This window comes from Arachis hypogaea, chromosome 2, assembly GCF_003086295.3.
Source record: "Arachis hypogaea cultivar Tifrunner chromosome 2, arahy.Tifrunner.gnm2.J5K5, whole genome shotgun sequence".
Classification (NCBI taxonomy): domain Eukaryota; kingdom Viridiplantae; phylum Streptophyta; class Magnoliopsida; order Fabales; family Fabaceae; genus Arachis; species Arachis hypogaea.
The window spans coordinates 9,703,887-9,848,065 of record NC_092037.1 but is presented as its reverse complement, the minus strand read 5'-3'; the positions used below and the strand labels follow the sequence as shown (position 1 = coordinate 9,848,065).

The window sequence follows — 144,179 nt, the reverse complement described above, 5'->3', positions numbered from 1 at the left end:
TTAACATGATCAAGAACTTTAATTCTCTCTATGACCCTTCCTTATCTTTTAATCATGATCATTCCCTACGTTTCTCTTCTCTCTCCACCATAACCACTACCATAACTTCTTCCTTTGATTCCGAACCCGAAATAGAACTTGAACCGGCGGATTTCGCCGCCGCCTTCTCCTCCCAACGTTTTTTCTTTTCGTCCCCCGGACAATCCAACTCTCTTGTTAAATACAATAATAAAAACCCTAATTCTAATTCCTCCTCGTCTTCGTTACCGTTCCTTGTTAACACCCGTCAATTTGACGATGCTAACAACGATAAAAATAACAACAATAATAGTAACAAAAAGAAAAAGAAGGACGTGATTTTCAATGGAAGCGTGGCCGTACCAACGTACTCGCCGGATCCCTACTTAGATTTCCGGCGATCCATGCAAGAAATGGTGGAGGCACGGCCAGAACTTATGGATGTAAAATCAAATTGGAATGTTTTACATGAGCTTCTTCTTTGTTACCTTGCTCTCAACCCTAAAAGCACACACAAGTTCATTATTGGGGCTTTTGCTGACCTTCTTGTTAGCCTCATGCCATTCTAGCTTTTCGTCCACCACCGTCGCTGGCCGCCACCAAATCTCCGGTACCATTTGATAAATTTTGATTTTGTTTTTGTTAGAACAAAAGTTATTATTGCTATTGTATGTTGTTATTAAATCATGTTTAATTGTAAAAATATAAAATTTTATGGAACATATCTACACAAGAGTCAATTTTATTGAAAATGCTCATGTTATTATTATTTGGAAAAGTTCCAAGTAAGTTACCACTTAAATTATAGTTTATTGATTAAAATTTGGGATCTTGAATTCTTGATAGGTGTGTGTATAAATTGAAATATAAAACAATGTAACGTGGGTGACAGATAATGATTGTCTCATTAAATTAATACAAGGCCTTAATAATTATTTCAATTCACATTGGTTGTTTCTTGATTTTCTTAGTAGTAACCAGTGAGCATAGTGCATAGTGGCATTATGCCATTATCTCTTTAAATTGGTATTCTTTCTTTTGGAGGGTGGGGAACCTCTATTATACTTAGAATTTGGTCCCCTATCATAGTCATTGTCTTCTATTCCATCTTGTCGATCATTTCCAATTTTCTCCTTTTAAAATAAATAAATAATTGTTTTGTTTTTATTTGGGACAAATAAGAACCTTTTTGGTAGTATAAATTAAACTTTCTTGATAATTTAATTAAACAGATATAGAAAACTAATTTTTAATTAGTCAACATTAATTAATTTTAAAATTTATAATTTAAGATATATGTTACAAATTTATAATTTAGAATATAAATTCAAAATAAATAAAATAATTTTAGAAATGTTAGTTGATATTACTCGAAAAAATTTATTCCCTCACATTACTCTTTAATTAATTAATTTCTTGTTGTTGTGTACTTTAGATGCACGTTTTTGTTTAGGCATTGCTAATAAGAAGCAATAAAACAATTTTTTTCATAGAAAATAATAAACTTCTAAAGCTTTTAATGTATTGAACGAAAATTAAAGTTGAAATATATATTACTATCTTAATTAACAATTGCTATGAAAATGTTCGTTAGTTAAACCATTTTTTTTATTTTTACTAGCATATATAAATTTTATTATTGGACAACACATTTCATTCTCTTAATACATTTTTTGTTTGTGAGGTTACTTAAGATATCTAGAGGATAATACACAAAACCTTCCTTAATTCAAGGTGCATGGTTGTTATATCATATATGACTAGTTAGGAGTATGTGTCAAGAAATTTTAATGAACATTAAATTTCTTGACTTTTGTGGTCATTTATTAATATGCCGTATTGTTAGGACTTCATTAAATTTCTTGGCTTTTGTTTAATTATTATCATGAATTTAATTAACACGTACTTTAAAAGATATATTAGTTTATGTATGTGTACACTTTTTTTTTTATAAATATATTTAATTTATTTAATATATTTTTATTTATATAATTATATATATTTAATAAATTATTTTACAAAATTTTTATAAAATGTAAATTTTAATTTAAGTTCATCCCTATAACATATTAAGATAAAGATTTAGTTAACATGTGTCTTTAGGATATATAATAAATTTATTATTAGTGAAAAATTTTAAATATTTTTATTTAATGAATATAAAATAAATGCATTGAAAATTTAAATTTTTTATATTCTTAATAAAAACAATTTTAATTTATAAATTTAACATACATCTTGAAGACACAAGATAGATAAAATCTTAAGATAAATTTAAAAACAACTTCTTACCTCAAGTTTAAAAATATTTTTACAACTATTTTAATTCGCTACAATTCTTCTAGCTAGTTTTGACATAATAAAATACTCTATTGCTAAATTTATAATAAATTTTTATTTTTCTAGTTAAAAATTCTATTATATTTATAAATTAAACTCATCAAATTTTATTTTTAAAAAATCATTAAAATATATTTAAACCAACTAATTTAAATATGAATGGTATAACCTTTATTTATCAAACATAAGTCTTCTCTTTTTTCTCAAAATATTTTTTCGTTTGGTTTAAAGTAAAAAAGAATTTAAACCTTAAGTAAATTCTATGTTCATGGCTAATTGATTTGAACCTGATCTTAATTTAACCTACATCAAAATTAATCATATTATAAATTCTTCTTTTAAGATGTCTTTTTTTTTCAAAAAAATATATATTTAAAATTTTAAATTATGTACTATATAAGGCATCCTTATAAAATAATATCAAAAGAAAGAATAAACTAAGAATGGTACAAAATATATAATTAATTTATTATTAATATACAAATTACAATTACTTATTCATTAATTAGATCTATTTTAATTGAAATCTTCTGTGTCCGCGTTTCAAATTGTTTTACACTTCACAATTGATGTACCTTGACATTCATAGAGAGCTTATACCTAAAAAAATAATTAAAAAAATGTATGTAAAATTTTAGATAATACTCCATTAATAAAAATGATTAATTTTTATTAAAAAAAATACAATACCATTATATAAAATAATTATGAAAGAAAAAATTAAAAAATTAAAACAAAATAATTTGACTCTAAAAATTACGCTCATAAATGATAAAAAATATTCTATATATAATATTCATAAAAATATAAAAAAATAATTGTAATTATTAAAAAGATATAATATAAAATATTTTAAATATTGACAATCTTATCATAATTAATTATTAAATATCAATAAATATAATGACTTAAAATTGATACTTTCTAAAAAAACAAAAAACAAAAGAGAGAAGCAAGCATACTCGTGTACCCACACCAGAACATGTCATGTTGGCATACTTGGCACCATAATGTAAGTATCATAAAATATATATACGACCGTGATAATTATACAAGGATAAATGATTTAAAATATTAATACACACATTCTAATTTTAATACTATATAAATATTATCTCTTTCATAATCATGTATTAATATTCACGTTTCTTCCATAATATTTGTTATTAATATTATATAATATATTAATATATATAAAATATTATATAAAAAACATATTTAATGCATTATTTTTTTATACACTCTTAGTATTATTGATAAAGAAATATTATTAATATTTTCAAAAATACCTTTTTAATGTATTGATAGCTTAAAAATATAATAAAATTATATGATATATGATCATATTAGCAGTATTTTTAATTTAATTATTTGAATATATTTAAATTTAATAAAAAAATTATAATTGATAAAAAAAATTCAAAAATTCAAAAATTAAATATTATATTCCAAAATAAATAGATATAATTTATCAAATTCAAATATATTAGCATGTAGATCGACGAAAACAATTTGAAATGAAACATAATGGATATAATGCATTGTAAATAATTATATAAAAGATGATCCTGTTGCAAGGACAACAAAAAATTAAATAAAAAATTCATTATATAATTAAGAAAATAAAAATAAGACCGAATTTATAAAAGAATGACAAAATTATGATTTATACCTTAAAAAGGATTAATTTTCATAAAAAATAATACATGAAATAGTTAAGAAAGAAAAAAAAAATAAAAAGTAAAAAATACTTTGGCTCAATAAAAAATCGAGCTCTTCTCAAGAAAATTAACTTTATCCATATTCCATTAGATTGGTCATAATATATGAATAGATTCAATCATTCTTCAGTAAAATAGAGTTCGTTATCCTTTTCTTAAACTCTTACATCCATATAATTAGAATTTGGATCGGTAAATGAACTGGATGTGATATTTGATAGATATGGTGCATTGCAAATAATTGCACTGTAAATTAGATGAAAAAAAGTTTTAATAAGAATAATTATCAAATTATTAAAAGAATTAGAGAATAGCTACATCAATAAAAAATCATAAAAAAATATAATTTACACCTTAAAAGGATCAACTTCGATAGAAAATAAATGATACGTTCTTATTTTATAAAATAATAGAGGAAGAATAACAAATTAAATAATTAAACAAAATATTTTGATTCTAAAACCTAGGCTCATAAACAATAAAAAATCTAAACCTAAACCCTAAACCTTTAGTAATTATAGGAATGTTCAATCACTATACATGTTATTAACACATACATGCATAACAAAGTTACAAACGCAAATATCACATAAATATTATTTATGTATGATTGATAATTATATATATAATTAGTATAATTAGAATTAGAATGATTTATAATTAAAATAATTGATAATTAATATAATTACTCATTAAATGTTAATTTTTCATATAATTATCAAGAATATATTTTTTTAAAATAAATTGAGAAGAAAAAAATACGTATACTAATATTAAAATGTTCTACGTCAGTATTCTTGGTATTATAATATAATTCGTTATAAAATAATATAATAATGATATAAAAATTATTAAAAATATACAAAATTAAAATTTTGTAATATATTTTATTATATATTTATTAAAATAAATAATTAACAAATTTTATTAATAATAATCCTAACTCTTGTCCTTAACAAACCCTTTATTTATTTATTTATTTCTGCATGTGGCAAACCACAAGTGAAGTCCTAGCAAGGAAAACGTACCATAAAGAATTATAGCAATCTAGCATAGAAACGATGTCAACATGCATTAACTGCGTAACTGCATCCATATAGATTCTCTCCGATAAAAATACATGTGAAGAATCACAAAAAGTCATCACATGTCATTATCATACAAAACAAAAATAGTTTTATACTTTTATTTCATTAAATTATCTTTTCACCTTGTTAGCCACTTTTATTTTATCTAGCAGAAATACACAAGGATAAAACTAAACAAACCATTTTTAATTTATATAGTTCATTAAATTTTATAAAAAGAAAAATTCTATTTATTTGTATCCAATAGAGACCTATATTTGGACACTAACACTTAACCCACTTCGGTGGTGTTCATATTTAAGAAAATTTCCAACTAGAAAATAAGCTTATCTTTTAATTAATATTTGCATGCAAATAATAGTAAGCTAAAAGAAAGAGGAAAAAGTAGGCTTTTTTTGTAGGGTGCAGAGTAGCAAAAGACTAGTTTTTGTTGTATGGGATGAAACCAAATATTGGTTCTGTATCACTGAAACCCCCCTTTCAATTAATGCTTCCTTAATGATGTAGCCTTTAATTTCAACTCATGTATTCCAAATTCCGAATCCTAGTTATCTTGTTTTCACATGGTTTATTATAATATATTATATACTACTCCATTTAATATCTAAAGCGATAGAAAGAGATATATAAATAATTATATTTTTAATAATAATTAAATTAAATAGTATATGTTAAAATAATATTATTAAAATGGCTTTTGTAACATGTAGTTAACTTGCTAAATTTGTCTTTATGTATAGGTGATTATTATGCTATTTAAAAATATTGTCTAATTTAATAAAAAATTAAAAATTAATATTTAATTTTAAAAATATAAAAAATAAATAATTTTAAATATTTAAAACTTTTTTAAAAAAATAAGTTAAATAAAAATTAAACATCAAATTATAATCACTGTAAAATTCACTGTGTGTATATGAACAGTTACTAACGGTATTATTGAATTCTTTTAATTGTTTTGGTAGCTAGTCAATTAAGAAGTTGATTGGCTTTGATTAAATAATTGAAGTTGTTACGTTGGACAGTGAAAAATAGTGACAAGTCGAGATCAATACAATGCAATAAAGAAGTACAATTCATCTCTTAATAATTGTAGAGTGGGTTTGATATAGCACTGAATCGCTGCATTCAAGACAATAATGAATGGCTTAGAAAAAGGGCAAATCACAACAAAGTAAAATAAGAAATTTGGCTGAGAGACAGAATCACAGAATCACGGAATCTCAACACTTTTTTGCCCCATTTCCCCATCTCTTTAACGATATAAATTATATGATTTCTTTGTTTTATTCAGTGAGATGTCTCGGCTGTAGGAATAAGACACGTACAAGATTCACTAATTGAATTTTTTATCAGGGTCTTTTTCTTTTTTATTTTTTTTAGTTATGTGCAAGGAAGTCAATTAAAATCTAATTGTTAATTGGCAATTCATAAGTGGGATTTTTTTATTAATTAAATTTCGAATAAACTACGAAAATTAATCTAAAAAAAATTAAATATTGATAAATCTGATTATAAAAAAAAAACTAACTTATAATTTTGATTGATTTATTTCGTTTGTCAAAACTAATAAAAAATCAAATAGAGATGGATGGCATTAACTAGTAATTTAATCTACCTGTTTACTGAATATGTAACAACTTAGACATGAATATTCGAATTTAAAATTAAAATAAAATTAATGAAAATGGTGATTTAAACAAAGATCCTCAGTGTGACATTTTATTTCGTGTTTTTTATCTCATGAAACTTTTGTCTTAGTAGAGTCACACAGGCTTAAATACCATTTTTAATAATTTTGTTTTAATTTTAAATTCAACACGTATTCAGTAACGTGACACGTAAGCTAAATTACTAATGTTATCTATTCTCGTTTAACGTTTGGTTAGTTTTGATTTTTGAATAATGAAATAGATCATTCAGGATTATAAGTTAATTTTTTTTCTTTCATGGTCAGGTTTATCGTTTAAATCTTTTAGGCTCAATTTTAATAATTTATTCTTTTAAATTTCTCATGTTTGAACATTTAAAAGATAATTATATTTTATTTTTTATTACAAAAAATTTGCCGAACAATTAGAGTGATTGATTATATATTTTAATTTGAAATTTTGAAAATGTACAAATTCAACTTTAAACTTTTTTTTATTATTATTCAAAGTATGTGAATTTCTACTAATCTTTTTATACATGTGATACCAAAATCTTTTTAAACCTTCACTAAATTTATTTTTGAAAAATTCCTTTACCAATGGTGGTTAATTAAAGAAAAATTATTAATAAAAATAATGCCGCAAAAAAAACGTAATTGTACTACAAATATTTTTTAAAGGAAAAAATAACATCGAATAAAAAATGAAAGAACAGAATTTTAATATTGATAATATTGGTATTAGTGATGATGACGGTAGAAAAGATAATGATGATGATAAAGCAATAAAAATAATAGAGGTAGGAGTGATAATAATGAAGATGAAAATGGTAATGGTAGTAGTGGTAGTAATTGGTTGTATTGTTGAAAAGAATTTTGTAGAGGTTTAAAACTCTTCACAAAATACAAATAAAACCCTCACAAAATTAATTTTTATTATTATTTAATAATTTTTTTAACAAAGGGATCATATTATCTCAAAATAAAAAGGTTGAGGAATGAAGTATCCATTTTTTTTTAACAGAAATCACGATATCTTTTATAAAAATGGACAAGAATCGAATTGAGTCTTTACTCTTATTTTTAGCATCAAAAATAGAATATATAAAGTATAAAAAAGTACACATATAATATTTTTTAAAAAAAAACTACGTTTTTGGGCTCAAAATATTCAGCTGTGACCTTATTAAAAAAATAACGCACTTATTAAGGCTCGTTTTGAGGCCCAAATATATCACTTGTCCTTTATCCACTCATCTTAGACTTGGTTTGGTGGAAAAAAGAAATAGAAAAAAAAATTGAGTAAAAAGAAATAGAAATAAAAAAAATTGAGGTGAACTTTAATTTTTATTGATATATTTAAATGAAAAGAAAATAAGATAAAAAAATATTAAAAGATGATTAATTTATGTTGTTTGTTTGAAAGAAAAAATAAAAAAAAAATGAGTAAAGTTATATAATAATAATTTTACTCTTTATATTATATAGGCATGTTTATGTACATGATTATATAATATATTTAACAATTTTATTAAATAATAATAACAAAATTTAATTATATTTTTAATATAACAAATTAGGAATATAAATTTTATAAATAAAGTATATAATAACAATAATAATAAAAATCATAAAATTAGGGTGATCTATTTAGATAGATTTTATTTTTGTACACTACTCATCTCAACATATAAATTGGAGACAATTTCAAAGAGCAGACGTACATAAATCAATAGCTACATGTTAATAACTCTAAATATACTAACAGATTATGTTATATCATCTGATTAATATATTATGTCTCTTATATTGAATTAATAAACACACATCAAAGATTTTTTACATAATAACAAACTAGGTCAGCTAAAAGTAAAATTTACACATCAAATTAACAAAGTTAACATTGGAACCTTTTTTATCAAGTCATTATTAATAGCATAAACATTTTTGATTAAGTCATTACTAATAGTATAATTTTTTTCTCAAAAATAGATATTATTTTATTATTATAAAATAATAATGTTTCTATAAGGAAGTACAAAAGAAGTTGGATATTTCTAATTATCATCAAATGTGATTGGAAGACAAATAGCTTAAGAAAGAGTAAAGTAAGAATAAAGAGAAATTGTTAGCATTCATCAGGTATGGCTATTGAGTTCATGCACTACACTGCTGGCTTCTTGCACTAGACTGCTGGCTTCTTGCACTATCTCCAACGCTGGGCTTTTTAGCTTCTCAAAGACACACCTATTCCTCGCTTTCCAAGTGCTCCAACACAGCGCTGCGATGAAGAGGATCTTTTATCTACCTTCGATTTGAGCCGCTGCCTAAGATAAGGATTGTTGCCACCAATTGATGACTTTACTCATTTTTTTCCTTCCATAAGGTAAGGGGTTATTAAGTTTAGACTCCAGATTATTGAAGACAGAGGGCATTGGAATAAGGCATGAGAAATTGATTCATCTTTCAGCATGCATCTTGGGCAAGTGGCAAGGGTGGATGCAAACCGGCTATGAATTTGTTGCAAAACCGGAAGCTTTTCATCAAGACTCTTCCATAAAAAAATCTTAATTTTATGAGGTAATTTCAATTTCCAAATGCTATTTCATACTCTGTTGTTCCGTATGTTCTGAGGAATCAATGAAGTAGGAGAATGAAAGAACCCATAAGCAACTTTGTTTCCTGACCCAACTTCGTATATACCAGATTTTGTCCAACACCAATTAACTTTATCCTCCTCCTCTGTTGGTTTGATAGAAAAAATTTTATTGCATATATCAACTGAAAAAATTGACTCAATCAGGTTTCTGTTCCACCTTCTATCAGGATTTAGTAGCGCACTAACATAATACACTTGCAAATTCGGTGGGATTGTCACTGCAGCTTGAGGGACATTAAAGGGCAATGATGGTGGGAGCCAGGGATCATGGAAGATGCTCACATTAGCACCAGTGCCTATTTTTCATAACAAGCCTTTCTCAATCACCTTGCGGCCTTCAAGAACACTTCTCCAGCCCCACGACGGTATGCTTCCTATCTCTGCATGTAAGAAATCTGTATATCTGAAATATTTAGCTTTGAACATTCTTGAGAGTGAAGAGTTAGGGTATTTTATTAGACGCCAACATTGCTTGCCCAATAAGGCCAAATTTTGTGCCCTTAGATCTTTGATCCCCAACTCTCCATCTTTCTTCGGTCTCGTCATTGTGTTCCATTTAATCCAAACCATTCTTCGTTCTGCACCTTTTTGACCCCACCAAAATTGCGAGAGCATGCTATGAATCTCAGTTAACAGCGTGTCCGGGAGCTTGAAACAAGAGAGTGTGTAAATAGGAATCGCTTCCCCCACCGCTCTCAATACCGTGTGCTTGCTACCTGAGGACAATAAACTTCTTTTCCAACCCATAATCCTCTTCTGAACTTTATCCTTGATAGCTTCAAAGGTTGCTTTCTTTGATTTTTGAACTATGGAGGGCAGCCCCAAGTATTTGTCTTGGGCTCCGATATGTTCAATATTTAGTGTCTGCGCAATTGCTAGTCTTGTGTTCTGAGGTGTGTTGTGACTGAAAAAGATGGCCGACTTGTTCAAATTGACTTTTTGCCCACTGAAGCCCTTGTAGATCTCTAGAAATTCCAAAATATTTTGGCTTGTATTAGGTGAGCCCTTGCAAAAAAGGATTGAATCATCAGCAAACAAAAGGTGATTAACTGTTTGGCATCTCCGATTAACTTGAACTTCTTGAATTAATATGTTTTGCTCTGCCTTGTGTAGCAAGAAGGAAAGTCCTTCCGCACAAAAAAATAGATATGGAGATAGGGGGTCACCCTGTCGGATGCCCCTATTTGGCCTAAAGTAGCCAAAAGGTTTCCCTTCCACAACAACAGAGTAAGAAACAGTCGTTACCAATTCCTTAGTCCAGTTAATCCATTTAGCATCAATGCCCAGCTTTTTCATGATGTACCATAAGAAGTGCCATTCAACCCTATCATAAGCCTTGCTCATATCTAGTTTAATAGCCATCTCATGATCTGCTCCAATTCTCTTATTTTTCAAATAGTGCATACATTCGTGAGAAATTAGAATATTATCTGAAATGAGTCTACCTTTGAGAAAAGCACTCTGATTTGGTCTTATGATTTTATTCATAATACCTTGTAGTCGGTGCACCATAACTTTAGAAATAATTTTATACATAACTAAGGACAAACTAATCGGTCGTACCTGAGTCATGTCACTAGCATCTGGCACCTTTGGAATCAAACAAATTTGAGTATGGTTGAAGCATTTTAGAATTCTGCCACTGTGAAAGAAACTTCGCACAGCCTTAAAAACGTCACCTCCAACTATATCCCATAAAAAGTAAAAAAAACTTAGCTGTAAACCCGTCATCACCAGGAGCACTCTGAGCATGAACACTGAACGTAGCTCTTTTGACCTCGTCCATAGTTACCAGCCTTTGGAGCCTACGGTTCATGGAAGCTGTAACCTTAGGCTCCAAATCCTCCAAATATGGATTCGGATTAACCGAACAAGAAGAAGTAAAAATATCGCAGAAGTAGTTTTCAGCTACCTTTGCAATATCCTCCGGTTTCGATGCAATCTCATTGTTGTTCCTAACTAATCTCCAAATTCTGTTCTTTTGCACCCTTGATTGAAATTTCTGGTGAAAGAATCTGGTGTTCTGATCTCCTTCTCTTAGCCATTTGACTCTAGATTTTTCTCTCTAATAGCTCTCTTCTTTCATATATGCTAGCTCCAACTTCTCTTCTAATCTGGTAATCTCCTCTCCCCCATTGATTCCATCCATCTGCAGCTCCTCTAGGCTAGCTTGAAGGTCCTCAATTTCTTTCTGATAGTTTTCTTTGTGAGTTATCTACCATTGAATTAATCTATGTCTACATTCTTTCAACTTTTGGGCCAAAGAGAACATACCCGAGCCTAGTACTTCCATTTTCCACACTTCGTTGACAATTTTTTTGACATCATCTTCTTCACACCAACGTTTCTGATATTTAAAACGCCTTTTACTATGCCAGTATTGAGGTTCAGTTTCCATCAAGATAGGAGCATTATCCAAGCCTGATTCTGTGAGCTTGTGCACCACTGCATTTGGAAACTTCAGCTTCCATCCCATCCCTACTAAATAGCAGTCAAGCCTCTCCTTCACCAAATTCTCTCGTTGTCTTTGGTTTGTCCACGTGAAAGGCCGCCCACCATTCCAATATCCACTAATTCATTACTATCAATAAAATTAATGAATGTTGCAATGGTAGTTGCTGATTTTTGGCCTCCACCCTCCTTTTTTGCTTGACTTATTATAGCATTAAAATCTCCCGCTATTACCACTTTTCTTTCCAATTGTTGACTCATTGTTGTAAGCTCCTCAAACTGTAAGGCTCGAATTTGTTCCGAACAGCTCAAATGCACACCAATGAACGTCCATACCTATTGTTTCCGAACTCCTTAACTTTAGCTGATACAAAGAATTTCCCGTTGTTTATAATTTGAACATTGATGCTATCCTTCCAAGTTAGCGCAAGTCCTCCTGCCATTCCTGACGGGTTAACAATATGCCAGTTTTCATAGCTGCATGCCCGAAGTTTTGCTTTCACCTGTCGAGATTGATTCTTTGTTTCACGTATGAACACAATCTCGGGGGAGTGGGATTTACATATCCCTTTTAGGGTATGAATTGTCAGGGGTCTCCCCAAACCCTGACAATTCCAAACTATAGTTCTCATGGCGCCTTGGGTGCCATTTGTAGGCTGGCACCATCCACCCCCTGTTCAATTATATTTTCATCCTCTATTCTTGCTTTCTTTTTAGATCCTTCAACTATACTACTCATCAACCTTTTTTTGGATCCAGCTTTAGTATCCAACCCTCCAGCACCTTGTCTTGCTAATTTTTTCCACTTCCTGCCTTCCTCTGTTGTGAGACATTGCCTAACCGTGAATTTCATATGTTGTCCTTCATCCTCCTTAGCATTGAACTGACCAGCTATAGTAATCTCCATGCATTCTGTTCTAGAGTTGGATGATTGAGGTGACTTAGGTGCTGTCTTGTTGCCAGCGTTTTGTGGTTTCAAACTTTGTTCCTCCTCTTGCATTGACATCCCTGTAAATTCTTCCAATAAGCAGTTTAAGACAGATTTTTTCTTACGTTGAGTAGCCTTATTCTGATTCTGGGTTGAGTTGTTGAATGTTCTTTCTCTTTCAGAGTTAATTCGTATTCCCACTTGGCTGGCTTTAACCCATTCGCCAATGTCATCCTCTTTTACCCTATCACTCTCTGTGTCCTTCAGCAGATCATGGCAGTTTTTCAACTCATGCCCCAATTTTACGCAGTAGGTACAGAACTTTCCAAGTCTCTCATAGCGCAATGCCACCTCTACCTCCTTTTTATTAGATCCTGCAATAATTAACTGATCCCTCACTTTCTTGGTAGCTTCAATATTGATCTTGGCCTTTACAATTCTAGTTTCTCTGCCTCTCATATGAAATTTACCTACCTCCAACATTATGCCCAGCCTCTCTCCTAATTTACGTCAAACTTCAAGGGTTTTAAACGATTCTGGCAAACCCCAAAATTGAACCCAAACTAGAAAATTGGAAACAATCTCTTCATCACCGTTCTGATATACCTTCCATCTCTTGACATGGTGCACGTAATCCTTGAATAGTCATGGAGAACCACGTTCAACACGCAAGACATCCACCTCTTTATTAAAAAATAATTGGAAGTAATTGTCCCCTTTGTCACTCACGCTAAATCCCTCCGGATTTTACCATATAGTCTTTAAAGCATTTCCATGGTTCCAACTGAGAAGGTTTTGGAAGCAAAGAGTCTGCCATAGAGACTATTGGAGCAAGCGTTAATACCTTTTGATATGTCTACCTCTTCGAGCAGAATCACATTCCTACCTCCTTTTTGGTTGTCTTCCTCGGTCCGATCTTCATCCCTCCTTACCTCAGCCATGTAGATTACGTAGATTATCTTTGTCAAACTAGTAGTCAGAGATTTATGTTGAAATTTAATTGGCGTTGACAGTGTAGCCTTAACGGCAGCAAAAACTCTGTTACAAATCCTAACAGAGCACTAGAAAACCCTAACAGAGCACTTAGAGTACATTTTAGTTAACAATAGTTATAGTTATAAAAGTCATAAAATACAAAGGATAAGATGTTATCATTATAAGTCTTAATTAAGTCATAAATATGTTACCCACAAAATATAAAGATACTAGTACCTTCCTCGATACTAAAGTTATATTTATGCCAATCTCAAAATATTAGCCACATTATTAGGACTATTGTTCTTAGAGTGTACTTGCTTCTTTCATTAATCCATATAATGTGGCAAGACGTACGTTAGCTGGAACGCCAAAAAATTCTCTCTTAACTGTATCTTTTCTGCATAAAAAGTTGGTAACACTTCATGCGTAATTCTGGCATCACACCTAAATTTTCTAACTCAGTCCACACATCATTTTCAGAGTAAATTCGAGACCTGCTTTGCTCAAGAATCACAAGACCCTTTTTTGCTATATCAAACAAACTTATTTATTCCTGTAATTGTACATGTCCATACCTTAAAATAAGGATAAAATCTACGATTGTAAAAGATCGCCGGAGAAATAACGGTTGCAGATGATTGTCAAAAAATTCTTCTCCTAATAAAATAATTGACAGTAAAACAGCATGGAAGTGGCGGCTAATAGTTTCTCCATACTGGTGGTAGAAAAAAATGGTTCTAATTTTCAAATTATGAGTGAGCTATTATATGCAAGAACTTAGCAACTTGCTCTTCTATTGTAATATGTTTTGTATCTCTCACTTGATATGTTACCCTTAATTTCTCATACAATTGAAGAAATGCATTAGGACCCATGCGTAGGATACCACGACAACTATTAGTTTCATTTAACTGTTGCATTAAAGTAGTTCGAATTTGTTTTTACCCAACTATTTTATAGGAGATGGATTAGTCAACTCACGTTGTAACACCCTAAGTAAAATTCCATCCTTAAAGGCCTTTAAATAGGGTGTCACACTTGATTAGAAAACTAATGAACTCAAGTGCTACGCAAGGAAAGAGGAAAATACGCGTGAAGTTTAAATAGCACTGAAATGATTGAATTGAAAACACTTAAAGAGGTTCGAGCAAATAGAATAACAACCAAGTTTCCATGAGTATGGTTCTAAAATAAGAAAGTGCCTGAAGGTAAAAAGAAAACCAATTCATCCTAAAATGTTTTATCGAAGAAAACTCCCAACTATACATCATGTCCTATCCTTAGTGTGGACTCTCCAGTGGTGCACGAAATGAGGTACTAGTAGTCTTCCTCCAACACTTTTCCGTGCAATGAAGATTCGATCCCGTTGTGTGGAGTGAACTAAGGTCCGACGAGGTGCCGAAGCGGGGGAATGGGGCACGTACTCCACCTTTGGACTTCCGCAAGAGGTTAACTCTTCCTCTGGATCTTCCTCAATTGAGTCCTTCTCCTGGTTGGGGCTGTCGGATTCTTCTTCCTCTGCCTCGGAGTCTGAGTCGAGACATATCACCTCGGGTGACCGTTTCTTGAGTGCTGAAGCGTTCGTATCTAGGAGGGTCACAACGAGCAGATGGAGGTCTCCTTTTATGAAATCCTGACCTAAGTAGATAGTTTGAAGCACGTTAGCAGTGGTCGTAACTACCCACGCGTGCTTTGAGGGGTCATATTTAGAAGTTACCCTCGGAGAGCACTGCGTCGTCTCCATCCACTGTGCCATGTTCCTCTGGAGACGGTATGGGAAAAAGAAATGATGAGAACTTAAAGTCTTAGTAGGAGTGCTATGTGACACCTCCATATCTATCCCCAGCCCACGCGCGGGATTTTAAAAAAACATCATACGGCATGGCATGTAATATGAACATTTCTTGTAAAGCACATAGGCAAGAGGAAAAGCATATAGGAAAAATAGAAAGATAATATCTTATGTAACATCAACATATTCATACATAAACCTTAGAAAAATATAATTAAAAATCAAACTTTTCCTTATACTTTCTCCTTTCTTAACTTATAACTTTTATGGAAGGTATTGAGTTCAAACCGGTATAAAAAGTGGGAATCCCTTTCCCTTACCGAAGGTTCTTATCCCAAACGTTTTGGCGATCACCTTCCCTTACCGAAGGATCATCTCGATCGATCACCTTCCCTTACCGAAGAATCATATCGATATCTTGTCTTTGGGGGTCACCTTCCTTACCGAAGGATCATTCTCTCAGTTCAATCTATAATCAAGGTTATTTAGACATACACAAGAAGGGAGTCATATCAACAAACATATATTATTATATAAAATTGATGGGATAGTCCCCTTCCCTTACCGAAGGTTCTTATTCAAAAGGTTTGCCGATCACCTTCCCTTACCAAAGGATCATTTCGATTATCTTATCTTTGGGGGTCACCTTCCCTTACCGAAGGATCATCCCCTCAGTTTAATTTACAAATAGGTTTGTTTAAACATACACGAGAAGAAAATTATATAAGAAGAGATCATGCAAGAAAAGGGACAATTATGATGATAAAGGAATATATGAAAATCATGAGATTCTAGCATACGTATGAATTTTTTTAATTAAAAGATCTTTGTAATATAATAGCACGGATTGAAAGAAGTCATATCAAAGTACAGAAAATATGACATTTTAAATAATTGTACAAAATATTAAAGAAGTTATGTATTCTTGATCCTAAAGGAATAATATAATGGTGCAAATGATCATATAAGTGTACATAATAAGAATAGGGTATATTAAATATTTGAATAAAATATTATAAGAAAGCATGTACTATTGACCTTAAAGGAATAATGATATAAGAAATCACATAGATGCACATAATAGAATAGGATATATTAAATATTTGAATAAAATATTGAGAAAATATGTACTCTTGACTTTAAAGGAGTAATAATAACATAATGATATAAGAGGTCACATAGATGCACATAATAGAATAGGGTATATTAAATATTTGAATAAAATATTATAAGAAAGCATGTACTATTGCCCTTAAAGGAGTAATAATAATATAATGATATAAGAGATCACATATATGCATATAATAGAATATGGTATGTTGAAGAAGACATTATAAGAAGGCATGTACTCTCGGCCTTAAGGAAATATTAATAATATAATAATATAATAATATAGGAGAGTACATAATAAAATGGCATATATTAAATAGTTGAATAAGCATTATAAGAAGGCATGTACTCTCGACTCTAAGGGAATATAAACAATATAATCATATGAAAAGCACAAAAATGGGTATAGTAAATATTTGAATGAACATCATAAGGAGACATGTACTAATGATTCAAGAAGACATGAATGACATGATGGACAAACATGATCAACATGGATAAAAGATGAGTGAAAGATAATTAATGCCATGATAACATTCGTGAATGGAAGAAAATAAAAATAGAACATAATACATGCCAAGCATTAAAAAAACATAATTCCCTATTCTTTTTCTAACGCTTCTTTATTGCCTATGAGCTTGCCTCTTGTGTTTGCACACAGGATATATTTTTTTGTAGAGAGAGAAGGGAGAGGATTAGTATTTTTGAGAAGTGATTTTTTACCTATAGGTGCACCCCTATTTATATACATTTGGTGATAGGGTGGTTGGGATAATTTTAAATTCAAAAGAAGGGTGGTTATTAGATTCCTATCCATAATTCAAAATTCTAAACTCATCTCTTAACTGATTTTCAAAATTCGAATTTAATTTTGTTTCTAGAAGGGATGAAGGGAGGTTGTTACATTACCCCCATAAAAAAAAAAAGAATTTGTCCCCAAATTCTACATCCTAAATTGGTCAATAAAGGTCATTAGTAAGATGCATAGCGATGGGTAAGCTAATCTTCCTAGTAGAGGAGAGGGGTATGAACGAATGAGAAGCACCAGTATCATCTAGAATAGTTAAAGGAACTCCATTAATTGTGCACTTACCCTCGATTCGATCTTCTGACCCGTGGGCTTCCTTGGTACTGAGGGCAAAGACTCGCCCCAGGCGCTGTGGTGGATTGGCAGGGGGTGGGGGAACTGCTGGGCATTTCCTGGTGATATGCTCTGGCTGAAAACACCGGAAGCAGACATTTTGTCCGGCAAGGCACCTACCTTTATGTTGCTTCCCACATGAAGCACACTCTTTGAGTTTGGTGGTGTTTGGTGAGGCATCAGTGGGAGGTTCCTGGCAATCCATGCCCTGTTGAGGTTGCCTTCCTGTAGGTTTTCCAAGAAAGGCCTTCTTCTGCGGCGGCTGCTGAGATGATTCTTGATTTAGTTGCCTTTTCTTGAAAGGCTCACTTTTTTCCGACGCTAGTTTTTTTTTTTGGTAAATTCTTCGATCACCTGGCATTTGCTAATGAGGGAAGAGAACTCCCAGATTTTCAGTGGGGCTATTATGATTAGGACTTCTGCCCTGAGCCATCCTTGATACTTCATACACTTTCACTTTTCATCTAGATTAGCCTTATACATGGCAAAAAATTTGTAGAATCTCTTGAACTTCTCTGTGTACTCTGCAATACTCATCCTATCTTACCTCAGCTAAAGAATCTCCATCTCCTTGGACTCTCGAATAGAAAGGGAGAAGTACTTCTTGTAGAAAGCTTCTTTGAAGGTGGCCCAATTGATATCTGTTCCAGCATCCTCCAACAGCTGTCTTGCTCCATCCCACCATAACTCGGCATCAGCTTTGAGCATGTAAGTAGCGTAGCTCACTTGCTGCTCCTTAGTGCATGAAAAAATTGTTAATACCTTTTCCATTTCTGTCAGTCATTCTTATGCTATATCAGGGTCGAGGGCTCCATGGAACTCAGGCGGACCGATCTTCTTGAAGTCAGCAAAAGTTGTACGGGTCTATCCCACCTCCAGCCTGGGAATGTTGGGATCCCTGTCCCCAGTGGACAGTTGTTGGGCCATCAGAGTGGTGGCTTAAGCCTGCTTCTTCATTGCCTTAGCCATCTCCTTCATGTGATTTGCTAGGTTTGAGGAGCTCGAGCTCGAGCCACGTGGGCGTCCACGGCTTACCATAGGTTTCTTGTTCAAGGATAACCATAGGGAAAAGTTTTATTAGTCGTAACTCCTAAGATAGGATCCCTAGGATCGACTTCGCTCTGATACCATTAATGTAACACCCTAAATAAAATTCCATCCTTAAAGGCCTTTAAATAGGGTGTCACACTTGATTAGAAAACTAATGAACTCAAGTGCTATGCAAGGAAGGAGGAAAATAAGCGTGAAGTTTAAATAGCACTGAAATGACTGAATTGAAAACACTTAAAGAGGTTCAAGCAAATATAATAACAACCAAGTTTCCATGAGTACGGTTCTAAAATAAGAAAGTGCCTAAAGGTAAAAAGAAAACCAATTCATCCTAAAATGTTTCATCGAAGAAAACTCCCAACTATACATCATGTCCTATCCTTAGTCCGGACTCTCCAGTGGTTCACGAAACGAGGTACTAGAAGTCTTCCTCCAACACTTTTCCGCACAATGAAGATCCGATCCCGTTTTGTGGAGTGAACTAAGGTCCGACGAGGTGCCAAAGCGGGGGAATAGGGCACGTACTCCACCTTTGGACTTTCGTAAGAGGTTAACTCTTCCTCTGGATCTTCCTCCATTGAGTCCTCCTCCTAGTTGGGGCTGTCGGATTCTTCTTCCTCTGCCTCGGAGTTTGAGTCGAGATATATCACCTCGGGTGACCATTTCTTGAGTGCTGAAGCGTTCATATCTAGGAGGGTCACGACGGGCAGCTGGGGGTCTCCTTTTACGAAATCCCGACCTAAGTAGATAGTTTGAAGCACGGTAGTAGTGGTCATAACTACTCACGCGTGCTTTGAGGGGTCATATTCAGAAGTTACCCTCAGGGAATGCTGCGTCGTCTCCATCCGCTGTGCCATATTCCTCTGGAGACAGTATGGGAAAAAGAAGGAATGAGAACTTAAAGTCTCAGTAGGAGTGCTATGTGACACCTCCATATCTATCCCCAGCCCACGAGCGGGATTTTAAAAAAACGTCATACGGCATGGCATGTAATATGAACATTTCTTGTAAAGCATATAGGCAAGAGGGAAAGCATATAGGAAAAATAGAAAGATAATATCTTATATAACATCAACATATCCATACATAAACCTTAGAAAAACATAATTAAAAATCAAACTTTTCCTTATACTTTCTCCTTTCTTAACTTATAACTTTTATGGAAGGTATTGAGCTCAAACCGGTATAAAAAGTGGGAGTCTCCTTCCCTTATCGAAGGTTCTTATCCCAAACGTTTTGGCGATCACCTTCCCTTACTGAAGGATTATCTCAATCGATCACCTTCCCTTACCGAAGGATCATATCGATATCTTGTCCTTGGGGGTCATCTTCCCTTACCGAAGGATCATTCCCTCAGTTCAATTTATAATCAAGGTTATTTAGACATACACAGGAAGGGAGTCATATTAACAAACATATATTATTATATAAAATTGATGGGATAGTCCCTTTCCCTTACCGAAGGTTCTTATCCCAAAGGTTTGCCGATCACATTCCCTTACCGAAGGATCATTTCGATTATCTTGTCTTTGGGGGTCACCTTCCCTTACCGAAGGATCATCCCCTAAGTTTAATTTACAAATAGGTTTGTTTAAACATACACGAGAGGAAAATCATATAAGCAGAGATCATGCAAGAAAAGGGACAATTATGATGATAAAGGGATATATGAAAATCATGAGACTCTAGCATACGTATGAATTTTTTAATTAAAAGATCTTGGTAATATAATAGCATGGATTGAAAGAGGTCATATCAAAGTACAGAAAATAGGGCATTTTAAATAATTGCACAAAATATTAAAGAAGTTATGTATTCTCGATCTTAAAGAAATAATATAATGGTGCAAACAATCATATAAGTGTACATAATAAGAATAGGATATATTAAATATTTGAATAAAATATTATAAGAAAGCATGTACTCTTAATGATATAAGAGATCACATAGATGCACATAATAGAATAGGATATATTAAATATTTGAAGAAAATATTGAGAAAGCATGTACACTTGACTTTAAAAGAGTAATAATAACATAATAATACAAGAGGTCACATAGATGCACATACTAGAATCGGGTATATTAAATATTTGAATAAAATTTTATAAGAAAGCATGTACTATTGACCTTAGAGGAGTAATAATAATATAATAATATAAGAGATCACATATATGCCTATAATAGAATATGGTATGTTGAACAAGACATTATAAGAAGGCATGTACTCTCGGCCCTAAGGGAATATTAATAATAGAGTAAAGGACATTTTCATCCCTGACCTTTTTTTGCGGACATTTTCGTCCTCAAGCAATGGAAAATACATTAAAGCCCCTGACCCCTGAAAAACGTGGACATTTATGTCCTTCCGTTGAATTTAGCCGTTTGCATTGGACGAAAAAGGCTGAGCTGGCAGAGGTGACACTGAGGTGGCACGTAACGGAGGCCAGGTGGCATGGAGCATTTCGTAACAGGACATATAAGTCCTTGGAGATGAAAACGACGCCGTTTTGTCTCCTCCCCCAATCTTTCAAATTTCTCCTCCCTTTTCTTCTTCCTTCGTCCTTTTTCCCTTCCATTCTTCTTCCTCGGCCCTTGCCTCCATCACCGCCGTACAGTCGCGCTTCTGTCAGCCACCATCAACGCAGGTGACCTCTTCTTCCGTCAGCCACCATCACTCTCTGAGCTTGTTGATTCTTCTGATGAGGTCGCTTCTTCTTTCATTGTTAGGCATGAGCATGGGAGTGATGATGTTGTTTTTGCATCATTCTCGTGGTTATGTTTTGTGATGATTATTTCGTCTTTGTTTACGCTGTTGTTGGTTGGTTTTGGATCCCTTTTCTTTCTCTTTTGGTAGACCAAGAGAATCATCAATGCAAGAATGACCATGCCAGCTAAGTCTCCAACAATAATGGCGGCTATGGTTGCAGGTTTTAGGCCACTCGGTGACATGTTATTGCTTCCTCTTGTTGCGTTTGTTGGTGGTGTTGTGTCGATTGTTTTCGGTATGGCTGCAATTGCAGGTGAAGATGTAGTTGCATTGGTTGGAGGATCAGAGAATGTAAAAGGAATGGAACACAGAATCTTGAGAGGCTTCCCGCATAGATCAGCATTCTCAGATAGAGATTCAGTTTGTTGGTTGAGTAAAGCAGAAGAATCTGGTATTGGACCTGTGAGGTTGTTGATTGAGAGATCAATAGTGGCGTTTCCAGGAATATGCCTTGCAAATGTTTGTGGAATTGTCCCTGAAACCTTGTTGTAAGAGAGGTTCAAATACCTCAAGTTTTCCCCACCAAACTCATTTGGTAGAGAACCGTTGAGCAGATTTGATGAAAGATCCAAAACCTCGGTGAAGTTGAAACCACTAGGGACCCTTCCTGAGAAGTAGTTACTCTTAAGTGAAACCGTTGTTTGGTTTTGCAAAGAAGTGAGGGTTTCTGGGATTGAACCACCAAAAGCATTGTCAGAGATATTGAGAACTTGAAGGCTTGTTAATTTGCCAATGAGCTCTGTAACTATCCTGAACCCTCTTTCACCGCTTGAATTGCCACACACTTCACTCCCTCCGTAGCCTCGATGAAATAATTTCTCGCCGGTGGCGACATTACCGATTTCCCGGCGAAAGAAAAGCTCAGCTTTGGCAGCTTCACCTTCCCTGTGCCAGTGACATTCACACACAAATCAAACCCTAGGTTCGCTCCTTCCACCGGTGGCAACCTCACGCGTCCTAAACCCAGAACACCTTGCGCAGCGTTGAAACTCGCACCTGTAACGCTGGGACCAAAAACACGAAACCCGCAACCGAAGGAGAAGTCTTTTACCCACACTAGGTCGCTGCCGATGTCCGCCATCAAGAGGAGGCTCTGAGGCGGTGATCCGATTCAAAGATCCATGAAGTATTTACCCGACCCGGTTGAGGCACCGGAGACAAGTGGGGACTTCAAAGACCCGCGGCGGCCATGGAGGTCCGCGAAGAGGGTTAAAAGGCGGTGAGTGTTTGAGGTGAGAAGCTGAGCTGGCAAGGAGAGTGGATTATTCTAGCAAGGTAGTGAAACGACGTCATTTTTTTGCATGAGGACTAATATGTCTAATTTCCAAAAGCTCAGAGCCACGTGTCATCCTGTAATGGACAGGTCAGCTCTACCTTTGCCACGTCAGAGTTTTACGTCATGTCAAACGGAGTGAATTCAACGGAAGGGTTCATTTCTCCATGTTTTTCAGAGGTCAGGGACTTTAATGTATATCCATTGCTTGAGGACGAAAATGTCCACGAAAAAAAAGGTTAAGGATGAAAATGTCCTTTACTCTTAATAATATAATAACATAGGAGAGCACATAATTAAATGGCGTATATTAAATAGTTGAATAAGCATTATAAGAAGGCATGTACTCTCGACCCTAAGAAAATATTAACAATATAATCATATGAAAGAGCACAAAAATGGGTATAGTAAATATTTGAATGAACATCATAAGGAGACATGTACTAATGATTCAAGAAGACATAAATGACATGATGGACAAACATGATCAACATGGATAAAGGATGAACAAAAGATAATTAATGCCATGATAACATTCGTGAATGGAAGAAATAAAAATTGAACATAACACATGCCAAGCATTAAAAAAACATAATTCCCTACTCTTTTTCTAACACTTCTTTATTGCCTATGAACTTGCCTCTTGTGTTTGCACATAGGATATATTTTTTTGTAGAGAGAGAAGGGAGAGGATTAGTATTTTTGAGAAGTGATTTTCTACCTATAGGTGCATCTCTATTTATATACATTTGGTGATATGGTGGTTGGGATAATTTTAAATTCAAAAGAAGGGCGGTTATTAGATTTGTATCCATAATTCAAAATTCTAAACTCATCTCCTAACTAATTTTCAAAATTCAAATTTAATTTTGTTTCTAGAAGGGGTGAAGGGAGGTTGTTACATGCGTAGACATAAATCTCAATAAATATAACATATGCACGATGTAACATATCAGTGTTATTATGCATAATTTCTGTCTTCTTTTCTAATCCTAATTCAAAATTGTTAATATATATTCTTGATCTTCAATAGTTAATATATTTTCCTGATTATCAACTCCAAACTTAAAGGAATGGTTTAGTGGAAAATCACAGTTAACGATGTCTTCCATATCGGCGATAAAAAAACTTTCTTCATGATCATCCTTATCTATTTAACAAACACTTTGTAGGTTCAAATGTATATATCATAGATTTACAGCATCAAAAAAAGAAAAATATATAGCATCATATGTTAAGTATACGTGATGCAATTAAAAATTAGTATTCATACATATGAACCCCTAATCAAAGAATATATTTAATTGTAAAAGAATCTCAACCAATTGAAAGATAGCTATTTTTTATAACTTTTAAAATTTTTTTTAACATAAACCACATATTAAAAAAAGGCAAAAATACGCAGAAAAAGAAAGTAACCAACCATGATAGAAGTTGTGTCCATTGGCAATTGAGGTAAACAAAACCACACTTTTATGTAGTTGAAATCAGAAATTTAACTATTTATGCACTTGAAAATGTAATTGTGAAAAGTTCATTTTAAAGTGTATAAACTACAATTTGTGTCATTCTTATTATAGTAAGATTAAATTTAATTTGTATATGTGTCAAAAATACAATACACTCTCATGTTTGTAAAGAACACAAATAAAACTATTTGTTTGTGTGTTATTTGACAACCATAATATATATGCTTTCTAACTAGATAATGTGTGCATACATGAAGAAATTGTGTGCCATTTAGCAAAATAGTATATTTGATGAAAATCAAAATTGTGCTTTTGTAAAAAACTTGGGTGCTTACATGAAAAAAAATAGTAATCTTTTTTAAATGTTTATTATATACAAAAAATAGTTGCACTATTCTACGTCCATACACATGTCAATTCTCCAAAATCTGATGAACATATGAAGTAGTATGTTTGCATATTTTTATTGGAGTATTTTATCAAACAATTTGAAGAATAATTTTTTGAATAAGAGACAAAAATGGCGTCAGAGACTCTACCAATGTCATCCACAATCGACATTCAACAATTGGCAAGTTTGATCAACCAGCTCAACCTCATCCAAGCAAATCAAATCAGTCCAATCCAAATTGGGATCTAGGAAACAATCCATACTTTTTGCATCCAGGAGAAAATCCAAAAGTGACGTTAACTTCAATTGTGTTAGGACCAAACAACTATCAAAGCTAGAAAAGAGCTATATGGAGAGCATTAAAGTCTAAGAACAAGATTGGATTCATTGATGGTTCAATTCCAAGGCTGCCAAGGGAAAACTTGATGTTGGAAGCTTGGGGAAGGTACAACGCATATATCATGTCTTAGATCAATCACTCCTTAATTTTGAAATTGCACAAAGTGTCATGTGGATTAACTCAGCTAAAAAACTATGGAAAGAGTTAAAAGACAGATACTGCCAAGGAGATGTATACAGAATACCTAAATTGGAAGAAGATGCATTTGCAAGCAGACAAGGTGACTTAATAGTGACAACCTACTACACCAAATTGAAGACCATTTGGGAAGAATTGGGTAACTATTATCCAATACCAACAAGTTAAGATGTGTTGATGAGTGTTGGTGTGAAGTGAGCATCATGAGAGGCTATAGTGAAGAATCAAGAGTGGTTAGATTCTTGAGAGAATTGAGTGATCAATACTGCACATTGCGATCACAAATCATGCTGATGAAGCCTTTGCCAAGAATAGAGTATGTTTTCTCTTCCTTGCTTCAACAAGAGAGGTAGCTAAATGTGAATGAGCTAGTTGATAATAGTGCTCTCATGATGATGAGTTTAAGAACTAACAATGGAGGTCTAAGAATTGAGGCTGGCAATGCAACAGACAGAGGTAGAGGAAGAGGGAGGAAGAGGCAATCATAGTAACACTAGAAGGGGTAACAGAAGCCAGAAGCAGTGTACATACTATGACAAGAGTGGCCACTTGGTAGATATCTGCTACAGAAAATATGAATTCCCTCCTCATCTCAAGACCAACCAACTTCAACTTTCAATCTGGTTGGTGAAGAGAATAAAGATAAAACAACAACAACATCCAAAAGGAAGTGGATGGTAAGTCTGACTTTAATCTCACTGTAGACCAAAAGGAAGCATTGTTTACACTCCTTAGCCAACAAGACACACAAGCAAGGCATAGCATCAACCAATTCAGCACCACCACTCTCCCATCAAACTCAGGTATATCTTACATAATGACATTGTCAACCTTTAGTCCAAAGTCTTGGGTTATTGACTCAGGTGCAACTAATCTTGTTGCATTTTCTCACAAATCATTTTACAAACTTTACCACATAAAACCAGTATTAATCAACATTCCTGATGGCACAAACACCATAGCATCAGTAGCAGAAATAATTAGATTTTCTAACAATCTTTTTGAGTTTAAAAAACTAATAAGAAATTGATTGATGATGACTAAATATTACTGTTGTTGTATGATTAGTTTGTTCAAATTGGGCAGGAAATTAATATAAAGTAAACTGGTCCAACAACAAGCTTCAGGTCCACATATGCTCATAGCTCAAGGGAATATTTGTTACTTACATCAACAATTTTCCATCAGAAACAAAAGCAAGCATAAGGCCAAAATAAAAAAAGGAAAGAATCAAATTTGGCCCAAAGATAAGTAGATAGCCCAACTGGTGCTCCAAATCCATACATTCTAGTTGGTTGCTAACTAAAGAAAGGAACCCCACTTTTATTTGAATCAAATCACCATACCACCGAACCAAACTCTCTCTTCTCTTTTTTCTCTCACCTACGTGAAGTTCATAAAGAAAACAAGAAAGAAGAAATCTGATTAGGAGTAAAAAAGTGGGTTACCATTTTCAGACAAAGAAGAAGAAAGTTAAAAAAGCTAGGGTTTCAAGCAAAGATCACATCTTAAGGCTACAATAGTGAAAGTTTTCCTCATTTGTGCTTCATCGAAGAGACTTAAAGAAATCCTCTTTTTTGCATACACCGAATCAAAAATTTGATTCAAATGGACATTATAGAGCTTTGCAAGAAATCAATGGTCAAAAAAGAAATTTAGAGCCAAAGCATAAATGAAGGGCTCAGATTCAAGAAGCAATATAAAAAAGGATGAAAGAGAAGATGGAAGGTATGGATGCATATATTGTTAAATCATCACTATTACTCCATCTCTCTTCTGCGCTGCTGCTGCTGCTGTTGATATTGGTGAAGAAGAAGTGAAACAAGTTGTTGAAGACAAGTTTCAAGCTTTGGAAGCTTTACTGCTCTATTAAAGAGGTAAACGGCCAAGTATTGGACAAGGAGTGAGAGCACAAAGTTTGGGTTCTCATAACTTACAGAGCTATTCCTTCTTCTCCTTCATGGTTCTCAATTGAATATTCTACTTTCTCAGTTTAATCTTTCTTTGTTTCAATGAAAAAAGGCATTACAGTGAGAAATGTAAGAAAAAGACATTGAGTGAAAAAAGGCAGAGAGAGTTAGACTTGGAGAAAAGCCAAATGTTTATTTCAGAAATCCTTTGTATGTACTTCTATTTTGTTATCATGATCTTGAGGGGATTTTCTTACTAAGTTGGGTGAGAACTTAGTGGTTGTAAATCTAGGATGAGTTCCTAGTCAAATCTGGCTTAGGTAGAAGTTGGGTCTGTCCCAGATAGGATTGGGTTGAATGTTAGAAAAGTTGGTGAATGTAATCTTGGTTAAAGATAGTGAAATTCCATCATACTTATGATGGAGACTGGACGTAAGGTACATTGCACAAGGTAACTGAATCAGGATATATCGCTGTTACTTCTCTTACTCTATTCTAATTCTGATTTTCTTCTCTAAGAAACGAAATTGTCTCCTGCTGTTATAATCAGAAATACTTCACAGCATCTATTCCTTCACACAATTCTGTTTTGTCTCCTCCATCGACAAGAGACAAATTAAAAGTATCTCCTACTTTTCAACTCGAGGTGATTCAACAGATACTACAAGATTCATCCAGTTTGAAGAAAAAAGCAAACTAAGTTAAAAGAGGCATAGATTCAACCTCCTTTCTCTAAGTCACTAATATCCATCAATTGGTATCAGAGTTTGGTCTTAAAGAGATCAAGTTTCACAACTTGGAGGAAGGATCCATATAGCCAACAACACGGGACCTAATACAGTGGCTTACACTCTGACAGAAAAGTAATCCAACAACAGACCTCTATTTTTCTATGGAAAAAAATTACAACTATTGGAAAGAAAGAATGAAGATCTTTGTGCAGTCTATAAATTACAACATCTGGAAGATAATCATGAATGATCCTCAAATTCCAACCAAAACAAGCGTTGAAGGAGTTGTAACTCCTAAAAAAGAAGCGGAATGGAATGACGACGACACGCAAAAGGTGAAACTTAATGCCAAAGATGTCAACATGTTAAACTGCGCCATCAGCTTTGAGACATACTGGAAGGTATCTAGATGCAAAATAGCAAAAAAAAATCTGGGATAAGCTCCAAGTTACTCATGAAGGCACTGAACAAGTAAAAGAAATAATGATTGACATGCTGAGCAAGGAGTATGAAATGTTTGCTATGAAGGAAGGAAAATATATAGATGAAATATTTGAGAGATTATCTATCATCATGGGGATTGCTCACTTCGAACAAGTGCTGATGAGAAAAGTTCTGAGAAACCTAACAAAAAAGTGAAAAACCAAGGCTACTTTTACCCTCGAAAGCAGTAATCTGAATAAAATAACCTATGATGAGCTTAGAGAAAAGTTACTTGCTTACGAAATCACTTATATGAAAAATTATACAAAAATGAAAGGAGTAGCTCTTAAGTATTGTGATGAATCATTTGAAGATGATTCCAACAACTATTTATCAGATGACGAGATTGTATTTTTTACTAGAAAACTTAGAAGACTGATGAGACAAAGAGGAAGGAGCAGAATAGGCAGTTCAAAGGAACCAAAGAAAGATATCAGCAAAGTTATCTACTATAAATGCAAGAAAGCTGGACATTTCAAATATGATTATTGTCCCAAGATCAAGAGGGAAGATAAGACTAGGAAGAACAAGAAAAAGGTGCTCATCGCCTCATGGGATTATCTGAAAAATGACTCTGAAAAAGATGAAGAATCTGATCACAGCTCTCAAGCTTGTCTAATGGATGATCATAATCAAGATGATGAGGTAACCTATTTTGAATCCACTAATAATGAACTCCACCAAATAATTGATGATCTCACTGAGAAAATTTAAAAATTTTTGAATTAATATTATGAACTTGAATTTGAAAATGACATTTTAAAGGTTGAAAATCTTATCTTAAAGAAAAATTAAGAGAAGTCAAAAATACTGTTAATTATATAAAATTTTATTATTTTTATATTTTAATAATTTATTAATTAATTTGTATCTATTGTATTATTATATACTATAACTATTTATTAAAAAAATATATTATGATGAGTGAAGATTTTTTATTTTATTAATTTGCAAATATTTATTAAAAATTATATTTATATTAGTATTATACATAATTAAAAGTATAATTAATTTAAAAATGGATGATAAAATTAAACTAAATCGAAAACATTTATTGAATAAAAGTCTTATATATTATCACTATATAATAATAATAATAATAATAATAATAATAATAATAATAATAATAATAAATATATTATTATTATTAATATTATTAGGATAAGTTACCTAAATAAAATAATTAGAATTCATATTTACCAAATTACAAAACAACATACTCATAACAATGAGTAGCGCCATCCGTGACAGCCTATAGCGGATTTCGTATACATAAAGATTATCTTCGTTTTTGTAACAATTATATATTAAATGAAATGAATAATAAAAAGAGATTAAACCATAAAATGAATAATGGAATAAAAATGAATAAAAATTTAATATTTTTACTATCATTCAATTAAATTTATCCTTTTTTTAAGACGACTATATACGAAAGATCATAGTTATAAATTTCTTTTATATTTACAAAACATAAAAGTTGAGTTCTTTTTTTAAATACTCTCTAATGAAAATAATTTATAATATTTTAAAAAATAATTTTAAATATATTTTTTATATATATTTATTGTTGCTTCTAGTATAAAAATAAAAAATTTTAAATTTTACTACAATAATTTTTTGTAAGAATAAATTATTTGGATAAATTAAATTCTAAAAATTTTAATTCAATTTTTAATATTAATAATATTATTAAAAATTGAATTAAAATTTTTAGAATTTAATTTATCCAAATAATTTATTCTTACAAAAAATTGTTGTAGTAAAATTTAAAAATTATTTTTTAAAAATATTATAAATTATTTTCATTACCTTTTGAGAGTATTTAAAAAAAACAATTCAACTTGTATGTTCTGTGAATATAAAAAGAGTTTATAACTATGATCTTTTGTACACGGTCGTCCAAAAAATGAATAAGTTTAATTAAATGATAGTAAAAATCTTAAATTTTTATACATTTTTATTTTATTATTCATTTCATTATTCAATCTCATCCTATTATTCATTTCATTCCATGCATAATTGTTACAGAAATAGAAATAATCTCCATGTATATATAATCTGCTACAGGCTACCACGCCTCAGGCTACTCATCCTTTATGTAATTTTTTGCAAGCATTACTAAAATAATAAGTTATTTTATCCTTGAATTTTGGTAATTTTATGTCAAGTGAATTTTTTCTTAAAAAAATATTTTATTGTGAATGATCACATTATTTGAAAAAAATAAAAAAATCTAAAGATCAAAATTTGTTCCGAATTTTTTTGTGCACCTTCTAAGTATTTATTCAAATGTTACAAAAATTCGGATCAAATAGATAAATTATTTGCTAAATATAATTTTTTTTATCACTTATAACAAATATAATATTTATTGGTTATATTTGTCGCATTTTCAAAGTATTTAAGGATTAGTGTGTCGATAACATCTTTTAGAATCTTTTTGTCAGCGCCTAAATCTTTTAGGAACTAAATTGGTAATTTTTTATTCTTGACTTATTGCTCTTATAAAAAGCAGATTATTTTTCTTTTTTTTCTTTTTTAATAAAAAAATTTGTTTAGGTCTTAATATTAAGAGTTCTTCACAATAATACTATTATATGAGAGTGAAGCTAAATTAAAATACTTAAATAATGAGATTTTTTAAGTCAAACTTTTTTTGTGTTTTTAAGATCATTTAACGAGTTAAAATCATGATAAACTCTTGGAAAAAAAAAATAATTGAATATGATTTTTGTTTAGAGACATATAATTTATGAATTTAATAGAGATATATAAATTATCACTTTTTTTTTCAATTTTTTTGTATAAGCAGGAGTTAATTTAGATTTTTTTCTTTCCTTCACAAAATAGAAAATATAAATAACCTTTGCTCCGAGAGAATAGGTGAATTAAGGAGAGTATGAGTCAATAGAAGTAGATAATATACATCTAAAAAATAATCATATCTCTTAACTATATTGATGAATTCTAATATTTAAGCAAATGATTACTCTATTTTATACCAAAAATAGTCATCAACAGTTACTAGGTTATAGCCAACGTTATAAACTTAGTTTCTTTATTTTTTAATTTATTGTCCCTCTTTCTCTCTCTCTCTCTTTTTTTTTTTTTTTTTTGTTCTCTTTCTCGTCCCTTTAGTGGGTGAAAATTTTCTGGAAAAAATCATGTTTTAACAACATAGTAGGTATAAAAGAATTTGATTGAGAACAGAATTTGACTATATTGTTTAGTTGATCTGTTTGACTGTTTCTGCTTTCTTCCAATGTATGGTGGCTGGCTGCTGGAGCTTTGGATCATTGGAGGCAGTTTCCATCCAGGTTCATAGTTGATGTGCTTCCCACAGTATCACCGTTTTACCTACTCTTTCAAAATATTAGCTGTGAAATACTATCTTCTGTGTTTATCTATTTCCATGGTTGTGATTCTTTGTGATTGTAAGAAATTAATTTGATACACTAACAAACTATTATTTTGTGCTGATTCAAAGGAACGACCTACTACTGTCATATTATGTTGTCCCTGTTCAATTTTACTGCTGTTTTTGTTAGAACTCTGCATTGCTATCCTTTGAAAACTCTCTTGATAATTTAAATTTTTTTCTATCAATGGCTCTAGAATAAGTAGGTGACGACTGAGGAAGAAAGTTTTGTTTCAGTTCTCTATTTCTCTTTCTTCTTTTTAGCTTCTGCTTTTTTGTACTATTGATTTTTATAATTTTTACTCTTTTGAGTTGTGAAGCATATTAATCTTCGAACTATAATGTGATTGTATTTAGTGGCAATTGATGTTGTTGTTGGATGATTTACTTTTAAAATTAAATCTTTCTAAGAAACATTTATGTCATATGATGTGATATTGCACGACATTTTTGATAGATGGACTGTCCTGACCAACAAATTTTCTCCCTCTGGTACTAACAATGTAAAAGAATTTTACACAAACAACCAATCGTATATTACTATACCAACAAAAATTTCAAACATAAACATCCTTCAACAAATCAATATTTGCAGAACTCACTTAAGGAGCAACAAAATTTATAGGGCTGAGTGATTATGACTCATGGAATTTTCCATGTTTGATGAAGGGATTGTTTGTACACATGATGTATAGAATCCTATCTTGACTCACACACACTCCATCGTTCAATCCAAATGAGATCCGTATGACCATATCTCATTAAATGGTGAATAAAACGAGACAACATAATGTTAGCTACATATGCTTATTATGCTCAAATCTAATGTGAGCTGTTAATGCTAAAATTCATGTGTCCATGGATAATATTAATGTGAGTAAATTCTATATATCCAAGTCTTGTTCCACAAGTCAATTACACACTCTATTAGATTTCATATATAGTGTTTCATAGAAAGATGGCCAAGGAAAAACTGATTTTCTCGAACATGTATACATGTGAACATCAGCAGTAGGAAAACCACTTTTATTGGCCTCCATGAGGAGTGATATGAAGGAAAATTTTCAAGCATAAATCAAGTTCCAGATTAAGCTAAAATGATTAACACAAATTAACACAACCACTACCAAAAATTTTTGTGGTATCCGAGGATGACAATATGAACTTTTCAAACTTTCAGATAATTTGACAAAAAGATTGTGAACAATGGAAGAAGTTTCTTTCCAAAGGAACAACAAAGATAATGTTACCTTCATTCCATGACAACTTTTGCGCCAAGAGCTTTCATTTTCTCTATAATCTGTTCTCCTTCTTCCTTTGAAACACCTTTCTTTATAATAGAAGGCGTTTTCTCCACTAACTCCTTTGCCTCCTTCAGGCCTAAATCAGTAAAGCCCCGGACCTCCTTGATAACTTTAATCTTGGAAGTTGCTTCATACGACTCTAATTTCAGTTCAAATACAGTTTTTTCTGGCTTCTTCTCCTCCTCTGCAGCAGCCGGTTCCGCTTTCATTGACGCAATTCCAGCAAGATTTGCAGTTCCTGGTTTCAAAAATCCCACCGTAGGTAGCTCCTTCATGCCCATCTTCTTCATCAAAATGTGACCCAATTCTGCTGCTTCAGCTACGGTTAGAGATGCCATCTCATCAACAAGCCTGAAAACTCTCTCTGATGGAGGGTTGTGTCGAGCTGTAAGATCAAATGTTGCAGGATCAAAATCAGCCGGGAGACTTCGTTGCTCGATTTCCACCTCCTCAACATTCTCCTCCACCTCTTTTCGTGCAATTTGACCAAAATTTCTTGACAGTACATTTGACTTACTAGTATTAAGCCCTACTATAACCAACCCAAGAGATTGTCTACATAAACCTTGTGGTAAACAACGCCTTAATCTTAAAAGTGTTTTCATTCTTAGCTTTCACAGTGCAAACTTCTAATCCAGTTAACAAATATCCTGAAAATAGAACACAACAAAAACAGAACATTTTATTCAAAGAATTTCCTTCTCTATCCATTTATCACAATCGATTGACAACTCTAAAACCTTCTATTACTATCATAAACAATTGACATGCCACCGATACACTTGAATTATTTCATTTCTAACAGTAACATAATCACTCACGATAGTGATACATTGTGATATAATCTTTATTAATTGAAAATTGAATGGTTAACCATGAAAAGAAGTAGTAAAATCGAGATGCTGGAATTATGGAAAATCAAAAGAGAAAGTAATGCAAGAGTACAGATCGTTCATACCTGCCCGTCGCGGCGCGGCACGGCGGAGGAGGAAACGAAGGTCATTCGGAGCACGGAGGAGGGGCGAATCTGATGGCGACGGTGAAGACGCCGATGCGGTGGGTGTTGGAGAAAGAAGAGAAGGAAGATGACCGAGAGGGCGTTACAGAAAGGGGAGCTTAGGACCTGAGAGCAACGGGATTGGGTTTCTGTTAGGGTTAGGATAAGTGAGTTGTAAAGGGTAAATTACCATAATACCATTGCCACCCTATAAATTTATTTCATCTTAGATTGATAATAAATAATAATATGGCTATTGTTAAATATTGGTGTATTAAATATTAATAAGATTAATCAAAATGTTAAGCGCCTTACATGCTAAATTCTCAAAATAATTCATACAAAATTTATGAATCAATTTAGTTTTTAAAATATTCATAAACTTACAAGATTATTGATTTTCATTAATTTGTCTCTGAAATTTAAAATTAATTTAAACTATTTTTTAAAATTTTAGTTCATCCAAATTAAATCTTTAAATTTATAATTGTAACTCGCTTTAGTCCTGAACTAATTTTCATTAACGACATACATTAACTTATCACACAAAAAAAATAATATAATTATTGGGACATAATCTTCAACGAAATGACATTATTTCATACGAATGAGTTTAAAATATATTTCTTTTTCACTAGTGATGATCATAAAACAAGAATGTTTTTTTTCACTAATGTTAGTTTGTTTTATCCAATACCAAATCAACTTATTGTTATAGGAGATAAGCTCAAAAGCTAATGTAAAATATGATTGTAAATTTGAAAGTCCAATTTGAATCAATTGAAATTTTAAAAATTAATTTAACTCCGACTTCAAATTTTAAGAATTAAATTGAGAATTAACTTTACTATGGGTATAATTTGGAATGAATCTTCTCTATTTTTTTTAACATTTGAGAGAATGAAATATAATCTCTTACTTTTAATTCTATAAATGAGACAAAAATTAAATAGAAAAGAGAAAATAATAAAAAATAAGATCAAACACTAGACATCATTCAATTTTTTTTTTTACTAGAGAAGATCCACTCCCTATATAATTTAGATATCAACTTGTGTTGTGAAATCGTACATATACCAAATAGATTCATACGTAATTAATAAATTTGGGCATTAACAAACTAGTTTTTCCCTTATATTATTAATTTGCTGACAAATTCATCTTATTTGTCAAGTTAAAAATTGATTTTAATTTTGGAATGAGAAATGTTGCCAATTGAGCTACATGCTCGTTAACCATCACTAATGCTCATGGGGCTCCTCCAATAACTATTCACTAGCACCTAAAAGCAAGTCAAATAGAAGATTAAGTCTCAGTTTTACTAGTAAACAAGCGGTAAATCATATATTAAAGTCCAAACTTAGTACAAATTCAAACTACACTTTTTTTTTATCTATCTTGTGCCTTTACATGTTAAGTTTAATTATCAAAAGCTATGTCATATTTTTTAAGCACCCAGATAGTTACTTACTATGGAGACAGTAGAGGAAACCACACCTATTAGTTACAATAATATTAGTCAAGGCTTGAAATCATACTATAAATTCAAGAAAGTGCATCAAAGGACAAAGGATAATAATACATCAGAATCTGTGCCATATAAATCAGCACGAGAAACGATTCAATGCCTATCACAGAAGGGAACAAAGTTCATAGAAGATGTCTTTGATATGAATGTTAAGAAACGGAAAGAAACTAATATTGATGCGAATTGAAGAACAATTTCAGTTCAAATGCATGAGCATTTTGTTCTTGAGTTAACTTTGCAGATTAAGAACCAGTCAAAACTTTAGGATGAACTCAAATGCAGATATAAATCCGATGTGCTAGTATGTTTTTCCATAGAAGCTCACTCAAATTAAATTTCAACCGATGACTGCACTGGAACATCATGTGAGGCTGCTACATGTAAACAAACCATAGAAAATAATTCATGAAATTGATTAACGATTCACCAACAGGGAGGTACCTTGCTGTGTTTTCAGTGATTCAAAACAGAGGAAACCACATGATTCTCAATAAACTAGTCAATACACAGCTTAATTCCACTACTAGGAAGATAATGATTGCAGAAAAAGAAAACATGCACATTGGTAAACCATACTTTTGCTGAAACAACTTGATTTACAACTAAGCCCTTAATTATCAGTTTCTTGATACTGTTCCATCCCCGTGCACTTCATTGGAGTGATGTCCACGATTTCTTATCCCTTCTTCGTTACAAAACATTTAGAATCTGCTTCATCGGAACTTAGAAATTCCACATTTTTATAGGCCCTTGTTTTAGTTATGGAAATAAATAGATAGTATAATGAACATACACAGTTGGCAATCAATATAGTTCACTATCTTCAACAGCACTAGTAAGTAATAAGCTCCTTTAATAACTGTGGATCAACTCAATACAATGTGGAATTTTCATAAATAGACAAATTTCATCATGAAACTACCATAACATTTTCAGAAATATATCAAACAATGAGGCAAGAGATTGGCAGAGTGTCAAAAAGTAATTTTTTACCAAACAAAAGAAAGCTTAGAAGTAAATACATTGATCCCATTATCCAAAACCTAATTTCAGCAACACAAAAGAAACAAAAGATTCATATATTACCCAAGATTGGCTTACATTATCCCATTATCCAAAACCTAATTTCAGTAACACAACAGCTGGACTTCTGAACCCCAGGCACATTGATCTTCTTGTTTCGGATTCAAAGCCAAAATCACCATCCATGAACTGCCATCCTGTCAAAATTGTCAAACCAATATTCCACTGGTTCATTGAATCTACAGGTTCTACTTATGTTCCCCAATTTCATGATGTTGATTACCATGAGAGGAGGGTTTATGGAGGCTACCAACAAGAGCAGCATAAGCTCTATCATCTGGTGTTAGGCCCATTCCCATCATTTCATCATACAACTTAAAAGCTTCATCTGCTCTTCCTTCCTTGGATAATCCTGAAATAACTGATGTATATGTTGCAATATTGCCGATTATACCCTTTGATGACATTTCATTGAAAAGATTCAATGCCTCAGTTACCCTTCCAGCAATACACTCCCCATGTATTAGTGATGTGTAAGTATATACATCTGGCAGTAATCCCTTTTCTACCATTTCAGTTTTTAGCATGTGAGCTTGCTTCATCTTTTCGTTCTTGCTGTATGCATCTATAAGGGTATTGTACGTAACAACATTAGGTACCTCTCCCCTTTTCTCCATATCCCTAAATAACCACTCAGCTTCTGCAAGATTTCCTTCCTTACAATGTATCTCAATAAAAGTAGTGAAACTCACAACATTCGGAACCACTCCTTTCTCTAGCATTGCATTCAAAGTCCTCTTGGCTTCCTCATATCGATGCACTTTACATAGCCCACAAGCAATAATGTTGTATGTAAACACATCTGCTTCGATTTCCTTCCTTGCCATGATATCTTGCACTCTCAAAGCCTCATCTATCAAACCTCTTCTACAATAACCATCAATCATTGTATTAAATATTACTATATTTGGGTCAATGCCTTTACTTTGCATCTCTTCAAGCAATATTTCTGCAGCCTCCATTTGGCCTACCTTGCATACACCACAAAGTAAGGCCCCATAAGTATGTGCATTAGGAAGGATGCCTTTCTGAGTCATCTCATCAAACAAAGCGGATGCCCTTTTAATGTTTCCTAACCTAGAATACCAATTTATCATCGTTGTATACACATGACTGTCCATTTCCAAATTTCGTTCATGCATTTCCTCGAATATCTTTTCAACTTCCCCTATATTTCCTAAATTCGCATACCACTGAATCAGAATACTATATGTAGCTAAACTATGAACAACTTGTTCCTTCTCCATTAATCTCAATATCTCATCTACACCCCTTTGATCCTTTCTTCTAACATAAGCATTCAACAATGTATTATAAGTGAACACAGTGGGTTTCACAATATCTTTACTAGCCATCTCAGCCATCAACTCCTTAGCTTTCTCAACCTCTCCTCCCCTACACAGAACATCAACTACAAGTGTCAGAGACTGAACCCTAATTTGAATCCTACCCGACTCGAGCATTCGATGAAAGAACCTACGACACAAATCCAGCTCACCACATTTCTTCAAAGCAAGCAAGAGTACAAAACAAGACCTCTCCTCTATCCCCAACCCCATCGTCTTGGCATAATCAAAGACTCTAAATGCCTCTTCAAACAACCTGTTATCAGAACACACTCTGAACAGCATATCAAACAGCTTCTCTGCAAAATGTGGATCAAGTTCACCAACCAAAGAAACAACCCCTGGAATGGGGCAACAAAGCTTACCATCAATAACAACAGAGCTCAGAATGCTCTTCATGGTGGCAAATTTTCGAGCCTCAAAAAGTCTGGAAAGGAGAATCACATGGGCCTTAATATCAAGTATATGAGTAATATTAAAGTTTCTACTTCTAAGGAAGTTGAAAAATGACAACAAAGAATGAGGAGGGAGATTGGGGTTCGAAAGAACTTGGTATGTAACATGGGGAGTGATGCATGAGATCATGGACTGCAGTTCTCTATCGGGTGTAAAATAATTGGTGGTATTCGAAATTAGGAGGTTTTGGGTTATCTTATTGACAAGTTCAATTTGAAGCTTTTGTTGGTCTGAAGGAAAAGACAAACCTTTGTTGAAAAGTCTCAAAAGAGTCTTCTGAGAAGACATTGAATTAAACCACAAAAAATTTTTTTATTGAAATTGTTGCAATGAATGGATTAAAATGGTTTTATAGAGAGATGAAGTTTTGTTTTACTGGAATCAACGAAGCTTTTGAGATTGTGCGTTGTAAATTTGCTTCATTCTTACTCCGATAGGATCCCAAATAGGAAGAACACATATTACTTGATAGGGGTGTACATGAGCCGAGTATAACCAGGTTTGTTCTAATCCAAATCCGGCAATTCGGCCCTAAAGATTCATCAGATCTATTTTTAAGACCCTAACCCAAACACTAGGCCCGATGAAACCCCATCACTTTTGGGCCATAACTACACCGGGTGAAAACCAGGTCTAGATGAAATCTCATCACTTCGTGGCAGGAGCAGTAGCAGGGTCATATATGGTCTAGGTCCATAGCTTTGTTTTCCTCATTGATTTGTGCAATACAACTAGGTTCTCCTTCTCCCATTAGTCTTCATCTAAGCCTGCCAAGCAAGGCAAGAACAAAAAAAATTTGACCAATTTATAGATGCCAAGACCAATAGCAATTAAAGGAAAAATCTGGTGGAAGAGTAGAAATAGAGTGAAACTTTTAAAAAATGAACTCCATAATTTTACCTTACGACAAAACATACTTTAAAAATGTTCATTGCCCTCTAATCTCTATCACATCCTCTTTTCTTATTGGGCTCAAATTAAGAATATAATTAGAAGCCATCCAAGCAAAGCAAAGCAACACAAATTTACTAGTACATTATAAGCAAATCAATAAACTAGTTATCAGAACCGAACCGGTAATCGAACCATTCAGAATATTGGGTCACTGGTTCAACCAGTGGGTCACGGTTGAACCAGTTGACCCGGTATCACTTAAATAAAAATATAAAATCATAAAAAAAGTTCAAATTAAAATTTGAAATACATATTGCTACTGACACTTTAACAATAATCAAGTCTCAATTCCTAAAAATAACTAATACAAAAATAGACATTAAATCCAAAGGACATACCATTGTTGCTTATGCATTCCTTCACTTAATTTGAAACACAATTGGTAAACTCAATTACCACTCAAAAATTATGATGTAAACAAGTACAGACTTTGATATAACAATACAATACAGAAAAAAATCAACAATGATATTAAATAAATAATCAAAAGGCATGGTGATATAAACAAGTAAAAGGACTTTGATACAACAAAACAAACACTCCATAATAGGATTCTCTTCCACAGAATTATGATCTGCAAGTTTATATTGGTCACTTCCAAACTTAGAAATTCAATGTTTCTTCTCTTATTATATCCACATAGATTTTTACACACAACTTATTTACTTGATAGATAAATAAACATCACAAACTTTTCCTCTTTTCATTATCTAATAAATCTAGATATTGCCAATCTTGACATGATCATCACCACTGATGAATTCACAGGCAACCTTGACCATGATAAAAATTCCCTTAACCCAATCATCTTCCTACTTATCACTATTGATAAGCTCAAAACAATGCACACAGCAGCATCCAAAGTAAGCAACACACCTGAATAATTCCCCCCTGAACAGCTTTGGAGAACAATATGAGAACCATCCTTTCCATCAAAATCACCATGCGAGTTATTCATCTTCATAACCTACTATCTAATCAGTATAACTAATCATCAATTTATCAAATAAGCATCAATTCATTTAAACCAATTAGCATCAATTTATCTAAAACTACATTAAAACTGAAAAATACTAAGCATAAAAAAATTAATAGAGATTAAAGACTAACTGAAAAAAATAAAACAAAAATCACCTACAGAAGCAGAAGTAAAAGTTGAGTCAGGAAAGGAGCAGCTTTGGAGTTCTGAGCTTCAGCACAGCCACACCTAAATCAACTTCATCATTACAATTACAGGCTAAGATTCTCTAAACAGGAACACTTTATTCTTAAGACATAAACCTAAAAAATTTAGTTAAAATTATGGTATCAACCCTTCAACAGTACTATTAATTTGATCAGAAAATTGATGAAACTTCAGTTACCGCAAAATGACAAATTAATTAATTAGGTAAAAAGAATGCAAGGATCTGTGAAGTGTGCAGTGTGAATCACGGAAGACAGGGCCAAAGTAAAAACAGGGGAATGCAGCCAGGGACTCACCGCAGCTGCTTGGAGACGAAACCGGCGAGAAGGAAACGACGAAGCAAGAAGACGACGACGTTCGAACCAGGGGCGGCAATTGCTGGTTGCTTCTGTTTCTTCTTGACTGAGCCGGCGACGACGAGACCAAGGAGGGCGGCGACACACGAACTACGGCGGAACGCCAGCGACTGTGAATGAAGACAATGAGAGAGTTTCAGAGTCAGGGTGTCGCTGGTCGGTGGTGTGAGTGAGAGCTTGAGAGGCTGATGTGATGTGTGATGACTGATGAGCGGGACGAGAGAGCTTACTGAGATTAGGGATTTGGGGCACAGGGACAGTTTAGAGAGTGGCTCGACCAAACAGGTGACCGGGTTACTGAGATTTTGATCGAACCGGCCGAGGCGAACCGGGTTTGTTTACTATGCAATAAATAATTATAGACTAACTGGTTTACTTGTTATCATCATCATACAATAACACACATTGCATTAAGCAAAGACCAAATTAGACACTTGGCAGGTAAAGTGAGAATTTTAAGATGGATGAAGGTAAACTTTTTAGAAAGGATTAAATATTACAAATTAGATTTAAGTATTATTAAATTTTATTTCTAAAATAAATCAATTATAATATGGAAATTAATATTTATATTTAATGCCTATTAAATGCCTTTCATGGCTCGTATTGATGTGACAATATGGAATAAACAGAAAGTGAAGTTGCCAATCTAGATATTTAATTTTGAATTGATATAGTTGCCAATTGAGCTACAATCTCAAACCATCACTGTTGCTCGTGAGGAGAATCACTATTCACTAGCACCTAAAAACATGTCAAATAGAGGAGTAATTCTCAGTTTTACTAGCAGATATTGTATCAAATGCAACTAGTGAAACAGAAATTTTAAGACTAGAATTAAAAGCACTACCATTTACATCACATTGGCTATTAGCCTATTACCATGGGCAGCCAAACATACATAACCCTCTTGGCCACCCAAAAAAATTGACATCTTAGACTAAAGATTGCCCTTACAACATTCTTTTCTCAGGACACTTGCTCAGAATACTTTGTTATACTGACAAAAAAAATCTAGTCATATTACCTTTCCAGAATGCACTGCTAGAAATAACCTAAGTCAGTGAATAACCCCAAACAGATAACCTACTTAAGACTACAAATGGAACATAGAAGTCAACTGGCTTGGTTTGACAGAACTATCACCTCGGTACTACTGCAAGAGGTACTGCCAGCGCCCACAGAAGCACAGTTAAGAGCTACACTAGAAGCAGTGTTTGGAGTACACAGGGTCGGAGCATTGCTCTGCGGATTTTGATCGACCTGCAAGTCGTGCTCCGGTAGCCCTGGTGATCCCTTTGTCAGATGTTCATCGTTTGGATTTCTGTCTGTATCAGCGGGAAGGAAATCGGCCTTACCATCTGTGGATGGCTTACTATTATCATCAGCACAATCCACAAACTTCTCACACAAATCAGAAGATACAGGAAAGGACTGGCAATCTTCTGTATCTGTCTGGTGCTTAGGTGGTTCAGTTGGGTGTGCTTCGGCTTCATCAAAGCCTGGTGTGGTAACCACTTTGGAGTTTGTTTCGCAATTATCGGGACAATCTTCAGTGATGTCCTTTGACTTAAGGTGCACCGAGTCATTGGCTGTAGGAACTGCTTCACCAGAGTGACAACCATCTCTAAGACATTCTGTTTCCTCATAAGTATTGCAGCAGTTGTTTGATTGACCATCTAAATCTACTTGCTTCTCATCATCGTTCAGCTCGACACAATCAAGACTGGTATTCTTACGTGTACCGGCATCTTCAGTTCCATCATCAGGGGGATTTGCAGTGTTTATTTCTTCCACTGGCAAATTTTCATGGAAAACAACTTGGCATGTGATATCTTCTGGACATTTATCATGAAGTTTAGTGTTGCCATTATTGTTGGGTACGTTATTCAATGAACCCTCAGGAAGAAGACTGCCAGATTCAGTAGACATGGTTTTATCCATCATCTGGTCATCATTAGAAGAAGGAATGTCGGCAGAATTGTTCATTGACTGAGATCCAAATGATTCTGCCCCTACACAATTATTTGCCACCTCGCCTTCTGTATGATCTTTCAGAAGATTGGAAGCTGCAAGAAATTGCATGGAGCAATTAACAATGTTGAAATTTTCAGAGTATGAAAGAAGAGCAATGGCCGTCTCAAATCATACATGAGGACCCGCAACATACCTTCTGCAGTAATCACAGTTTCCTCGGCGAACTTAAGCTTCAACATCTTCTTCTGCAGCATATCTACATGAGGGAATACCAACAGACTCATACTCTTTATTAGTTTCTTGTTTGCCAATTCAAGCGGCTCAAACCCAAAAACAGAAGTCCAAGTTTCTCTCATTTCTGAGATAGCTGGTATGACCAATAATTCAACATTTAAAGAGCTAAGTGCCTGAAAATAATCATAGAAACGGAGGATTTTAAGTCATCAAAGTGAGAAGAAGGTCCAAAGAAAACTTGATGAAATGAAAGAACAAAAGGATTTCACTCTACAAATGCACACATAATAATTTACTAACATATAACGTATCATCTATCAAAGTGCAACATTATTCTGCCCAGAGATTGGCCATTTAATGTTGGCCCTTAAGGGCTGAAAGCTCCTTTTTAGTTTGCCAAATTGTCAATGTGAAGATGGAAGTGAACTTTTTAGACTAGTAACACTTGCTAGTGTTAAATGGTACACATTGCTTTCTTTTCAAGATACAGTGTGAGCAACGGACTCCATTTATTTGCAACACCGCCAATGTTCAGAGACTGAAAGTAGAGCATCTACTAAGATTTACTTCATGTTCTCCACTTTCTATAAATAAAGCAAAAGGAAATAATAGCATCCCCAACATAAATTCTGTTACCTAGCTACCCTTACCTCAGCAGAATTCATGCCTTTCGCATTCTTTCTCTCAGTCATACTTCAGCATTTACATGTAGGGTCTCTAGTGCTTGGCTCAACCCCCCCCCCCCCCTTTTACTCTTCTTTTTTTTTTTTTTTATGTCTCTCTCCCCCAAAACACTTCCTTTTAGAAACAAAGTTAAAGATATTTATGTATGATCTAAATAATGAGCAAGGCTCTTGATCAAATTCTCTGCAACCAAACCTAGGGATAAAAATATAACAGTTTCGAACTTACACATTCAATGCCATTTAGAAGCCGGCGGCACATCCCTTGTCGCCTATACATAAAACGGGTCCCAATAAATGGCATCTCTGCTAGTTGATTTCCATGAATCCTATTTGATAAATAAAAAAGTAAGTCATCAAAATATAAAGTGAGCTTTCTTCCACTGGCCAAACAAAAGGGAACTTCATAATGTATGGTGGAATAGACAAAGGAGATTAAATAATTAGTTGTTTTCACCACCGAAAATATATAATTCCATACCAAGGCCTCCCTGCATACATACTGGCCATTGTCCAGTTATAAACGGTGAAAGCATTCATAAAATTCAAGCATATATTTACCTGATAGTTGCAGTAGCAACGATTTCATCCCCTCGCTCTAGAATTGCAGTAATGAATCCACTATAGTTCAGACGTTTGAAGTTTGACCTGACAAAGGTAAAAGAATAAAACTAAAATATATGATATTATGAATGATACGATAGCAATCCATCCCAGGAAAAGCAGGCACACACAACTTCAGGAGAATTCGGTCGCAAAACACAACCACCTAGGCCCACCCCAAGAAAGGTCCTTAAAATGACAGAGAAGTGGTCATGTAACCTTACCCACAATTATATAGAATGCCATGGATCAGATTAATCCCGCTTCTCTCATCAATGTATGGCATGAAGCACTCATCCATTACCGATAATGCAACAGCCAGCTTGGAATTACATTCAATTATCTCAGGTTTTGTCTGAGAAACATCAAGGGCAACATCTGATCTCCGAATTAAAGTCAAAGAAAATCCATCTTCAATTTCACGCTTAACCCCAAGAAGCATTTCAAGCCCCTCTGATAACTGGAGGAGAAGACAGCAAAACAGATTAACTTGATTAAAATAATAATAAATGTCAACAGATGACAAATTCCTTCAATAAGGATACCTAGAAACGAGGGCTAATAACTGAAATGAAAATTATAGGTCTTTGTAAATCAAAGGAAAGGATAGCCTATAGAGTACTCTAATTCAAACACAACCAATTGCAAATGCAGAGTGAGACATATTGCCTGCTCACAGACTTGTGGGATGTAAACCACACTCACAAGAACATGCATCATCTCTGTTTATCAATGAACCTATCATATAAAACCTAGCTTTGTCCCCCATAAATGTTCCATTTCTCAAATTTTACTGAAATAAAATCTAAGCAAATATGTAGTCTCTTGCAAGGTACTTTTCTAAATGAATCAGGCAAATTCAATGTAAATAGAATAATCAAAGTAAAATATGTTGGAAGACATAGATTTTACAACTAAAAAAAGTTGAATACTGTGTATCTCTCAGTTTAACGAAAACAGTAAAACCCCAAAGAAGCAAGTTACAGATAATGCTACTTACTCATGCCAAAATAATAGGATTTACATCAAAAGCTGAGTTGTAATACAAAATAATCCGATCCGCATTAAAGAGGCTAGCTAGCAACAAACTATTTACATAGCAGCAACTACTTTAAGTCAAAAGCTAAGCAAAACTCCAGTTACTACTACATAATAATAACCTAGCATCAACCAAGCAGACTAACTAAAACTTACACATAGCGACCAAGATTCTAATGCATTAAAAACTAGATCATACCTCTTGGCATCTATTTCCACAAAAGGAGGCATCTCTGGAATCATCAGGCTTGGCACCATTTTCTTCTGCACAGTCTCTGTGGTCTACAAAAGATAAAAAAAAAAAAAATATTCATTTCTTACAGGGAAATAAAACATTTCATCTTGGGAAATGATTATCACAATTAAACAAAGGGATATATGTATGCATAGTAAATACATTTTGTTTCACATAAACGACATGTGAGTAAGGTTGACATAGCAGAACCATCGTTTTCATCTGTCTGATTTGAACTACCACCAACCGACCCGCAAAATTTGCAACAACAATATACACAGTGCCAGTCACCAGATGGGAACTTCTGCAAGCAAAACAAAAACAAACACTTTATTTTCCTATCTAAACATTAAAGTGAACTATCTGCCATATGCAAATATTTCATGGACACATCCGAAAAGTAGAGAGTATAGACATAATAACCAGAGTTCCTCATCCCTTATCATGATGGGCACCACAAATTCTGAAGGCATATCCAACACAAGTTTGCCAGCAATGAAATTCTTACTACCAACAGGTGAGAATTTGATAAATTTGATCTTTCTTAGGTACTAAGCAATCCAAGGTATAAACAAAAAAATGTTCTTCAACGCTAAACCATAACCGACTGGCAAGCATAGTTCATGCAAATACACCAATACATCAACCAGAATAAGTTGATTGAGAGAGAAAGGGACAGAGAGACAGAGAAATAACATAAAGAAGGAAATAAGAAGACACCGATGTTGAGAAAACCAACAAAATTTGCACCAAGTTGGCTGGAATCCAACTTCTTTTTCTGAAATCAGAAAATGGCCAGACAGAAAGGGGAAAAGTGGATTGATACATGAATATGAATTATTTATCCTGATAAAAAATTCAATAGAAATAGTACTGTTAAGAGCAATTATATCAAATAAATTAAACAAAAATGTTCATAAAAAATGCATCAAGATACATACGTTTATATCCAAGCAACTCTGGTGGAAGGTTGATGGGCAACCATCACAGCAGATCAAGTCTCCCCCATCTCCACAGACACCACATGTGTCATCATTTGGATCCTCACCAGCAACATCAACAAAATGAAAACCTTTACGTTCACTCTCATCCTGTTTATTCCATGAATCTAGTAGGCATTGCAAGAGGGAAGTTCCTCCCTCTATGTGTATATTTTTAAGTGGATCAGAGTGTTTGATTCCTGCATGAGCTTCAAAATCTGAAATCGTTATGACTTCATTACAGCAGCCACAATGAATGCCATCTCCTGTGATCTTACCGTCCAATAACACATTGTTCTCTCCAAGTTGCATATAATGAACCTTCCCATCTTGCAGAATTGTTCCCAAATCTATCATCCATGCAAGTACAGTTCGTTTTCCGCAGTATGGTACATATCCATTAACTTCTGAATCTATATCAACCTCAGCATTGCGAACCAATGGAGCACCTCGCTTCTTGCTTTGTGTTTTATGTCTCTTGTGATCCCTGACCAGACCTGACACTTTATTAGGCAACATAACATCTGTGTCACTGTCCTCTGTCCATTTCCTTTTCATTTTCCGCTTCGCAGATTTACCCATGCCTGCATGCGAACCTTCTTTTCCTTTCTTCCCCTTTTTACCCTTCATCCCATTTTTCATCTTTTTATTTTTACTTCCTCTTTGCTTTTTCATTACCTTGGTCAGCATTTGGAAATCCGCTTCAGGTATTGGTGTAAATTTGAAACCTGGCCCATATACCGTTCCTTCACCATCACCAGCTTCATAATGTTGTTTAAGCCTACTGTAGGCCAAGGTGATAGACCAGTGTGTCTTACCATCTAGACTAACATACACGGCATCCTTGTATTCCCTTCCATTCCTAGGTCTGTAATCAACTGTCCAGCCAGCAGCTAAAATCTGCTCCATAATCTTTTCCCTGACTACCTGCTTTTCTTCTTTCCGCTTTTTTTTCTTTCTTCCATCCTTTCCTTGTTCTTGCTTTCTTCCTTCCATTACTTCTCCACTTATTCCCTCACAAACCCCATTGCTCTCAGTTTCCAAAACCTTCCCTAATTTATTATCCTTCACAGGAGAAATTCCCTTCGTTTCTAGCTCTTTCTGAGAAGATCTCCTTGAGCTCCAATAAGCAATCCCATTTGCTTTGGCACCAACCGTTGCAGTTAAACCTTTTTTACCTTTTCGACGGCGCACATTGACTTTTCTATCATGCACCATTATTGGGAGATGGTTTTGTCCATGAACCTTGGGGGGTCTACCCCTCTTCCTTGGAGACTGCTCAACTAGCATATCCGGATCTTCCACCTTCACTTTAGGAGGCCTCCCGCGCTTCCGCTTCTTCTTTCTGCCATTCACATCCTTCTTCAGCTCAACCTTCTCATTCCCACAACTCACCATACCTAACTCGTCTGATTCTTCCAACTTTACTTTCCGAGGCCTCCCACGCTTCCGTTTCTTCTCCAGCCCAACCCCCTTATTCGCACAACCATTAGGAACAAAGTCATCATCATCTTCACTATCCTTCTTGACCGTTACCCTCCTAAGACCACCATGTCCCCCGCCTCTCCCTGAAACAACTACACCGCCACTACTCCCTCCACTGCAAGGTTTTCCATTTTCTGGCCTCTTCGTCCTGGAACGCAACACTCGACCACCTATAGTTACAGACTCTGTCAACTCTTCTCTCTCACTCTCTACCATCCTTTCAACACCACCATCTTCACAGCCTTCATTGCCCCCGCCCTCAACTGATTCAGCATCCCCTTTCCCACTAGTACTAGCACCCAAATCAGCATCACATTCTTCCTTCGCATCTCTTTCAACAACATTATCCTCCTTCTCCGCAACCACTGACCCTAACACCTCCCCACCAACCTGTGTACCTTCACCACCTAAATCGAAAGAAACACTCTTTACACCATCACCACCGCCAGCACAAACATTCCCCAATCGAGTCTGAGATCTTAAACCCTCTCTCATTTCTCAACACAAAAATCCCTAATTCCACAAACACCTAACAGTTACACTTGCAGTACACTGAAAGCAAACCCAGTTAACACACCAAAAACCCATTCAAATCAAAACCCACACAAAAACAAAGGTCTCATAGTGCAGAAGGTAACCAATTCCCCTGCAAGAACCACAGTGTATTTCACAATAAGGGTTTCCTTCTCAACAAAAACGAAAAAAAAAAGAACTTTACAGAAAAAAGAAAAGAAAATTCAAAAGGAGAAGTATCAGTCAGATCAGCATCGAAACGCAGTGAGAGGTTCGAAGCTTACCAATGCAGAGAGGAATCGGAAGAGAAGGAAGCCTAAGAGTACACGCGACGAATCGGAGGTATAAGAAGAAGAAGAAGAAGAGGCATGGCGTTTTGGAATTTGAGGTTTTAGAGTGAGAAAGCATAGAAAGAGACAAAGAAAAAACAGAGAAAATATAACGAGAAAAATTGAAAAAAAGGTTATGTTATTGAGAGTGAAAAAAATGTGTAATTTGGTAAGAAAAGAGAGAGAGAGAGAGAGAGGAGAAGACACTGTACGAATACGGTTTTTAGGGCGGTCTTAAGTCTTAACTCTTAAAATGTTAATTCTTAATTGTCTTTTTTTTAATTAATTTTTTTATTAATATTTTTTATTTATTTTTTTATTTGCTTTTTTAAACTTTATTTTAGTTTTTTTTTTTAATAATGATGAGTACTGAATACGTTATTATAGACAATAGAATACAATTTGAATATTTTGGTTATATCCAGTGTATTTAAAAATTGGATTTTTTGTCTTTTTAATATAAAACTTTCTACTTAAGCTCTTTAAAATATAGTTTAGACCGTTGAGGCGTTTATTATCAAATATCAAATTGTTAAATTTTCAAATCGAAAATTCTTAAATTCTGTGACATGTGTAGAAAACATTTTACAAATGGTTAATTATGTATGCATTTAACAAACATTTATTATATATTATATAGAATTTAATTTTGATATATTTTTAATATAAAATAATTATATATATGTATGTAATTATATAATATTATATTAATAAAAAATCTATTTTTTATATTAATTATATAAATTAACATAAAAAATAATAGATGTAATTAAATAATTATATAAAATATTTTATTATCAGTGTATTAAATACAAAATTAGTCATTATATATTGTGTATATATGCATATATTATTTTATATATTTTTAATATATATTTATATAAATAATTAATTTAAAAATATTTTTTATATGCACATAATAATCGTTATCTATAATAGTAAAATCTTTGATAATTACAGTTTAGTCTAGATGGCCAACAAAATTAAGTTGGGTATTCTTAGTTATTGGATTCTCTTTAAATTTATTAGTAATTTGTGAGTTTTAAGTTTAAGAAAATAAGAGCCTTGTAAGAATAAGAAATGTGTAACTATATATGGAGTATCGGGCAAGTATTACTGTCTTTTTGAGTTAATATTGGGACAATTTTAAATTATGATTTTTAAGGCATAAACTAGATTTTGTAGAGACATATCTAATTGTCCTCATTCACTTTAATAACCTTAATGTATGAAAATATTTGTAACTCTTTTAAGAAAAAGTAATAATTTTGTTTTATATGTTATGTACTTATATGTTAAACTTTTTTTAAGTAAATACTCAAATTTATTTTTAAAAGATTATTTGTTTTTTAAATTAGTTCTTAAAAATTTTTTTAATCAAATCTGTTTTTCAAAAATTATAAGTTAATCACATCAATCTTTTTGTTATTTTATTTGTTGATAAAGTCAAAATTTACTAATGTGATATTAAATCAAATAGAACCTAATTAAAAAAAATCTTAAGATATTAGAATTTCTTTATTTGAGGTTGATTTAATTTAATTTCATAAATTTATTATATTAATCGTTAATTAAGACTACTAAATATATTTTAATATTATTTAACGTGATATATTTACACAATTCGATATCGTTAATAATAAAAGTAACGAAAAAATTAACATAACTAATTTAAAATTTTCGAAAGAAGAATTTAATTAAAAATATTTAATAGAGCCAATTTAAAAAATCGATGATATTTTTAAGGATTAATTTAATTATTTATTCAATTTTTTCCTGTTAAATATTCTTCAAGTTGATTTCTACTAAATTTTTAATAACTCCAAAATTAATATAAAAAAAAGATATCTAATTGATGTGACAGGGAGTAAGAATAGCGATACAAAATGATAAGGAATAATCTTTTACATCATTTTCTTCTTAATAATTAGCAATAAGAAACGTGCTTTTTGGACTTTCAACTCAACTTTGAATTTTCAGATATTTGAGTCTAGGAGTCATGGTTTTCTTATTTTGCTATTTCCATGTAAAACTTTCAGATATGTCCAAATTCTCCACCCAAAACCCTTTCCTTATTTTCGGGCTGTGGCCCTTCATTCAAGACTCTGCCCTCTATTCAAAGTGTTCCTCTTCTTTACCTTGTTTGTTTCATACTTTCTTTTTTTTTTTATGATGATTGAACTTGTCCTTTGCCTTACTTATTTTACTTTGGATACTTTTGTCCAACCAAAACATCTATTATATATCTATTATTTTACAACTAAAATGTGTTACATGTCAATTTCTCATTATGATTTGAATCAAATCTTTTCCTCCAAAACAAAGAAATTTTTCTCTCATCCTTACTAATTTTACAACCAAAATGTACCACATGTCACTCTCCCATTATAATTGAAATTAAATCGTTCCCTCCAAAATTAAAAAATTCTTTTCTTCGCCTTACTAATTTTACAACCAAAATATGTCACATGTCACTCCCTCATTACAATTGAAATCAAATATTTCCCTCCAAAATTAAAAAGTTCTCCCCTTCTCCCTCTTTCTTTCTCTATTTCTCTCATTTCTTCAATCACTCTATCTATATTTATATATGATTATCAATATCAATGACTAATTACTAATTTGACAATTAAAATGTGTAACATATCATTCTTAATTGCATTAAAATTAAATTTGAAATATTAAAATTGAAATTGAAATATATATATATTATATATCATATAACTACCTAATTTAATAATCAAATGTGTCACATGACACTCTCTTATTAAAATTGAGAAAAAATATTTTTTTCAAAATTAATAAACTCCGTTCCTAAATTCTCTCATCTACCTCTCTCTGTTTTTTATTTCTCTCTACTATTTTTACTCTATATATAATTTATATTTTAAATTAGTAATTTGATAAATCAAAATATGTCATTCGATATTTTTTTACAATTAAAATAATTTTTTTTCAAAATTAACAAACTCTCACTCTCACTCTCATTCTTTATCTTTATCTTTCTCTCTCTTTTCTCTCATTCTCTATTTTTTCTATCTTTCTTCTACAGAAAACAAAATTAAAAAAATAATATAATTTAAATAAAAATATTATTATTGTTATTATATACATAGTTTTTTAGTTTTTTATTTAGTTTTAAATTTTCACCGCTTATTTTTCTAATTTACATTTTCATTTCTCTTCTTTCAAATATTTATTATATATAATTTGGAGAGAATACTAATATTATAATTAAAAGTTAGAAGTAAGATTCAATTATTTTAAAAAAATTAATTTTGAGTTGATTTTATAACATAACTATCAATATAATTTTTTATGCTAATATCTAATTATATTTTTATATACATATAGAGAGAAAAAATAGTATTTTTAAATAGCAAGTATAAAATTAATTATTTCTATTTGTGCAACAAACTTAACAATTAACACCTAATTAAATATAAAAGTATACAAGTTAAATTATTTTGAATTTTAGATAAAGAATGTTAAAATTAATTATTAATAAAAAATTAGACTTTTTTATATAAAAATAATAACTAAAAATTTTATTATTTGGTTTTTTATCTACAGATATCTTGATCTTTTTAGTCATAGACTTTTGTCAACCTATGATTTTTTTTAAAAAATAATTTGATTTTATAAATCTTTTGTGCAATGCATAATTTATACTGTCAGAATAAAGTAGGCCATAATTTTAAAAAATTTATATTCACGTAATGTTATTACGGATAAAAATACTAGTTAGTATATTATTTTACACGTGATATGATTACTTTTCCTTCTTTTATATAGTATTAAATAATTTTTTTATTTTATTTTCGAATTTTAATGTTATGAATAGTCCACAAATTCTTTATAATCTCATTCAATAGGACTTATAGAATGACGTAGGTAACAAAAAGGCCACTATGAATAAATAATTAATTGATTAACTAATATATATACAGGGGCAAGTCTAACTGACATAACTAAAATCTAAGTAATATACATAACTAAGTCAATAATTAACACTATTTTAATATTTGTCACTCCCTTCTTCAAACATAGCTAGGCGACATAGATTGTTGTCCAAATAAAAGAATTTGGAGGTAGAGATTGGTTAGTTGATTAAGATATCAATAAAGTAATTTATGTACTATGTTATTTAATAAAATTGTTATCATGACATAACTTCTTACCCCTTTTTATTTAATTAATTCAATTATTTTACCACTCCCTCCCCATTCCTTATAATTGAGAAAAACAATGAATATAAACTAACTTATTTTCATAATTATTTTAGTAAAATAAACAATATCTTTAAAATGGAATGTTATTAAGTAGAAGTAACCAACAATCAACATGAAAAATCAGATAATTTTAGCAATAAAATTATGGTGAATTCTATGGTGTAGACAAAAAAATTTTTCTACACATGTATTAATGTGTTGTCCAAGTATATTAATGACAAGTGTCTAGAGTGAGGAAATTTAAAGACAATTTCTGAACCATTTCAGCAAGCTACAGTGTATTGTTCCCTTATGCATGTGCGCAGCTTAGTTTGTAAAGTTGATTGAATTAGATTTGATTAGTGCTAATGTGACATGAGAATGGGCCTTGGTTAAAAATGATTGTTTTTGTTTTTCATAGAATTTTGTAAATTATGGGTTGGGCCAGTTAAGTTTATTTGAGCATTTAGTATTTTTTTACAAGAATAAGGCTTTGTTTATAAATATTATTGATTGGGCATTAATTTTTCGTTTTGGACTATGAGACATATAGGTAATGGATCTTGACTTTAGTCCAAGAAAGAATACAAAAAAAAGACTGACATAAAAAAGAAAAGTTAAAACCAAAAAAAAAAATATAAAGAAACATATTTGACGATAATTTATGAGTAGTTCTTAGTATATGGAGGAAATTATAGGGTACAGATCAAAATTTAAAGATGTGCTTATGTGGCAAAACTCAAATCACACATTCTAAAATCACACTTTTTACTTAAAACCGTAACTCTTTACAAAGAAAAGTGTCACCTTATGGAAAAAAGTAAATTAGAAGATTTAAGAGAAGAAATAATTAAGTTATCAAAATTAATAGATCAAAAATTAATGATTTTAACTAATGTTAATGACACTGAATTCCTAAAATCAATACAAAATGATTTTTCTCAAAATCTTTATTTTACTATAAGTTTTATTGAAAGACTTCAAAAACCTGAAAAAACTTATTTTTCACATGGAATTTTTAAAAAATGTTACCATGGAAATGATTCTCCACATCTTTATCATACTTTTAACCCGCAATTAAATTCTATAGTAGATATGCTTGAAGAAATATAGTATCCATAAAATTTCAAAGAAATAAGGAAAAAGAGAATCCCAAAGAAGAAAAATGTCAAAATATAATTAACATAACAGATTTAAAAGTAAAACCACCATTGAAATTATGAATATTGAAGAAAAATTAGAAGAAGTTACAATACTTTTTAAACAATTAAAAATGGCTCAAGAAAATAATATTATGGAACATAGATTTCAAATAGAAGAAGAATTAGTAAATTCTGAAAATATAGAAAACGAAGAACACATCCTAGATTATTCAGGTGACGAAGAACCAGCAATTCCAATACAAGTAAAAAATGAAGCTGAAACATCTAAGGATAATCAATCTCAATTTAAATGGGAAACAGGTTTCGATAATTATGCTTTTAAAAAAGGATTTATAAATAAAGATTCAAAATATACAAAAATACCGTCAAAATACGTTCCTAAAATCCAGGAAATGGAAGGAGAAAGAATGCTTGACTTAGACTGTAAAAAGAATGAAAAAGAAATTTTCGAAAATTGGTTGAATTCCTTTTTATTAGAAGCCTTTACTAATCCAAAACTTAGTGAATTGTCTGGAAGAGATATTTGGAATTATATAGGGTTTCATACTAAAGGAACTATAAGAGATTATATAACATCAATAGAAAACCAAATAATAGAAGAATTAGCAACAAAACAACAGCTTATGATAAGATATTATATATAATGATGATTTTATACAAAGAATTTTTTGGAAAAAATATTATAGATCATAGACAATAAGTCTATAATAAAGAATATCAAGAAGAAAAAAACCATTTAGCTAATATTCAGATATATGATCTATGTAATGTGGAGTCTTATATATGTGAATATAGAATACATTATTACAAATTAAAAGAAGAAGATAAAAATCATTATCTTAGTATGTATATAACAAAACTTCCATATCCTGCTAATGAATTTATAATGGGAAGATTTATAAGAGAAATAAATAGAGGGACAATTGAAAATAATTTTGGTGGAGCAACCTCTGCAATAAGAGAGGAAATAAAAGAACGTTGTATGCAAGAAGCAACTCAAAAAAGATTTACAAATATAATTAGAATTTGCTGTTAGGATAATGAAGAGATACCCCAAAAATATGGGCTTAATAAAAATTTTCAAAGAAAAAGAAAATACCAATTTAGAAAAAGAAAATACTATCCAAACTGGAGAAAAAAGAGGTATTTTAGGAAAAGAGATAACAATAAAAAGAAAAGATAAAAAAGTGACTATTGCCCGAATAAAAAAAAAACTGTAAGTGTTGGTATTGTCAAGAAGAAGGACACTATGCAAATGAATATCCGAAAAAGAAGGATAAAAAGGATCTTACTAAACAAATAGAAATTGCTAAGTCTTGTTTCATGGAATCTTTAGAAGAATCTGATGATAACTTAGACTATATTTTTGAGTATGTCTCAGAAACAGACTCAGAGACTGAGTAATAATGCCACATTTATTACTATAAAAATAACAGAAAAGTTTATAAATGCTTTTATAGATTCTGGAGCAACACAATGCTTTGCTAGTTCAAATATAAAACTTGATTGGAAAAAATTAAAGAAACCTTTAAGAGTTAGAATAGCTGACAAATCAATACATAAAATTGACCAAAAAGCAGAGATGGCTAAAATTTTTATTCAAAATTATAGGTTCATTGTTCCATCTATATATATGTTAGATTCTGGAATGGATTTTATCATAGGAAATAACTTTTTAAAGCTATATCATCCATTCATTCAAGAATTAACATATATAGTTTTAAAAGCTCCACACGATTCTTCAATAAATCAAAAATCAAAACGTATAAAATACCAACTACTACTATAGATAAGATCTTAAAATTTAAAATATTTTCTATATTAGAAACATGTTAAGAAAGCAAGAATAGCAAAACAAGAAATAGAGTTTCTTGGATTAATTCTATCCACTCAAGGAAAGCTAAAACTTCAACCAAATGTTCTAGAAAAGGTAAATTTATTTTCTAATAAAATAGAAGATAGAAAACAATTACAAAGATTTTTAGGGTGTATAAATTATATTTCTGATCAAGGATTTTTAAAGAATATAACAGAATACACTAAAAACTTATTTCCAAAAATAAGTACTAAAAAAGTATGGAAATGGGATGAAAAAGATAGTATGCAAATTCAAAGAATTAAAGAACTATGTGAAAAACTTCCAGAACTTTATATTCCAGAAGAAAATGACTACTTAATAGTAAAAACAGATGCTTCAGACATAACCTGGTCAGGATATCTAAAAGCTAAGAAAGCTATAAAAAGTTTGGAACAAGAAAAAGAATCACTAGATTCTAAATATCTCCCAAAGGAATTACTTTGCAGGTATATTTCAGGGACTTTTACTCCAACAGAACAGAGATATACTACTCATGAAAGGAAAACTCTAGCAGCAATTAAATCTCTTAAGAAATGAAAAATTGATTTACTACCCAAAGAATTTACATTAAGGACAGATTCAAGTTACTTAACAGGTTTTATACGATATAACTTAAAAGTTGATTATAATCATGGACGATTGGTAAGATGGCAATTATTTTTGTTACAATATCCAATAAAAATTGAATATATTAAGGGTGACAAAAATGTTATTGCAGATACATTAACAAGAGAATGGAGTTCGTCTACAACGCATTAGATCAAGAAATTCAAAAATACGAACAAGAACTTGAAAAATGCAAGCATTGTCAGCAAATAAGGACACAGATCCAATCCCTCAAGAAGGCCATCGAAGCAATGAAATCAACACAACAACCAAAACCATCAGAGTTCAGCCAGCTAAGCGTGGTGGACAAATCAGGTGAAGAAAAAATTCCAGAAAATAAAACAATTGCTGAAATTATAAAAAAATCCACCCAAGATAAAAAAATATTATGTAATTTATAATGGCCCCGTGAAAGGAGTATATGATGCCTGGGAAAAAGCAGCACTATTTACACATCAATCAAGGATAATTCATAAAGGAGGATTTTTAACACTGGAAGAAGCAAAGGAATCCTTTAGGGAATATGAAGCTCTTCATCCAGAGCAAACTCTAAAAAGAGCAGATAAAGCTCCAATTCAAACCCAGAGAACAGGGATAATAAAAAATATTCCTACAGTTTTCTAAAATAAATCAAAGAGCATTTGAAATCCTAAAAATAATCTATGACAAGTTGAAAAGAGAAGTTGAAGAGCTAGAGAAATTAATAGAATCTCTAGAGAATAGTGATAAATCAATGACAGAGTTTGCAAAAATTTTAAAATGAATAATGAAGCATAAAAAGATTGAAATCAATCTCACATCAATTGCTACACTTTAAATTTGAAATCACTACACCATCTAATGATTTCTATAGATATGTAAATATTAAAAATACGTCTACAATGTTAAAAACTTATATTCTGATAATTTTAAATTCCAAACAATTCAATTAAATAACTTATCTAAAAATAAAGTATTAATATTTTTATTTAATTATTTTTTGTTGTATTTTATATACAACATAACCTACAATAATTTTATATATGTTATTTTAATAATTTATATGATGCATATAATGTTTAAATATGCATCTTTGTTATTATAATATACTAGTGTATGTCCCTGTATACTCTACAGAATAATTAATAAAAATATATAAATTTTTTATTATAGAAGATTAAAATAAAAATGTTTAATTACTCTGTTGGTTCCTATAATTTCGCGAAATTTTTAATTAGGTCTCTATACTTTTTTTCCTTTTAATTGAGTCGTTGCACCAATTTTTTTTAATTGGGTCCCTAAACTTTTTTTCTTTTATTTAGGTCTCTATACCAATTCTTTTTTTAGTTGGGTCCCTATAAAATTAAATCAATTACTACTAAGAAGGACTTAATTGAAAAAAAAAATATTACAGGGACTCAATTAAAAAGAAAAAAAGTATAGGGACCTAATTGAAAATCTCACAAAACTATAAGGATCAATAGAGTAATTAAACAAAATAAAAAATATATATAATTATTATTATAAAGGGTTAAATACAATTTTGGTTCTTAACGTAAAGGTCGAAAATGTATTTCGTCTTCGACTTTTTTCTCATTACAAAATGATCTCGAAGGTTTAACTTAGTTTTAAAATCGTTTTTTTTACGAAATTTTTTATTTTTATTACCAAATTACTCCTAACTAAAAGAATATAAAAAAAAAGGGAAAAAAAAAAAGAAAAACAGGGGTTGGGGATGGGATTCGGGAAAAGTCGCTCGTTGGATGGCGGGGAGTGTTGTTTCTAGGGGAGAGGGGGAAGGGGGAAGGGAACATCCATGCCGTCCCCGCTTGACATGTAAAAAAGTTATTCATAATTAAGATAGTCTCTGAAAGTTTAGACGTAAGTCATTTTCATCCTTAAAATTTAAAAAATTAGTCAAATTAATCGTTATATATATTTTTTAAATTTTTTTGATAATATTAAATTTAAAATATTTTTTCATAGTACTAATTTGAATATTATTTTTAGACCTTAATAAACAATATAAAATAATTAATAGAATTAAATTATTATAAAGTTATTTTGTCATTTATATTTTAAAACTTTACCTTTTTAAATTGTAATTCTTTTATAGTGGAATTTTTTTATTTAAATGAATTTATGAAACTATTGTTGATTATATATTCAAAAATTTAATTTTTTAAATCTGACTAAATAATATAGTATTTTTTTAAAATTTAAATCTTTTAATTTTTAAAAAGATTTTTCAACAAATTAAAAGATTTAAATTTTAAGATAACTACTATATTAGTTAGTGAGATTTAAAAAATTAAATTTGTGAGTATATAATTAACAATAATTTGATAAATTTGTTTGAATAAAAAAATTATTATAAAAAAATTACAATTTAAAAAGGTAAAATTTTAAAATACATGTGACAAAATAACTGTATAATAATTAAATTATTTTTATTATTTTATGTAAAAAAATTTGTTTATTAAGGTCTAAAAATAATATTTAAATTAGTACTAACAAAAAATTTTAAATTTAATATTATGAAGACAATATAAAAAAATCATATAAGGACTAATTTAGCTAATTTTTAAAATTTTAAGGATAAAAATGACTTACGTCTGAATTTTCGGAGACTATTTTGATTATGAATAACCTTTTTGTACGTCAAGTGACACGTGGCATCCTACTTTTTAAATAATGTGCTATTTTAAAATTGTCTAGCTTCTCTATTATTTAAAACTGCACTTGTTTTTTATTATAGGAAATGTTCTATTTTTAAGAATTTTGTCTAATTTAAATTATTAATATTTTTTATTATTTTTATAACTTATATTTTTATATTTATAAATACACATATCTCGTTTACACTAAATTTATATGTATTTCGTTTACATTATAAATAAGGTTTATAAAATTTGATAAAAAATATAAGGTTTATGAAATTTGAAAAAAGATATATATCTCATTTACTCTGATTAAATAAATTATTTTTGTAATAATTTTAAAAAATATTTATTTCAATAAATTAAAGATTTATTTAATTTATTTAAATAGAAAATCTTAGGATTCACATGTTGGTTAGGTGAGATGGTTACTGTGAAATGCCAGATGTTATATTATAGGGTTGATGTGGGTGGGACAGTAGAGTTTAGTTCACAAGGGTCACAAAGAGTAGGTATGACATGATTTGATGGTAGATATTTTTTTTTGGGTTTACAGTAAGCATGCTGCAGCGTTAAAATTGACCGATTGATCAACAAGTATGAATATTCAAAATTTCATTATATTTAAAAGTTATATATATATATATATATATATATATATATATATATGGATTATTTATTTTATTAATCTACGATTATATTTAAGTTCATAATTTGTTGAAAAAATTATATACGTGTTGTTAAGATATACATATAGATATTTTATTCATATACGTATATTTTTTATGTATGTATATGTCTTTGTCTATATATATAGATAAGTAAAAAATAAGATCAAATGAAATTATTAATTTAAATAATGATGACCTAGATTTAAAATTTACAGTTTTATAATTTTATAATTTTGGAATATTAAAGTATTTAAATAAAATTAGATAAAAGCAAAAAAAGGAAAAATGAATTTAACAACCGAAGAATATTATTTTGCCAGATATATATATATATATATATATATATATATATATATATATATATATATATATATAATTGTTAACTTTGTAATTAAAAAAATATTTAAATTGCTAATTTAAAAGCGTAAATCTCAAACATATTACAGATTTTAGTTAACATAATATTTAATAAATTTAAATTAAAAATTCCTATTAATATGTATATTGAGATGCATGCACAATCTAAATTTTTATTTGTATAAAAAATGGAATATAATACCTTATTTAATTAGGCTTTTATATATAAAATTGTATCGTAAAAAGTATAATCGTATATATAATAAAATATATATAGTTACATGAAGTTGTATTATCCGAGAATAATAAAATTGTATTATAGAAAATAAAAAAATGGGATAGTCATCAGTCCATATGTGTCATAGGTCTTTAGTGGGGTTTTGATTTTTTAAATATAAATAACCCACATCGATTGAGATTCACTAAGTGAGAGAGTGCTTCTCATGTGGGTTGGATATTCGAAGAGTCTTCGTTGCCTGGAACCTGCAGTGGCTTCCATGGAGAATGGAAGGTATAGGTTTTATGCCGTTAAAAAGGGACGAATTCCAGGAATTTACCTGATATGGGAAGAATGCAGCGCACAAGTGAACGGGTTTAAAAAGAACGAATACAAGGGGTTTTATATTCGTGCAGAGGCTGAAGAATATATGCGCCGCGGAGGTTGCTTCTATGGAGGTGGAGGGAATGCGTTTGGAGGTGGTGGGTGTTCCCAACATCTACCTCTGGCTTCTGTATATGCAAGCCCTTCTTCTCAAAAAGTGCAATACTTGGGCCATTCTCCTAGCAGTGTTTTCGTTGGTGATGATAGTCGTGGCACATCCGCATCGTCAGGCACTTTTTTTCTTCTTTACATAACAGTTATAATGTTTTTCTTAGCCGTTGTACAATTTCAAGTCGAACTTTTTCTTCGTAGGTGGAGAAGTGGTCTCCGAGACCCAAGATCCTGGATTTTTGTATGTGGAGGACTTTGAACTAATGCTCATGTGAGCTTGTTCGACTCTTGCAATTGGAACTCCAATCTTCGTGCCTCAAGACAACAAGTCGTCAGGGGGTGTGTGATGTTTCGATTCATTGTTTTCCTTCCAAGCAATGCAAGAGGATTAGAATTTGTGGCATATGGCCCAGAGTCTGAAGAGGAAAAGGAGGCTAGGCAAGAAGTTTCTTTCGCCATGCTAAATAAATTGGTCGATGCTAGTGGAAAGAGCATTTGTGACTATGGTAATCGAGTCCTCGATCGTATGCAACACCAGATGAAGGATGAGATGCCACAGTCGATGTTTGAGCAAATTCGGATGCTTGAGGAGGAGAACGTTGAACTGAGGCACCAGGTCAAAATGATTGAGGAAATGTTGGGTGATTAAGGGTGAAGGTGATTAATGCGTGGTTTGCTTAGGAAGGTACGTGGTGTATCGGTGCTTCGTTGTATATGAATTTTGTGTTTTGTTTTGTGTGTGGGATGTAGGATGGTGTTTGTAGTTTATGGCAGTCACAAGTTAGAAGAAGTCATTGGAAAGAAATCTCAGTTTATATGCCCACTATGGATTATGGTTCACAAACCGTGTAGTTATGATTATCATGTACAAGATTAAATTTAAATGGCTTATTAATATAAGGGTTTAAAAAATTGAACGATTTATTGCAATTAAGATGTCATCGAAGCTTTAATATTGGCCACGGCAACGCGAATGCACGTCTTTCTTAATGATAAAATGGTTACCGGTATCAATAGTACGTGTCCTGATTTTGTCATTGATTTATGTGATGAAGTGGATGAATGATTATCACTAATATGCATTGAGTAATCTAAAATGGTGTATCTTTTTTAGGTAGACATTGACCACTTTTAATATTTAAATGATGGAGGATACAGTCTTTCTAACAGATTTTATTTTAGTAATGTTTATGTTCCGAATCAATTTTTATTAATGTACAGTTTAATAATTAATTTTGGGCATTAACTTATGATAAATGTAGTAGTTGTGATAGAAATTGTTGGTCTTTTTCAACGGCTACCTAATTGGTGCTGCGTTTTTTGTAGGGTCAAGTCTGCCATGTCGCTGTCCTTTCATTGGTGCAGATATCGAAGCGTGCCCTCTGAAGCTTCATCACATCAGGGATGGCTTCCCCGGTAAGATTTGTGGAATATAGCAAAAAATAAAATTTGAATTTACGAATCACTAGCATAAGAGGTCACTTTATGACGTGGGTTGGTATTTCCTTGGGTCTTCCCATTCCTTTTGCTGAATGCATGTGGGCCCACCCAATACATAAACATGTTTCGATGTCTTTTAATTCATGTGGTGGTATTTTATATCCAAGTGTTTGATCCACAATCCTTCACTTGTAGTTTTCTTTGGCGCCATTACCCATCGCCTAAAGGTTGGTAAACATGGATCCAAACAAAGAAGGTGATCAAGGAGGAAATGGGAAGCTCCCATCGGTGGATGAGTCAGTTGTGGAGAACGCCAACGTGACCAGGTCCATTCTGGAGTCCCAAGCACAAGAAATCAACAAACTGATGGCAATTGTTGGTGGCCACACAACAATATTAGAGATGTTGTGCGCCTCCCATGCTGAGAGGAAGAAAACTCGGTCATTCGATGACGAGGAGAAGACATTGGATCCACAGGTGCACCATGTTGGAAAGAAACAACAGAAAAAACAGGGCTCCTCCACTAAGGCTAATTGGAACGTCCATGCATTATTGCATGTTGACAAGGTTACAAAAGGCAAGACCAGTGGCATAAAAAATGTTGGTAGAAGAAGGAGTTCTAGGCTGGAACAACCTTTGAAGGTGAACCTCCTTTGATGATTTTATTAGTGTTTCACCAATTTTTTTATGTATAATGCTGGTGACGATAGGCTTCCTAACATCTATGCATGTCATTTTGCTTTACCTACTTCACGACAGAGGAAGTTAGATTATGATTCAGGTGAGGGGTCGCATAAGCCCTTTGTTAAAGGCCCTGGTGCTGCTGAGGATGGATCCCCGTTCTCAACTAGACTCGCTCATTGGAAGTATATGGATTCTGGGGAGCTACCTAAGGTATTAACACTTCCTGTAAAGTATGTTAACATGCATGTTGTCACATCCTCGTAGTGGGTTATGTGGTTATTGTGTAATTGATATTTTTTTACTGCAACAGTTCTTCCAAGTCGTGTTTCGGCCACCACAAGGGAATCGATTTGGGGCTACCGAAATGGCGGTTGCTGCATATATATTTGCTGTTGACTTGGATCAGAGGTGAGTTCCAAATATCCCGCAAATGGAATTATCATTTCTCTTACGTGTTGCATATGTCCTTGTTGTTCAATAAAATTGCCATCTTTTGGGCTTGTTGTCTTGGCTCGAAATTATTTAGGCCTTTTGGGAGCTTCATGGTCTAGAGGTTTTTTTTTCTTCATGGGTCTACATGATCCATTATGGAGTTCTTTCAAATGTGTCCACGTACATGTCCAAGACTTAAAAATAAACAAGGTTTAACGGTACTGTTTACATTGCCTGCTGATTTTTTTTAAATTAATATCTTGGGCCTCCACAAAACATTATCTCGGGCCGAGGGTTTTATGTCTTTCTTGTGCATGATGTTGGCATTGTGTTGTTTCGTATTATCTTTCTTATCTTTTTAGACATGCACTTGCATAAACTACATGCTTTGTTATATCTTCTCATTGCGCAACTTATGTGCAAATTTGAATTAATATGTTCCTTTTTTTGGTGTGTGTAACGTTTGTTGCACCGTATCCTCGCCAAAGAGAGATTTTGTTCCCAGATGAGCATTGCCAAGGAGACCGATGTGCCCTTTGGACTCTTAGACCACAACACGAGTTAGTGGACGACGTCAGTTCCTTTGATTCGCATTTCCATTGTCCTCTCTTCTTCATTATTTTTCTTGTATTTTGTTATCTTCAAACTAGGGCTTACCCTTTCATCCCCTTTAATCGTAGATCCTTAACCTATTGGTGAAAATGCTGACTGTAGAGCGCGGTGATGAGTCAGCATGGTGGCTACCCACAACATTTGCGGTAAGGCATGCTATTCCTGACAAACCTTTTCCATGCACTGTAATTACTTTCTTTATGGAGTTAATTGTATCAGGTGTATAACATTTTGGTCTAATTATTGCTTTAGCAACTGGCCCTTAACCCAACAACATACTGCAAGGACACATTGGAGTTCATTCGGACTCGTTACACGATTAAGAAAGCTGATAAAATAAAAAAGGCTAGTTGAACTGAGAACTCCATATTGTTATGTACTCTTGTATATGTATTATTCACTAACAAAGGGTCTACAATGTTCCTCCTACCATGTAGATTTACATCCCCCTCAATAAGGATAGGCATTGGTTTCTCATGATCGTTGACCTCGATTCGGGAGACCTTATCTACCTGGACTCTGCAAAGGACCCAGATGATCGGGCGCACAGAGTTCAGATGATGACATACGTTGTACGGTGCAAAATTTTTATCCCTTATGGACTATTCTATTCTTGGCGTGACGTCCAATGTCATTTATTCTCACATTGGGAAGTGGATGTAGGCTTTCTTCTTGGAGACAATGTTGACGGACAAGAGGTTTTATGAAAACCAAGCAAGTATCCCACCGCTGGTGTCGCGGTTCAATCTGAGAGAACCTCTCGTCACACAACAAAAGGACAAGTCGTAAGTTCTATTTGAAACGTAATTTAATTTCATCAACTTCGAAGAATACTTCATGGACACAAACTAATTTGTATTTCAAATTACTTGGGGTCTTCTTTTAACCAAAATGCAGAAAAGATTGCGGAGTCTTTGTAGCCCAATGGATGCAACTTTCCCATCTGTGGGGCACGTATGATATTCAGGTGAGCACTACACATTCATGGGAAAAAATATCAACTATGACACCTTTGAAAGTCAATTTTCATACTTTGTTGTGTGATATGGTCACCAATGGTTTGCTCACTAATCTAGGGTGTCACTGACCTTACCCGGATGAGCCTAGCACTAGACATTTTCTTCTCAAAAGCCAACAAAAAGAAGGACGAAGTGGTGAAACTTGCTATTGATTATTGGGACAAGCATGATCAAAAATCCAGCACAACGAGAACGAAGTCGGCGAAAAAATCTGTCGCCGAAGTTGTTTCACTGGCCACCAGCAGCAGCCAAAGCATGACCATCTAATGTGTAGGGATTGCACGGTCATGTTCCACGCCTAATGATGCTTACGTAGGAGTACTTCTTTTTGGGACAAGTCACATGATGCATTTTGGTTAGATTGGGGGTGTATAATCATTCTAGAAATTGCTACACTTTGTGTTAGTATATATTACTATTGGAATCGGTCTTGATCAGCACAAGATCATGGATTCTGCTGTGTATCTTTTGGGAATTTGTGCGCTTCTCCTGATCATGGGCGTATGGGTCTGAGATTCTTTTGGGTATTTAATTACTAGCTATTTTTGGCACCAAACAACAAGGTTTAACCTTGTAACTTTGCTGTTTCAAATTGTTAAGATTTCACAACGTCCTGCGGATTAAGTAACTTCAACGAAGTGATTATGTTATCTGAAAGTAGCATTAGATTTTTAATTTTTTTAGATATTCAAACTTCACATATAACATGTCCAAAATTAAAAAATTGTTTTTATCATGTTGTTGACAAAACCCAAAATATAATGTGTATAACAGTTTTAATATAACTAGCATACCTTTATTGGAATAAGTAACATTATTTGATTCATTAGTTACTATGAATCTTAATTTTAAAAGGAAAAAGATTCGTGCAATGCACATTTAGAGATTTAGAATTATTTGCAGTAGTCATTAGCATGAAAAGGCAAAAAAAATTTTCTACTGATTAATTGAAATTATTGGATTATATTGTAATTCAGAGAACTTAATCCAGTACTGTAAAGACTAAATTGTATTAACAAAGGTTATTTAATTACATTTGTAGTTGTCACGTTTAGATGTTAACATAACTAAAACACCTTCATAATCAGTCGGTGGATTTGGGTTTTTGTCTTTGTTATTAAAAATAGCATTAGATCATAACTTGACCCTTGGGAAAAAAAATAAAAAACCAATATCTATTGGCTGGTGAATGAAAGTAAAGGCTATAATGATCTCTGCTTGCAGCAAGCAAAATTTTGCCATTGAAAGTCTGACGTAATTACAAAAAAAGCCAAATAATAAAACTCATGTACTTAGCATATTCAACTGCGCTGCACCTAAACAACATTGATGCACAAAAGCCAAAAAGAGTCTTTTAAACACCCACTGACTCCTGAGAAAAACAAACAAAATCACTAACTGAAGCATCACTGGGACTTCTCAATGCCATCTGAGCCTATTGTTGCATTCAGCGATTTCAGGAGATCTAGTACCTGCGAATCCCTTCAACCAATGAATAAATGGAACACGTCCTATCTAATTGATAAATATTATATGCAATCGAGAGGAGTACCTGTTGGTGATAGTCGCAACTGCCTACATCTGCAACAGATGCTAGAATCTCACTTTGTGCAGTTCCGACGATCCTCTCCTGAGTTCCCACGAGTTTTAATTCTGCCAAAACATTTTTTCCATCTCGTGAATACACCGATGCTGACCTCGGAGGCAGACTTGTTTCATGTACCCCCATAAAGTTCTGGAACATCAACCCAAATGATCATTCACCACAGTTTGTTCAGATATGCTGGCTATAAAACAACTTCACACCCCAAAACATTATCTCATAATTTCATTCACTTAGCAGGCAAAAGTGATGCTAATTCTCCCAGCATAAGTAGTTGAGGGAGATATTCCCCACAATCCCATACAAAAAAGTATAATATATGTTTCATCCATACATTAAATCATGTCCCTCGAAGGTTCCTTTAACAAGAAATCAATCAAATGAAATGCTAAGGTGCACTATTGAGATTCCATATTAATAAATATACCCTAAACCTACAATTTTAAATTAGCATTCATGGGATTCTATAGAAAAAAAATACATGCCAGATTGTATATCAAATTATGTCCACAATCCCCACAACCCTATACAAAAACTGAGACATGTTCATCCAAACATTAAATTATGTCACTAGAAGGCCTAATTAAAAAATTATGCTGTAATAAGGAATTAAGAAAATGAAGGGCCAAGATGCAGTATTGAAATTCCATATTGAAAAATATATTCAAACCTGCATTTTTTCTAAAATTACATGAAATTCTGCAAAAAAAAAAAAAAAAACCAAATTGTACTTAATAAAGCACGAACCTCGTTGGCCCCTGGTATTTCGACAGATTCTTCATCCTCTTGCAAACCCCATTTGGATCGGTTTGGTACCCTATCAAGACATGTCCGCTTTGTGTGGCCGGTCCTTTTGCAAAACGTACATCTCCTCTTCTTTCCCTTTTTGCCTTTGGACCGTGGAGCACCTTTAGTTCTAACAACAACGGGATCCCGAATGTGCTCGTCCGCATTTGCTTTTCTTCCCTCATTCGGTTGACCAAGTATTGCATGGATGTCAGTACAAATTCCGCGAATTCCCTCCATTGCAGTCTTAAATACAGTTCGATTCTTTGAACCAAGGTATAACATCCACTGTGATGCCGCATGGAGTGCCCCATGCCGCAATAGAAAACCTCTCTCGCTCAACATGTCGTCGGTCTTATCGCCGTACTCTTCAATTGCCTTGGCGTCCCTCCTCCACCGCTTCAAAATTAAACGATTTGGAATATCCTTTAAATGCTCGTGCTTCATGACAAAGAATATGTGTCTGCATGGAAAGCCCTCCTTCTCCCAGAATCGGCACCGACATTCCATTCTAGTCATGGTCCTATCAAATAAGGTAACAATGTTGTGGCCGGGATGACCATACTCTTCCATTGTGTATACCATTGTTGTGGAGACCCTCCTTTTACTCACAAAATTAACCGCTCCAACACCGTCAATCTCTTTCTTAACTAGTACAAAAATAGCTCTCGTGTAAACATCTGCAGCGCACCTCTCAATAGGATCCAGACACGTTGTTAGAACAGGGGTGCTATATATTGAATTGAATTGCGCAACTAGCTCGTTGTTGCGGTATTCTCGGACTACTAACTCCAAATTTTGCACCAATTCCAAAATACTATGTCTTGAGTTCAAAAATCCCTTTATGTGAGAATTTATTCCCTCACACCTAGACGTTGTGCGATATCCAGCACAAAACTTGCCACGAAGGTACGCATTACACCACATGTGCCTTTTTTCGTACATCTGGTTTGCCCAACATTTTTTGTGTAGACCAAATTTCTCAGAAGCTTCTTCCCATTCAAGCTCGAAGTCATCTACCTCCATGTCAGCATAAAGCCATTTACAGAATATCTCACGAAACATCTGCTCGCCTCCATTTGAGGTTACATTCTTCTGTAAGTGCCATGCACACAACCGATGAGTAGCTTCTGGAAACACTTTTTTGACTGCCGCAATCATCGCATCATCGCCACCAGTTACCACAACAGAAGGCTGCTTATTACACATCACCTCCAACAAATTCTCCAACATCCACGTATAACTTTCTATTGTTTCATCTAGCACCAATCCAAATCCGAATATCGTGGTTTGCTTATGATTGTTTGACCCAGAGAATATCACTAACGGGCGCTGGTACTTATTCTTCTTGTATGTCGAGTCAAAGGCGACCACATCCCCAAAATACTGATAGTCTACTCTGCAAGGTCCATCAGCCCAGAACATGTTCGCCAACATTCCATCCTTTGTAACATTATACCTAGCCATTGACATTGGATCCGCCGCTGCCTTTCCCTCTAGATATACAATAGCGGCATTCGAGTCACCATTAACGACCTTGGCCCGCCTCATGTGATCAATGTAGTTGTACGCATCCTTTTTTGTAAAGCCCAACAAAGAGTACCCTCCGGCAACCCCAGCCATGTAACCCAAAATCTTTGATGTCGAAACACCATACCCACGCATGCCATCTATGTTTGCCTTTGCAGCATCCGATATACGACGGAATTTCGGAATCATGTGCACCATCCTTCGAGGTGTCAGTTCATGATTGTGATCCAAGATTACTTTGCGAACCTTCCATGTTGAGTTTTCCCTATCCAGATAAATCGACAGCTTCGCCAAGCAATTAGTCCTTGTTTCAGGACGGTGTCCCCTTTTTCTATCCAACCTGTTCAAGTGTTTCTCATCTCTCAGTCCGGCCCTATTACAAAAAAACCTTCTCCTTATCAAATTTCCTTCTTCATCCTTTCCATAATCACCCTTGCGCACGCCAAATCCATGACATCTGCCAAATTTACTGTAAAAATCATATGCTCTTTCCTCACTTCGAAAGACTTTTCTTATTATATCTTGTTCTGACAACCCGAATACATAAGCATAATCAGATGGATACTCATCCGATACTCCATTCATGCTGTCACCGCCGCATGCATCATCCAATTCCTCATCAGGCCTACACCCCTCCTCCCTTTGGCTTCCTTCCATCGTGTCGCAACCCTTATTTCCTTTTGTGAATTCCATCTGATCAAAATCAATTGCAAGAACATAAAAACCAATTTCAAAGTCTTGGAAATCTGCTATACACTCATGCTGAAATTATTCTTAAGTGAAAACCACACAAACATGCTACTTCACAAATAGAAAAATTCAACTAACCATGCCACAACATTTATTAGCAAACCACTCATTACTCAACAGAACATTATCCATCCCCTTCAACTACACATAATTTTAATTTAATCATTCATATTTTAAAAGCTCCAGATAAAAAAGAAATCATGTTTTGATAGTCTAATTATTTTGTCTAGATTAAAAATATAAATGGTTTAATTATTTAAATATTATATATATTATGACACAACCAATTATGCAAGATACACATACAAACCTCACATACATTAACAATAAAGGAGTTTCCTAATAAATATTTAATTTAATCATTCATACTTTACACGTTCCAAATAAAAAATCAATTAACCTTCCAAAGTCTAATCATTATGTCCAGGTTAGAAACATAAGTGCTTTAATTATTTAAATATATGACACAACCAAATAATATGTGGATACATTCAAATATAGTGTTATTATGTGTAAATCTTCAGACATGGCAACCCATTATTTTGGAATATATAAATAAAACAAATTTTGCAATATACACCTACAAATAACACATGCTTTAACACTAGAGGAAGAGGGGAATGACAAACCCTCTCTTTCGTCATTTTCAAAATAAATTAAAAAACAAAGACACAACTCAAATTAATAGTATGCATCCTTTAAGTTAAACCTTTTAACTTTTTCAAAACTTTATAACTTCAAAATATTTCTTCTTCCACCGATACATAATGGAAATCAATGCACACAAAGAATAAACAGAGTTCACAAGAAACACATACCTCCATTCCTTCGCCGCATACGAGATGGACAGCAGCTGAAAAAACCGGTCTCCCTCTCCCAACCCTCTGCAACGACAATGCCGAAATCCCCCAATTCCACTCCGATCTAGGCGGATGGTGAAGCCACTTGCACCAACATTCAAAACCTGCAACAAAACCCTAAACCAAACCCACATAACATTTCCTTATCCCATAATGTCAAGCTGTTATTTTTTTTAACCAATGTTATCGTGTTTTACTTTTTTTTGGGTTAGGATCCAGGACAACAAACAAGCTCAGACCACAGAAAACCAAATCCCACTATGGCAAAAATGAATCACACTGACAATTAAAAAGCCCAAACACCCCTAGCCCAATATCTTCTAAATTAATTACTCACGCTAAACTAAACTAATTAACATAATTTAGCATAGGTGATCACGTGCCAGTAGCAGAGAGAATGTTCTTTATGTCAGCTGCTTCTGCAATATTTGTCTTCAACCAACTTTTATTTAGACATTTGTCAAAATCTTAAAGTGACAGCAACAACATACATGTGTAGAAAAAATTTTCCTTCTACACCCTAGACTTCACCTAAAATTATTGTAGCTAAATTGTACAATAATCAAAGTTGGTTATCTAAACACTAACTTTATAGTTGGCTTTGATGAGCAAAATTCTGAAAAGGTGGATTACAGCACCAACTGCTACCTCTCATCTCACTCAAGCTCCCGTGTATTCTATAAATAAATATCTATAATTAAATGTCATTAACACAAAAGATAATATAAAATAAAATAGGCTTCTAACCTAATAATTATATTATATATATAATTAGTTATTAATATAAAATATATATTAAAATATAAAATATATATTAACTAAATAATATATATTTATATACAAATACATAATAATTAATTTTGGTGACTAATTCTAATAAATAAATAACATTTTTGTTAATACATCATGAGACTCAAGTATTAGAAGCCTTAAAGATATTAGTGTTCCAATGTATTTGTTGGGTCATTTTTTTATATATAACATAATAAATACAAAAAAGTATTATAATTTAATGGTTGAAAAATTGATAAAAAAAAATATAACTTAAAAGGGTTTAAGGGTATGTTTGAAGTTCACGTTGAGAAAGAGAGAAGCTTCTTTGAGTATCTTGAACATTTTATTTTTATGTTTGGCAACCTTTTTGAACTCTCAATCCAGAAGTGCTTACACCTCTAAACATACATTTACCTGAAACAAAAAATTCTAATTTCTGCGTTCACGTTGGGGAAGTTTGGTTACCATTGAAAAATTAGATGAGAGTTTTTTTCCTTTTCTACCAATTTTACCCTTCATTTTCTTCTATAAAAAAGATGCAAATAACTATATAACTTTTACCGTAGTTCTTTGTGTATGTTCTTCGTTCCAATTTTTTTCATACAAATTTATTTCAATCATGACCCGAGTAAAAAAATTTATTATTTTTTGTTTATATAAATAATTTTTTCTATCTTTTATTGTGCTATATTTATGTTTATGTTGTGTATAAATTTTTTATTTTTTTATTTGGTTTTATTCATATGAATTTTATTTATTTTTTATTGTAATTTCTTTTATATAATATATGTTGTTGATCGTAATTATTATATACTATGTTTGCATGATTTTTTTTTCGGTTTTTATACTTACTTTATTTTCGTCTTTATATTATACTAATTATAAGTAACAAAAGAGTCATAAATAATCAAAATTTATAATCCAAAATGATACTAAATTAAAGAGTACTAAAGGTACTAAAAAAATTATAGAATATTTTCTTTTTCCTTGACATTACAAAATGTATAATACTATCTTTCATATTTTTATTTTTTATTATATTTATTTTATTTATATGATAAATATTTTTTATATTATTTTTTTAGTATTCTCTTTTTCATGTATATTATTATTTTTTATTGTTTTCTAGTTCATATGAATTTTTTTTATTATATGAACTTTTTTATGATATTTGTAATACCCTACCACCCAAAGCTTTACATCTAAGATGTAAAATAGAGGTGGTTACGACCTCTAAAATAAAATGTGTACATATAATAGCAGAAAGAATATAATAAATTAGGAGCTTTGAAAAATGGGTAAAACAAAAATCGCGAAATAAAAAACACAACGCTCTGGAAACGGAATGACTGGCGTGAGGAGAGAACTGTAATCATTAATCATAAAATAATAAAAGTAGGAATAGAGAACCAAAAATACAAAATAACAAGCTCCTAACTCAGTCTGCGAAATCAAGACTGGCCGGAGAATATATATATCCTCTCCATAAACCTCTAAGAGGATCAAAAGACTAGGTTATGTAGAGAGAAAGCTAAGTACATACATATACATCATTGTGCACCAAAATAACCCGGTAACCACTTCACTTCAGGAGCTCAGACGCCTAATAAGACGCCTCTCGACCTGTATCTAAAAAACAACAACATAGTATGGAATGAGAACCGGAGGTTCTCAGTATGGTAAATGTGTCATACATATAATATATAAGGCCCTGGGAATGCCAGAGGCAATCCTAGAACGTCGACACTCAGATTATAGAGCTTAAAGTATTAAACAAGAGGCATAAAATGTGGTTTTCTAAGAGTATCTAAACCTAACTTAACTTAATCTTAAATTTAAGTTCCGTACTACCATTCCTCCATACCTCCATCTCTGTCAGTATTTCATAGACAATTAAACAGATAAAGGCAAGCACAAGAAGGTTACAAATACTGCAAGTAACAAATACACATTAAGCATGGCAAGTACACTTAGGCACACCCAATTAATGCACAACAAGTATTCAAATAGAATGCATATGATGCATGCCTGTCCTACGGCTGATGAGGCTCATCTGTCGGTTATCCAGCCATCCCGACAAGTCTAAATTGAACTTAGACTGTCCCCCGATGTGCATCCCCAAGAGTCTATGCATAACTTTATCTCAAATAATCAATATTGCTCAATGGGGGTAATATTTTCAGAAATTTATGTAGTGTCCGGTCACACTTACGTCGTAGGGTCAATAGAGTATCGAGTCTTCAATCTGGTACACGTGGTGGCAAGCCACGACACTTTATCCAGGGAACCTCGTATCTCATATCATTTAATCATTCAAGCCAAGTTTCAAACAAAATCATTCATTTGAATATCCAGCCAAGTATAATATATGATTATCCATAACATTTCATAATCAAATCATCACTTCTCAGCTTTACTTCACCTTCAAGTTATATCCATTTCCTAACTTCATCTAAATATCAGGTTTAATCCTATTATTAATGACTAAAGGAATGAAAATAGAGGTTTAGAGGCTTGAAATACAGTTTAAAACATTAAAAATCGTGTTTGCTAAAATAGGGACCACACGTACGTTATCTTAAAAACCAGATTTCAGTAGTAGAACTACAGAATCATATATAGCTTCCTGCATAGTCTAAAATTACATATTCTACATCAAAATTTCCTACAGGCATAACTCAACCATTTTAAATCGTTTTTCTTCCGTTCTTGAAACGACATAAAGTTCATGAATCCAATTTTTATTTAAAACAAACTGAAATTAATTTAGGATTCCGAAAGTCAAATTATAACTCGTCGAAATTCATCCCAAAATCAAAAGTTTTACAAATCCCTCAAAACCACGTTCTCATTCAACATTCCCATTTCATACATTTTCAACCTTTCAATATCAACTCAAAATGCCAACAACAATGCTCAATCTACTCTATATCATTTCATCAACCACTATTCAATAATATTACACAATTTCATATCTCAACAAATCCATCAAGCTTTTCTTCAATATACCTATACTCAAATAAGCAATAATTAAACCATGATTCATTCCAAATTATCATAATAACCATCTCCATCCATAATCAATCACTCATTATTCAACAAACACCAACCAAATATATTCATCAACAAATTGCTAAACATTAAACATACACCTGCATTCCAACTTATCTTACGGTCATCTTGCCTAAGTTTTCACAGAACATTATATATTAAATACAAGAAACCTAAACCATACCTTGGCCGATTCCCATGTAAGGTTCAAGGCAATTTCAATTAAAGTAAACACAGCTCTTCCAGAATTCATTAAACACTAGGCTCAGCTTCCTCCAAGTTCCAATTTTCACAATTCCAAATTCCAATTATTTATTCACAACCTAATACACATTTATAACACATATACCCAATTTAATACTCAAAGCTCAAATTCAATGAAATTAAAATAGAATTATTGTATTCTCACCTTACCCAAACTTCACATAAACAAGAGTGAATGTTTTTCTCAAGCTAATTGGATCCTAAAATATCAAAAATCAAAGAAATTCATAATCCCTTCCAATATTTCGAAAATTGGGGAAAAATGGCTGGAAGTGATTAATGGCTTACCAAAAAATTGTTCCGGTAGAAACGTAGAGCTTGACGCGGTGGACGCGTAACCTCAAACGGTGCAGCAATCGGAGCTCGGATCGGAAAGTTACGGTGAGTTGAGGTTTTCGGCGAACTTCTCTTCTCCTTCCCTTGTTTGCTTCAGCGCTGTGTATTGCTGAAATAGGGAGGATGAGAAGGTTGGGTTCATTTAATAGGCTGGTCCGGTTGGACCGACAGCTCGATTTGGGTTTGGTTCGGTCCGTTCGGTCAAATCTTAGACCAATTTTTTTTAAATTGGTGTCAAAATTCTCGTTTCGATGTGCTATATCTTAATTTGATATTATTTTTACATTTCTAATTTTTTTTATTAAAAACTAATTTATTAACTAATTATTTACTAATTTAACTGGAGTTTACAATATTTTTTTATTATTTTTTATGTATTTTATTAGTATTTTATCATATCTCTTAATAAGATCTATTTAAATATCTAAAGTAAAATAATAGAATAATATAAAAAATTATTTAAATTGATATTTTTTAGTAATTTTTCATCTAAAAGTGATTTTGAGTAGTATAATCCAAACAACATTTATTTTATTATAATCCATTTTAATATAATATAAATCACGTTAACACAAACTTACTTTGCATCAAAATCAAATTTACAAAATCAAATTTACAAAAACAATTTTATACAAGCTAAAATCCAAACACACACCAAATTTTTGACTGACTTACAATTATTTTAAAATAATCAATCATCTTTATATAACGGGATTTTGCCATTTTCTTACCGTATCTGAGTACTTCACTATTTTTGTTGCTAAGAACACCACTTGGGATCTCCTAGCTAGCTTGCATCAATTTCATCTTTTGTTTTCTTTTTCTCCATTTTACTCGTATTTTTTTTAGAAAAATTGATCACCAAATCAGTAATTTATATAAAATATATATTAAAATATAAAATATATATTAAAATAAACTAAATAATATATATTTATTTTTTAATAAAATAATACATTTATTTATAAATAAATATATAATAATTAATTTAGTAGCTGATTTTTTTATGTCTATAGTAATTTTACAAAAAAAAGAAAGTAGGATGAATTTTTCCTAAACCCAAATCAAATAGTACCCAAACAACCCCGTCCCAAAATAAAAAAAGATTTTGCGTAGTAAACAAATACGTATTTCTTCCATACCAAAAAAACAAGAGCATTTCTTGTTTTTCTACTTTTGGTAATATCATACATAGACTATACTTAAAGGGTTCTCCCATGCCCCTACTCTCTACCGAGACCTAAACCCTGGAATGTGTGATTTATGACTTATGTGGTTCATAAAATTGCCCAATTTTTTTCATTACAATATTTTTTTAGCTCCATAGGCTAAAGACTAATCTATCGCAAATATAAGTTCTATAAAGATTTGTCATTGATCAATAAATTGTTGCAAGACAATATTCAAATTCCGATTGGGTACTGCTAGAGAGCTAATGGTCTAAGCATATAATGTGTATAATGGGCTAAATCTTTGGTCCATAAATAAAATAAAATAAACATCAAGGAATAATAAACATCTCATGTTATAAATTTAACCTGATTTTGGAGTTCACCAAGGATTGAACTTCCTTGACTTTTCAGATCTAAAACTCTAATACCATGTCATGAACCCATTCATTCCAAAAGCATAACCTGACAAAATAATATAACACTAATAGTCATATCTCTAATACTTTTTAAACTTCCATTGTACACATTGTACGCTTAGACCATTGGCTCCCTATACTTTTTCATTCCGATTTTTATTCAAGCGAACTAGTCACCTAACCAAACTTGGTTCAATTGCCAGTTCGTCACTAGCGTCAAGGCCTCACCAAAGTTAACAAATAAGTGTTATTTTTTTTTTTGGGTTACTCCTTTTCTGAGTCTAGGTAATGTGAAGGCTGAAGGCCCAAATGAGAGTTAGACCACAAGACAAGGTATAGAGGCCGAATAAGCATTAGACAAAAACAAGAGAGATATATGATCCTTTAACAGCAATAAAAGAATAAAGCATATACAAAATAAAAAGATAAAACAAATATAGTTCTAGTTAAATGCATGAATTTTGATCACAAAAAAATGCATGAATGTATTTCTTCAATATTATTAATATTTCTTTTTTATTTTGAAAATTGATAAACATAGTTTTCAGGAATTGACGACGCAATTAAAGGGAGAAAAGATGATCAACCATCTATGAAGAGAGAATCATAAGCAACCATGGTACAACAAGTTTCAAAGTCCAACAAGTGTTTACAAGAAATAGATTTAGGACTTTAGATATCTTATTAAGAATAAAAACTAATTATCTCTCATGTTTTCCAAAATGATTTTTGCATAACTTATTTGAGAAATTTCAAGGAGTTTATTGAAATCAAGTTTTCATATGATAAGAAAGTGCGAAAACATTTTTTGTGCACTAGAATCGATCTTCATATGAAAACAATTGAAAAACATATTTTGATATTGTTTTTAATTTAATTTTGATGCACTGATACGTGCATCCAATCATGTAATACTACATCATAAAAAATACTATTATTTTCATTGATCGCATGAATGATTATCCAAAAAGAGAAAAAAATAATTGTACGAGTATGTAAAACATTTAAAGCGCATAAAAAATAAACTCTATTATTTTTTATCTTCATGTTGGTTTTGTTGTTAATGATTAGTGAGAATCAATTTTTGTGTTATTGGAGGATCGGTCCTATGATCTTGATGTTTCAGTGTTAAAACTCAAATTCAACAGAATCAATCCTTATACAAATGCAGGATCAATCTTCTGTACTTAATACTTGTAAAACACAAAGATCTTACAAGATCTTGACCAAGAAGTTTGATTGTCTATAAATATGAGTCTTGTGATGTGTTTTAGAAATACATATATATTATTTTAGAAATAACAGGTGATTGATTTCTAAACTATACTCCCAAATGTTTTATTGAGTCAAAGATCTTCCACTACTTTCTTTCAGAATTGGATGTCTCTCTCTTGAATGAAAGCAATTTGACCTTATATCAAAATACAGAAAAGATTTGATGTAGGCAGCAAAGATAGCAAAACTAGGAGTTATTATTAGATCCCAAAAAAATAAGGGTTGGATGAACAAAACTTCTAGAGTTGGATAGCACACATAATAAATAAATAAATAAATAAAATGAAATAAAAATAAAAATTTCCCACATGACATGTTGATCATAACATTGAACTACTTAATTGTTGACAACTACCAAAACATGACTTGGTGCTTTCATCACATGGGAGAGAGGCCGGGTTGGCATGGTTTGTTAATAAAGTTTGATCAAAGACCTCAGTCTAAATCCTAAGTTTTACATCCATTTAATCCTTGGGAGTATTTGGTTATATATTATTTTCAGACTAAAAAGGGGGGTTAAAACAAATTTAAAATTGTTCCCATGTCATATAAGATAACTTCCATCGCTTTAAAACAGAATACATAATAGACATGTTTAAAAAAAAGGGAAAAAAAGAGAGAAAAGAACAGAGTTATATATTTTTACTGTTTTATTATCAAAATTAATTTTAATGTACTATCAGTATAAAGTAGTTTTACACATGCATCTAATTACAGAACGTCACGTCAGCAAAAAAAATTACTTTTGATGTTAACTGCTTAAATGATCATCTAAAAAAAGAATGTGATTAGATAATATGTAAAATATTTTACTGTATCAAAATTAAATTCGTTATTATCTTTAATATTTTTGTCTCTTTGTAAAAAAAAAATATCTCTATCTCAATATAAAAAGTAAATATTATATTTCAATCGTGTTAAATATACACTAAAATCAGTCATTAGTATAAAATATATGTTAAAATACAAAATATACATTAAAAATTATTTAATCAATGCATATATTTATACATAAATACATAGTGACTGATTTTAGTGTATAAATATTATTTTTGAATAAGTTTACATAGGCTCGATTTATTTGAAGTTCTTTAAAGTTTGTTTTTATCTTTTCTTATAAAAATTAAATTGAAAAACTTATTTAGGGTTGAATCACTTGACTAATTAAAGTTAAGAGTTATGTAAATGCTCCTATATTTACAAAGAAATTAAAATGAGGGCAACAAGACAAAAGGTCATAAAGTTAGTTCCCTTGTTTATGCTTTAGAGTTTAAGCCTCTTTATCAATAAAAAAGGATTCTAAACAGTAACTCTAAGACCACATAGGAAAGATGAATTAACCTGGATTTTCAAGCAATGTTTTGTCGGACACATACCCTTTTTAATTCTAATTTGCTTTAATCATTCCATTTATGTCTGTGTTCTTTTGTTTTTAAGCATTACTTTTTATATATATTGTTGAATTTTTCATGTAGTACTACATATATTATTACCTTTTGGCTTTTGCTGAAATTAACTATAGAGTGGATATAGGTACAATAATCAATTTGAATTATTGTAGTGTTAAAGTGAATAATGTTCTAGACCCACATATTTTCAGGCCTATTAATGAAGATCCATGAAATGATATTGGCAAGGGTTCTTCATTTATAAGAAGCAAAGGTTAGTGTCTTCTCTTGAGACTTGAAAATGATTCTCCTTTTTTTGCCTCCCCTATTCTGAGGGTATTCCTATGCTCCACAGTCCACACTAAGATTTTAGAGTTATACTACGTGTACATCAAAATCAGTCATCAATATAAAATATATGTTAAAATATAAATACACATTGAAAATAAATTAAACCACATATATATATTTATGCACAAATACATTAGTGATTGATTTTAGTGGCTAATTTTAGTATACAAATAATATTTTTAAAGATTTTAATATGGGAATAAAATCACGTTATTTATAACACGCGAGAAAAGTAATTCAGTAATATTAAAGATTTATTTTGTGTTTAAAATTTTATTCAAATAACATAGATTATATTTAAATATTTGAATGCACTATTAGAATATTATGTGTATTCACACTAAAATTAATATTTACGGTCAACTTCTTGACCAATAAATATCTAATCTAAATTGAGAAACATCTTACGATTTTTTAAACATAGTAAAAATCTCCAAAAATTAGACTTATATATAATTGTGTATGTAGAAGTAAAAAATAAGACTCTTGTGTATTTTTTTATTCTTGTCATACGAACATATATATAGTATAACATTGTTACTGATTTTAAATTTGAATTTCATTTCAAATTTAGATCTCATCTTATTTTAAACTTGAACTTTATCTTATTTCAAATCAAAATTTTATAAATCACGTCATATCACAATTTAATCTGAAACAGAATCCATTAGAATCTCATCCAAACTTAAAATTCAAATATAGAAATAAAATAACTAATTATTCTTGATTCTCATTTAATATTGTCAGTTATCATATTATTTTTATATTCTTAGTGCTAACAAAGAATATAATAAATATTCTATTTGAATTAATATAATTATTTGTTTTTTCAAATCAAAATAATAAATAATTTTTTAGCAAAGATTAGAACACTCGTTTATATGTGACCCCATAGATTCAATACTAAGCGGGTAGTAAATTAGTCATACTAAATTTATTAATTAAGATTGAAGTCTAACAGCACTTCTCAATGACTTAATAGTCTAAAGTAATATATTTTTACTAAAAATTCGAGAAGAACAAAGTATAATTCCTTCCATCTTTTCGACTCTTGATTAACCCTCAAAATATAGTTTAATTGTCAAACTCTAACTTGTTACCATTATTATAATGGATTGTGAATGACCTAACAAACTCATTTCTTCGTTCATTCAATTCCCTTGACTAAGATTTTATTTATTTCAGTCATTATAATTATAGAGTTTAAACTCTTTATCAAGAGGTGATAGATTCTTTATTGACTAATCATTAATTCTATAAGCATTTTAATCATACTTAATATCCATTCAACTAGCACTCTAAGGTATTAGGTGTTCAAAATCAAAGTATAATATATACAAGTCGCAGGTCAAAGAAAACTCTATTACTATATTTATCTTGAGAATATCATATTAATAAATATGCAATAATTATATGTATTAGAACAATTTATTTTCCATATTATTAATGTTTTTTAATAATTTTATGACCAAAAATATATTATAATAACAATAATAAATTATTTGACACATAATAAATTAGATTGTGATTATATTACTCATTTTCAACATGTAGCTGTAAAAGATATTTCGGTATTCAAGTAAAAATATTATGTGTATAAAATAATAGATAAACTTAAAGATATAAATAGTGAGATATTATGTATAAATACTATGAAGCATAAAAGACGAAGCTATAACTTAGTCTTTAGAATTTTATAGAACTTTTTTTTTTGTTGAGACATAAAAATTATCTTACATAAGAATTTAAATTGACGAGTGAAATTGATGTTGATACCTTTGTTAAATTGGCAATGACGGCCAAAATGATTGTTAATTAAGTTGTTAGTAAGGATGGAATATATCAAACGATTTATAAAGGTTTATAGCTTAATTATCATAAAATAAGCACAAATTTAAGTCTTTTTAAAAGCTTAGTTTTAATCTGGTTTGTTACGACTATGGACAAGTTGTTAATACGATATTACATCAAGAAATAGAGAGAATTGGATTAAAATCAAAGATAATAGAATAGAAATTTCTAATAAGTTATTAGTATCACATACCAAAAGTCTGGCTTATTATTAATTAGCATAGGTTACATATAGGCCTATTGAAAAAAAAAATGTCTCGAGAGTTCTGATAGGGTTTCAAAACAAGAATTTGATTTGGTCCAAAGAAACACCAAGAAGGTCAAAGACTGGGAGACTGTTGATCTAAATCAATAAAGAGATACTATGGATACATCCACTTAGAATCTGAATGATAATACTGGAAAGCAAATCATATCATATAAGGAGAGTCTCTTATTTTCTCTCGGAACAAATATGGATATTATGTGTAACACCTTACCACACTGAGTTTTACGTTTAAGTCGTAAAATAAAGGTGGTATAGTATTACGACTTCTAAAATAAAATGTGTACATATAATAGCAGAAGGATTATAATATGCTAGAAACTTTGAAGAATAGAGGAAATAAAAATCGCAAAATAAAAGCGCAACATTCAAAAAACGAGTTAACTTACGTGCTAAGAAAGCTATAGCTGTTAAGTGTAAAGTAACCCAAAACAGGAATAGAGAGTCAAATATACAAAATAACAAGCTCCTAACTTAGCATGCAAAGTCAAGACTGACCGGAGAATACACACACACACATCCAAAACCCAAATGTACATAAACAAAATCTTGCCTCTCCATAAACCTCTAGGAGGATAAAAAAGAATGAGTTATGCAGAGAGAAAATTAAGTATATATATATACATTTCTGTACAACAAAATAACCCAGTAACCACTTCGCTTCAGGAGCCCAGACGCCTAACGAGATGCCTCTCGACCTGCATCTGAAAAACAACAACATAGTATGGAATGAGAACTGGAGGTTCTCAGTACGGTAAAGGTGCCACACACATAATATATAAGGTCTTGGGAATGCCAAAGACAATCCTAGAATGCCGACACTCAGATTATAGAGCTTAAAGTATTAAATAGAAGTCATAAAAGGTGGTTTTCTAAAAGTATCTAAACTTAACTTAACTTTAAATCTAAGTCCCACACTACCATTCCTCCATACCTCCATCTCCGTCAGCATTTCATAGACAAATAAACAGATAAAGGCAAGCACAAGAAGGTTACAAGTACTGCAAGTAACAAATATACATTTAGCATGGCAAGTACACTTAGGCACACCCAGTTAATGTACAAACAAGTAATTCAAGTAGTATGCATATGATGCATGCCTGTCCTATGACTGATGAGGCTCATCTATTGGTTATCCAACCAACCCAACAAGTCCGAAAACCTTAGACTATCCCTCGATATGCATTTCTAAGAGTTTATGCATAGCTTTTTCTCAAATAATCAATATTGCTCAATGGGGATTAACATTCCCGGGAATTTATAAGTGCCCGGTCACCCTTACGTTGTAGGGTCAACAAAGTATCGAGTTTTCAACCTGGTACACATAGTGACAAGTCACGGTACTTTACCCAGGGAATCTCGTATCTCAGATCATTTAATCATTCAAGCCAAGTATCATACATGATCATTCATTTAATTATCTAGCTAACTATCATACATGATTATCCATGACATTTCATAATCAAATCATCACTTTTTGACTTTACTTCATCTCCAAGTTATCCCTATTTTCTAACTTCATCTGATTATCAGGTTTAACACTATTATTTATGACTAAAAGAATGAAAATGGAGGTTTAGAAGTTTGAAATAGAGTTTAGAATGCTAAAAATCATATTTCCTTAAATATGGGCCATGCATACGCGTGGCTCACATGTGTGCGTGGAAATGTGAAATGGCAGCTCGCGCGCGCGTCCCTTTGTCATGCGTACACGTGGGTGAAAACTACATGTCACGCGTGCGTGTGGGTCACGCGTACGCGTGGATGTGCTAGCTAACCTCTTACGCGTGCGCATGGAACCAGTTGTGTACGCATCGCCAAAACTCCATACCACGCATACACGTGGACGTACGTTCTTTTAAAAAAAGGATCAACCAGAAAGCTGCATACCATGGAGTGTTCAGCTGCAGAATTCACAAATTTAATACCAAAACTTCCAATGGGCATAACTCAATCATTTTAAATCGTTTTTCTTCCGTTATTCTAACGTCATAAGCTTCATGAATCCAATTTTTATTTAAAACAAGTTGAAATCAATTTGGGGTTCCGAAAGCCAAGTTATAGTCCTTCGAAGTTCGCCCCAAAACCAAAGTTTTGTAAACTTACCAAAACCTCTTTTTCATTGAAACATTTTCCATGATTCTAACTTAACCTCCTACACTTACAAGCACCAAAATACCCTTCTCCCTCAACACAACAACCACCATAAAATCAATCTCCACTCCAACAATAAACATATATATGCAAGCCAAATCCTCCAACAATAATTATATATATACAAGCCAAATTCCACAATCAAACCATAACTTAAAAATCACATAATTGTATCCTCAAGTCAATAATTAACAATTTACCGATCCTTTAACTAATCAACACCATACCAATCCATATGTAACAACAAGATACTAATCCACAATATACACTTATGTTCCAACTTATCCTATGGTCATCTAGCCTAAGTTTTCACAGGACATTATATATTAAATGCAAGAAACCTAAACCATACCTTGGCCAATTCTCACGTAGCGACCAAAATAATTCACTCGCAACAAACACAGCTCCAAAGCCCAACAAAATATTAATGCCCAGCCTCCACCAAAAATTCCAACGTCCACAATTTCAAGTTCCAATTATTTATTCACAACCTAATGCACATTCATAACACATATATATCCAATTTAATACTCAAAACTCAAATTCAATGAAATTAAAATAGAAGTATGGTATCCTCACCTTACCCAAGTCTCACATAAGCAAGAGTGAATGTTTTTCTCAAGCTAATTAGATCCTAAAACATCAAAGAACAAAGAAATTCAATATCTCCATTTAATTTTCCAAAAATTGGGGAAGAAGTGGCTGAGGACAGAAAAATGAGTTACCTATGAAATTATTTCGGTAGAAACATAGAGCTTGACGTGGTGGTCGCGTGGTCGCAACCGGTGCGGTGATTAGAGCTCGGACGGAGGAGTTACAGGGGTTGAAATTCACCAAAAGGGTTTCGGTGATTTCTTCTCTTTTTTCCTTCCCTGGAAGGCTTCAGCTCGTTTTTGCTGAAATGAAGAAGAGAAAGGCTTGGGTTCATTTTAATTGCTGGGCCGGTTGGGCCCACGGGCCCAGTTTGGGTCCTGTTCAACCGGTTTGGCCTGTTCGGTCCAATCTTAGACCGTTTTCTTTGAAATTAGTGTCAAAATTCTCGTTTCGATGAGCTCTATCCTAATTTAATATAATATTCACATTTTTAATCCTCTTTATTAAAGACTAATCTATCGACTAATTATTTACTAATTTAATGAGGTTTACACTATGTTCGTGCATAGTGAAGACATGGGTAAAGAAGTACCAAACTCTAAGGACCGATGGTATAGAGAAGAAGACCCGATCGAAGAAAGAGTTTGAAGAATAGTATAAGTCATGGAAGATTGCTCTCATTGTCAAAATTATCGGCAAGAGAGTTAGCCTCGGATTCACCAAGCAGAGACTCAATAAAAATTGAGTCAAAAAAGGTACGATTAATGTTATTAATATGGATTGAGACTATTTTTTAATTCATTTTTCAGAAAAACAAGGATTATTCGCATGCATTGTTTGGAGGATCGTGGATGATTGCGGGTCATTATCTAATTGTGCAACGCTGGAGACCTTTTTTCTTGTCATCTGAAAATCAAGTTAAGAAAATTGCCGCTTGGATATGCATTCCAAATTTGTCTATTGAGTTGTACAACCACCATTTTTGTGGAGAATTAGTTCTACTATCGGGAATATGCTTAAAATTGATCGTGCTACTTTCATTCACTCGAGAGACAGATTTGCTATAATTTGTATTGAGATTGACCTTTCAAAAAAATTAGTCCCAAGAATTTCTGTTCTAGGAACCATCCTTAATATTGAATATGAAAGTTTACATCTAATTTACTTTTCATGTGGCAATTATAGGCATCGAGCTGATCAATGCAGTGAGTGTGTGGTCAAGAATATGATGGAACAACCAGAGGTAGTGGCTGCCAGGGGGCGCCGATGAATGGGGAGTTATCTAACAATACCTTTAACAAGGAAGATAAGAAAACTCCTAATAATCAGGTAGTGCAACATGCTAATCAAGACCCTCCTGATTTTGGTCAATGGATGATGGTTAAGAGACCATCTAGAAGAAAACAAGAGAGATTCTTTACAGGAAATAAAAAACAAAATCAAGCTAACGAGGAAAGAAATAATATCATATCAAATAAATTTAGTGATAAGGGTTCTAGATTCAACGTGTTGTTTGAGGAAAATAGTGATCATTTACATGCTTCTAATGTTCATGAGATTATCTCCACTATTGATGCCATGCAAGTGGAGCCTCCAAACCAAGTCTACAAAAAAGATCTTATTGCTAGCCTAACTAAAAACACTATCATGGGACCTGAAGCAGGCAAAAACACTCAAGGCCCCAAGAAGGCTTCTTCCTTGAAGATTGATCCAATAATATTAAAGAAAGGGTTCAAACCCAAGCAAAGAACTTTTGAGAAGAATTCTATCTCTCTTGAAGTCTCTCCAGCGGTGATGCAGAATGTTACCTCATCCTCGAAGAACCCCAATATAAAGGTTATGGAATGCGAGATACTCAATAGGATGAGGTATTTAGCACAACAAGAACAGAAAGTCTTTCAATTCCTTGAAGATGGCAGAAGACGTACTGAAAAGGCATGTTGTTCAAAATCCTTTCATAACACAATTTTCTTTGTGTCGTGATGCTACGATTGTGGCGACAACCAGGGAAGAAGGGACACACCCAGATAATGACGAGAAAGGAACCTCGATTAGCAAGAAAGGTAAGGAGCATATGGTCTCTATGGATGCTAATTTGGTGATCATGGCAGATGCTCAGCGGTCTGCTTAATTTTGTCGTGTCCTTTGAGACTTTCTTCTTTTTGTTTGGTTAACATGAATATTTTGCCTTGGAATTATGGCTACTATGTTCTATACCAAGTTGTATACTAATGACCTCCCAGATATTCCTAATATTTTAAGTCAGGCTTTTCCCTCCCGTAGTAGTGATGATGTGAGCCTAATGAAAAAAAATATCTCTTTGCTGAAAATTAAAGATGCTCTGTTTAGTATGGAAAGCCTCATAGCGCCTGGAAAGAATGGATTACAGGCTATTTTTTTTATCAAAGTAAATGGAACAATGTTTGTGTTGATTTGTGTAATTTGGTATAGATAATTTTTCAAAATCTGATGAAAGTGGGGGACATTAATGAGACCCTTATCACTCTTATCCCTAAAGTGAAACCTACTACCAACCTAAAGCAAATGAGGCCTATTAGTCTTTATAATGTATCCTATAAGATCATTACTAAAGTCATGGCTAGGAGATTGAGAAAGGTTATGGAAAAGCTAGTCACACCCACCCAATGTAGTTTTTTTCCAGGGAAACACAGCTCAGATAATATTATTATTACTCAAAAGGTTATGAACTCTATGAGGGTTAGGAAAGGGAAAAAGGGTTGGATGAGTGGATGACCATCAAGATAGACCTTAAAAAAACTTATGATAGATTGAAGTGGAGTTTCATTGTAGATTCTCTCCAACACAATGGATTCCCTCATCACTTCATTAACCTGATTCATGCTTGTATATCTGCTGCTCGGATGAGGGTTCTTTGGAATGGAGAAGCCTTGGAAGAATTCACCCCATCTAGGGGAATTCGACAGGGAGATCCCATCTCACCATATATCTTTGTGTTGTGTATGGAACGTCTTTCTCAGCTTATCAGTGTAGTGGTTCATCTTGAGTTTTGAAAGTCCATTAAACTCAATAGAGAGGGGTTGAAGCTTTCACACCTCTATTTTGTGGATGATCTTATCCTTTTTGCTTAAGCTTCTGTTGATCAAGTTGAGGTAATCAATAAGGTTCTGGAGGCCTTTTGCAATAGCTCATGTCAAAGAGTTAGTAAGGAGAAGTCTCATATTTTCTTTTCTAATAATGTGGGTCACACTATCAAGGATGAGATAAGGAGTGTTATGTAATTTTCTATCACTAATGATCTTGAAAAATATTTGGGGGTTCCACTGATCTACTCTAAAGTGACCAAGCACACCTATAATGATATCACGATCAAAATACAAAGCAGATTAAACAACTAGAAGGCCAACACTCTTTCACTAGCAGAAAGATTAACTCTAGTGAAATCTACCCTTACTTCTTTACCTAGTTACATTATGTAAACTACTCTTTTGCCATTATCTACTTGTAACTTGATTGACTCTAAATGTAAGAATTTTCTTTGGAGAAAGATCGAGAATACTAAAAAGGTGCATCTCCTAAGTTGGTAGAAAGTGTCAAAATTGAAAGCAAGGGGGATTCTAGACATCCGGAATGCGAAGGACCTCAATCATGCCTTCATGATGAAGGTTGGATGGGGCTAATAGAGAAAAAAGACAATCTTTGGACTAAAGTTTTGAGGTCCAAATATCGTTGTGGAAATGATATTCTCCCAGATATCAAAAGAAGAGCAAATAATTCAAATTTATGGAAAGGCGTTTGCTCAACTTGAAAGGATGTGGAGCGTAATACTATTTAGCATATCAAAAATGGTTTCCAAATTAATTTTTGGGAACACAATTAGGTGCCAAAGATAGGATGTTTGGATCAATATGCCATGCAGGTAATTAACTCTTTTGATTATAATTGGTCCCTAAATGATTTTTTGTCTGGTTTAGGTCAATGGGATATACAAAAGCTTAAAGATTTGCTACCTGATGTGGTGATTAATCAAATCAGGGTGATGGCGCCTCCATCTTCGTGGAAAGAGAAAGACCGGATCACTTGGGCATGCACGTCAGATGGGAGCTTCAGCTTGAAGTCATCCCATAACTCTCTTGATGATGATGATGATCCTACTACCGCTAATCATATTTTCTGACTAGTTTAGAATTGGAAGTATCCAGAATGTATTCAAACTATTCTTTGGCTCGTTGCAAATGAAACTATCCTCACAAATGCTAATCGATATAGAAAACACATAATGGGTAATCCTTGTTGCTCGAAGTGTCATGATAAAGTGGAAACCATTCTCCGTGCTCTAAGAGATTGTCCTTTCGCGAGATTGGTCTGGAAACCTTTGAACCCTCCCCTTCATGAAGGTCACTTCTTTACCTTGTCTACCCGAGACTGGCTCATCCTTAACTTATCAAAGAATATTGATTGGGCATCTGTGTTCAGAATGGGAATCTCATTTCTTTGGTACTTTTGAAATAAATTCATTTTTGAGGGAGTAACTAACAACCATGCCTAGTTATGCAGTTGCTTCTATCGAGGCTAGATTCCATAAAAGTCTGAATTTGGTTAAGAGGTGTGTGACTCTAAAAGATTTGAATCCAAGTTCAGGTGAGCTAATTAAATGGCATCCTCCCGCCAAAAATGTCATTAAATTAAATGTAGATGGATCTTTTTTTGCCCATAACAACAATGCTGCTTGTGAGGGTATATTTAAAGACCATATGGAAAGGTTCTTGAAGAGTTTCTATTACAATTTGGGTAGTTGTTCTATCATACATGCAGAAATATGGGCTATTATTAAGGGTTTCCAAATTGCAGCTACATATGGGATGGATCATATCATTGTGGAGTCGGACTCTCAAACGGCGCTAAATCTTATCAAAGATAGATGCTCTAACTCCCACCCATGCTAAGCTCTTCTTCAAGATATCAACATTCTCAAGAGAAGAATTAGCACTGTGGAATGGAATCATGCTCTGCATGAAGCGAATTTCTATGCCGATATTCTTGCCAAGAAGGGACAAGAGCTTGATATAGGCTTGCATATTTTTTATTCTCCCCTGCCTGAGATTTATCTTCCTATGTCGTATGATTATGCTGGATCCTTTAAGATGAGAGGTTTTGTGTAATTCTCTCGGTTTGTGTTTTGTTTTTATTTGGTTATTTTTTTGGGTCCTGACCCTCAATTTTTCATTAAAAAAACAGAAATCTCTATAATTAAGGTCAATAGGAGAATTAGAGTTTCTAATTACATCATGCATACTTATACTATTACATCATATTTCTATTTATAATATACTTCTCTAATTCGCCTATAAGTCCAATACTAATCCTACCATTATTCTCTCTTTCAAAACAATTTTGTCCTCAAGGTTGTAGAAAAATATAAAACCTAATTAAAATTGTAAATGTGAACTGCAATTAATAAAAGAAACAACTAATTTTAAAATAATATTTTTTATGCTACTGTTCAAAATAAAAAATGTACCATCAGAATTTTATTGTTTAGAAAATAGTCCATTAACTGATCAAAATAATATTTTGTGAAAGATGGCCCAATAGTTGACCACTCTACAGAATTTGAATTTGGGTTGAGCACCCATATTGGAGGCCCAGCCTGTGAGGAGGGAGCAATACCCTCCCCTCCATTTCATCCCTGATGCTGGTGAAGAGTAGGGAGAAACCAGCTGTCGCGGGCTTGCCTGGAGGAACCGCACGATCTACCTTGCGTTTGGTCCCTTCTAGCACACTTGGCATCATTGTCCAGCTCTCATCCCTTCTCTGTCTTCCTTCTACATTGTCCAATGTGGCATTATCTCCGGTTCTTGCTAAAATCGCTGCTTGCCATTGCAAGTCGTTGCTATTTTGTCCTCCGCGATGATCCTACAGAAAGATAGCAACTGTGAATGGTGATGGCTTAGCCAAGACCGCGGGAGCACAACGGCATAGAGCACCACCTTTCACCATCGCCGCTTTGTCTTCCATTGTCACTACATTGTCAACCTGGGGCTTTGCGAGCATCTGCTCTCCCTTCGTAGAGGCGCCGCCCTTGGTGTCGCTACCTATGGTTAGATCTGCTACTTCTTCTTCCTCAGTGCCACTTTCTCTATTCAGCTTTGTAGTGTCATCAGCGCCGACCAAGACCACTGCATGCGAGTTTAGATGCAGTGGATTTGGTGGTGGTCACATCACCCTCTCTGCTGTCGGTTCTTGTCTTGTGTCCTCTACCTTCTCCATCGCGATGGCACCGTCCACGGCACTGTTTCTAGCCATAAATTTTCCGTCACCATTGCCCAGAGTGGTGCCATCCACTGCTTGTCTATCAACATTATCACTATCAATCGTGATCACAATAAATAGTTTCATATATACATCTGAATCTACTACTTGTTGAATTGTTTGTGTTGTGCTGTCTTGAATTTTGATTGATGATACTAGAATTGGACCTTGAAATTTTAATTGAATTTCTAGATCTGAGATTTGAAATTCTGCTTAATCTGCAATTTTTGTTGATTCTTGTGGTCGCTGTTGTGGTTAAAATTCAAAATTGAAATCTGATTCTTCTTCCTCGGCCAAATCACTTCTGTGTATTCTAAATTCATTGCTAATTTTGACATTTTTGTTATTGCATTCCTTAATTCTGCATAATCTGAATCTACTTTATGGAATTGTAGATCTGTAAGTGTTGAATTTTATCTTGTAGATTTGTGGAATGCTTGTTGATTAGGTGAAATTCTGACTCAGAATTGGCTTGAATTTTTGGATTTAGATTGTTTATTAATGATTCTGGCTATGGTTGATATCTGAATTCGGAGATTGCTTCCTTTAACTCAATTTTTCTATCTGAAATGTTATTTTCTGCAACTTCTAGTAAAACTGCTAAAAATATGGTTAGTAACGATGCAAGAATGCTATCTCGAAGGTTGGCCAATCTGCCACCGGATTCTACTGCCGCCAGAGCCGGAACCACGTCTGATCATGTTCGATTAGTCTCTTGGCGATCTCCTGAAAATGTTGAGCCTCTGATGTTCCTTTGGCATTCCACCGCTTTCAAGCACAAAAGATCCACCAATAACCATTATGACCATGGAACAAAGGAATGGGAATTGAATTCAAACCACCGTGGCAAGCGGTGATCACTGCTGGCATGGTGTTCAATAAAAACACCATTCGATACGATATTGTATCAAGGAATAAAGAGAATTACCTAAAAATCAGAGAGAATAGGATAAAAATCCCTAAAATTAGGACCAAGAGAAAAATTAGAGTTTCTAATACATCATACATATCCATATTATTACATCATATTCTTATTTATAGTATACTTCTCTAATTAAGCTATAGACCTAATACTAATCCTAATAGTTACACTAATAAGTATAACATTAAAATTATTATATAATTATATAAATACTATTGTAGAATAAATAAAGACGATATATAAATTAAAGAAGTATAAATAGAAGACTCTAGTATTAGTATTTACCAATATAATAATCTCACTATAATAATAGAAGTAATTATATATTTACTACTATTATATAATTAGGAACGTATAAAAGAGAGAGGAGAAAAGTTTTTGTATAAAGAGAGAGAGATGTTTATTATTCATGTGTGTTGTTTCACATGTTCACTTCCTCTATTTATACATACAAAAGGTATTCCTTTTCAACTATCACTAAATTCATTTTCCCTTGATATCTCCAGCCTTCAACATTGTAAAATATGAACCGCTGATATTAATTGATGGTCATCGACCTCATTTGTTCTTATCACAACACTCCTCCTTGGATTATCAATTAGGATTATGCCTCATTAAAACCTTACTAAAGAAACCCAATGGGAAAAACTTTAGTGAAGGAAAAAGAGTACAATATCCTTTGTGATAGAGACTGACTCATTAAAAACCTTGTCAAGAAAAACCCAACGAGAAAAAACCTGACCAAGGAAAAAAGAGTACAGCTCCCCCTCTTGTCGACATCATTTGATATCTTGAAATTGGCGCATCCCAATCTGATGTACTAATCTTTCAAAGGAGGATTTTGGAAGTGACTTTCTAAATCTGCCAGATTATCACTTAAGCGGATCTTTGATGTATCCACTTTTAAGTTGAGCAATGCATGCTGTATTATCTTCAAATAGGACAGTTAGAGCTATATTCTAATCAATCAGTCCACATGATGACAAAATATATTGGATCAAACTCCTGAGCTAAAAACACTCGCGACTTGCTTCATGAATCGCTAGTATTTCAGCATGATTAAAGGATGTTGCTGCAATTATCTGTTTCGTGGACCTCCATGATATAGCTGTAACACCATATGTGAACAGATATCCTGTTTGAGATATCCCTTTGTATGGATCAGATAAGTATCCTGCATCTGTATAGCCAACTAGTTGTAGCTTGGATCCATATAGATAAAACAATCCCATATCAACCGTTCCATGAAGATATCAAAAGATTTGTTTGATTCCATTCCAATGTCTTCTGGTTGGAGAGGGACTATATCTTGCTAGTAAATTCACAGCAAATAATATATCAGGTCGTGTATTATTAGCAAGATACATTAGCGCTCCAATGGCACTAAGATATGGTACTTCAGGACTAAGGATATCTTCATTTTCTTCCTTAGGACGGAATTAATCCTTTTCCACATCTAGAGATATTACGATCATTGGGGTACTTAATGGATGTGACTTATCCATATGAAATCTCTTCAAGATCTTTTCTATGTATGTTGTTTGATAAATAAAGATCCCATTCTTTGTATGCTCAATCTGCAGGCCGAGACAAAATTTAGTCTTTTCAAGATCTTTCATTTCAAACTCTTCTTTTAGAGTTTTTTATAATTGTTGGAATCTCTTTAGGAGTTCCAATGATATTTAAATTATCAACATACACAGCAATTATAATGAATCCAGATGCAAATTTTTTTTATGAAAACACACGGGCATATATCATCATTCTTGAATCTACTTTTGGCCATATGCTCAGTAAGACGATTATACCACATTCGTCTAGATTGCTTTAGACCATATAAAGATCTTTGCAATTTCACTGAGTATAACTCTTGCGAATATTCATTGGATAATTTAGATATCTTTAGTCCTTCAGGGACTTTGATATATATATATATATATATATATATATATATATATATATATATATATATATATATATATATATATATATATATATATATATATATATCAAAGTCCCTGAAGGACTAAAGATATCTAACGATCTAACGAGCTGTATAAGTAGGTTGTTACCACATCCATTAAATGCATATGTAATTTATGATATGCGGATAAAGTGACCAAATAATGCAATGTTATTGCATCCACTACAGGGGAATATGTTTCTTCAGAATCTATACCGAACCTTGTGAAAAACATTGTACCACAAGTCGAGCTTTGTAGCGTACAACTTCATTTTTCTCATTTCATTTTCTCACAAATACCCATCGGTATCCAACATGTTTTACATCTTTTGGTGTACGGACTATAGGTCCAAAGACTTCACGATTTGCAAGTGAGTCTAATTCAGTCTTCATGGCTTCTTTCCATTTTGGCCAATCATTCTTTTGTCGATATTCTTCGACTGATCTTGGCTCAAGATCCTTACTTTCATGCATGATATTTAATGCCACATTATATGCAAATATTTCATTGACAATTGTCTTATTTCGATCCCATTTCTCTCTTGTAAAGACATAATTTATCGAGATGTCATCATTTTCACAATTTTCAGGTACCTAAACGTCTTCTGGCATTAAAACTATATCAGAATTTTAAACAACTACAAGTGTCTTTTCTATGTCTTTTTCAATAGGAATAGTATTTACCTCTTCTTTTTTGAGGATTTTTGTCTTTGGAACCGACAGGCATGCCACACTTTTGACGTGAATTTATTTTTGTGGCTATTTGTCCGACTGGGACATCAATTCGAATTGGGGCATTTTCCGCTAGTATATAAGATTTGGTTATCCTCTTTGTATCGGAAAATGTATCAGAAAATTCATTTGCTGTTCTTTACAAATGTATAATCTTTTGAACTTCTAGTTCATATTACCGTAATCGAGGATCTAAATACATCAACGATGATGCATTCCAATTAAGTTCCTTTACATGAAGCTTATTCTCCCCCCTAATGTTGGAAATTTTGATTCATCAAAATGACAATCTGTAAATCGGGCTTTAAATATATCTTCAATTTGTATCTCAAGATACCTTACTATAGAGGGAAAATTATATCCAACATATATCCCCAATTTTTTTGGAGGTCCCATTTTGGTGCGAAAAGGTGGTACAATAGGAACATATATCGCACACCCAAATATTCTTAAATGGGAAACATTTGGCTGCTGGCCAAAATCTAATTGCATAGGAGAGAACTGATGGTAACTCGTTGGCCTCAAACGAATAAGTGCCGCGGCATGTAAAATAGCATGTCCCTAAACCGAGGTTGGGAGATTTGTCCTCATAAGTAAGGGTCTAGCAATTAATTGGAGGCATTTAATAAGTGATTCTGCTAACCCATTTTGTGTGTAAACATGAGCTACTAGATGTTCAACACTTATTCCATTAGCCATACAATAAGCATCAAAGGCTTGGGAAGTAAATTCACCAGCATTATCAAGACAAATTGCTTTGATTGGATTTTCTGGAAACTGTGCTCTTAATCGAATAATTTGAGCAAGTAATTTCGTAAACGCCAGGTTGCGAAAAGATAATAAGCACACATGTGACCATTTCAAAGATGTGTCTATTAGGACCATAAAATATCTAAAAGATCCACATGGTGGATGAATAGGTCCACACATATCGCCTTGAATCCTTTCTAGGAATTCAGGGGACTCAAATCTAATCTTTACTGGTGATATCCTTAAAATTAGCTTTCCTTGAAAACATGCAACACAACAAAATTCACTAGATTTAAGAATCTTCTGGTTCTTTAGTGAATGTCCATGGGAGTCTTCAATAATTCTCCACATCATGGTTATTCCCGGATGACCCAATCGATCGTGCCAAATTATAAATTCATTTGGGTTATTAAACTTCTGGTTTACAATGGCATATGATTCAATTGCACTAATTCTAGTATAATACAACCCGGATGAAAGTGATGGTAACTTTTCTAATATAACTTTTTTATTTAAATCATGGGTTGTGATATATAAGTACTCATGATTTTTCTCATTCATTATCTCAATATGATATCCATTTCTGTGAATTTGAAACTTAATAAGTTTCTTAGAGACTTCGTAGACATTAGTGCATTATTTATTATGAATTTTGTTCCTCCAGGAAACAAAATTATAGCTCTTCCGAAGCCTTCTATCACATTGCCCGAGCCAATAATAGTATTAATATGTTCTTCTTTTGGCACAACATGGGTAAAATATATATTACTTTTGAGAATGATGTGCGAACTCGCACTATCCGCAAGGTAAATAAATATCTTCACTATATGTCTTTGTCATTCTCTTCAAAGACAAATAATAATAAAATGAGTAAAAATATCTACGCAGTAAAATCATTTTTTTGATTGAAAATATTTTTATAAGAAGTATAGTATTTACCAAAAATTTTATTATTATTAGCACATTCAGTAACGTTGAAATTCAAATGCATAAAATTTAACAAGAAGTTTCTTACATTATTTAGTCACATGAACACTTACACATATTAAACTATTTCATCATTGATCAAATGGCTAATATTCCCTTCAGGATCCTTAAAGAAATTAGATACATCATAATGAGTGCTGGAATTTTCTGCATCATTTGAAACAATTTGTTTCCTTTTTTGTCGTCTTTTTTCAAAGATGCTTGATAAAAATCGACTAGGTTCTTCGGGGTACGACGGGTACGTGACCAATGGCCTTTTCCACCACAACGAAAATATTTATCCTCAATTGATTTACTTTGCCTATTGTTTCTTTTTTTTTATCCCACTTCTAGTAAGATCCTTTCTTGTGAACATAATTTTTTTTCTTTCCATAATTTTCTTGTTACCAAAACCTTATCATTTACCTCTTCTAGGGTTATGATTTGCCGCACTTGCTTCAGGAAATAGGGCGGCGCCAACTGGGCATGCTTCATGATTCCTTAAAAGTAATTCATTGTTGCGTTCAGTAACAAGAATGCAAGAAATTAGCTCAAAATATTTTTTTAATCCTTTTTCTCGATACTGCTGCTGCAGGAGCACATTCGAGGCATAGAAAGTCGAGAAAGTTTTCTCTAACATATCGGGTTTGAGGAAGTATCACCGTCTTTTGATGATAGTACCTTTCTTCAAGGTCTTTCCACAGATCTGCAGGATCTTTTAATGTGAGATATTCATTTTTCAATCCTTTATCAAGATGACGACGAAGGAAAACTATAGCTTTGACTTTATCCTTCTGGGATGCATTATTTTCAGCCTTAATGGTATTTCCAAGATCCATTGAATTAAGATGGATTTTAGCATCTAGTATCCATGATAATAGTTGTTTCCAGATATATCAAGAGCATTAAATTCAAGATAAGAGAGTTTCGACATAATAAAAATTTATTATCTGGAGTATTCCTAAAATTTGATCAGAGTCTCGTGCTAATAACGTGTTGTAGAATAAATAAAGACGATATATAAACTAAAGAAGTATAAATAGAAGACTCTAGTATTAGTATTTACCAATATAATAATCTCATTATAATAATAGAAGTAATTATATATTTACTACTATTATATATATTAGGAACCCATAAAAGAGAGAGAAGAAAAGTTTTTTGTATAAAGAGAGAGATGTTTATTATTCATGTGTGTTGTTTCACACGTTCACTTCCTCTATTTATACATATAAAAGATATTCTTTTTCGACTATCATTAAATTCATTCTCCTTTGATATTTCAGCCTTTAACATTGTAAAATATGAACTACCCATATTAAATAATGGTCATCCACCTCATTCGTTCTTATCATAACAAATACATACATGAGATAACATGATTGAAAAATTTTGATGTACAATTTTTTTTAAAAAAAAAATCTTTTATCTTATATAATTTATTAAAAAAATTTGTCAACTCCAAAAATTAGACCATAACTTTTTTATTTTAATATAACTTACTATCTTGACCAAAATTATTATTATTATTATTATTATTATTATTATTATTATTATTATTATTATTATTATCTACATTTAATTGATAAAAAGATGAATTTATAGACACATTAATACATATTAATACACCAATAATTATAATGGCGATACTGTAGTCAGAATTATTTTATGAATGAAAAATTCACATTAAAATTTTCATGTGAATATGATTAGAAGAGATATATTAAATTTTACATGCACTTATTTTTTTTTTCTTCTTTCTAACCATTTCCCCCTTAATCGCATCTATGTGAACTTATTATTTGTTATATATCCTACTAGTTATGTTGAATTTACCAAGAATTTAATTGACACATAATTCCTCAATATGCCATATCATATAGCACAAAAAAAAAAAAAAATCCGGTAATGTCTCCTTCAATCACCATATATATATGTATATAGGACCACAACGATTTTAATTTCTTCACTTACTTTTTATAGTCATAAAGGCCTTTAAACATTTTTTTTCCAATTTAATGGTTATCCATTTATAAATGAGAGCCAAGGGACAATGAAAAACGGAAACAAAGAAAAAGAAAAAAGAAAAAGGAGAAACAAGTAATGAAAATTGAAAAAACATGAACCACACAAACAGTTCTTGGCTCTTTAGTGTTTGGCATCAACACTTTTAAGTATCACATTTTTCCTTCATGCAAATTGCAAGGTTCTAAAATGGGACCAATTATTTTCCCAAATACTTTTCTGAAACAAAACAATCAATACAGATAGCACCTGAAGAATGACTGTCAGAACACACAACCTTTTTTCCTCCACTTTAATTTGAGGGCCCTTAATTTGATCTTAGAAAGCCAAAAGAAAAAAATAGAACGTGGTTGAGAAAAAGAGTTTATTCTCCAAATCAATTAAATAAAAATATTGATGGTTCAATTAATAATTTTTTTAACTAATATTTATAAATTTTAAATTTTAAATTTTAAACTTAAATTTTCTTAAAAAATGGATTAAAAAATAATTTAACTAATATTGATTAATTAATTTTTTCACTTATTTATTTTAATTTCACATTAAATGTCTCGTCAATCGATATATATGCTTATAAGTAAGGGAGTCACTCAGATAAAGACGCTTAAAACGTCTTTTTTTAAAGATATTTTTCAATAATGAAAATTTAACATATACAATCGATTAAATTATGTTATTTTTGTCAAAATTAAGTTACACAAATTGATTTAACCGAAAAATGGTGAATCAAATCTTGAACTGGTCTAAATTAATATTATTTTTTTATAAAAAATGACTATAATATCCTTATTATAAAGAATGATTAAAATACTCTTATTATATATATATATATATTAATTTTAAAAATTCTAAATCCTAACCCTACGATAGAAAAATAAAAGACTAAAATTTAGGATTCTCAAAATTAATATATATAATAGAAGTATTTTAGTCATTTTCTATAATAGGATTTTGTAGTCATTTTCTATAAAAAATAATATTAATTTAGATCAGTTCAAGATTTAATTCACTATTTTTCGATTAAATCAATTTGTCAAGCCTAATTTTGACAAAAATAACACGATTTAATTGATTATATATGTTAAATTTTAATTATTAAAAAACATCTTTATAAAAAGACGTTTTTAGCGTCTTTATCTGAGTGGCCTCCTATAAGTAATACTAAGAAATTAATCATTGTACTCGACGACAAATACCCAAAATCAAAAGAGTGGCATGATCAAGGTTTCAAGTAGTTGGTGCGTCCATAATCTAGTTGTTCCAAAAGTTGGGGCACCTAATCCTTAGTTTGGTTTTGACAAAAGATGTTTTTCATTTTGTCATGGGAGTAATTATGAACATCATCGTCAAAACGGCCTCAAATTTGAAAAAACACTTTACAAGTAGTTCCTTGTAGAAGTGGATTATCTAATGTGAAAACTTCGGTTTAATTCTTATTATACTTAAAAAAATTATAGTTGTACACTTGTACTCAATTTTCAATTAGCTTTTTATCATTTAATCTAGTTTCGTATTAAATAAAATTTATGTAATAAGATTTTAGTGAAATCTTAATTAATATGGCAAAAGATTATAGACACTTATATAACTTAATAGATTTTTTTCTAATTTTATTTCGTCAAATAAAAATTTATTTTATTTATTCAAAAGTTTGTGAAAACAAATTGCACTAAGCTACAAAGAATTTGATTACAGAAAAGATTTCAATGAGAGACTAGATTTAAAAAGTTTAAATTAAGGGACTTGATTAAAAAAAGTTAAGTAATTCTTTTAGACTCCTATATTCCTCTATTTAGTATAAATTTTAGGTTGGGAAAATTTACCTCAATTCAAGGATAATTCTGCATTTCAATTCATCCGCTCAATATACTTTTAAATCATTAAGTAATAAAAAAAAATATGAAAATCAAATCCGGATAAAATTTGTATTCTAATTTATCTAAGTTTAATCGAGATTATATAACGTGTTTGGTTCTTACTTTTTAGCGACCATATAATCCCTCAAATTTTTTCAATACAACCAGAGTACAAAAATATTTGATAACAAACAAAATTTAGCTAAAATTACTAGAATTTATCTTATTTAGCATTTATTAATTGTTGAATAATTAATGAATATTAAATAAGATAAGTTTTGACTATTTTTTCTAGAGTACTGTTATACATACAAGTTATACAAGTCATTACATAACGTGCGCGTAAAATCACGTTGTTCCTGTTTGTATCCCGCGTTCCTCCTCCTCCTCTTCCTTCTTTTTCTCATTCTTTTTTGCGTTTTTTATTCTTTTTCTTCTTATGTTTCATCTTCATTGTCATTTTTTTTATTACGATTGTTGTTGCTACATTTTTTTCTTCCTCCTCTTTCTATTAATTTTGCAACATTATGTATTTTTTTCTTCTTTGTTTGATATTTTTTCTTGCAAGAAGAATTATGAGAATATGAAATAAAAAGAAGAAGAAGAAGAAGAAGCAGCAGAAGATGAGAACGAGGAAGAGGAAGAGTTTTGAACTATGCAGAACTTATCAATACACATACACCGAAAATTCTTAAAAAATACACTCAAATATCTTCGTGTTATACCCAAATATCTTCGTATTACACCCAAATTTACTGCAAATATAGAAAAATATTTCCTCTAATGTTGCATTTTTTCTTCTTTTTTTTTTCTTTTTTCTATCTTTCTTTTAGTTGAATGAATGTAAGTTCATCTTTTTCCAAGTAATTTTGCAGCATTATGTGTTTTTTCTTCTTCTTTATTTGATTTTTTTATTTTTATTCTTGTTAAAAGAGTAAAACAAGAAGAAACTTGAGAAGGTAAAATAAAAAAAGAAAAGATGAATAAGAAAAAAAAGAAGAAGATGGTGATGATGATGAAAAAAAAGAAGAAGCAGCAGAAGATGAGGAGGAGGAAGAGGAAGAGTTTTGAATTATGCAAAACTTATCAGCACACATACACCGAAAATTTTTAAACAATACACTCGAATATCTTCGTGTGACACCCAAATATCTTCGTGTTACACCCAAATTTACTGCAAATATAGAAAAATATTTTTTCTAATACTGCATTTTTCTTCTTCTTTTTATTTTTTTTCTTTTAGTTGATTGAATGTAAGTTCATCCTCTTCTAAGTGATTCTTTAGCATTATGTGTTTCTTTTTTTATTTTTTTTTTGTTTTCATTCTTGTTAAAAGAGTAAAACAAGAAGAAACTTGAGAAAATAAAATAAGAAAAAAAAGATGAATAAGAAAAAAAAGATGATGATGATGATGATGAAAAGGAAGAAGAAGAAGCAGCAGAAAATGAGGAGAAGGGATGTAACGACCCAACTTCTAGCACGTCATGACCAATGCTAGCCGCTAGGCACTACTACATGGCTTTTCCTAGAGACTTTAGACCTTATATTAAATATATACATATGAGCCAGTAGTGTTAGTCGAGATCACATGTCAGATATATAGATGTAACAAAATAGGTAATAGTTAAGTAGATAATATATACATGAAGCATATAATATCATACATATGTGTCCGAAGGCTCATTTAGTACATCATTATTCACACTGGGTTACATCGTTGCTTATTCATGAAAATATTTACAGACTCCATATTTAAACTAATGGGCCTCGACTCACAAGAGTCACTCTAGTCTGGGACATGTTCTAACTTGTTTATATAGGTATTTACAAAAGCACCTAGCCCTCTAAAAGCCTATACAGAGTAAGGGCAAAGACTACTACCACTACTACTACTATTATAACTACTACTAGTCATCAATTCCTGGTAGCTGAAGAAACACGGAAGTGTTGTGTGAAAGTAAAAGAAGTCGTTCTGACCTTCTGGTAATGCTACTGCTGCTCACTAGTCTCAAGGTTGGAGACTCAAAGAAGATCTCACCGGTTTGCATCTGCGGAATGGAGAAGTAAGGGGTGAGAACCTAAGGTTCCCAATAGGGTACTACAGAGGAATTCTAAGGGGTTCCGCATCCTAAGTCTAAGACTTTGCGCAATTAGGTTGGTAAGTCACACATACAAGTACAAGCACAAGTATATAGCAGAATAGTAAACAAACACAAAGTACAGGTAGTAGAGATAAATCATAATCACAGATAAATGTAGCAACCAAGTATGATGTATATCTGGTCCTATGCAGGCCATGAGCTCATGCGTCGGTTGATTACCGCAACCTGATGTTAGCTAGGAACTAGTCCCAGATATGGTTTCCCGATTGCGTCCGTCCATGCATACGTGTCGATGTGGTTAAAAATATAACCAGTATGTGACAATAGGCAATCGTCGCAAAGCTTGCGCCATAATATACGCACAAAAGAAAATAGAGTTTTAACATTCAGTGGGTAATATCTGTCTCCAAACAACCTCAAGCATTTTGGGGTTTACATTTCTTTTTCCGCATCACATCTCAATAAAATTTATCTTTAAGGGACTTCTCTGCCCTTCTTTTTAAATAAAACTTGTGCCCAATCCTTTCTTAAAATATCTCAGCCTTGTCACATATTTTACCATTTTGTCCTTGGTATTTTTTTAAATTTTCAATTTTGCCCTTTTTGTACATAACTTCGTTTTTCTAGTTTTCTTTAGATTTTTAGTGACACTTTCACCACTAGTGTTATCACTTCACTATTTTATCCTCATATATTTTTTCCCTAAAAGACTTTCTTACCCTTCATTAAGTTAATTAATAATTTTTAATTTTGACTTTATGCCTAAAATTACTAATATGCCCCTAAGTACTCTAATTTTACCGTTTAACCTGATTTACCGTCAAAATGTTACCGGGTTAATCATAATATTTTTCTATGATCAAATTATCCATAATAATTTTAGTTAATGCCAATTCTATCTTTAGGGATCTAAAAGATTATTTTATCCTTTATTAATTTATTTACTTATTCTAGTTACCGCTTTTCACCGTTTTACTTCTAATTTTTACTAAAACTTTTATTTAGGCCCAAAATTTTATTGTAATTGTAATTTTGACCCAGTTAATTTATATAATTACTAATTTATCTTTGATGACACTAAGTTCAGAATTTTACTTTTCTTTCAATTAAATACATCGTTAACCCTCTTTTTACCCAAAAATGACCATAACACCGTTTTTACTTTTACACATTTGTTCCATAGGATTAAAATTAGTTTTTTAACCTCTTTTTAACCCTTATCTACATGACTTTCATGATCATTTAGTAGCTAAATTTTCAGGGATGTAGTTTTTCATTTTTATCCACTTTTAAGGCTTGAAACTTAAACCCTAAGTACTCCATTAATTTGTTACTGTCCCATACGTTTTTTAGAGGCAAATAAGCTTCATATACCACTCAAATAACAGTCCAAAAATTGAGAAGCATCACTGAATTTTTAGAATTAAAAATCAAGAACAAAATCACCACAAAGTGGCTCATATAAACACCAAAAACAAGCACAAACATATTCTAACTAATCCTAACCCTTACCTCTTATGTCATTCAGTTATTAAACTTTTCACATACTAAAAAACGTACACACAAGGTGTAACACCCTAATTACCCTAAGCCTTACATTGCGTCATAAAGCAAAGATTAATCGAAGGTTACAACAGTTCTAAGCTTATACATAAGACATATATAGAAGGAATTTATAATATCTAAAAGCCCGATGAAGATATATACCTCAAGACAGGATTTCAAAAGTACAAAACATACTAACGAAGCTACAAACTTGAAGCATAAGAAACATGTATAGAATAACCAAACATCATAGTATAATAGTATAATATCATAAGACGCTAGCCATGAGTCACGGAGTTTAAGTCGACTAGCCATATACAGACCATGTATGAAACCAGACAGTAAAAACAGCTTATACAAGTTTTGTTCTCTCAAGTACACGCCACTAGGCGAAACAAAGTACAAAAGTGAGAGACATATTCAAAATACATCAAAGACTCAAAAGAAGTATCTGGATCCTCCGCTTCTGTCACCAACTAGATAACTCACTGGGGTGGGTTATGACCTGCATCTGAAAAATACAACAAAAATATGGTATGAGAGCCGGAGGTTCTCAATATGGTAACATTGCCCAGTGATGTAGGATATAAGACCCCGAGACGCCAAAGGCAATTCTAGACTCCATATCCATCACAAAAAATTCAACTTAAAGCATTCTAAACTAAAACAACATAGTATGTAATTCCTTAACACGACTTAACCATAGTATCGTAATAGGATAATCTATCTTAGAGAATTTCTACTCTATTCAAACACCGCTGTCCCACAGCCTTTACCACCTGATCCTCCATGCGATCCCATCGCCACCGCCTTCCGAACCTCCTCAATCCCAGTGAAAACACAAATATATACAATACAAGTAAAACACAAGTAGAAGCATATAAGGCAATTAAGTCAAATAGCAGGTAAGCATGTTATTCAATTAGACAAGCCATTACAAGTAAACAAAGCATACAAACAGATAGAAAATGCATATGATGAATACCTGCCCTACTGGCTGTGATATCACATTGTCGGTTCAACTGCCAACCCAAAATATCTGCATGGAGACGTCGCCCTTCAGATTTTCTCATATGGGAACCCCCGAGATATAGTGCTCAGATCACTGTCCAGGTACCGGCGCCTGCACGCCCTATAGATCCGAAGGGATGTGAGCGGGATCTCTTGCCTCCGTCCTCACATCTAAGCGCAAGCGGGATTAACCAACGTCCTTACGCCGCCGCCGCTACCTCGACAGGCGGAATTAACTACCGTCCCTGTCGGGCGCATAGCGTCTCATAATCACAGTAAAAATAACATATCAGTGGTTTTAGAAAACACTTTCAGTATACATAGATCTATCATCTCAATCAGAGTCCTCGACTCATCTCAACCAGTGTCCATTCATAACTCAGTTTCCAAATATCAAAGTCCATCATTCCTCATCTCATGTATCAATCATCCTTCACCTAACGTCAAACCATTCTCAGCACACCAGAAACCTAGGCCTCCATTTTCTAATCTATCATAAAATCATGTACTAGAACTCTTAAGTTATATCCCATGTTCTAATACTCAAAACTAGGCCCAAAAGTCTTAAAATGGTGTTATAGAAGCTTACAACCTTGTTGGAGAAGTAGAATAGTTGAAAACAAAGCAAAATTTGAAAAAAAAAGGGGCGTGTGCGTCCGCACAGAGGTGTACGTGCGCACGCCCAAGAAAATTTTAAAGGTGTGCATACACACAGGGGGTGTGCGTACGCACAGGTGCCAAAATGCAAAAGGTCTGTTTACTCGCACAACCTGTGCCAGCACCCCCAACAGACAGTTCTCCCCAACGTGTGCGTCCACACAGGTTGAAATTCTTCCTTAGATATGCGCGAGCACAAGCTGTGCTAGCGCTGCCAACAGAACGCACTTCCCTGCTTGTGCGTGTGCACAAGTGTGTGTGCGTCCGCACAGGTCAAAATTCTCGCAGGGTATGCGTGTGCACAAGGCTATGCGTCCGCACATATCAGAAAACTCAAAATTCTGTAATTTTGCAGAATTGTCAAATTTTCAACACCAACTTTGAATGATCATAACTTCCTCTACAAAATTCCAAATTTCACAGACTTTATACCGTTTTAAAAGGGTTTTCAAAGATCTTTAATTCTAAACAAATTTCAACAAATTTTGAAAATCGAGGCAGAAATTATGATCAGACAAAGTTCACCAAAATTTCACTTTTACCCAAAATCACAAGGTCCACAATTCCTTCATAAAACACAACCAAACCAACCCAAACCACTCCAAAACTCAAATTCTTATCAAATTCAACACTCTATGGCATATTACACCAAACATACCACATTTTTCCTTATCCACAACATTAATATCAATATATCTCATATATCCAATTTTATTAACAATTTTCCAACTATATTACCAATAAATCAACACCAATATCACATGTATCAACAAAATCCACTACTCAACTTCACAAATCATCCTCAATATATCACTATTAATCATCATTATCCACTCAAAATTCATCATTTCATCAATCATTATCATACAATTAAATCCAACAACTCATGAACCATTCAAATCCAATCCTATCCTATGGGTCACTAGCCTAAGTGTCCATGAATATTATATACTACATAGAGAAAACCAAAATCATACCTTGGCTGATCCCCAATATGAGACAAATGAGCTTTCAACCAAAATCCAACCACCGAGGTAACTCCAACAAGCACCAACAAGCTCTAAATTCACAATAATCAAGCTATATACATATAAATCACCACAAGATCAACCTAGGGCTCAACATAAATATAATTTCACAAGGATTTAGTATCTCTTACCTCTCTCAACAGATTTGATGGCCAAAATTTAAGGCTAAGCAAGGATTAGAGCAAACTTAAACATCCAAAATCACAAAAGTCCATTTAATCCAAAATCCTAATGTAACCCGAAATTTTGGAGAGCAGAACTGGAAGAATTTCGAGCTTACCTCTAGAGTTTCTTGAATAGATTTTGTAAAGCTCTTCGCAAGGAACGCGTAGCCGCTGACGGCACGCAAATCGGAGCTCTATAGCTCAAAATATGAGCTTGGGAAGATTGAGGTGATTAGGGTTTCTTCTTCCTCTCCTTCCCTCTCTCAAATCTGAAGTGTGTGTGTTTATGGAGGTTAGGGTTCATTAAATGAACCTTTATATATGTTGGACTTGGGCCCAACTTGGGCCTGGTTCAACCCGTTAGCGTTTCTAGCCCGTTTGGCCCAACTTCGGGCCAAACCTTTAAACTTAACGCTCGGTTTTCTATTTCTAATATTTTTCTAAGGTTTTTGACTGTTTCAACTTTTTCTTGCACAGCACCGGGCATACTTGAACACGTTCAACTGGTTCAACTATCGGTTTACTATTTTTCACTGTTTTTCACAGAAAGCACATTTTCTGACTCAAAAAGACCCACTGAATCCAAAAATGATGTTTAAAATATCAAATTCTTACTCTAACTTTTCGGAATCAAATTTGGGTAATACAACCACTTAATTAACCGGTTTGATTAATTGTGGTTCTTACACAAGGGCAGGAACACAGTTGGTGATGGTGCATTTTTATTTTTTGCCGAAAGTGTCGCAAAAACGTCGAAATTCAACCACTTTGAACTCGAATCTCTCTAACTCCTTAGGCGTGCTCCATGGGTGCTTCAAAAGGATTTCTCTATACATGGAGAAGGATAAGAATTTATCATGGCTACTATTTTTAAACAGAAAAAAAGAGAAAGAATAAGAGTTTACCTAGCCAAAATTTCAGTATAAACGCAAGAATTAGCGAAAACGAGCAAGAGTTTGTGTTTGTATGGATTGAGTACTTGAAGAACACATTAAGAATAATGGAAGAAGAGTTGAAATAGGGGTTGGAGCCCAGAGAACAAGTGCAAGAATTTTCTCTCTTTCTCTCTCAAGAATTCGGTCAAAAGAATGTAAAAATGTGTAAAGTATTTTGTGAATTTTGTGGCCAATAATTCCTTAAATAAAAAATCAAAATCTTGCTAAATTTATGATGGTAAAAAGGCTGAAATTTTCGTGGTCAAGGTTGGAATTTAATGAAGAAGGGGCATGAAAATGAAGAAGTTTGGTCAGCGCTTGCATGTTGAGCTTATCCACAGTTAACCGCAGTTAGTTAATTGAGGTTAAAAACACAGCAGAGAGGGGTGAAATAATGATATAGTCTCAACCTAGAGGCTGAGAAGGAGAGATAAGTTACTTGGATGACAAGTTAGAAGATTTGGGATCTCTAGGAGTCATTTGCAGAATACTAGTTAGAAATTTAGTTCGGAGTAAATTTTACCATATGGTAAAATAATTAATGGTTAAGATTTATTTTTAAAGAAATAAATCATGAATAGATGACTAATAATAATCTTGAGACACAATTACTTATGTAGAAAACCACTGGTTTTAAAGTTTTCGGTTACAAGAGTTTTTTCTCGACGCGCGCAAAACCGTCACTAAAAGTGGATTTCTGGCTCAAAAAGTCTTTAGTGAGAAAAATAAACCAATGGTAAGCTAATATTTATTATTTATTAGTCAAACTTAACTTAGGGGGATTAATTACCCTCATAAAGTCAATTTTAACCTTATTAATGGTCTTTTTCTATTTAGTTTTTTATTTTTTCTTTAATTTTTTTTACCATCAGGTCAGCCTTACTATTTTTTATTAGCCCGTGGTTCGAAATTTTGCAAAATAAATTTTAAAATAGCAAGAAAAGCCTGTTTACCGAAAACTGCATTCTTACAAGGGAGAAAAAGAGTTTTGAATTATGCAGAACTTATCAGTACACATACACCAAAAAATCTTAAATAATACACTTAAATATCTTCGTATTATACTCAAATATCTTCGTGTTACACCCAAATTTGTTGCAAATACAGAAAAATATTTTCTTTAATGCAGAACTTTTACATTACATTCAATTCAAACCATCAACAATGAAACATTATTCACCTACAGAATCATAAACTACTAACGAAAAAATTAACTAGAATCGAACCACATCTCAGCCATTTGATTGGATTCAAAACAATAATCAATTTCGTTCTGGTTCAATTGACAATCTGAACTTGAATTATTCATTATATTCAACAACGAAATAACTGATGATGGAGGAGAATGAGGAAAAGGAAGGAGGATGAGAAATTCCAATGAAAAAAAAGGAGAAAGAGGAGGAGGAGGTGGTATTGGTGACAACGATAACGAAAGAGAAGAAGAACGAAAAAAAAGAAGAACGTGTGCACATAAATATAAATGACTTGTATAGATTTATCTCAAAAAATGATTTATATGTAAAAAATAATTGTTTTTTTTTTTGTCTTTCTAACATTCTGGTATATCTACATCACACACTTCAACACTCAAATCAACATGTATATACATAATGTTAAAAGATTAGAAAAGCATTGGATTCATTCCAATTTTTTCTTCTTTGTTAATGTGAATATAGTTATTGGCCGGGTAATTTTTCCATTTCAATTATATACGGAATTATTATATCATAATTCGGTTTAAGCAACATATAATATTTTGTCATGTAATCAACTTTAAAAAAAGGTAACGGTTCTATACGAGTCATTCTTCCAGTGTATATTAGTCCGAATTATAACATATATATGGATCAATAAAAATACATAATAAGAAGATTAATAGATGATAATGGATGCACCAAGATAATCATGGAATGAACATATATATTATATAATAGTGATTTGTTGTTGAAGCAACCATGATTCTTCAGATTGGAAAATGAATCATAAAAGCTGTGTGAGTTATAAGCTATAATAATTGGTTTTTCTTGATCAGAGTTATTACCACTAATTATGGCAAAGGTCACACATCACCCAATCTTGACTATGAAAGCATAAAGTTAGTGCTTAATTAACGCTTTAATTTGATTAAACATGTATAAGCCTGGGTAATTAATACCTTCATGATGTTAATTCAAAGCAATTATTTATAATATTAGCATTTGATAATGAAAGATATCTATAATCACCAAATAGAGTAATAATTATTAATTAACATTTTAAAACTTGAATATTACACTTACTTGTTCATGATTTTCTAACAATTGTGCTGGGCACAGTATTGCAATCTTGTCTCCTCTTTAGCACAAGACATAATTATAGAACAGAAAATGATTCTTCTTTAATTTTCTTTTTTTTTAAAAAAAAAGAATGAAAAGGAAAAGGAGTACTGAGGGGAGGAGGAGAAAGCCTTTTGAAAAGGGAATAATGGTAATAAGTGTTGATGGGTTATGTATGTGGATTTTACAAAGGCTGTCATTCCTGAAAGCCAAAAGATACAAAAATTATAATAAAAAAATACTAAAAGTAAAAGACACCTATTAAAGATAAGAAAGTAAATTTCAACCCATTGTGAATAGATAAAGGTCTTTAAAAATATATTTATTTTTAAAAATATTATGTGCATATAAAAAATTAGTCATTAAATCAATTATTATATATTGTGTATACATATATGTATTATTTAACTCATTTTTAATGTGTATTTTATTATTTTAACATATATTTTAAATAAAAAATTAATTTAGTGACTGATTTTCAATATACTCTTTAATTTTTCTTAACTATCAAATAAGAGAAATGATAATATCAATTCTCATTTCACACATCATTTTTTACATTGTATGTATGTATAAATTTGTAGAAAAAAGAATAATGTTATTAAAATAAAAGTGACAATATTTGTTTTCATCAAATAAATATTATTATATAAAAAGGAGTTGATAAACATAGCAAAAATTCAGCATATATTTTAGTAAAAATCTCTTAAATTTGAATACTGCTGTGATTTGGGGAATAAATGGTGTTAATTGTTTAATTTAATTTTTTATTGTTCTCTCATTTTCATATTTATTTTTTGTCTTACTTATAAAAATAAATATAAGAGATTATATTTTATTTTCTCAAGTATTAAAAAAAATTAAGAAGATATATTTCCTATAACTTGTGAGGACTTGTTAGCTAGATATCAGAAATTAATCTATAGTAAATTAACCGGTGTCAAATTCACCTATTTTTTTTAGCAAATAATAATAACTATAATAAAAAAGAAACATGATTATGAGTAGCAACATTATCCAATTGCCAGTTGCCATTTGCTTGATTTTAATGATGAATATCAATAGTATGGGGCAATTCAACTTCTAACCTTTATGGTACCCCACGTGCTTAAAGCAACCTCTCCCTTTTCATGTTCACCTGCCATATTCTAATCTCTCATATTAGGAATTTGGTCATTACTCACTTGGTCACAGCACATAATTTGACATCTAAAGCCACCATACACATTCTCTCTCTTAAAAACCCATGTCAAAAGTGAAGTCTTTTGGATTTGATCTTGAACCATTTTAGCTATAATTCCTTGTGTTCACACAAAATCAACATAAGAAACATACCCTTTTGTTTATATAGCTATATATTGTTATTACTATTATCCTTTTTCTGCTTAATTATTATTAGTTAGCCAAAACCATAGGAAAATTAAAGAAGTCTTCAATCTTGAGTTCATATATAGTTTTTAATTTCTTCTTGCTGCTGCATAATGAGGGAATTTCCTTCTTGCTTCGGTGAGAATGGTGTTCAAGTTGCTGATTCATCATCTTCTTTAGGTTCAACAACAACAACAAGATCAGCACAAAATGTGACATGTGTGTACCAGTGCAAGCTGCAAGGAAGTTCTTCGATTTGCTTCATCACAGTGACATGGACAAAAACCCTAATGGGACAAGGCTTGAGTGTGGGAATTGATGATCTTTTCAGCAACCATTGTCTCTGCAAGTTTGACATAAAGCCATGGCTGTTCTCAAGGCGAAAAGGGTCCAAGAATTTTGATGTTAAATCCAATAAAGTTGACATCTTTTGGGATTTGAGCTCTGCAAAATTTGGTTCTGGCCCTGAACCATTAGAAGGGTACTACCTAGCAATCATGTTCAACCATGTCATGGTGTTGCTCCTTGGTGATCTCAAAAAGGATGCATGCAAGAAACTATTTGATCATCATAATAATGGTGATGATGAAATTTCTTACAATCTTCATCAATCTTCTGGTGCAATTTTCATTGCAAAGAGGGAACATGTTTTTGGTAAGAAATGTTATGGAGCAAAGGCTCAATTTTGTGACAAGGGTCCATTGCACAATGTGACAATTGAATGTGACACATTTAATACTAATAGTAATAATAGTATTAGCAGTGATCCTTGTCTTGTGATAAGAATTGATAGCAAGATTGTGATTCAGGTGAAGAGGTTGAAATGGAAATTCAGAGGGAATCATACAATTTTGGTTGATGGGGTTCCAGTGGAAGTGTTCTGGGATGTGCATAATTGGCTCTTTGGGAATTCTATGGGGAATGCTGTGTTCATGTTCCAAACTCAATCTCAATCTGTTTCTTCTTCTGAAGATCATCACTATCATCATCATCATCATGAAGATGCATTAACTTGGGCTTATTGTCAACAGTTTAAGGATTCACAGTTGCAAGGTCTTGGATTCTCTCTCATTTTGTATGCTTGGAAGAATGAGTAATCAATAGAGTTGTTACTTTTTTTTTTTTTCGAGTGTTGAACTGATTTTGATAAATACATTTTCAAAAGTGATGTGACAAAAAAAAGTACATGAAACTGGCAATTTTATTTTATTTTTATTTATTTTTTGATTCTCATCTTGGATATGTATAATTTGCTTTCTAGTTTTTACTGGTTTAGCTTTTCTTAGTCTCTTCAATCTTCATTGTGATTGTAATCTTCAACTAGAACCCAACCATAATAACATTTAACTATTTAGCAATGTTGATGGACTTGTATTTTATTTGTAGAAGTTAAAATCAAACATTAGCCAGTAGGCAAAATCCTGATCAAAATCAATGCATTTGACTTTTTTTTAAAAGATTAATTTCAGATACCCTGAATCCAAGGAGAAATGCTTAATTGACTTGTGTGGTTTGGCAGCTATTTCACCGACCATGCTACGTAAATGTATGTATACACTTAACCATCCGTATAGAATATATTAAAATATAAAATATATATTAAAATAAATTAAATAATATATATGAGTTTAATTTTAATGCATTAGCAGTGTAAAACGTTTTATACAGTTCATACAATTACATTCGTTTTTTTGGATGACCATTCACAAGATCGTGAAAGATAATTATTTTTACTGATGTGACATTACATAATTGAATACACGTGTAAAACTACTTTAAACTGACAGTGTATCAAAATTAAATTTATATATTTATATACAAATATAAAAAGACTAATTTGATTTCTGATTTTTGTATGAATATATAAAATTTTTGTTATTTCACTTTAAGCAAAGTTTTCTAAGAAAATTAAGTAACCATAGTATATAAAAAAATAAAAGAAATAAGAGAAATTAATGAACAATGTCTCGGGTTCAGCACTAATTAATTTTGGTGAAACTGAAAGGATAAAGCTTCTTTAATGTTAGGTTGCAGAATAACATGAAACATGCAGAGTATGCTACCTAAATTATGGGACACACAAAGTCATGTCAACAAGGTATGATATATATATATATATATATATATATATATATATATATATATATATATATATATATATATATATATATATATTATATATAATCTAATGAGTTTGCTTGAACCAGTTTGTGTGATTTTCTCATATTCTTACTGTGATCAGCTCTTGTTGGATAACTTAATCTTAGTTCTTATAATATAAACGTTTTGTTTAATGTATCTCTATAGATCAAAGTCGCAATTGTCAACACTATTCTAATCAATGTAGATTGCGGACGCAAGGGAAATTATTTCATCATAGATGCATGCTCCAAGAGAGATCTTTGCCATGTATTTTATGCAAACTTCATAAAATTTCGGCGCAATAGCTTGAAATTAGCGTAGATATTGTATATTTGCTACAAAAGTCTATTCTATATTCTATTTTTAATCACTTTAGTGACATGTAAGTATGCAGCGAAAGTAATATTCAAATAATGCTCAATTATAAGATTACTTCGTTAAAACAATTTTACTTAATTATATAATACCAAAACCAAATTATTTAACCAACTTGGATTGATCGAATGGTCAGTTTATCCGTTTGCTTAAACAAATATTAGGAGTTAAAATCTCATCTTATAGATGTAACAACCCATTGTATTGACTAGTAGAAGACCCTTAAATAAAGTTCACCGAAATATTAAGGAATACTGGAATACCGTAGACAACCAGAAAAAAAAAATTGTAAGTATATACATATACACTGACAGTAGCTATAGCTGAATTAGGGAAGGTGATGTAGGCCATCCTCCATAACAACAAAAACATTACAACCGTTTTCCTCCAAGACAAAGGGAAATTTTCAATCACTGGAACTGAGTGACATTACAATACCAAACACATGGTTTTGTTAAGAAATCTTGTCCAACTGAACAAGCAAGTGATGCTAACGTGGCATTACATTCAAATAATGGATTGTAGAAATGCCATTATTTCTCACATTGTCGGGTAATTCCAACGTAGTATGTTAGCATACCGCTGTACCTAATCAAAGAAGTATTATTGGAACCCAAAACGATGTTGAGTCCTTTAAACTTTTCTATATATTCATGTCATAAGATTCTAGCGTTCACTCTCTTTTTATGGATCATGCAAATTGCAAAATGCCACCGTTCATAAAGCAAAAGAACAAAAAATTCGGCACCACAGGAATCGTGTGGAGCAGCTTTATTTTCAATAGTGCAACGATAAAAATACTAAAAAGATTGGTTGAATACAGGCTTCTAATAATTTTGAGCTTTTTTCCCCCTTGCTTTACTGATTTGCAAGTTACATGAAATGCACCTTTCATTGATTAATACAACGCAAAGCGCCATCGGTGTCCCACAATCAAGATCCAAATTTATACAACCTGCAGGCAGGATTTGAATGGTTGAAATGCCAGCCACTTCTCATTATCACCAGAGAATGAAAAATTGAATGTTTGATTAGTTCAGCATCTATGATGAGAATACATGACGCAACAAAATACCAAGTATAAGAAAATAAACAAGACAATGACACAGAATGCAGGACTCTAATTCTTTCACCCTGATTAAAATATCTGACTGAGAGTTTGAGACTGTTCATTCAATATCAATTAGGCAGAGTGGCAGACCGAGAAAATGCTCATCATCAATTTGTCTCAAATCTTCACAAAGAAAATATTCAACTGATAGCAGCTAGCAACAGAGCCAGAAGATAAATATCGAAGAGGTGTTTATCAAGGAAACAAGGCCACAGAATACTGAAAGCAGACATGCATATGCATGCGAAAATTCAAAAACAGAGACTATAAATAAAAAACAATTAGCATGGTTGCAGTTGATGTCTTGAACAAAACTGTATGTAAAAGAGCATAATTGGAGAGGGGGGAATCTACATACGGTTTAGCTATTATTCAGGCATCCTGAACCCATATCCTCACGGTTCTATCATTATCTAAGCCGGCAGAAGCAATTTTATTCTCTGTTGGATGACAGGAAACAGATATTACAGTATCTGTGTGGCCTTCGAGTTTCTGAACCATATTTTTCTGCTGAACATCCCATAAATAAACACAGCAATCTTCTGATCCTCCAACAATATATCTCCTCCCTTGTGTAACAGAAAATGTGAATGTTATACAGTATTCTCTATTCACATGACCTGTATAAATTTTTACAGACCTCCCCTGCGAGTAATTCCATAGCTTCTGCAACAGGAGAATTTAATTGGCATGTTATTAATGGATATACTAAACTAATATTCTATTAGATTATGGACACATATCAGAATTGGAAGTAACTCTCATAGACCTGAAACCTCAGAAACCATGTAAAACAAAACCTCGTCCACGAATGATAGTGCAGGATTAGTGACAAACTTATCTATCCCAATACTTGCAATGTTTATAGATTAATTTAAGAGCAAAAAGTTCAACTGGGGACAACCAGCAATATTACAAGATTTTGGTACGTCAATTCGCTTGATTTCAAGAACCATAGCCCGCAAGTTTAAACATGTGTATCTTAACCTTAGGAATCTATGTACACAAGATTAACATTCTTAGAACAAACTCGAAAAACTAACCGCCAAAGAATTATTTTCCTCACCAAAATTGCAACAACTGGCATTAGGGCCAGACCAAGTAAATGTAGTGCTTGAAGATATGCTGGAATAATATAACAGTTTTACTAATTAATATACAAATCAAAGTGGTAAATGAACTTAGATTCCAAAACACTGGAAATAGAAATCTGTAGCCATTACATAAAAGAAAACATGAAACAACTTTCATAGTTTAACAATTGAATTAATAGGGCTGGTGCCTAGGCAAAACTTATCTCAAAGATGGAAACTATAGGATTTGAAGCTCTAACATTATAGGTAAAGTTTGTCTAAGGTCACAATTCATTTCCACTGCAATTAAAGATGATAGATAATTAACGCTTGCCACTATAGATTTAAAACTTATTTCCCCGATGATTGATCTAAGTACATGTGATAATTAGGAAGATTAGCTAACTTTTCCTTCAAAATAATGCTTAATTTTAGTTTGGTATTTGCAGCTTGAGTGGCGACATGTTTACATTATCCTTCAACTGCAACCAACCACTTATGGTTGATAACTGGATTATCGTCTTTCCAAACCAATTTAATCATTATACCATTAATTCCCTTGTCACTGCATCAAACTCGAGCAACTAATTAATGTTTGGATTAGCTTGTATACAAAATTTAGAATCAAATGACTCCCAAGAAAAATCATGTCCCTCTTATGTTCTTTATTAGTTTCACCTGTTTCCATAGACTCCAAAAGTAAAATAAATGAGATGGCAGGATAAATAAAACAAAGCAAAACTTACAAGGGTATCATTCAGAGTGGCAACAAGTACAAACTTGCCATTGGGAGAGAATCTCGCAAATGAAACAGCAGGGACCTTATCATCAATAAGTGTCATGAGCAACGTCCCGGAGGCCGACTCCCAAATCTTACAAGAACCATCGTGGCTTCCAGACACAATGAGCGAACCATCACGATTGAAGTGTGCTGAAGTAACTGGCATGGTATGGCCTTTCATGACATGGATACACTTCCCCGTCTTCACCTATCAATCAAGCTAAGAATAATTCAGACTTCAGAGGTAGAGAAAAAGCGAGAGAATAATGATTTCATTAATTCAATCATATCAAAGAAATGGTTTATGTACATAACTCATTTTTAACCAGGGAATAAAACATATCTATCTAAATTTAGTCCCGTCAATAACCTATAGCTCATAGTTGCAGTTTGTAAATGATTACATTACGTATATGACTATAAGCAATTGTTTTTCTAGGTCTAACTTTAAGAAAAAATCAACCAACGTTAAGTGACTCGTAAACTCTCAAATTAATCTCCACATCAAGTTTGACTTCGGAAATCTTGAAACCTCTCCTAAGATCTCTGAAGTTGGCAAATACTAACCCAACTGATGTGGAGATAGTGTGAACAACCACAACTATAGCACCAATATTATTATTGAGCTGCTATCCATGCTGCATTGCGACAACAAAGACAGAAACAGCATTACCAACTTTGGGACTAATTTGGCAGGAATTCAATCTTCTTAAATGAGAAACGTTTCCTAAACTGAGAAAGTGCCAGCAAGGGTGTTATGCACTTCACTTTCTCACTATCGAAATTTTCTCAATGATTCAAACTCGGTTTAACGATCTACTACTCACTCCATATTCAACAAACTCCAACCAACCAACCAACTAGCTAGCTAGCTAGCTAACTAACTAACTAACTAACTAACTAACTGAACTGACCCACACAATTAACGTAATGAAATTTTATAGCCAATCAAGAGATTAATTTGATGGAATTTTACTCCTTGTGCCAGAATCTAACAAACTAACTGAATAATAGACATGATCAGAACGTGATGAAATTGAAAAACAAGCATACCTCCCAAACCCTAATGGTCTCATCGAAGGATCCGGAGACGATGAGGTTAGTCTGGTCATTGAAGTTAACGCAGAAGACGGCGTGGGAGTGGCCGCGGAGGGTCTTGACGCACTCGCCAGAGGTGCCGTCCCATATGCGGACGGTACGGTCGTCGGAGGCGGAGCAGATGTAACGAGAGTCTGAGGACCAGGCAAGGTCGGAGATGCCTTCGGAGTGGTCGGTGAGGCGGTGGAGGAGGGAGAGGGTTTCGGAGGACCATATAATTAGGGTTTTGTCGAGGGAGGCGGAGGCCAAACGGGATCCGTCGTTGGAGAACTTGACGCAAGACACGGCGCGTTCGTGGGCGGTTAGGGTTTTGAGGTGCCTGTACGGACGGTAAGGTTGGCTGCCGCTACCGCTCGTGGTCGTGCTCGTTGCTGCCATTTCGGGACACAAATGAAACTCCCTCGCGATATTTCGCGCTAATTTATCTGTTTTTCACTTTCGCTTTGGTCGGTGCTTTTTTTTTCTCTCTCAAGTCTCAATAGTAAACACTAAACACTCAAAATCCCATCCTAAGAGACGTCCATGAAAATATCTATCAGCTTTTGTAATAACAAAAATATTTGTAAAATATTATAAAATAAAAATAATTATTTCTGTTAACAAATATTTAAAATACTAATAAAATTATTCAAAAAATTAAAAAAATAAATTTATATTTATAAAAAATAAATTTTATTTAACAATAGCTATTACCTTGACACCAAAGAAAAGTTCTACCCAATGCTTTATTTTTGTCCTAGTTGATTCCGATTTGACATTAGAAGTATATTGATTTTTCACCAATAACTGAATACATTTGTTTGTATATACTGCATTTTTTATTTCATTCATATTTGATTCTATTCATAAATAGTCTTCCCTGTGAGTTCTAGTCTCAATACAAATATTAGTTTTTACTGTTCATATGTTATGATTTGAATATATCACACCAATTCATTATGTATGGATGATGAGATTCCATTGATATAGAGCCAATCGTTCTTTTTTCTCTGACAGATAGTCAGAACTGCATCTGGGTTCGAATCCTACTGAATTTTAATTGACTCAATTAAAAAAAATAAACTAAAACTTTCATGTTATATTTTTTATCACTACTATCATTTTCATCACACTTCTTTTTTAAGAATCCATTTCACTATCTCCCTCGTTAATATCATTATCTTCATTATCAACGACCAAAACTACAACTATTGTTAACGGTGACACTAATCATGGAGCCAAAGAAGATGTTCTGTTATAAGCTTTGAAGGAGGTATAGCTTGTCCGTTTTAAGGTTAAACTCGTTCTCGTATGGATAAGATGAGGTATACGTCGGCTTTAAGAGGAACGGCGGTCGCAGACACCTGGAAAGACACTTCGACGTTCAAGTTAGTAAGAATAGAAAATAAATATAATATTATTCAAAGTGAATAACGTACCTTCTCCTTTTAGGATTTCTTCTTTTTATAAAGTTGTTATGCTATAGGCAGTTACTCCATTGACTTAGTATTGCAAAGCTGTCGGAGATATTAGCCTGATTTTGTAGTAACAGCTTCTAAACGTTATTTGAACTTATACCAAAAAATCCGTTATAACTGAAATTCTCTCTAACTAAAATAAGTCATGTTTTATTTATTTTATTTAGATTCTGATTTATAGGTATAACTGGTCGGATTATAGCTAAACAGATCACAACTCCCAAATTTGACCTGTGATATTTTTCAATAAAACAGGTTGAGCTTTCGACCTATAAATGAGAATCGTGGTAATAGTAGTAGTAGTCCCCAAACTCAACTTGTTGTACATAGAAAATAACACTCATGTTAAAGAGAAAAATAAAACAAAACTGAGAGTTATTATGAATAAGGATAACATGATGAGCCCCAAGCTTAGTCGGGTTATTGTATCGGCAATTATTCATAAAATAATTGAATGGTAAGTTATTTGATCAAGAAAATTGTGTGGGAGATATTTTTCGCTTGAGAACAATTTTCATGACATGCCTGTAACATTTGATTGATGCGAACTGAAAAGTTCGAAAATATATATTCGTTGACGGAATCGATTGTATGACCCAAGGATATAATGATCAATCGTCTTGGAAATTTTTTTGACACACAACAATTTATTGATAAATTTCTCCCTCAAAACAATTAATTTATTGAATATTGAGTGAATAATAAAAATGTTGTAACATAAATAAAAATGTGTTGAAAATAAACGTGCGCTATTATAAAATAAGAAAATAAAAAGATGAGCTAATTACCCATAGATCAAGTAACCACATTTGAATTTGCTTAGTGATTTATGATATCACTGCATATTTAATAATGCTTGTTATAGTTCTTCTTTAGATAAGAGCTTTACTTGGTATATTAGCTTTCAAAAATTGATATAACAATAACAATAGAGAAGATTATTAGTCATGGTCTTATGGAGGATATAAAATGTAGAAAAATAATGATTGGTAGAGCATATATAGTTATAACTCGGTGGGATATAAAAACAGATGCAATTGTGTTATAATTTGAAGATACGAGAATTAGTCCTAAGATCAACTTGATAATCTTAAAAATAAAGTTGGCTAGGCTTGTTGTTTAAAAAGGTATTGCTTATATGAGTATATTTTTGAATGAACTTATAGTTGATTATTTACTGACTTATAAGTGTTGGCTTGTTTTGACTTATTCTGACTTATAATTGACGATTTATTTGGAGTGATTCCAAATTATAGGTGTCGTCTTATTTGAATTGATTCTGACTTATAGTTGTCATTATTTGAAGTAATTCCGACTTATATGTGTCGATTTGTTTGGATTAATTTCGATGTGTCAATTTATTCGGATTAATTCCGACTTATAGTTGCCGATTTGTTTGAAATCATTATTGTTTTGTTGCTCCTTTTGTATTGAGCAATTGATTGATGAATTATGAAATATATTGTGGAAAAAAGAATTGTTTCTTTAATTTTTGATATGCATTGAAATAGAAGAGATTGATTACAAACATTTCAAAATCGCAACTATTTGTATTAGACATATAGGTCGAGTGGATAGGTATTTAGGTGGGTGCCTTGTTTAATGTATGATAGTAGATAAGTTAGCTTATAGGTCAGTATGAGTTTCGCTTTAGTAGAGAAGAGATAGAAATAATGATAAGAAGAAAAATATAAAGAAATAAACGGTGACATGCATCCATGAATATCTATGAATAAGTATAGATATTATAAAGGGTAGAGTAATTGATATGCATTGTTCCTGAAATTACAGGATTGAATAGGTATTATTAGTGGTAATTAATGAGGACCATTGTAACACCCTATTATGTAGAGTCTTATGCTTAAGTCATAATTTAGAGATAGCAAGATATTATAACCTCTAAAATAAAAATTTAGTACGTATAGTAGTATGAATGATTGATTATAACTAGGAGCCTTTGTAGAAAAAGGGGTAAACAAAAAATCGCAACTTGAAAGCGCAACACTCCGATCGATAACGTAACGAACAAGGATAACCAACGCGAGATTATATATATACAAAAGAGTGTCAAAAACAGGAATATCAAGACTCAAAATCCGGCTGCGAAGATAACCGGTCCGAGCATAGCAATATATACATATGATAAAATAAGGAAAACCCCAAAGGAAACCCAAAGGGACACAAATACAGAAACCTATTCTCCAAAATCTCTCATAAGAGGAGTCATCACAGTTTGTATTATTTAATGGAGATAAAAGTATCTAAGAAAAACATATAAACCAAAACATAGTCCCAAAAACAAAGGATCTTCGCAAATCTAGAAGTCTCCAGCATGCCTCAGCGGAAAACCTCCGTCCTGCATCTGAAAACCACAAAATCCGCATGGGTGAGAACCAGAGGTCCCCAGCATAGTAACAGCTTCCACATATATAATACATAATAATAGAGGAAAGCCAAAGGCAATCCTAGAACTTCCTCCAGATAATTCAAAGCTTATAAACAAGTTAAACCATAAAAGGGCATCTGACTAAAGATTCTTCAGTCTAAATAATACTTCCCTTTCCAATTCTTTCGGACCCCCCAACCACCAGCAGGAGTATAATGTAGCAAACACAGTTATATCAAACAAGAAATATACAAATAGGAACAAATAAGGCATTTAGACAATTAGCAAGTAATATGCAGTCAAATAGGCAATCTCAAACAATTCATATAGTATGCATATGATGAATTCATGTCCCTAGTGGCTGATGATATCATCTGTCGGTTATAGAGCCAACCCGACAAGTCCTGGTAGCTAACCATTGGACTGTCCCTCTATCGCGCATCCCCAACTTGAGTTATACTCATCATAAACGTGATTATAATCATGATCTATATCCATCACCTTCACTGGTGAATATTTACGGGGGCGAGCTCATCCGGGGCTTTCACAGTGCCCGGCCACCCTTACGACATAGGGTCGAAAGAGCTTCGAGTCTCAACCTGGAGCACGTGGTGGCTAGTCACTGCTTTCTTCCAGGGAAACTCTCATCTCCAACAGTGGAAGTGCAACATTCACAATTCATTCAACAGCATATATGCATTTATACTTAGCCATAATCATGGCTCCGCCGTAATACGGCAATAATCTAGCCATCCGGCTCACGGTTAAATCCATAACCAGCCATTCGGCTCACGGTTAAATCCATAACCAGCCATTTCATTAACAATTACGGTCCTTCGGCCCATGGCATAACAAGCACTTCCACCACCATCCTTCGCATCTCACATAATCACCTTTGATCCTCATTGATCATTCATTTTTCCCTTGATTCACTCGCAAGTTACCACATCTCCTAACTACTTTTCTCATTGCTAGGCATATCATAATGATTTAAGACATAAGTGGTGAGATCGGGGGCTTAAAAGTATGAAATTTGGCTTTAAAAACTCAAAAATCAACTTTAGGATGAAAACAGGGCCACGTGTACGCGCACTCCACGCACACGCGTGGATGGCCACAAAACTCATCGACGCGTATGCGTCATGTACGCTAACGCGTGGATTGAAAAATAGCCAAGCGACGCGCACGCGTCAGCCACGCGTACGCGTGGGTGCTCTCGTGCCCCAGGCACAAAACTGGCACAGTTCTGGCACAACTCTCTGGAAAATGGCTGGGCATTGGGTGCAGCACATCGGCGCGCCCGCGCACACCACGTGCATGCGTGGATGGCACTTTCTGGAAGAACGGTGCGTACGCGCCAAGTGCACCTACGCGCGAGGGGTCATTATGCTAAAAATTTTCTAAGTTAAAAGCTGCAGAATTCACAGATTCAAACCCCAATCTTCCAACGGACATAACTTTCTCATTTTAAATCGTTTTTCACCCGTTCTTCAAACGGCATGGACATCCCGGATCCAATTTCATTTTTAAATAGATTTGGTACAAAACGGAGATCCGTAGTCCAAGTTATGTCCTGTCAAAGTATGCCCAAAAACTATTTTTTCATACAAAACCACAAAGTGCCATTTTCAAAACAAGCCATTTTCAACTCTTTTCAAAATCAATCATAACATGCCAATTTCATCCCTTTTCTTTGAAATCAATCAAAATATATCAAATTTAACATCAAGCCTCCTCAACTCACACATTGACACTTTACCACAATTCACCAAAATCACTATCTCAAACACATTGACATATCACATACTCTTCCTCATGCCAATTTTCAACAACACCAATTCCAATAAATCATCATCGTACACAATCAATATCATACTCACCATCAACATGGTTCAACCCACAATTCAACCATAACCAATCATCAAGCATATATCACAACATGCATATTTCTCATACATCATACCATCAAGGCATCAATAATCATCATCACATATATGACCACATCATATATTTCAACCATTCAATAATATCAACAATTCAATGCCTATCTTAGGGCCTCTAGCCTAAGTATTTCCTACCACATTACATATTAGATACGAGAAACCGACACCATACCTTAGCCGATTTCTCAAGCTCAACCGGAGCACTTCCAAACCACTTTTCCTCAAGCTCTCAAGGCCTCAACACCTCAAAGAACAGATTTTTTTACCACCAAATCCCTTTTTAAGCTTTTCAAAATTACCAATCAAGCCCCAATATTCACACATACACAACCTAAGTCACAATCATCATACCCATACACAACATCTCAATACCCAAACATCATAGAACAACAAATTACATTAAGTTAAGAATCTTACCACACCCAAGGTCCAAGGAGATAAGATTAACCTCCTCCTGAAGAGAGTTGGATCCTATAACATCAAAGAGCCCAAAATCTCAATATTTTTGCTCATGAAACTCGAAAACAAGGCTGGAAATTTGAAGAGAAAAACGTGGCTTACCTCAAGATTGATTGTATGGGTTTTGTAGAGCTCTCCGCGGTGAACGCGTGGCCGTAAACGGTGCGGCAATCGGAACTCTAGATCAAAAGTTATGGTGGTTTGAAGATCAACCAAGGGAGAGAACTTGAGAGAGTGTTCTTCCCTTCCTCTCCACCATTTCAGCGTGTGTGTGTGTTTAATGAGGAGAGAGAATGCTGAAAACTAGGGTTTTGGTTTAGTTATGTTGGGCCAAGGGCCCACTTTGGGTCCGGTTGGCCCGGTTTGGCCCGTTCGGTCCAATCTTGGTCCGAATTCTATAAAATTGGTACCGAAATTCTCGTCTCAATCTCCTCTATCACATTTAGCCATAAAAATCACATTTTGGACTTTCTAGAATAAATTCTCATTTATGGATTAATTAGCCGTTAATTAACTAGGTTTTACAACCATTTTTGATAGGTCAAATAGGTAACATTGATTGTGGGGATAGTGTATATGATGTCGATTAGCACGAGTTTTGCTCCAACTTATAGGTCGGTTTATGTTTCTAACAATAAAGAAACATGAAAAAAAATAATAACAAGAAATATAGAAAAATAGAAAGTATCATTGAATGGAGGGCCTTCGGGGTTGAAGGTGCGAGAGGTGTGCTTTGTTAAAATCTCTCCTAGTAAAAACCCAATATGAGATAAAATCCAAGACAAAAAATACATCACCTTATCTTGACTTATGAACTTAGTCGTAATATATCTTTAGGAAAGATATGTTTCATGTACTTGTTAGAATATTGCCTTCTAAAGTTTGCAAAACGTATGCACTTCATCCGATGACCTTTGATATTCTGAATAGTTCTTCTCAATTTATAGCGAGCCTTACATGGCCTTGAGGTTTTTTAAGGACAAAGTTCTCTTGATTGAATGATCTTGGGTTGATCTTCTTGTTGTACTTCCCAACTATAGCAAGTTGTGGTGCGCGTTGTGGAATTAACGCATAATCTCGTATTTCTTCTATTGTATCCAGCTCATTAGTTCTTAGCTCCGCATTGACTTTATCATTTAAGTCATATGTTCGGCCTGATTGATGTGTGATTTTTCAATAGATATCATGGCATCGCAACCATATATTAGTTTGAATGGAGTCTCCTTTGTTGATGAGTGTTATGTTGTGTTATAGCTCCATAAGGTTTTGGGCATGAACCCAGCCCACTGTCCTTAAGAATCATCTAACTTCTTTCGTAAGGCCCAACCTAGTGTCTGTGAAAAAGGACAAAAAATGTCTAGCTCCCACTTACTAAAAGGCCAACCTATCTCCGAATGTGTGTACCACATACACTTTCGTGGACCTTGTCCATGGCAAATTTAGCATCTTCATCACTAATGTATTTAGCAAACGTTTAGTGAGTCCGCGCCTGTATAGCTCGGTTCCGATTAGTGTATAGAAACTTGATTGCCTTTTGAATCTGTGCTTGTCTTTGACATTCTCTGGTATATTGTCAGTGTTTAGGTATTGAATAAATGGTGTTCGCCAATCTGTTTCTTATACAATACTTAAAACAAATGTTAACGTAACACTGGGCTCATCCAGTGTTAGTTGGGATAAACTCGGCACATAACTTTGGTTCTTACTGGTTATTAGTTTTGGCAAAATATCAGTTTGGCAGTTTTGGTCCCGAGCTATATGGGATATTTCAAATTTTAAAAAGTAGGAGATTAGGTTATTAACAGTAGACAAGTATTTTTGTAACAAATTACCCTTACTTAAAAGTTACTTGTTACCTGTTGTACCACCAAGACTGAATCACATTTGCGTTTATATGCGTTATTCCAAGGTTTTGAGCTAATCTAAGACCAGTTATAAGTGCCTTATATTTTGCTCAGATATTGCTAGTGTGAAAGCTGAATTGTAAATATTGTTTTATGACTATTCCTTTGCTATCTTTGAGTAATACCCACTCTAAAACCTTGTGTGTTTGAAGTTCTGTCAATGTATAGTGCCTATGTTGTGTAGGCAGGAGTAGAATTATAAAATGTCAATTCTGCGATAAAGTCGGCTAGGTGTTGAACTAGTCTGAGTCATGTACATAAATCTTTGGAGCTGCAAAGTTATTAACAAATAGATCGGCAAACTCATCAAAGTTTAATATAGAACCTGCATGTAAACTAGAAAAACGGATCAAGGCAACACCATCCAAAAAGGTAGGGAAAGAACGACAGAGTATAAGGTCAAATGCACCATTTAAAAGCATCATAAAATGGAACTTTATAAGTGGATGTTAGGGTCGCCGATCCCCTTATAGGGTTTTAGGGTTGTCGGCAAGGTGAATTTCTTAGGCATCTGAAAGTTGATGAGTTCTTTTGAGAAAGGGGTTGTCCTTTTTGTTGTTTTTGGTGGGATGACCACTACCGGTTGTGACTTCCGAGGTGTGATGATCACCATTATTTCCATTTTCAGTATTCTTCTGGTTCTCCTCCTCACTTCGGTCATTCTGCTTTTGATTCAGTAGTTCAATCACTCTCTGGACCTCGGCCCGTAATGAATCATTTATAGCCAGTAACTCGGCTTGAGTAGGAGGAGGGGAATGTTCTGCTCTTCCGCCATTGTTTGAAGACTTGCAAAAGAGAGGGAAAGGCAAGCAGAAGAGGTGATGGTAGGGTTAAATAAAATTCGGCCCCATGGTGGACGTCAAATATTTCTGCGTGGTAAGCCTTGAAGTAGTATAACTCATCCGTTTCAAGGTTAAACTCGTCCTCGCCTAAATAGGATAAGGTATACATCGACTTCAAGAGGAATAGCAGCGGCAGACACCTGCAAAGGCACTCCGATACTCAAGTTAGTAAGAATAAAAAATGAGAAAAATTTTATTCAGAGCGAATACCGTACTTTCTCCCTTTAGGGTTTCTTCTTTTTTATAAAGTTGTTATGCTATAGGCGGTTACTCCATTGACCTAGTATTGCGAAGTTGTTGGGGATGTTAGCCTAATTTTGTGGTAACCGCTTCTAAACGTTATTTGAGCTTATACAAAAAGTCCGTTATAATTGAGATTTTCTCTAACTAAAATAGGTCACTTTTTATTTATTTTATTCATATTTTGATTTATAGGTGTAACTGACCGGGTTATAATTAACAGATTAGAAAAAAACAATCACAAATTATATGCTTTATGTTTTTACGACATAAACTATACAAATTAAATCATGAGTGTAGTGTTGAGCTAACATATTATTCGTTGGGAGGTGGTTAGAATATTAGGAATTTTAAAAGATTGTGCCAAAAAAATAAAAATTTGCCAACGAACATTTCAAGTGAGGCCAAAAGGAACTTCTCTCTGAGATCAAGTGTCGCTACTGTCAAAGATAAAAAATCTAGTGATGCGAAAACTCTTTGTTAGTTGAACTTAGGCGGGAACAACATGGGATCGTCCTCCACCTCTTCCCCTAATTCGAAGAACTCGAGAATATGTGGGAACAACAACAATAATGAATATAATGATGGAGATAGTGAAATTGACTGCTGGAGAAAGAAGAGAGTGTGATGAAAATGACAAAGAAGATAACAAGGATAATATAAGAATTTTGGATTATTTTTTAAAAGACTCTAACTCATCCTTTTTGCTTGGGAGGATATCACCTTTCATCTTAGTTAGTTGTGACTCAATTTCTAAACCTCCATTTATGATAAGTTGTAGTTTTTCTGTAGATCTACCAGTCATATGCATACATTTAAACAATTGAGTCCTTGCATGTGAAATTAACTTGCTTTTACTTTCAAATTTAGAGCATGCTTCCAACAAACTACGACAGTGACGAAAACGTAGAGAAGAGTGGTGGCAACGACGACAATGACGAGTACAAGGAGGAGCGATGACAAGTGAAGAGAACAACGCAGCACAAGGGATGTTCAAAAATTAGCTAGGGATTTGATTTTTGGTATCCAAATGCAAAAGGAGAAAAGAAAAAGACGTGAGAGGGACGCCACTTTTGGTTAGAGAAAGAGAAAGAAAGAGAAGGAGTAGCAATTTTAATTTTACTTTTTAAAGCAAATTTAATCTTGGCCATTAAATTTAATCCAATGATAATAAGTACATTCTTACATTGTCGTATAAACAATCCATTCTCATTAGATATATCCTCTCTCTCTATAACCTTTGATGCACGGACACGGAACACGCAGACACACAGACTTTAAAATTTTATAAGACACGGGGAAATGGTACGGTATATATATAAAATATAAAGTATTTTTTAGATAAATTAGAATGATATTTTGATATTTTATTTATATTTATAAAATAATTTTTTAACTATTTTTAACGTCTTTTTTAATTATACAAAGAATTTAAAATATTTTTTATTTTAATAAATAATAATATATATTATTTTTAAATTCATTTCAATAATACATATTAAGAATAAGGCTGGACACACATGTAAAGGTATTTAGGTGTATCAAAATGTGTTTGAAAAAGAATTTTTTATTTTTTGTTAAGACACAGTTGGACACGGTAGACATGCATGTTAGACGAGTGTCGATAAATATCGTATCTAAAATATATCTAACATGTGAACACAGCAATTCAACAAAGTGTCCATGTTTCATAGGTTATAACTGTATATTACTTATTATAATTATTTATAATAATACATATATTATGTATTTTATAATTTTAATTTAAAATAATAATATATAATTTTACACGCATTTATTATAAATTCATGTTTGTTAATTAGAATGTACTTATGTTAATTCAATCCGTTTACAATTTCTATTTTATTTGTCACTAAAATAAATTTCAAATTAAAAATAAATATAATTACATTTTAAAAGAAAACATGCCAAAGCAACAAAAATTAAGTTATAAAAGCTTAATATTTAAACCAATAAGTTATAACTCAAATAGTATAATCTGCTTATACTCATCTAAGAGGTTGAATTCGAGTTTTTCTATCATTTAGTAGAAAAAAAAAAGTTTAATATATAGTCCAAGTCATTTCTATACAAATATTTTTATTTGATAATACGAAACCGAGGATTCTCGTCTAAAAAAAATGTAATCCTATCCACTTAATTCGCTAAAAACGAAATTATACACCAACCAATTTTTTTAATATTATAATTTTGATTATATTAATTAATTAATATCCATCCCAATTCGTATATTTTTTACAAGAGTAATACTAGCGAACCAATATTATAGCGTACATCAGTTAATTTCATCCAATACTTTTGTTAGAATTGTAAGTTACCAAACTTTATTTACTCTATGAAAAAAAGGTTTCTACCTCCTCTATACTATTAATCTATATTTTGTGTATTCCATATAGTATTTAATCTATATCACTTGAAATTTTTTTAAAAGACATGTAAAATAAAAAACATAAGATAAACATTTAATCAACTCAAATTCGTTATAACTTATACTATAAACTATTTTTAATTGAGAAAATATAGATAAATAAAAAAAAAGTAGAGAAATGATTCAAATAGTAAGGATGATTTTAAAATTTTTAATACTTAATTTAAAAAGTCTTAATAAGTCTCTTAATTTTTTTTAAAAAAAATAAAGCATAAAGTATAACAATGAAAAAAATAGTGCGACATTTTAACCTCCAAAGGCAAAGGTTATGATGAGAATATTAGAGAAAGAAGAGAAAATAAACTTAAACTTATAGAAAATCTAGAGATCTTTAGTTCATTATAAAATAACTTTAATTTCTCCTTTTATATATTATAAATAGATTGTTATAAATAGATTGTTAAAAAACATTTTCACATAAAAGGACACTATTTTCTTTCCTTTTCTACTATAACTTAATCCTCACAAATTACGTTTGGATATTTTTTTTTATTTTGGCTAGATATTTACCTTTTAATTCTCTATGTTAATTTTCTTCTTTTATTTGTTTAAACAATAAAATTTATTAAAGTAATAGTATCTTTACCTTTTAAATTCTTACATTTATTCTTTATTTTATTTGACTTAGATTTTTGTCATCAAATAAATCTTTTAAAATTAGATTTAGTGTGTTCTGAAAAAAATTATTTGATAATTCAACTAAATTATTAAATAAATTATATTTTTATTTTAAATTAAATATATATTTTAAAAATATATTAACCAAACATATTCTTATTATTTTCTCCATTAAAACCAAAATCTAATTTGACAAACTAATCACCTTTCGTTCATTGTTTTCTTTCTAGCAAAAAGGAAAAAATGGGTTAGAGTTTGTCATTGGTAAATATCTATAATGCATCAATTAATGTTTAATTTATCCTCTTATTTATTACACTAATTAAATATAGTAATCATAGCTTAATGAAATGAGACAGGATAAATTGAAACCGCACATTACAAAAATTAATAAATAAATTTTAACAAACCACTTGAAGATTATGTATAATAGACAAAATTACCGTTATATAAATGATAAGTAAGTACATTCAGAATTAACATTAAGAATTTTTTAAAATAAAATTAACATACCTTGGTATTAAAAATAATTAGCTATTTTTAAACGAAAGAAGTATTTTTCTTCTATATATATATATATTTTTTTTTTTTTATCTAAAAGAAAAGTGTTCTAAAACATTCAGAGACCAAAAAAAAAAATTTGTATTACATAAAAAATAAAAAATGACGATTTTCTATGATATCTTTCTACTTATAATTATCCTTTAAAAGCGCGCTTAAAAGTTAAAACCCACGTTAACAAGATCATTTTCCTTTGTTATTTGAGATGATCAAATCATCTCTCAATTTTTGTTCTGCAACCTTAGTCAAGACACAGGTGGGAGAGTATATCATTGCTCGCAAAAAATTAATCACCAATATCATATAATTCGTTTACCATAACTAAGTATCACGCAGCTGATCATAACAATAGCAGGATTATAAATTATCAAAACTGTAATGGTATTACAATTTTAATATCAGACCCCATCTCCACGGACAATATGGGTTATAATCTAGTTGAAATACGTTTTAAGCACCTCATACACTTAATTGTTAATTCAGGATTGCGTTATAACAGACATTACTATATCCTACATGCCGGGATCAAAGATTTTTCTAATCCTGTTTGGCCATTTGGAGATGGCAATAGTATAGCACATACATATGATTATTGTCTGTCTTAGATAAACTGTGACTTATTTGCAAGATTTGAGTATGGGATGTCATTATATGTAGTTTACAGGCACACTGGTTGTAGTTGCAGTGTTGGCAAGTAGACACAGTATGGAAAGCCACAAAATACATGGTAGAAAATATTTTAAAAATTTAGAATGCTTCTTTTTCTTCAGGGGAAAAAAATGAAAAATAAAACCATAGATATGGAATGGAGCAAATTCCATTTAGGGGGAGAGAGAATGGGGAACCAACTCCGAAAAAGGAGATAAAGGCCCAATAAAGCTGATAAATCGATACCAACCTCCAATCTTCTTCCAGGTTGAACATTCCACAGGAATAGACTTCAATCAATACAAGGTCAAAATGGAAGTTGAAGAAAATATCACTGTCCATTGTTCACTATCTGGTATTCTGCCATATCCGCCTTATCTGCTGCTCCCCTAGTTTATATTTAAATCAGAAATCATAAACAGCAAGTATTAGGAAATGCAAGAGGTGAATAATGCATGTCACATATGAAGGAAAACAGATTGCAATACCACTGACCGACTTTTTGAGGCATCTAGTTATACCAACTACTCATTTGACAAAATAAAGGTAGCACAAGGAAATATCTCTAGTTTCCAACATGGGGTATGCAAAGACATCCATTTGCAACATGTCAGCAATGACATTAACCATAATATCTTAATATCTGTTTTATGACAAGTCTTCCAAACTAGTTAATGTGTTACCAAGAAAAGCCAATCAACTACTGATTTAGGGTAAATTGCACTTGGATAAAATATCTTGAAGTTGGATCATATTCTCCCTTAATTTGTGATGCCTAAACTAACATTCCCTTTGAATAGTGGAGATCAGTATCACATTTTGTACTCCCTCCTCAAATTAAATGTCTTTTTTTAGTTGTGCAAAGTTATCAAGACAATCATTAGTTTATTGAAAATATAAACAAACAAAAGAAAGACGAAAGTATACCTAATATTATTTTCTCTCTTCAGTAATTCTTTACTCTTCTAACTTTCTCTTTCTATTTAATAGTACATGGTATAATGAGTAAATTTTAATTAATGACTTTTTGAAATTAAAAAATATACTTAATTCACAATAACGATAAAGATAAAAAGAGACATATAATTTGAGAAGGAGGGAGCATATTATAGTAATACCAAGTGTCAAATAACATAAATCTAATGCAGGTCAACGTATACTTTTACAAACAAATAAACAAGCGATGTGTAACAGCATTTAACCTCAAGAGAAATGTACATTACCGCACACACATGCAAACACAATGGAGAGAGAGAGAGAGAGAGAGAGAGAGTACCAAAACCACAAATTGTTTGTCCTTTTTATTAATACCACATGGATGACCATTCCCTACAAGGACAAGAAGTCTATCTCATCTGAACTTTCCTCATAAATCACATAGCTGGCATCTTGGCCATCTTCATTCCCGCTGCCCTGATCACTATTGTAGCTGCTTTCAGATGTACTCAGAAAAATTGACCTATCTGAATTATGGGAGCTCAGTTGTGATGGCAGACTTATCTCACTGTTCATATCAGTATCAAATGAATCATTGTAACTGCAACATTCCAGAAACACATATTGTCAAACTTTAGAACTTAAAAGGAAGGGAAAAGCCCTTCATCAGAAACCGAAAGACATTGCACAAAATTAATCAATTGGTGTAATATCTGACCTTCCTTCAGCTGGATATTCGGCCACCAAATTTATATCAGGCCTTGCTTCCAAAACCTGCTTTACAGGCATAATACTGCACCATAAAGCCCCAAATTTGTAAATAGATATACAATCAAAGCATGGGTGTTCTGAAAGTTGATACTTGAAACATCTAAACTGCCAATGTAATCATTACCTAGAGTTGAAGCACCTGTGATACCAGTCACCCTCAGATGCTAAGCCCTCCTTGTTTGATATATCCTGTTTAAAGGCAAATAGTAAGAACTCAAACCAAATTTGAAAGTCAACTAGAAACTAATTATTCTTTTTAACACAGCATCTTTCTATGTACTCACAAGACGTAGTAGAAATTTGAAATCTCCTGCAAGAATTGCTGTCAGAAACCTAGCAACTTCCACCTGCATATGAAAGCATTAGCATTACAGAGGGAATGCTTTAAAAACAAAACAAGCAAGGAATCGTAACTTGCAGACATAGTATCACTCTCACCTCTTTCAAATGCATACAATCCCTTAAAATTAAGACCTCAAGCAAATTCCCACCCATGCAGCTTCCAAGGCTTCTGAAAAATAACATTTGTTAGAATGAAAATAATAGGCCAAAAATAAAAATAAAAGAAGTTGTATGAAGGGATGATCTCAACAGATAGACAGAATGTGACAATTTATTGTTTCTTGCTAGTAACTGACCTCAAGAAGCTTCCAGTGATTGAGTAGGACGTTGAAAAGTCAACATATTTCAGTTTCTGAAATCCCTGCACGACAGTATTGTACTGAATTATTATTTACCCATTGAATATGAGTTCCCCGCCCTCCCATCTATGATAAAAGTGAGAAATAGGAGGATGCCATTTAGTTTAGAGGTCATAATTCAAACATCAAAATGACAAAGGGTAACTCCAGATCAAACATTGACACAATACTTTTAACAAAGTACGACCTTTGTTCAAACAACCATTTCAATCCACAGCAATATGTATTAAAAGAACCATTAAAACTGAAAGTATAATAGATTTAAACTAGTACATTGTAAAATATCTAATAGCCTTTATATGGATTATCACACCCATTAACCCATGAAGAATTATGAGCTGCATAAGCTTACAACTTCCTTTAACTCAAACTCAAGGGTTTTCAGGTCAGGTTCAAAACAAGTCAATTGCAGTATGACAAACCAAAGTAGGATCATATATAGCTGAGCGGATTAGCAGATTTTTTCTCAAACTCAAGGGGCTTCAGATGCAAAAAGTTGCAATGGTAATATGACAAACAAAATATATGATCATATATATAGCAGGCTGGATTAACAGATTTATTCTATTTTCAATCCTCCCCGTTTTTACTTTAAAAAGATGGATATAGAATTGAACACAGTTAGAGGGAGAGATCATCTCATGAACAAGATTAGCACAGGAACCTTAACCGGGATTAACCAGAGACAATAATCAAGAATATCTTGATAACATACCTTAACCAGTACACGGACTTTATAATCATGTAGCTTAAACCCTCTAAGAGATAAAGAAGTTAGATGAGGACAATTGTCTACTAGCTCAAGGCAGGTTTGCGTTTTCAAGCTGTCATCTCTACCTGATAATTACACACATAGATAAGCACTCAAGCAGAGATATAAAGATACTTGTACAGTAAAAGATGCCGGAGAAAACATTTACCTGTTTTAGAAGACTCGAAACACAAACGCTCGATTGAGTGGCAGTTCGCACTTACAGACATTAATGTTTGCCGCAGCTCAACATGACTACCATTTAAAACAGAAACGGAACAAAAATCATTGCTCAATGCAGTTTATGAGAAGAGACTAGAGAGAATGCAAATGATACATATTAAATACTTAATAAGTAACAAAAGGTAGCTATAAACTGAAAATGGGCACCTAATTAATCGGAAATTTTGTATCCACTGCATATTCATATCAAGTATAAAATAAAAGAAGAACTAACTATAATAATTGAAGTAACCAAAATTGTAGTTGTAACTCTAAACAAAAAGCCAAAAATGTATCAAGAAAAGATTTCCTCTCTAGCAATGCCAGAATATAACTTAGAAAAGCGTGAATTCTGTACCACAGGAAAAATAAAGTAATCGTATAGAAGGAATTCACCATTTGTTTATGTTTAACCAACCAAAGATAGTCTTATATCCCTTAGCAATGAGAAAATTCTTAGAAGGAAGAGAAGTGTGAGAAAGGCTGGTAAGGGTTAGCTAACTTACAGCCCAACAATTTCCAGATCAAGGAGAGAGGGGCACGCCGATAAGGCTTGACCAAGAGATGCATTATCCATCCTTTCAATATTGTACAAATACAACTTTCTCAAAAGAATCCTGCAAGATGAACGTATATAAGCCCATTTAAAACAAGAAACCCACAGTATTAGATTTTTAGGTCCATGAAGAACATACCCTGGAGCACCACCATCCCTACTTAAAGGGCTTAGACATGATCTTGTAAGAATGGAAGATTCTCTCCCTTGTCGAGATCTCTTATCATTCCAAGAGAAGTTAGATACCTCTACAATAGAATTTCTGTTGGTATAAACCAATGGTTGACAGGATCCAGGCAAGGGAGTAGCACAAGGGATCACACCAAGCTTAAGAGACCTTTTACACAAATTAAAATAGATAGATAGAATGAGATAATACATCAGATTGTGATGCATGCTCAATATGTTAGCCTAATGCTAATTTATCACTTTTGTCATGTCATAGATAACAGAACTAGCAACAATTGCATAGTAGAATTATACGTGAAACTACTAAACTAGTTATACAACTTCTTCAATGGACCAACTTCAACAGATAGGACTACAGTGCAAAAAATTACTCGCTAATAAAATGTGAACACTCAGTTACACATACCAAAAAATACCATATGGAATCAAATACCTGCCTTTTTTCTCCGTTTGTGGGTCAAGGCAAAGAGAAACAGAATGATCACCTCGCTAGGTGAATAGTTATAATTAGTTAGTCATACTTTTAAGTTTTAATTTTATGCCCCATAGTCACTAAGTATGCTGTTAATCAAAATTTACCTGGGGAAAAAAGTAAATATGGCATGTAAAGGATCAGTGAGTGTTATGTATCAATGCAAATAGAAATTAGGGACCTTGCTGTAATTGAGTGAAATATGGACTAGGGAGGGTGTTGTAACTAACTTGCCTAGCTGGAAAGTGAGTGAGAGAGAGGGGTGGGAACAATAAAGAGCGGTGGGAAGTCGACAAGTCGCGAGCAGGCATGGAAAAGAGGGAAAAAGAACGGATTAGAATCTAGGAGAGAATCAGGTCTCTCGAATAACTGATATCTTTAAGTTATAACTTCCTTTTACTAGATAATAATAACAAATAATGAGAAATTGGGTGATATCCCACTGATATCACTCCGTCCCCCTTGTCTTTCTATTACTGTTTCTTTCTTCTACTTGCTCTAGATGCCAGGTTCTTACAGTGAGATACAATAGCTTTTACCTTAGTGCATTCCCCGCTCGCTGAATCATCGTGGAAACTACTGAATTGTTAATCTTTGGAACCCTTGATGTCAAATCAAGGTTTGCATAGCACAAAGGATCTTTAGCACATTTGTTAAACAATGAACAAGTAGCTGATGCATGACACAGACTCTGGGTTTCAAGCATCGAGAAGACCTGCACACCACAACATGGAATCAACACAGAAATTTCGGGAACAAATTATCATAAGTTCATCATAACGCTACTCGAATGCCTAAAAGGGGAATTATCATCATACTGCAAAAGGAGGGGACTCCACATACTAAAGAACTAAGAAAAGTGAACATTAGAAGAATAACTTAAAGTTCAAAACTAAAACATTAAAAACAAAAAATTAATCAAATTATGAAAAGAACTAAGAAAAGGCGAAATTAAAAGGGGGAGCAAAACTCCAATTAGAATAGGAAACAACAAACACGGAAACAAATTTATCATTTCTAACATAAATGATAATGATAAAGAGCAATTAAGAACACTATATAATCAACTCTAGCTTGTTTAAACTTTGAAGTAAGTCAACAATTGCTACTTTAAGCAAGTTCCGTTCAGTGACTGTAAAGCTAAAAAACCAGCTAAACTAAAAAGTGAAAACTTTCGCTCCGATCAATACCTGTAAACTCAAAAACACAGCGTTCGAAAAGCTAGCGTTGAATCAACCTAGCTCGAATCAAATTAATCGCAATCAAAATCCGAAAACTACTGATTCATAAAGTATGAACAAGACGAAGTGAAAAGTAGCAATGAAATTGAATTAAAACCTTGATAGTGAGGTCCGGAGGGAGTGGCCAAGCGAGTGAGTTGTGCTTCGAAGCCCGCTTCCTGGAGGAGTGCTTCGCTGCGTCGAGGAGCATCGATCCCATCCTGAGGGCGCGGTCGATGAGCACCGTTCGATCCGCATCTGACGCAGAAGATTCCAGAAGCTTCTCCAGCGACAGATCCAAAGAGATCGAAGAACACGGCGACGACGGAGAAGGAGAAGAAGAAGTTGAGTCGTCATCGTCGAGGCACAGGAACTTATGGAGCACCTGCTCCACGTGATCCAGACCCTGAACAACCCTAGCGTTGTTCTGCTCCTGCGACGAAGAAGGACACGGTCGCTTCGAAGAACAAGGAAAAGTGTCCATTGCCATAAGCCTCTGCTGGTTGTTGCTGTTGTTCTTCTTCCTCACGCGTCAGCGCGTGGCGGTGGTCGTTACTGTTGTTGTGGTGGTTGTGGATTCTGTTATCATTTTCACACTCTCATTCTCATTTTTTTTATTTTTTATTTTTTATTTTTATATTTTTGTATTATTACTTTTTGTTGCAGAGAACAGAGAGAAGAGAAGAGAAGAAAGGTGTGGAGTGAGAGAAGGGTGGTGGTGATTGGAATATTGAGACGATGGGGTTTTGCGTGACGCGTGTGACCGGTACGCGAGTGACACGTGGGGGTATCTTCCGGTTTGATTCACGCGCCTTTGTTCATTTCATGGGGACTGTAGTCTGTAATTAGTGAACACTGAACAGTGAACACGGATAAGAGTGAAGCTGAAATTTTCTGGTAAGAAAAGAAAATATGGTCAATTTGTTAATGTGGGTTTATTTTTCAATAATAATAATAACAACAACAATAATAATTAATATTACTTTTTATAAATTTTTTGTTAAATATTTTGTTCATATTTTAAGGTTCATCCTTAAACCCTCTCCATGAAATAAAGAGTGTTGCACTAAATGTTAAAATAAATTTTAATTTTTTATTTATTATATTTTATATCAATAACTTAAATTTAAAATTTAATGATTAGGATTTATAATTTATAATTTAAAATTTAAAATTTATTATTTAAAATTTAAAATCTAGAATTCAAAAAATACTATAATCTTTATTTTTTTCATAATATATTAGCATTTGCCAAATTCTAAATACTAAAAGTTTTTTAGCAGTCTCCTAAAAAGAATTTGCTTAAAGTATTATGTATAAATCTTTTTGTTATCAACCAATAACAAAATAGAGATTTTTAATTTTAATATGGAAGTAACGATTGTGTATAACAGGCTTATGGGGGAATTGGGTGTATCACCGAGTTGTGATGGCGGCATAACTGAAATCGGACGGACCGATTTAGGAATCCAAAATCGAATGGACCGATTTCTTGTAATCGGAGGGAAGCAAATCCCTGGGACCGATTTGAGGTCTCCATGCCAGGTGGCGTGCATGCAAGCCATTCCTCCGTCGGTTTGGTTGAAAGGAAGCAAGTTAATATCCCAGCTTCATAACTTTAGTTGTCCCTTTCACCCTCATCTCTTCTTCTCTCTCTTTGTTCTCCATCACTCTCATCTCTTTTCCTCTGTGTTTCCCAACCCCACCCACCACCATTGTTGGACCACTAAAAACACCAGAAAAATTTGAAAAAATGTCCAAGAGAAAAAAAATCAAAGATGTAAATTAACCAGAGCTTCATATTGCTAATTATCTTGGACATTCTAATTATGTAAGTTTCTATTTTTTAATATTTTAATTTAATAATTAAATAATAATAGTAATAAAATTTTACTATTTTTAATAACAATATATATTATTATAGCATTAAGTAGAGATTAATAATATATATATATATATATATATATATATATATGTATATGGTTACTGTTAATGATATATATGTATGATATGGTTATGATTACTGTTAGATATTAGACATAGAAATTAAACTTGAGTTTAGTTAGTTAGTGTTTATCCTTTAAAGCTTTCACAATAGATAATAAATGTTAGGTTTTTTATTTGATTTGAATTTATTGAATAATATATTGAAATGAAATGAAGATCTGTATATAAATTTAAAATTTAAAATTTAATTTTTTTTTTTTTTTATTATTATTATTATTATTATTATTATTATTATTATTATTATTATTATTATTATTATTATTATCCGTAGAGTAACAGTAACGAAAAATTTTATTATTTTTATATTATTATTATTATTATTATTATCCGTAGAGTAACAGTAACGAAAAATTTTATTATTTTTATATTATTATTATTATTATTGTTTTTATTATTATTATTATTATTATTATTATTATTATTATTATTATTATTATCCGTGGAGGTTAATAAAAAATTTTATTTTTAATATTATTATTATTATTATTATTATTATTATTATTATTATAATTGTTATTATTATTATTATTATCGATTTATTGTTGTTGTTATTATTATTATTATTATCTGTGAATAAATGTAATTAATTATTAGCATGATTATTATTATTATTATTAACGATATTACTATTATTATTATTGATATTGTCCATAGGTAATGTTAATTATTATTATTATTATTATTATTATTATTATTATTATTATTATTATTATTATTATTATTATTATTAACTGAGTATAATTTAGACAAATAATTAAGCATATTTATTAATTTGTATGTTTTACAAATGTATGTATGTTTGATAGGCAGATTATATTATTGTAAGGAGGGACATGTAAGAGAAATTATGTTATTGTTAATATACTTATTATGCTGGAATTCATAAAGGAACTGTGATTTTGTAGGGTTCACGCTTGTTGGTTTGTGATCATTTGAAACCGCCCGATCCGTACAACCAAATTGTTGAGGCTCACTTACGAGAGACGGGTTTCTATTATGTTTCTCAAATTGGGGTAATTCAGTGTCAGTCAGCAATGATTAATGCTCTGATTGAGAGATGGCGTCCTGAGACGCACACATTTCATTTTCCAGTTGGTGAGTGTGCGGTGACATTGGAGGATGTGGCAATGATTCTCGGTCTCCCGCCGACCACTGGGCACGTTCGGGTGGTGTTACTCAACCTAGGAGGTCATTGGATTTGAGACCTCGGGATCGCACTTCCTCTGAAAATTCTGGAGCCAGAATGTCTGTTGATTCGAGTAGGAGTGTTGAAGCCGCGGGAGGAATTACTCAGACTCGAAACCAGGGGCGTATTCCGATGAGTCTAATTCATGAGAGTAATATGGGAGTTGATGATGACACTGATGACTATCTAGTAGACCATCCGGAGAGTGATGGAAACCATGATGATGAGGATGAGGATGATGATGAGGACGAGTACGAGGATGATTCCGAGGATGACGATGATGACGTCGCTGATGAACCGGCCGACCAAGCTGATGAAGACCGCACTTGGACCACCTCGCTGACGACATCTACTCCGGCTGTGGCCCTCGGCACCGCATTGCTTGCATCTCCTAGGACCACGCAACATGCGGGTGTCCATCTCATTCAAGAAGCGGGTCATCTTAGGCCGACCTTTAGCCACCCGTCTGAGGAACGGATTGCCAACGAATCGTGGACCACGATACGCAGGCCACGTTGTAGGATTTCCCAGTGGTCTAAACCTCGCCCTGTATACTCTTCGAACTGAATCCATCTTGTATACGTCATGCACATATACTTGCCAATCCAACCGCTGATTTGCACAGCAAGCTAGAACATGTCGACACGGAATTCAGTCAACCTGGAATTCACCACAGTCGCACCGCTGTTGGCGTAGGTCAACTGCATACTCAACCCCATTAGGCATCTCACGAACTTCGAAGACTTCATGTTCTCTGTCAAAACAGCTCACCTGTATGTTTCCCGATGCTCGCTGGTTTGCATGCAGCTTCGAGGTGACCATCTCAGAGAACACATGTCCAGCATTAATTCGAGCCTCAGCCTCGGCTCTTTTCCTAGTGAACAACTCATTTAATCTGTAAAATGTAGCCTTAACAAGCGCAGTGACCGGGAGATTGCGTGCACCCTTCAGAACGGAGTTGATGCACTCCACAAGATTGGTGGTCATATGTCCCCATCTGTATCCACCATCGAATGCCAAAGCATACTGCTCACGTGGGATGCGGTCAAGCCAGTTGGTGTAAGCCTCACCCCGTTCTTTTAATCGTTCATAGCGCATCTGGTACTCCCGTATCGTCCTTGAATACCCTACGATAAAAAACCATCATGAATGAATCACGTTCTATCGAGCCAAATTTACTTAGTAAACAGTGGAAATCAACCGCGTAATTAAACTTACCGATATTGACGATGAGCTTCTGCAAGTACGGTGCCTTGAACTTCCTCAAGAAATTCGACTCAATATGCCGGATACAGAACATATGGAAAGCTCTGGGAGGAGACCAAGCCCCATTACTCCGATCAATAGCTGACCTGATAGAATCGTGTCGATCAGAGATAAGTCCGACACCATCACGTGTGACCACATGTTGACGAAGTTTACTTAGAAAAAAGTACCATGCATCAGAGGTCTCCCCCTCCACTATGGCAAATGCAATAGGCACGATGTTGTTATTACCATCTTGTGAGACTGCAACCAACAAACAACTCTTGTATTTACCATACAAATGAGTCCCGTCCACCTGCACTACTGGCTTGCAATGTCTGAAGGCCCTAATACAAGGGTAATAACTCCAGAAGACTCTATGTAGTACACGGATATCAGGAACCAAGTCATCCCCCTGGTAGGCATCCATTGTTTCAAAGTGAACCACTGCTGACGGCTCCTTGTGACACATGGCCTCAAACCATAAGGGTAAAGCTTCATACGATGCCTCCCAACCTCCGAAAATTGACTCAACCGCCTTCTGCTTTGCTAACCAAGCTTTCCTATAGCTGATGGTATAGTTAAACTTCGACTGCACTTCCGCAATGACTGATTTCACCTTCAAAGATGGGTCAACCTCTACCAACGGCTTAATTGCTTCTGCAACTGTCTTGGAGTCCAGTTTCGAATGGTCTTGAGAAATTGTCGACCGGGTACAAGTGTGACTACCATTGTACCTCCTTATCTCCCAGCAGTACTTCTTCTGCATTTTCGTAACCCTGATCAGCCAATCACAACCTTTGCCATAATGTGTACATTTAGCATAGAATGTCGTCGGTTCCGACTCATAAACCCGATAGTCTACCCCTCTACGGATGGTATAGTCTTTCATTGCCTTGATTACTTCCTCCCTTGAACTGAATTCCATCCCCACTGTAAATTCACCGTCGGCCACAACAGGAAGCTCTGCCACAATCACACCGCAGGAAATATATATTCATAAATAATCATTACATATATATATATATATATATATATATATATATATATATATATCTTAACAAATAAAATCCTCCTATAATAGTCTTTACATTCCCTATTCTATCTACATAGAGAACTAGTAATTAATATATTAATCAAATGGTATGGTAACAAACGGCATACCTGCATTCATATATTGCGGAAACTCAGCTGCATTCATCGCTTCCAAATCCAACGACCGCATGAAAGAAGGCTCCTGAAACGGATGCGAGTTTGCTAGTGCATTAGCAACCTCCGCCATATCTGGGTTCATGGGGCCGTCAGCTCCATCTTCGTTTTCACCTGGACCAACGATCTCATAGTTACTTTCAAAATCCTCGTCGCTACCACTATCATAATCTTCGACTTCAATATTTCGGTCCACTTCAGATTGCTCGAACTCAATATACAACTCGATGCACGATATTCGCCGGCGATTCTCAATATACATTGAAAATATTTCCTGTATACTCGCTTCATCTGTCACGTATTTCGTCTGAAAATGGACGAATCCACCAAACACAGGTAAAGGATACCTGTACAAAATACACGATATTCTTCCTGATCTTTCTGAATGTATCTTCTCACAAATCACACCTTTCAATTCATCCAATGACAATGTGAACGGAATAACAACATCTACTGGATTTTGACATACAAATTGAACTCCCTCATATGTTTCTAACAAAATCTGTCCATAACAATAAATTTTTAATATAACTCTATCATCCATAATATCAAACTACTTTAAACAGTCTCACTCTCAATAAATCTAATATACAAAAATAAAGAAAAATGAAAGAAGAAGAAGAACATCACCGGGTTGCAGACACTCACGGATTGAAGAAGAAGAAGAATTGGGGTTCTTGGTATAATCTTCGTTTATGTACGCATGAGTCGCTTAATCGGACGGACCGACCGGTTCATTCAGAAATTTTCACGCACTAGAAATCGCTGCCACCGATTTCTCAGCAGCTGTTTTACGTTGCAGCAAATCGGTGGGTCCGATTTAGTCTCCAAAGGATCAAAAATTTTTTCTGACCCACAAATTCCTGGGACCGATTTGTGGTTTTCTGCTTACCCACAAATCCCTGGGACCGATTTGAGGTCTCCAAATTTTTTTCTGACCCACAAATCCCTGGGACCGATTTGTGGTTTTTTG

At 32.8% G+C, this 144,179-nt stretch overlaps 10 protein-coding genes, 3 long non-coding RNA genes and 1 pseudogene across 24 annotated transcripts; 4 read left to right on the top strand and 10 right to left on the bottom strand.

Moving 5' to 3' along the window:
• Window positions 1-847, top strand: part of LOC112736929 (uncharacterized) — a 1,099-nt pseudogene extending 252 nt beyond the window's left edge.
• An 8,933-nt stretch (window positions 848-9,780) lies between these two features.
• LOC114924632 (uncharacterized) lies at window positions 9,781-12,560 on the bottom strand. Its single transcript, XM_029289865.1, has 5 exons — window positions 12,265-12,560; window positions 11,752-12,047; window positions 11,212-11,436; window positions 11,041-11,162; window positions 9,781-10,860 (listed from the first exon to the last, which is right to left on the bottom strand). The coding sequence occupies exons 1-5, from the start codon at window positions 12,558-12,560 to the stop codon at window positions 9,781-9,783; spliced, it is 2,019 nt and encodes a 672-aa protein (XP_029145698.1).
• Window positions 12,561-32,925: 20,365 nt separating this feature from the next.
• On the bottom strand, window positions 32,926-34,424 carry LOC112736922 (uncharacterized). The gene is made up of 2 exons (XM_025786602.3): window positions 34,176-34,424; window positions 32,926-33,867 (listed from the first exon to the last, which is right to left on the bottom strand). The coding sequence occupies exon 2, from the start codon at window positions 33,820-33,822 to the stop codon at window positions 33,166-33,168; it is 657 nt and encodes a 218-aa protein (XP_025642387.1). The 5' UTR covers window positions 33,823-33,867; window positions 34,176-34,424; the 3' UTR covers window positions 32,926-33,165.
• Window positions 34,425-36,647: 2,223 nt separating this feature from the next.
• On the bottom strand, window positions 36,648-41,398 carry LOC112736873 (uncharacterized). 8 transcript variants are annotated; one of them, XM_072214760.1, is made up of 4 exons: window positions 41,064-41,398; window positions 40,716-40,797; window positions 40,458-40,555; window positions 36,648-39,394 (listed from the first exon to the last, which is right to left on the bottom strand). In XM_072214760.1, the coding sequence occupies exon 4, from the start codon at window positions 38,913-38,915 to the stop codon at window positions 37,014-37,016; it is 1,902 nt and encodes a 633-aa protein (XP_072070861.1). In that variant the 5' UTR covers window positions 38,916-39,394; window positions 40,458-40,555; window positions 40,716-40,797; window positions 41,064-41,398; the 3' UTR covers window positions 36,648-37,013. The 8 variants fall into 8 exon arrangements, with proteins under 8 accessions (XP_072070861.1, XP_025642315.1, XP_025642352.1 ...); XM_025786530.3 differs by having other exon boundaries at window positions 40,720-40,797; XM_025786567.3 differs by having other exon boundaries at window positions 40,458-40,551; window positions 40,720-40,797.
• Window positions 41,399-41,883: 485 nt separating this feature from the next.
• On the bottom strand, window positions 41,884-49,412 carry LOC112736857 (uncharacterized). Of its 2 annotated transcripts, none has more exons than XM_025786506.3 (9): window positions 49,156-49,412; window positions 46,835-49,004; window positions 46,056-46,197; window positions 45,858-45,940; window positions 44,845-45,080; window positions 44,579-44,665; window positions 44,247-44,346; window positions 43,294-43,507; window positions 41,884-43,192 (listed from the first exon to the last, which is right to left on the bottom strand). In XM_025786506.3, exons 2-9 carry the CDS (start codon window positions 48,851-48,853, stop codon window positions 42,240-42,242), a joined length of 3,834 nt encoding a protein of 1,277 aa, XP_025642291.1. In that variant the 5' UTR covers window positions 48,854-49,004; window positions 49,156-49,412; the 3' UTR covers window positions 41,884-42,239. The 2 variants fall into 2 exon arrangements, with proteins under 2 accessions (XP_025642291.1, XP_025642298.1); XM_025786513.3 differs by having other exon boundaries at window positions 46,056-46,194.
• A 13,632-nt stretch (window positions 49,413-63,044) lies between these two features.
• On the top strand, window positions 63,045-65,044 carry LOC140177812 (uncharacterized). Its single transcript, XM_072211013.1, has 6 exons — window positions 63,045-63,499; window positions 63,617-63,751; window positions 63,852-63,949; window positions 64,462-64,546; window positions 64,654-64,731; window positions 64,838-65,044. The coding sequence occupies exons 1-6, from the start codon at window positions 63,095-63,097 to the stop codon at window positions 64,937-64,939; spliced, it is 903 nt and encodes a 300-aa protein (XP_072067114.1). The 5' UTR covers window positions 63,045-63,094; the 3' UTR covers window positions 64,940-65,044.
• A 204-nt stretch (window positions 65,045-65,248) lies between these two features.
• LOC140177810 (uncharacterized) lies at window positions 65,249-66,216 on the top strand. The gene is made up of 3 exons (XR_011869283.1): window positions 65,249-65,370; window positions 65,483-65,552; window positions 65,662-66,216. It is a non-coding gene; the product is annotated as an uncharacterized lncRNA (long non-coding RNA).
• A 584-nt stretch (window positions 66,217-66,800) lies between these two features.
• LOC112736849 (protein FAR1-RELATED SEQUENCE 5) lies at window positions 66,801-71,665 on the bottom strand. The gene is made up of 4 exons (XM_025786494.3): window positions 71,092-71,665; window positions 67,955-70,216; window positions 67,157-67,339; window positions 66,801-67,076 (listed from the first exon to the last, which is right to left on the bottom strand). The coding sequence occupies exons 1-4, from the start codon at window positions 71,095-71,097 to the stop codon at window positions 67,011-67,013; spliced, it is 2,517 nt and encodes an 838-aa protein (XP_025642279.1). The 5' UTR covers window positions 71,098-71,665; the 3' UTR covers window positions 66,801-67,010.
• Window positions 71,666-73,245: 1,580 nt separating this feature from the next.
• On the bottom strand, window positions 73,246-75,674 carry LOC112736844 (uncharacterized). Its single transcript, XR_003168838.3, has 4 exons — window positions 75,511-75,674; window positions 75,368-75,422; window positions 75,143-75,281; window positions 73,246-73,536 (listed from the first exon to the last, which is right to left on the bottom strand). It is a non-coding gene; the product is annotated as an uncharacterized lncRNA (long non-coding RNA).
• Window positions 75,675-104,406: 28,732 nt separating this feature from the next.
• On the bottom strand, window positions 104,407-110,468 carry LOC140177809 (uncharacterized). Its single transcript, XR_011869281.1, has 2 exons — window positions 110,251-110,468; window positions 104,407-104,687 (listed from the first exon to the last, which is right to left on the bottom strand). It is a non-coding gene; the product is annotated as an uncharacterized lncRNA (long non-coding RNA).
• Window positions 110,469-111,432: 964 nt separating this feature from the next.
• Window positions 111,433-113,012, top strand: LOC112736836 (uncharacterized). Its single transcript, XM_025786473.3, has one exon. It carries the CDS (start codon window positions 111,768-111,770, stop codon window positions 112,749-112,751), a length of 984 nt encoding a protein of 327 aa, XP_025642258.1. The 5' UTR covers window positions 111,433-111,767; the 3' UTR covers window positions 112,752-113,012.
• A 1,437-nt stretch (window positions 113,013-114,449) lies between these two features.
• Window positions 114,450-118,777, bottom strand: LOC112736818 (COMPASS-like H3K4 histone methylase component WDR5B). Of its 4 annotated transcripts, none has more exons than XM_072214699.1 (4): window positions 118,190-118,777; window positions 117,102-117,344; window positions 115,641-115,948; window positions 114,450-115,214 (listed from the first exon to the last, which is right to left on the bottom strand). In XM_072214699.1, the coding sequence occupies exons 1-3, from the start codon at window positions 118,610-118,612 to the stop codon at window positions 115,655-115,657; spliced, it is 960 nt and encodes a 319-aa protein (XP_072070800.1). In that variant the 5' UTR covers window positions 118,613-118,777; the 3' UTR covers window positions 114,450-115,214; window positions 115,641-115,654. The 4 variants fall into 4 exon arrangements, with proteins under 4 accessions (XP_072070800.1, XP_025642246.1, XP_025642236.1 ...); XM_025786461.3 differs by having other exon boundaries at window positions 114,450-115,162; XM_025786451.3 differs by having other exon boundaries at window positions 114,450-115,126.
• Window positions 118,778-131,430: 12,653 nt separating this feature from the next.
• LOC112736802 (F-box protein SKIP17) lies at window positions 131,431-138,365 on the bottom strand. The gene is made up of 13 exons (XM_025786416.3): window positions 137,678-138,365; window positions 136,879-137,054; window positions 135,818-136,015; window positions 135,629-135,739; window positions 135,070-135,155; window positions 134,865-134,986; window positions 134,087-134,151; window positions 133,887-133,959; window positions 133,733-133,795; window positions 133,573-133,637; window positions 133,396-133,470; window positions 133,018-133,278; window positions 131,431-132,130 (listed from the first exon to the last, which is right to left on the bottom strand). Exons 1-12 carry the CDS (start codon window positions 138,047-138,049, stop codon window positions 133,071-133,073), a joined length of 1,614 nt encoding a protein of 537 aa, XP_025642201.1. The 5' UTR covers window positions 138,050-138,365; the 3' UTR covers window positions 131,431-132,130; window positions 133,018-133,070.
• Window positions 138,366-141,403: 3,038 nt separating this feature from the next.
• LOC112721485 (uncharacterized) lies at window positions 141,404-143,750 on the bottom strand. Its single transcript, XM_025772546.1, has 3 exons — window positions 143,162-143,750; window positions 141,971-142,963; window positions 141,404-141,879 (listed from the first exon to the last, which is right to left on the bottom strand). The coding sequence occupies exons 1-3, from the start codon at window positions 143,748-143,750 to the stop codon at window positions 141,404-141,406; spliced, it is 2,058 nt and encodes a 685-aa protein (XP_025628331.1).
• Between the last annotated feature and the right edge of the window lie 429 nt (window positions 143,751-144,179).

Coding starts and splice junctions, on each gene's coding strand:
- LOC114924632 (XM_029289865.1), bottom strand. CDS start 12,560: ATGAGAACTATAGTTTGGAATTGTCAGGGTTTGGGGAGACCCCTGACA. Junction 12,048..12,264: donor AAGGAGTTCGGAAACAATAG/GTATGGACGTTC, acceptor GTAATGAATTAG/TGGATATTGGAATGGTGGGC. Junction 10,861..11,040: donor ATGCTAGTGACATGACTCAG/GTACGACCGATT, acceptor TTGAAAAATAAG/AGAATTGGAGCAGATCATGA.
- LOC112736922 (XM_025786602.3), bottom strand. CDS start 33,822: ATGAAAACACTTTTAAGATTAAGGCGTTGTTTACCACAAGGTTTATGT.
- LOC112736873 (XM_072214760.1), bottom strand. CDS start 38,915: ATGTCTTCTCAGAAGACTCTTTTGAGACTTTTCAACAAAGGTTTGTCT.
- LOC112736857 (XM_025786506.3), bottom strand. CDS start 48,853: ATGAGAGAGGGTTTAAGATCTCAGACTCGATTGGGGAATGTTTGTGCT. Junction 45,081..45,857: donor GTGGAAATAGATGCCAAGAG/GTATGATCTAGT, acceptor CTTCTCCTCCAG/TTATCAGAGGGGCTTGAAAT. Junction 43,508..44,246: donor TTCTAAATGGCATTGAATGT/GTAAGTTCGAAA, acceptor GATTATTTTCAG/GCACTTAGCTCTTTAAATGT.
- LOC140177812 (XM_072211013.1), top strand. CDS start 63,095: ATGGATCCAAACAAAGAAGGTGATCAAGGAGGAAATGGGAAGCTCCCA. Junction 63,752..63,851: donor ATTCTGGGGAGCTACCTAAG/GTATTAACACTT, acceptor TTACTGCAACAG/TTCTTCCAAGTCGTGTTTCG. Junction 64,732..64,837: donor GGCTACCCACAACATTTGCG/GTAAGGCATGCT, acceptor TTATTGCTTTAG/CAACTGGCCCTTAACCCAAC.
- LOC112736849 (XM_025786494.3), bottom strand. Junction 67,340..67,954: donor AAATACCAGGGGCCAACGAG/GTTCGTGCTTTA, acceptor TTGATGTTCCAG/AACTTTATGGGGGTACATGA. Junction 67,077..67,156: donor GTTGCGACTATCACCAACAG/GTACTCCTCTCG, acceptor AGGGATTCGCAG/GTACTAGATCTCCTGAAATC.
- LOC112736836 (XM_025786473.3), top strand. CDS start 111,768: ATGAGGGAATTTCCTTCTTGCTTCGGTGAGAATGGTGTTCAAGTTGCT.
- LOC112736818 (XM_072214699.1), bottom strand. CDS start 118,612: ATGGCAGCAACGAGCACGACCACGAGCGGTAGCGGCAGCCAACCTTAC. Junction 117,345..118,189: donor AGACCATTAGGGTTTGGGAG/GTATGCTTGTTT, acceptor CTTGATTGATAG/GTGAAGACGGGGAAGTGTAT. Junction 115,949..117,101: donor CCACTCTGAATGATACCCTT/GTAAGTTTTGCT, acceptor CTCCTGTTGCAG/AAGCTATGGAATTACTCGCA.
- LOC112736802 (XM_025786416.3), bottom strand. CDS start 138,049: ATGGCAATGGACACTTTTCCTTGTTCTTCGAAGCGACCGTGTCCTTCT. Junction 135,740..135,817: donor AGGGATGGTGGTGCTCCAGG/GTATGTTCTTCA, acceptor TTCATCTTGCAG/GATTCTTTTGAGAAAGTTGT. Junction 134,987..135,069: donor TTTCGAGTCTTCTAAAACAG/GTAAATGTTTTC, acceptor TGTAATTATCAG/GTAGAGATGACAGCTTGAAA.
- LOC112721485 (XM_025772546.1), bottom strand. CDS start 143,750: ATGGATGATAGAGTTATATTAAAAATTTATTGTTATGGACAGATTTTG. Junction 142,964..143,161: donor TCCGCAATATATGAATGCAG/GTATGCCGTTTG, acceptor TGATTGTGGCAG/AGCTTCCTGTTGTGGCCGAC. Junction 141,880..141,970: donor GAAGCTCATCGTCAATATCG/GTAAGTTTAATT, acceptor TTTTTATCGTAG/GGTATTCAAGGACGATACGG.